A 144179-nucleotide genomic window follows, 5' to 3' on the forward strand; every position below is an offset into this window, starting at 1 on the left:
ATTGAGTTCATTTTGTGTTCCAAAACCCAATCTGTCACTTTACGCATAGTTTCCAATTAGTTTTTTCTTCAATTATTACTCTCATTTATGTTTCTTGGTCTCTCTACTCATTACTTAGAAAACCTCCCTCAAAATTCAAACCAAACAAACTATTAGATTCCCAAATCTTAAATTTTCATTGTTGTTCATAGTTCGGCCCCTACATTCACGAAATTCTAGTTCCGTCCTTGATTAGAAGTGCTATTTTACAAGGTTATGTATAGTATAGATCTTGGATTGACGAGTCTGACTCCAACTCGCCAATTGGAAACTCTCCCTCGCTGCTAGCGCTTCCACCATTAGTGGATCCATAACATGTTTATGGATAGCTCTTGCCGCGATGAACCGCCCTTGACCATCCCGGATTAGAAGTGGCGAATCTAGGAAGGGGCTTATGGGGGCCAAGGCCCCCACGTAGTTTTTAATTTTTTTTATAAATTTAATATTAATTAATTTAGTTTTTTTTTTATTTGTTAAGAGCACCTAGATATCGCGTTTTGTATTATTTCACTGAGTTCGTTTTGTGTTCCAAAACCCAATCTCTCTCTTTGCACATAGTTTCCAATCAGTTTTTTCTTCAATTATTACTCTCATTTATGTTTCTTGGTCTCTCTACTCATTACCCAGAAAACCTCCCTCAAAATTCAAACCAAACAAACTATTAGATTCTCGAATCTTAAATTTTCATTGTTGTTTATAGTTCGGCCCCCACGTTCACGAAATTCTAGTTCCATCCCTTATTAGAAGTGCTATTTTACAAGGTTATATATAGTATAGATCTTGGATTGACAGGTCTGACTTCGATGCCATGGGTTCCAGGTGGCTTTTCTTTTTTGTTTTGTTTTGTTTTGTTTTGTTTGTTGTTTTTGTTTTTGTTTTTTGTTTTTTATATTTTCGGACCGATAGTATCTAGTTTGTAAAAAAAAGATCTTGGATTGTGAAGGGGAAATTGGAACTTACAACACATACCTTTGCATTGGTAACTTTCCCAAGGTAAAACATTGGAGTGTAGTTAATTTAGTACTCCATAACCTTTGTGTAAAATTAGATCAATTATAAATTCTAAACTTTGGTCACCGGAGGGTTTGTCCAAGCGTTAATTTCAGGACTGTGTAATTAGAGCATCAGCAGTGGAATAAGCAAATGTGAATAATCAAAACATGTCACATCAGATTTTGATTATCCATTTAGAGGTTGCTAAAGTTAGCAATGTTAAATCCCACACTGGTTATTTTTTGCCCATAATCAAAACTAATGTGCCCTTCAAACTTTTTCCCTTCATTTCACGCATATTTTTTGAAAAAGCGGTTTTTGAAGGAAAAAAAAACAGTTTGTTAGAAACAGTTTTTCAAAAAACACACTTTGTTCACTTACAAACTGTAAATAAAATTTTGAGAAATTTTGAAAGAATTATATTTACACAAATAGTTTTTGAAATTTTAAAAACTATAAATACAGTTTTTTAAAAACACATTTTGTGTAAAAACAAGTTTTCTATAAAAGAGTTTTGAAATTTCAAAAACAGATTTTTGAAAAACGCACTTTATTTACTTATAGTTATTTAAAATTTTTGAAAAATTTATTTTTTGTAAATTTATTTTTTGTAAAAAAAAAGTTTTTGAAAAAAACATAAAAAAAAAATCTAAAAGTTACAGTTTTGTAAAATTATTTTTTGAAAACATTGTTGAGAGAGAGAGAGAATGGAAGAGATAATGTTTTTGTGTAATGTTGGCGTACTTGATTGAGAGATAAAATTTGGTTATTGACAAAATATTGATAGCTTTGATTATTGAAGAGCCAAAATTTGATGAGTTGTTAAGAGGTTGCTAGGTTTGGTTATTCCAATGTAAGCACTTTTTTGATTCAACATTGCTAACTTTAACAATTTTTTATTTTGCTTATTTCACTGTGGATGCTCTTAGTCGAGGTGAGTACAAACTGACCCAAACATCCAATTATCGAAAACAATAAAAATTTAAGAAATGAAATGTGGGAGTGGGAACGTGGGACACCAGCCTGCCCCCACAATATAAACAGTAAGAATGTACAATCAGCTATTCGTTCGTTACACACAACACGACACAATCTCGAAAAACCGTTTCCCTTCTCTCTCTCTCTCTCTCTCTCGCTCTCTCTCTCTGAGTCCATGGACGAACAGAGCAAGTACTCGAGCGGACAGCTGGAGACGAGCAAATCTGAGCGAGCGGTGTGGCTAATGAAGTGCCCTCCCGTAGTCTCTCGCTCCCTTCAATGCCCTCCTCCATTGCCCTTTGACGCCGCCTCCTCCTCCTCCTCCATATCCTCTGGCCCCGTCGCAAAGGTCGTAGTCTCCATCGACCCCCTCCTCCCCATTGACGACCCCTCTTCTCGTCAGGTACAACCTTACAACCCCCTTCCTAACTCTTTCACCCTCCTTTTCTAGGGTTTTATGCAAGGGCGTCCTTCTTTTTTTGCATGCACTTGGTTTTCGACTGAAATGTCTGTTTTTCTATTATGGGTCTGAATGTCTATTTACGTGATCTTATTTAGTTGGTTTTTCAGAATGTTATGCTGATTGTTGAAAATTGGAGGCAAAAGGTGTTTCAAAATAGAGCTTCTCCGCTTTTTTAGGTTGTTTTAGGCCCATGATCCAAAATCGAAACTTGTGATAGAAGGAATTTGGCATAGTCTGTCATTAGTTACCGACTGTGGTACTTAAGCCAATAACAAAATACCAATTAAATACTATGTCTGTCCAAAGAAAAAAGGTTATTGCGAAGATTTGTTTGGTGTAATTCTTCCTTCTCAGAGGAACGGATTAGTTTCTGTCTCTGACCAATATGAATCGTAGCTGTTATTAATGGATGAATTAACCATTGTTATCAACAGGGGAAAAAGTAGAGAAAACCTAATCAGCGGTTATTGTGGAATCAAATTGGTTGCATTAGTCTTAGCGTCTTTTCTGCTGTCATAATTGATGAGGCAGGATTAAAGCTTTTATTTTCCGGAGTGGATGTATCCATACCCATTTTAGGGACAAAGTTGAGTGTAAGCGAGATAGTGTTGGGAAATTTTCGCTCCACTCCCACCCACAATATAGCGCACACAAAAAAAGGAAATATCACAAGAGAAAAGGAACTCGAGAATATACGTGGTTCGGCCTCAATGCCTACTCCACTGGTGAAAGAGAGTAATACACTATAACAATGAAGAGTACAATGGTGAGATACAAATGCACTCCCACTTGGTATTTTTCCCACACCCCTTTTCCTCACTGTTTTTCTATTCTCAAACACACTCCTAATTTTTCTTTTCATATGCAGATATAGATGAAACACATGCACTGCCTTTTTAAATATATACAGCCCAACCTCCTTGGATGCCAAAGAACAACAGCCACCTACGCCAATTCAAGTAGAATTCCATTTGCCAAGAACCCTTTAGAATTCCGAAGAGCTACCATGCCAATTGTGGTGCAGCGCTTTCTCCGATTGAACCTTCTTGGATGGTGGCTAGGTTGGTGTATCTTGAGCGTGGTAAAGACTTGCACACTTAGCACCCGCGTTACTGCCAAACCCGGATCGTGGGGAGTCCGGGATAGGCACTCCGACGGTCAAGTTAGAAAGAGGGAATGGAAGCTTTAGGATGTGTTTAGGGTTTTGGAGAGAGAATGCATTACTTTTTTCTGAAGGTAGAGTACTCCTTTTATTGGCAAAGATAACTTGGAACCCAACCCATGCGTATATACCACGCGCTCGGTGATTGGTGCCCACTTGGTTCACTAAGTCAGGCCTGCAGTCAAAAGCCTATCACGAGCTCTACACTCTGTTTGTTCACTAGGGGGAACAGTGTCACGCCACCTTCCAACCACCTGTTGGCTTCACGCTGTCATGTCACCTGCCACACCTACCCGACTCTACCTGACTTCCTTTCCAAGTCAAGGGGCAGGGGTGGCTCGTTGGTTGACGATTCTGCTGATCGATATAGCCCGGCTACATTCGGGCTTCTCTCGTGTTACCGATTGGTCCGGCGAAACGTTGCCGAATAGAAAGATATATTCGAGAACGGCTAACCCACACCTTGGTCCCTGGTTCTTACCTCTGCCAGGGGTACTTGGCCCTGCAGGACGGGTCCGGAAAAGGTACAACGAGCACTGTGCACTGCCGGTCCATCCAACCCTTATGACCATGGGTTTGACTGGTCTTTAGCGTGACGTGTCCATCCCATGGGCCACTTTGCCGAGCCATGCCCACCACACCAATTATTAAAGCACCCAACCAAGCAAATACCCATGCAGCGAAAAGATCCAAACCACCATTGGGCAATGGGTGAGCATTTACCAAATATGAGCCACGTCATCCCAAGGCCATTTCCATCTAACCCAAAAATATTTTGACCCACATGAACAAAAAATACCAACAGATGGTTGTTCTGTGCTTCTTTTACATTTCTTTGTGTGCACAACTCCAAAAAGCAAAAAAAAAATATTGGGGGGCCAGAACCAGATTAAAGTTTCTTTCTTTAAAATAAAACATATTAGTGCTTGAAGTACAGGAGTAGATATACCGCTTGTAAAAATGGGCATCCTTTTAGGATGCTTTGTGGCCGTTTTTTTTTGAAGGAATGGCAATTCTGAGACTTCTCGGTTATTCATTATTAGTTAGACCCGTGATTAAAGATGGCAAATCTGGCAAGATTCCAGATGTCATTGGTGAAGTTAGCTACATAGATTGGAAGTATGTGTACTACTTATTAAAATTAAGCAGACACCTACTGTAGGAATCATCTCCTGTTGGGCGTTCCTCTGTATGTTGAAGGAATGAAGTCAGAGAAATCTTCGTCCTTGTTGTAATTCAATTTTCAGGAAAAGAGAAAAAAAGTAGAAAAAGAAGGCAAGGAGACTGAACAGTGAACCCTTAAATGGATTTCTGTGGATCAGATTCTGGAGTTTGTGAGGGTTAGGTACCCAACTTTGTCCTACAAAAGAACACCTTCTCTGTTCTTTCTTGGAAGGATTTAGTTTTTAAAGACGATATTTCTGGCTCTCAACGTCCCTCGTCCTTTTTTCCATTTGCTGGGTTGATTGATTTCTTAGAAAGTTTCTTCAAGAAAATTGTAGAAAGCGATTGTGTGAAGAATTGACGGTCATTTTAGCACAACTATCCACCTATGCTATGCATAGGCTGACTGGGTGGCTGGCTGATGTTGGATCTTTCATTGGCTTGGGTTGGTGAATATACATTGATGTTGAGTCGCTGATACTCAAAAAATTTAGATCCACTGTGAATCTTAGATCAGCATGGAAGTTAGGACATGAAATATTGCATTCATTTGATGTTGATTGACCATTTTGTCCTCTGTCACCATACATGAACTAGAGCAACAACAATCCTATGGGCTTCATTCTGTCTTGAAGGAAGTATTAGTCTCATGAATTGTTTGTGAAGGTGTATTGCATCCATGATCCAGAATTAAAAATGGGAATATGGACCATTTTAGACGTGCTAGGAGTTTGGGAATTAAGGATTTTTCAAGGTAATAGAAGACTTTCAAAGCTATTGTATCTGATAAGATAGTTTTGGTTTTGTTGTTGGCTTGACTCTAGTCAATCCACTTTAGACTTCTCAAATCATTCAACTTCGTTGTACAAACATGGAGAACTAGTTTTTAAATGAAATTGTTTTGTTGTAATTTGAATATTAAGGGCATTTATTGTCTGTTCATGATTTAACCAATAGTTTCTTAAACTATGCAAATGGTTGAAGGTTCAAAGAATGGTGTTTGTAGAGTCCTTTAGTACATATGGAGAACACTAAGATACTAAGAGATCAAAGGTGGGCGAGGTGATGGTAGAGGCAACCGAGAGAAAGAGAGAGTGTGGCATGACCAAAGTGCTACATGGTCTTTGGTGGAACTTGATTCCAAAAACTACCTATTGAAGCGAGGATGCCCGCCTGCTTATATACTAGACCTCACTTTTGTACTTAAGCAATGTGGGACTTCATTCACAACCTCCTTCACATGCAACATGCTATCTTTGCATCACGTACTTGATACTCTTAATTGATAACATGTTAGATCAATAATTGTCTTCAACACTTAAGCTCTTAGTAAATGGGATTGGGCCCAACAATTTTTCATTTGTCAATCTTAACAGGTCAGTGAGGTGGATTGGAGTTTTTTCTTTGCATATCTGTCCTCTTTGCTATCAATATTTTATTTGTCCGATTTTCATGCATTGTTTACATGATGATCAGTTCACGATGGAACTGGCGGCCACTGAATCTGGAAATTTACCCAAATGTTACTCTATGGATATGTCTACAGATTTCGTCCCAATGTCCGTGTTTTCTGAGTCATCCCAAGGTGAGTACACAATTCTGTTGCCTTCTTTGGTGACATAAATGATACAGATATTTTCATTTGGGTGGTCAAGTTTTCACTTATGAGCTGCTGATGAATTCCCTTTTTTGCATTATTATATCTCTGCCTCTGTTTAAATGATTTTTTCGTTGTGGAATTCGAGATGGGATGTTTTATGGCTTAACATTCTTGCCTGAGAATGCAGATAAAAAAAAAAAAAAAAACCTTGCCTGAGAATTGTTCTGCTACTTCATGATATTGCTACTTGTTGATAACTAGCTTTTGAATTCCAATAATTATCTGTCTATCCAGATGTTAGAATCAACCCCAAAAATATTTGGGGAAAACCCTTCACAATTCATGGGTAAATTTGAAAATTGTCCGTGTTAAAAAATTGATGTGTGCTTTTAAAGCATGAAATTGGACAGAGTGTCTAGGTCATCCAAGAGGGTCTAGGTTTCTTCCTCTGCAAGGGTCTTCTTCTTTAGAGCATGATGATTTGTGTAATACAAGTGTTTTTGCTGCTTGTTGAAATTCTAGATGACAGCCTACAATCGTTTTCTCCCTTTTTTCATTGATAAAGTCCATATTGGAATTTACATTTGGCCTCAACTAGTTAGGATGTGTTTCTTTCACAGATCCCTGATGAATGTGCATGTTTACAAATATGACCAGCGATGCTTTACGGGCGGAGTTTTGACCTATCTCGAAGCAACAAGTGAATAAGATTAGTATTGCTGAAATTAGGATGTTGAGATGGATGTGTGGTAAGACTAGGAGAGATAGAATTAGAAACGAAACTATTTGGGAGATGGTAGGAGTTGTACGGTTGTACCTATACAGGGTAAGTTGGGAGAAAATATATTAAGGTGGTTTGGACATATGTACAATAGAATTGCAGACGCAGTAGTTATGAAGAGTGACATTGTAGTAGTGGATAGTAGGGCTAGGGGAAGAGGAAGACCTAAACAAACTTTGGATGCCGTGATACGGAGGGATTTGGTCTTACTAAATCGAAGTGAACAGATAGCCCTGCCTCAAGGGAAAAATAGGATTCATGTAGCCGACCCCAATTGATTAGGACACAAGACTCAGTTTGGTTTGGTTAGAATACTAAGAACTGTATTTACCAGTGGACTTTAAAGGAGACTCTTGAAGTTTTGGTAGTGGCAGCAACGGGATCCCCTGGAAAAGTAAACAGACTTGTAAAATAATGGGCTCTAGAGAGAGTGTTTTTTTCAACATTTGTATTGTATGCATGTTTTTGAATTGATATGATAAAGAATCTAAAAGAGGGTGCCTCCATTTGCACATCATCTGTGTGCACTTACGATTATTTACCTAACTTCAGAAGCAATGAGACAATAGAAATGTACCAAATAGCTCACTCAATATATTGACATGAATGTCCAGAAAAACTTTTCGGAAAAGCCACTCAACCTGATAGTCCCTAGATTTAAAGTTGATGTCTGCTACTTCTGCCAAATATTGACTGCCGTTTTCATTTGGCTGGAGAAAAATAGAACTCTCATATCAGTAGACTCAGTACTTGTCTACTTGACTGTACAACTTACTAATGCAAGTTCTCTTTTTGTGTATGGGTTCCATACCTCTTAGATTGAAGCTTTGGTGATTTTTAAATTGATATGAGAAAGATTGTGCTTGTGGGCATATCCATTTATCCCTAATGCAGTGTGCTGAACCAAAACGTTGATTATTTCTCCCAAGATCTTCTAGTTTCTCCAAGATGTTTATCAAACTCTAAGATGCAGTGAACTCATAGAATATGGATAGCATTCATATTTTTGTGTTGGGTATGTGATTTTTTACTTGCCGGTGTGCATGATTGTTGAGATTGAAGATTTATTGATGATTCATTCAGAATCAGGTTAGGAATGAATGTATGGATGCATTCATCCACAGGATCAATTTCTTTAATTTGCTTAACTGCGCTCAATGTTGGGTTGTTCTGAGATATTTGTCTTTTTTCTTAGGACTGTTGGCCTAACTTGTCCCACATGGATGACGATTATTCTATGTTGTAGGAAAACTTTCTGTTGAGGGGAAAATATATCACAAATTTGACATGAAACCTCATAACGAAAACATCGAGCAGTACGGGAAACTTTGCCGTGAAAGGACAAAGAAGTATATGACAAAAAATAGACAGATACAGGTGTCCTTGTATAACTTTTCCGGTTTGTGTACTACGTATATGGAGTCTAGTTTCTTCTTCCAGTCCTAATTTTTTGAATCCTCTTTCAGGTGATTGACAATGATAATGGAACACGTATGCTGCCCCTGCCAGGGATGATTGGTTTGAAGGCCTCTGGACCCAGTGTACTTATTCCAAGTTATCCTTTTAAAAATTTTGGCAATCTTTTCATGATTCCTTCGTTTCTTACTTGTGGCCCTGTGGGTATACTTTTGGCCCACTGGACAGCGGCATGGGTTGAGTAGATTGGCCTTCTTTTTCTTCGTTCTTGTATGCATATAGGGTGAATATCTAAATTCTTACCATCTATCCTTACGGTGTCTTCTCTTTTCTTCTAGGATAAAAAGAAAGTACCAGCAAAGGGGTCAGACATGAAAAGAACCAGAAGGGACCGTGGAGAGATGGAAGAGATTATGTTTAAGCTTTTTGAGAGGCAACCAAACTGGACCTTGAAACAACTGCTTCATGAGACAGACCAACCTGAAGTATGTTACTTGATTTTTTGGATTTTTTTGGCTCTTTTCTTCCCTGGATTACTCATGGAGTTTCACTTCTCTAATCACAATTGCATTCTTCCAATGTCGTCTATAAGTCTGCCAAGATTTACAGCACAATACGCTATTGGTATCAGAACTTGAACCCCATATATCTTAGACACATCCCAGTACTTCTAGTTACAATCGAAAAGTTAATATGCTGGTGTATATTACCTTGGGAATGGCATCTTGTAGTAAGAATAATTGCTGATGTAGGATGCATAAAGATAACAATACCATTACTTAAAGCATCCAACTCAAAATCAATTGGCAATGAGTAAAGAGGCCGCCCCAGGCTCATATACTAGTTCTTGGAGAAGATAATTAACTGATGTGAGACAAACTCTAACACTCCGCGCACGTGCGACCCCCTGCTTGCACGTGGAGAGGTCAACAAACAATCCATAACACATGGATCCCAACAAATAACGATGCACTTAAGGCACAAACAAAGGAAAAAAAAAATTTTGAAACCCTAACTCTGATACCATGTTAAAGCATCCAACTGAAAATCAGTTGGCAATGAGTGGAGAGGCCACCCATATACTAGTTTGTGGATGAAATAATTAACCGATGTGAGACAAACTCCAACAATTACGTTTTTTTAAGACTTTTAAAGACCTTGACAAAATGAAACTAGTTTTGGTATTTTTTTTGGGTGTGATTTGATGGTTTTCTTTAAGTACAACATCTTTCAATCTGAATGATGTTTCCCTTTTCCAATTCTTGCTATTTTTAGGTCATGGATTTGTGGAGGGGTTTACCATGGGAATGCAAACTAATAGGGATATTTATTCTTCATTCATTTCATTATTTTCTTAACTTTTCTTTCCCTCAAATCAATTCCTATACAAATCTAAAGATAACAAAACCTCCAGGTAGTGAATAAAATTTGTAAGTTAATTCAGAGGATAGCGAGAAATCCAGAAATCACCCTGGTCTTTATCGTCAAAGTATCATAGTTATAGAATGAAAAATCCATTATTATGCAGCTGTGTGTTTTGATCTGATATCTAAACAATCAAAAATTTATGCTCTCACTTGGTTTCTTTGCAGCAATTTCTGAAAGATTTGCTCAAAGATCTTTGTGTTTACAACAACAAGGGCATTCATCAAGGTACTTACGAGCTCAAGCCAGAATACAAGAAATCTGTGGGGGAGCCAGAATCCGTCTAGCTGCTACGATGTCCAACTCCTAATCGAAGGATCTCATGTGTTGATCACACAGTCCTTATTCTGTATCTTAGCTGATTCTGCTCTCTCTTTGGACATAATTCAAGGTAATGCACAGTCTCAGTGCATGGGAAGTGGCTGACCAGAAAGACATGGAGCTTCTTTGCTGATCTAGCTTAGTTTAGGATTTCCTTCACTGCTGCATAAGAAGAGTCCTTTTGTTTCTTTGCTAATCATGCAGTTTTTTGTCTATATGTTGGTTTTTTAAAAACAAGGTTTTTGAACTTATTGTCAACATAATGAAAAAGGTTCAATGCTTTGTTTTGAGGATATTCATGTTGCAATTAATAGTAGGCCACTGGCTTTTTGTAACTATGTTCTTGGTGGGGTTGGAATCAGGCTATGGCTCACTCCTGTTTTGAAAGAGCCCTTCCCGATCCCTGTTGCCGAACCTATTTGGTCTCATCTTGTGCGGGTCCTCAGGAGTCGGACTTTGTTGGTCATGTCTAGTTGTCTACTCGTCTAGGAAGGAATTTGATGTACTCGTTTCCCTCTCGTAAGCAGGTGTCAATTTGGGGTTCTAAATGATTTTTACGTGTACATTAATCCATTTTTTGTTTTGTTACTTCTCAGGACAACAGTTTGGTTTTTTATTCTCGCTTCTTGTATTTTTCTGATCATTTGTGTTCTGTGGAAAACTTCTTTTGATAGGGCCACGCTGCGACATTCATGAGCACTATATTTCTTGTTCATGAAGCCTACAGAGTTCTACTTGATTGGTAACGTTTATGGAATTTGTGAAAGGATTGCTTCATTTAAAGAAGCTAGACGGAAAACCCCTAGCATTCTTTTCTTATCTCTTCTATCTTCTGGTCTTTGGAGGTTTATGTGGCAGTTATTGTTGGGAATGCCTTCAGTTATTTTGTCCCACATTGGTTAACTATTTTGTTCCGGTTTTTTGTACCCTATTATAAATAAAGGATTTGGGGGACTTTTAGGGAAATAAATAATCCCTTATTTCTCCTCTCATATTGTGGTCTTTTTAGAGTTACGGATTACACCTGGCTCTTTTATTTCTTCTCCACGTTTGATAGTGAATCCTCTCTCTCATCGCCTGTTATATCTTGTGTCTTGTGTGATTTCTTGTTTGTTTTCTTTTCTCGTTCTAAGCTTGCACTCATAATGTTTGTTATAACAAACTGGTATCAGAGCTTCAAGTTGCAAAACTAGGGTTTCGTTTTTGGTTGTAGTTATGGATTGGTGGCTTGATTTGAGATTGCGAAGTTCGATAGGCAAAGCAGCAGTTTCAGTCTTATTTTTTTTTCTTATTTTTTTGTTGGGTAAATCAGCTTGAAATAGAAAAGAAGCTGAACGAATATACAAGCTACAAGGGACATATCACAAGAGGAAAAGAAAAGAACAAAAGAAAATTAACAAAGCCTAGGCCAAATGGCTACATATTACGAGTTGAACCTATAAACGAAAGTTTCAAACCCATCTAGAAGAGGGGAAGGAAACAAACGACAAAATGGTTACAACTGAATAACAATTTAACATAGACTAAGATCACAAGGTAAAAACAATATGTAGACCATGCAACTAAATAATGGCCATTTGGAGAATTGGACACCTGGAAAATTGGCAATCGGAGATTCACACATTTAGCATACTAACTGGCCACTTGATTTGGGTCAATTAAGGAGGCAATAAACAGCATTGTGATTTCTTGCTCCTAATAGAATAGAAGGTCTTCAGTCAAGCTTCTCAAACAACCAAGCCACCTAATGAAAACAAGGTCAACTGTGGAAAGCCAAGATGAGGAAAACGAATGAATCTAAGGGACATCCCCAAAAGATAGGCAATAAGGATAATAATGAGGTCAGCCCTTAAACAGACGAACACTGGAAATTCAGGGCATCTCTAGGGGTACATCAATTTGTCACACCTCAACCACATCCCTAGGGGAACAAATGCGTGAGGCAATTGCCAACAGCAAAGAGTAATCAAAGGACACCAATACCGAACTGCATATATGACAATAACATGCCCATATGCATGTTATTACTGAATAGCAAAACCTTTAGGTAGTAGCTTCGCCAAACATGTAAGAACCAAGGCAATACCACCAGGAATAATAAATACCATGCCAAATTATATCCTTTCAACCAATCTAATGGAACAAAAAAACGAGCAACATGTCTTGAGTTGGTATTAAAGATCCCACCTACAAAACACCCTCGAGATCTAACCGTCCTTTCTATTTTTCACCCTAGAAATAAAGGTTCTACCAACTCCCTCCGCTAACCTCACAAAATGCCCCCACTAGATATTATCTCCTCTCAAAAGAAAAGGGATACAATCACTCAGGTCACGGGCAACACCTTTATGTACTACAACTGAAAGAATATAATAACAGTTACCCCCAAATGGGGTAAACTGCCTTCAATGTAGCCAGCACAATCAGAACATTATTTAAGACCACACTACTTGAGCCTATGAGATTAAGATATATACCTGCTATATAGTAGTGATAGCAGCACACTGTCTGAAAATTTGATCACAAATGGCAGTACAGAACTAGCAAAGAACCAACAACCTGCTAGGATAGAATACACCGCGCAACATACACTCATTTGCACTATTTGCTTGCAATGCCACCAACACCGATGTACCAGCCAAGGTAAATCAACTTGAAATAGAAAAGAGACTAACTGAATGTACAACCTATAAGGGGCATATTCCAGGAGGAAAAAGAAAAAGAAAAGAAGAACAAAAGAAAATTGACAAAGCCTAGGCCAGATGGCTACATATTGCTAGCTGAATCTATACACGAAAGTATCAAATCCATCTAGAAGAGGGGAAGGAAACAAAAGACAAAATGGTTATAATTGAATAACAATTTAACATAGACGAAGTAAAAGCAATCTGTAGACCAGGCAACTAAATAATGGCCATTTGGAGAATTGGACACCTGAAAAATTGGCAATTGGAGCAGCATTGTGACTTCATTCTCCTAATAGAATAGAAGGTCTTTAGTCAAGCTTCTCAAACAATCAAACCACCCAATGAAAACAAGGTCAATTGTGGAAAAAACTCAAGGAGAAGAAGAAAAAAAAAAACCAGAAAGAGGGTAAAGTAATTGCTGGAATTGTTGAAAGTTCAAATGAGTAAGATATTGTGTTATCAGTTACAACAGGTGATTCTCGCTCTAATATCAAGTGGATTCTGGATTCTAGATGTTCACACCATATGTGTTCGCATAGGGAGTGGTTTTCAACTTCTGAGGCGGTCAATTGTGGTACAGTTTTGATGAGCTATAACATGGCCCGTAAGATTGTTGGTTTTGAAACGATTCAGCTTAGGATGCATGACAGTATTGTTAGGACTTTATCTGAGATTCGACATGTTCTGAATTTGAAGAAAAATCTTATCTTTCGGGGTACTTTTGATTCTCATGGTTGCAAATTTCTCGGTGAATGTGGAGTTTTGAAGTCTCGAAGTGTGTATTGGTACTGATAAAGGGCCAAAAGCATGGTAACCTCTATACACTCCAGGACAGTACAGTTTCGGTGCTGCAGCAATGGTTGCTTCATCAAAGGTTTTAGATCTAAACTTGACTCGTTTGTAGCATATGCACCTCGGGCATATTGTTGTGAAAACTTTAATCTATTCGCAAGTGCACGAATCGTACTATAGTATAGTTTAGCAAGTGCGAGGTCGAACCCAATGGATTATTATGGATGAAACGCAGTTGAACAACTCTAATAATCTAAAATTCAAGTTTCTAATCTAGTTCAACAATATTTTGTTTGGGTTGAGAAAAATAAGTTTGCAAGATTAAAAGTACTTAAAGTGATGATAAAAATACTAAGGCATTAGAATCCATTACATGTATCATATCTATAATATTTATGTTTCTCAATTCTCCAATTGCTCTACGTAATAAGTTGGCGGCTAAGCTCTTTTATTGTGAAAAATATACAAGACAACTCTTTTTCTTAACTTTTATTATTTTAGTTTTTCTTTTGCCCAACAAATGTATAAAATCAAAATATTCATTAAATCCATCTAAAATCAAAATATTTATCACCAGAATACGTTCCCGCTAACAAGCGCCCCTAGGGCATAAGTTTAGTGTATTAGTTTAGTAACCATAAATGATGTGCTTATCCTAATATGCTTTGTATTGATTGTCTTCTCATGAGTAATGCTAATGATCAATCTTGTATTTACTACACTCGACACTAATGGTTTAATCAACAACAATATTAGTTTGGGATAATAAACAACCTTAAATGCATGTGATTGAAATTAGGAGTAGTTTCTAGTAGTACCCCTATACTCATATAATTTGTTCAGTTCTAATTTTTTAAAGGAAGATAAACTAAAATAAAATAGAGAAAAACAAAAACAAGCAATCTATAATTAGAGAATAGGATATTTTCAGAGAGAGAGAGAGAGAGAGAGAGAGAGAGAGAGAGAGAGAGAGATGAGCGCTACCCCTTATCATCCTCCTCAACCTTACAAAATGGATTTTTTTTTGTTCTTATTCAATTTTTTTTTTGGCATTTTTTAGTTTTTTTGTTTAATTTTTTGTGGATTATTATGTCATCTTGACAAGAGAAATCTAAAAACTCTAAAATTACTATCGAAACTCTTTTTTTTTAATAAAAATAAAAACAAGCCAATGAGCAGCTTATTTTCGTCTTTATTAAAAAAAAGATCGGGTTTTGATGTTAATGTTTTACTTTATAGATTCCTCTCATCATAACAAAGTAATAATTCACAAAAAAATTGATGCAAAACTTACACTACGGAAAAAAATTGAACAAGGACAAAAAAAAGTAATCCATCCAGATCATTTGGCCAAAATAGGCCAAACAAGTAAGGAGCTCAATAAAAAAACAAACCCATTAAAGAACAAATTGTTAAAAACAAATGCCCACCAATACTATCCCGTTCTTATTTATCCAAGAAAATTTCATTCATTTATTATGTGGATATGTGAATATATAGCAAACATAAAACCTTGAGTTTAATTTTTGAAACAAAAAACAGGGGTAGATTTGTCACTATCACCAATTGATACAACTACATTTAATACAAGTAGTTGGAAAACTCATTTATTAATAGAGGACTCTACAGGAAAAGAAATTATTACAATACAACTGTACAACTGTGGAAATAATTGACAAGCCAACTTTTCCACCGAAACTTACCCTATAATTGAGTAACTTTGAAAATACTCCATTATTGAGCTTTCAAGTAACGCTTATAATGTACTCTATTATTGAGCAAAATTTGATTTGAAGCTAAGCAACCATTATTGAAACTCATTTACCAATGCAATTAATTATCTTTACAAGTTAAAATGGTGTTTACAACTCATTTAATATGTTTTTCCTTGTGCCACAGGGCAACCGTTTTATCCCAACAATGCGCAGAAAACCCACGTTTCCTGATTCCCTCCATGCCGTTTGAAAAATTATTCCATACTTCATGCACACTTGCAACCAGGAGGAATTATCTAGTGTTTCTCGGGTGATGGCTACTTCTTCTTCCATTTCGTTTCATACTTCATGCACACATGCCCCTCCGTTCATTTTTAAGTGTCTTGTTTCGTAACTCCAATTTATTAAAAAGACATCATCATTATACCTTTCACATCAACTTTTTCCTCCACTTTCTCTACTTACCCATCATCTTTACACTTTTACTCACTAACTTTTTCAAAATGGAATATACTTTTAGGAACAAAATAGACAATGCACTAATTTTTACCCACTAACTTTACGGAATGGACTCTTGTTAAGGGACAACCCAAAATGAAATAATGAACTCTAAATAAGAGACGGAAGGAGTATAATACTTGGAAACATTAAAATAATTGAAAATAAATTTACGGAGTACTAGAATATAAAATAAGTCTAACAAAGTACTACTAATTTAAGGATTATAATGTACACTAAAACGTGTACATCAAATGCCCTCAATTTAAACTTTGCTAAAGGATTGTAATGTACACTAAAACGTGTACATCAAATGTCCTCAAGTTAAACTTTGCTAGCCCTCTAGCAAAAATATTAATTTTCAATTAATTTGACGTTAGCATTCCATTTTATTAGAATATACCAAAAAAATTTAGTAAAAGAAATTTACAAAACAAACTTTTTAGAAGAAACTTTTAAATATGGTTAGGTAGCAAAAAAACTGTAGAACAAATTTACTCTATTACTAAAAAAAACTCTTAAGAATTTCTCTACTACGAGTCAAACATCTCGTCCACTCGGAGAGGAGTGTGAATGAGTCAACCCAGCAAAATCCATCAAAATCAAAATCAGAGTCCACTTACCCAATCACCAGTTTACACCCCCACTCATCACTACTGAAAACCCACAAAACCTCTCCCAGTCTAGTAGTGGGCATGTACATACACACTCAATTAGTGTCCGCCGTTAATCTCCTGACCAATTTTCAGTGATAAGGGCCTACACTATAATGTTTATCGGAGCCGTATCTCCGACGCCGGTGGCGATACCGTTGGTCTCGCGCTCGACTGTGGGGGCTCCGAGGAGGACGGGACGAACGCAAGGGGGGCGGGTTGTGGGGAAATTGGGTCGGCATTTGGGTCAGGTGGTTCGAAAGGACGTTCAGTTCCTAAAGAATCGAATTGGTAAAGGCGTGGAGTGGGCCAATGGAGCTCTCCGTATCTCTCAGCTATCCAAAACCCTAGACGACCTTATCTGGCTTCGCAATCTCGAAGATTCAAACTTCCCTTCCTTTCCCCGTCTTTCTTGGCCTCAACCTTTCTATCCAGGTTATAAGCTCAAGCGCTCTCTCTCTCTCTCTCTCTCTCTCTCTCTCTCTCTCTCTCCATCTCTATCTCTGTATGTATACATACTACGGCTTGCCTGTGCAGACATATGTGTTTATCAAATTGCTTTGATCCAACTCGCTTAAATCCAAAATCTACTTTTCAAATCAAGATTCATATATATAGGGGATAACTCGTGCCCACGCAATCTAAATGAACTATCAGACCCCACCTTCCCCTTCTCCCAAACGAACTATACTTGCTTCTCCAAGTCTAAAAGTGCCATACCACACCTTTCCCTTCTTCCAAACCAACTCTACTTGTCCAACAAATGAATTCAAAAAAAAAAAACTGTCTCAAACAAAAGGTAGGTTTACAGCGATCACTAAACATCAAAATACCTGTATGAAAGCCTATGTAAGAAATTACAGCTATGCATATCCTGAACCATCAGAGATTAATCGCAAGTTGTGCCTATCCTGAACCATGAGATGACTAATGTTGGTCGTGGGCCAGCATCTTGCCCACGTGGGTTGAACCGTGGCGCTTGGGGTCTGATACGCTTTAGTATAAAGAAATAGAGTTGCGCCTTTACCACTACAGGTTTTGGTAAGATGGTAAGCGCTTGATCTTAACAACTAATACCATAGGCTGGTTTAAATCCAAAGCTCCCTTGTCAAGAGCATTAGCTTCCCCTCAGGAAGGATTTGATCTCTCAATCTATTCCTTGGCAGAGGGAAATTGAAGAGCCTATTGAGAAAATAAAATAGAAAACCAAAGCACGGGTTTTGGTAGGATGGTAAGCGCTTGATCCTAACAATTAATACCATAGGTTGGTTTAAATCCAAAGCTCCCTTGTCAAGAGCATTAGCTTCCCCTGAGGAAGGATTCGATTTCCCAATCTATTCCTTGGCAGAGGGAAATTGAAGAGCATATTGAAAAAATAAAATAGAAAACCAAAGCAAATAGGAGTGATCACTTTACATGCTTTCTAGAGATCATGTCAGAAGTGATCACTTCATTTGTTCCCAAAAATAATTTAAGAGACCAAGCTAGCTGGTTTCATTCAGGAACTGAAATTTTAATAGTACCCAACAATATGTAACAAAGTTATTTGTTTTTAGTAATGCCATTCATCCACTTAAGGCACTTCATCTTTAATAGAACTGCAGCAGAAAAGATTTAGAACAAAGAAATTCAAAATACTCAATCGATAATCTGAAGAAAAATAAAAGGAGCATATATATCAAGCATCCTCAGCTTGGAACATGGCGTCAGCATGCGAGGTTTCAAAGTGTCTCGGTAAAGACATCTGCTAGTTGGTTCTGAGACTGCGCTTATGGTGTCACAATCTCCTTACGGGGGGAGGGAGCCTTCTCACGAACAAAATGAAAATGGCACCTCAATGTGTATGGAGCTCATGAAAGACTGGATTGCTAGCAATATGAGAAGCGGCCCGATTATCACTAACTGCATGGGCTCTTCAACAATCAAAACTTGAAATTCCTGCAACAATGATTTAAGCCAAATAATTCACAACAGTATGGGTGTGATTCCTTCCCTTGTCATAGATAGATAGGTAAATGCCCGAGTGAGTCTAATCCGAAAAACAAGAAAACGAGATAAGGATACAGAAGAGGATTTGAGGGGTTTGTTTCTGGTCTTGATTTTATTTCTTTTATCGTCTGTTGAATAAGAAAACGAGATAAGGATATGTTAAATCGAGCATCTTTCTCAGAAAACAAGGGAATATGATTTTTATTTTCTTGGATGAGTACTCAAATAACTTGATGAGTAATTTGAGGCAGACTTTTATAATACATTATCCTTGAGGTGGAGAATAAGGAAGTTACATTGGTGACGTGGCAGTGGGGTTGGGGTCTAGAAAGGACATTCTTGAGGTGGTGGCTGAATTGGAGTTGATGCTGTGTGGAGGATGGGTTTGAAGACAGGTTGGGGTAGTGCAAAGTTGTAGCTTGTGGTAAAGCTAGCAGTGGTATCATGCTGGGGGAATTATGTCCAGTGGTGATGGGAGTTTGAAAAAAATAAGCGAGAAAAACCCTTGCAGGAAATAGGGATACAGAGAACAGATTGCACTAGTGAGTGATTCTTCATTAATGTGATAATAAGGTTTCTCTTGAGCCTAATTATTGAGATTGGACTGTATTAGATTGCTTTTGCGGACAAAATACTCTTTTTGCCCAGTCCAGTGTTTTAAATAGCGAAAGGCGCACCGAGGCACAACAGTCCCCTGGGGCTTTAGCGCAAGGCGCGGCGCGCACTTTATTGAGGCGAAGCGCAAAAAAAAAAATTCCCTTCGCAACGAGGCAAATTTTATTAGAACAAGTTTTCAAGACAGACAAACACTTGTAAAACTTTCAAATGTCATAAAACATAACATGTCATTGGTTAAACGAAAGTACCAAACACGAAACATAACATATCATCCATGAAATCATTGATTTAAGTTTGCACGCAGCACACTGGTTCCATGGGTGTGATTTATAGTGATTTGTGTGTAGTAAACTCATCCTCTACCCTGTAGTCTAATGTCACTCATTAGTCTTTTTTTTTTTAAAAAGCTCAATGGTGCCGCATCAAAGAGAGAAAAAAATCCCACGTATCTTTTCTTAAGCTAATGAAAAGGCAGAGGAAAAATAAGAAAAGAAAAGAAAATGAACAAAACAGGAGAAGATGATTCATATCAGCATGAAAGTGAGAAATGGTTGGGTGCTCGAGAACAAAATCACAGAGGTCTACGCGCCGGCACAGCCGGCACTCGGCAGCCCACTGCCCACCAGCCGGCAGCCCACAGCCTAGGAGTTCAAAGAAAAGAAAGAAGAGGAAAAAAAAGAGAGAGAAAAAAAAAATTGGCTAGAGTCTCGGTCCTCTCGGAGAAGATGAGGAGAAGAAAGAAGAAGAAGAAAGAAGGAGGAGGAGGAGGAGGTTACCGTTGCTGTTGTCGACTGAAGCTGCTGCTCTGGATCGACCGAAGCTGCTCTGGATCGACTGACTCTCGATCGACTGAAGCTGCAGGTGCTATCTCGATCGCCTGAAGCTGCTCTGCTGCTGGGTTAGGCTGGGAATGAATCGTATGGTTGATTTAGGGCTAAATCAGACTTAAAAGAAAAATTATTCAGTGCATCGCTGCCATCGGATGTGTATTCTGCACCGTCGGATCAATTTTTGGATCAAAGACTAAAAGCGTGCGCCTCTACGCCTTGCGCCATATCGTGCGCCTTGATGCTTTGCGCTATAGCGCTATTCTTCGAAGCGCAACACCTGCGCTGCGCTGCGCTTCGCGCTATAGCGCGCGCTTCATGCGCTTTTGAAATCACTGGCCCAGTCACTGTTGGCAATAAGTGAAACCTGTCATTTGTTAGGTAGGTCCTTCGCCTTTTCTGTGTTATTAGGACATCTTGTAGAGATGGAGAGTAGCAAGTTAAGCTTGTGCATTATTCCTCATGATACTACGGTCTATTCTTCTCTCATGTTGAAAAGGGGATACACATGCTTGACTTTTGGTTGCAACATGTACCCAAGAAATCAGGAAATTGTGAGACTCTATAAGCAATGTTGGGTAGTGTTGAGATGGGTTAGAAGAATGTCGAAGTGATGGATTTCTTTTCAATTGTAGACAGACATCTACGAGTGTGTTCACATACTTGCCCAACTGATATGGTAAACTTTGCCATAGTATTATATCATACAAAGCAATGAAGTCATTAAGGCTTAAGGAGTTTGGGTTGCCCCGAGAATAAACATGTGTTAATATGAGCATCTATCTTTGTACTTATGGTGGTTAATGCTCTCCTGCTTCTGTACGCAGCTTCCCTTACCGAGTGAGTGACCTGCCTTCCTTTACTTACAACTTGAACTCGTGCTTCAGTAAGCTAACTGTTCGTAACCTTGTGGTTTTAAGGCAAATAGAGACCAACTAATACAATTTCCATAGTACTGTGCAGTGTAGAATTACGGTTTACCTGTGCAGACCTACAAAGATTTGTGTTGATTGTGAAAATCGTCCAGTAGAATCAACTACAGTGGTTGGCAAAGTGATAAGCGTATAGATTTCTCCTTCTTGATTTCAGATTTTTCTTCTCCCCTTCTGATTTTTGTATATTATGCGCAACTCATAGTTTCTCGTGATTAGGGAAGAATGATTCTCGAATAGAGAGTGAATGGTGTCATATTTTCTCCGTTTTTCAAGTTTACTTTTGGGTAAATTAGATTAAACCCCTTCAGACTATGATCCATTTTCGAGTTGTCACCTTAACGTATAAACTCAGACATGTAGCCCCATTCAAGTATATGGATCAAAAGTAGCAGTGAGATGCTGTAAGGGAAAATAGCCAGTAACCATATTGCCCTTTCTCTTTCTTTCTCAGTCTTCCTCAAACACCTAGATGTAGTTATTAATTTACCATCTGATCTCTTCCCCTTCTCTCTCACCACAGCAACCACAGCCACTAATAAAAACCTTATGCACATCCTTTAGCCACCCCAGCCACCAATGCTCTGATTGCCTCTTTCACTTCCACCGTCACCCTCCATCAAGGCTTCGATCGTCTCTATCACTTCCTGCCACCACCCTCCACCAACATCCATCTCCAAAACAAAATTCACCTTCAACAAATTAAATCCGTAAAACTGAATGGACCATTAACATGGTGGAATCCTCCCAATATTACACTTGTTCTCTTTCCAAAGAACTCCCTCCTAGGGGAAAGGACATCGAGTCTCCCAAGAAAGTCACTAAAAAGATTTTCTCTATGCCCTTGTATGTAATTCAGGGCTTCAAACTTCTTTAAGCCTTAATTCTAGGAATTTTCTGGTGTTCTCAATGGATGAGACCCCTCTTTTGCTAATTTTACCTCTCATAATTTTTTCCTTTCGATGGTGAAATAAAGCCAAAGGATTACAATGGAGCTCAAACCTCGGGAAAACATTTGAACCTTAAGAAAAACATTTAAGTTTTAGGTTCTCGAGGTGCTGCGATTTTGAGGCCCGGCTTGCAGTGAGGTTGGTTAGAACTTAGACGTTCTAATGAAGATGATAGTGAAGGAAGTGAGAAGGAGAAGGAAGAAAGAAGTGAAGAAGAAGAATAAGAATCAGAGGAAGAAGAGGACTCACGAGAGAAGGCGGAACAATCATCCACCCGTGCTTTGGCCGCGGTACTACCACAAGCAAGGAACTGGAGAAGGAGGATTCAATTGACGAAGATTCGAGTTCAGTGCTTTCCAATGGAGATTGTGCGGGGCCAAATGTGTTGAGGGTGAAGGTGGTTACTGATTCGTGGAGGACGGGTTTTATGGAGATGGTGGTGGGTGGTCGGTGGCAGAGTTGTTGCCGACAATGGTCACTGAATTTCTATACAAGAAACAAGCAGACATGTAAAATTTGGGGGGTATTTTAAATAAAGGCAACTTGGATTTTTCATTGTGGAATCCCAAAATTTTGAGGGATCAGTGAGTCTGTTCGGTTCAGTGTTCTAAAACAAGGAATTAATCGGCGATTAATCGTTGGCAGAGCCTATCCGATTAGGTCCGACTAACGATTAATCACCGATTACTAATTAATATGTGCCGATTAATTGCCGATTAATCCGTTTAATCGCTCGAAGGTGGCTGACCGCCCGACTAGTGCCGAGCGACTTTTAGAACATTGGTTCGGTTTAGTCCCCTACACCGGTTTTTGGAACATTTATCTCAGAAAAGAGGACTTTTTGCCCATGTGTCCCCTCCCCTCTGAAAAAACTGAGCAGTCAGAAGATCAGAACAATCTCTCTCTCTCTCTCTCTGTGTTCGAAATGACTGCCAAGTGTCTTTTTAAAAGGAGGAAAAAAGACAAAGGACTGCCAAGTGGACCAGTGGCAGTTGATGTTTCCTATTTGACCAAGTGAGCCCATGGCAGGATAAAGGGGAAACCATTAAAACGGTCTCAAAGGCTTCAAATGAATACGGTGGTTTTGTCTTTAGATTTTATTAGCCATGTCATGTGCTTGGCAGATGACAACTCCCATCCAAAATCTTAACAGAATTCTAGCAGAAGTTGGCAATTGTCTAAACTCAAGTACATTAAGGGGGTCAAGTGTCTGAGTTTATACATTAAGGGGCCACTCGAAAATGGGTCATAGTCTGTGGGGGTTTAATATAATTTACCCTTACAATTTCCAACAACAGAATAATAGGCCCTGTTTAAGTTTGTATGTATATATTTTCCCGTTGAACTTAGAGCTTTCTTAGTATTGTAGACTACCTTTCAGTCTTGCTTAGAGGAGCTCAAGATTAAGATTTTTTTCTATTGAGAATGAATACGAAACCGTCATTACTAGGAATTTACTCCATTACGGTCAAGAGAAATGAAGGATTTGCAGTTATATCGGGCTTAAATATATGTTAGTGCATATATCCTTTTCTTGTTCTTCTGTCATAGTTATTTTTAGTTTGATTTCTTTACACAACAAGCTTCTCAAGTGACCAGTTAATTATAGATTCCATGATTTCCTTAATGGCCTGTATTGGTAATTTGCTGGAACGTATTCTAACAGAGCTCTCCGGTGTGGATTTGTTCGTTGCTGATCTCAAAGCAATGGAGGCATATGCTTACTATTTGTACTATCTGGCTAAGTTTTGGACTAAGCCACTTCCTGAGGTCTATGATCCAGAAGACGTTGCTGATTATTTCACTTGCAGGCCTCATGTTGTGGCCCTTCGGCTTCTTGAGGTAGTAAAACTGATTCAACATTCTGAACTATTGTTTCATCTGTACTTCATGTTATCAAAATGAGAAACTATTCAGTGGCTCTGACGTAAAATGCATGTTATTGGGTGAATGTTTCATGTTTTGAAGGTGTTTTCTGCATTTGCTTCTGCTGCAATCAGAATTCGAACTTCAGGGGTCAAAAAGTTTTATATGTCAAGCATGGATAATAGTATTGGTGGAGATGTTGCACAATATGGTTTTGGGTTGGTTCTAAAAGAAACAATGCTAAACTTGGGACCCACTTTTATCAAAGGTAAAATGCAAATTCATTGAAAGAAGCACGGACACTAAGTTTTTTTTGCTTTTGTTTTCGTACTTGCGCTTGTTTGTCTGGGCCTTTTCCCCTTCACCTGCATGGAGGGGCTTATGACTCTAGTTTCATTTATGCCTTTGCTTTTGATGCAGTCGGTCAGTCCCTATCCACAAGGCCAGATATTATTGGTTCTGGAATTTCCAAGGTGAGACGAAGGAATACTCACTTATTTTTGAGTTTTTGCTTTTTATTTTTGGCAATTGGCACTATAAGTATGCTATGATATTAGTTTGATGATAAAGACAATTTTAATGTGATTTTCTTTGTTTTCCTTCCTGCTAAATAAGTTTGTAACAAAAATTTGGTTAGATTTTATGGTTACTTCATTTGGTGGATTAAGTACAGGTAAAATCTGTTCAAAGTGTCCTTTTAGGGTAAGGGTGTGAAAAAGTGTGTTGGGTTAGGTGTGCAACACTTCACTGACCGGCAGAATAGTAAACGTTCTACAGTATCGTACTTTAAGTACTCTAGAGCTGTTCAAGTGTTTTGAGTTAGTTGACTTATTGACATATATAAGTCAGTGTTCTAAAAGGCGCTCAGTGCTAGTTGGGCGGCGACCCACCGCCAAGTGCCTAGCCCGCCTAGGCGGCCGCCGAGAGATTCTATGTTTTTTTTTTTAATAGTTTTTAAAAACAAAAATGTCTCCGCCTAGCTTGCCTAGGCAGCCTCCAAGCTCCGCCTAATGAACCGCCAAGGGGTATAATTGCAGCGGCAGGCTGCCGCCGAGCATCTCCGCGGCCGCCATTTAGAAAACTAATATAAGTACACTCTGCCAATGAACTCCTTGAACACCCCATGGATACAAAATTTTGTTTTTGCCCTGTTACTTGAACTCTGGAGCTTCATAGTTATTTCTCTGTTGGAATGCTGTTTGCAGTCCATACAGCATCAAATGCTACTTGTACAATGCACTTCATTTTTCATTTTTCATTTTAGTTATGATTGCAGGCATTGTCTGAGCTGCATGATCAAATCCCTCCTTTTCCCAGGACTTTGGCTATGGAGATCATTGAGGATGAATTAGGTTCCCCTGTAGAAACATATTTTAGTCACCTTTCTGAGGAACCTGTGGCTGCAGCTTCTTTTGGTCAGGTGGATTTTCTGGATCGTGTAAAACTTCTATTTTCTAGAGGTCATGTGGCTTTTATTTCTCTTAGAGCATTTGGCTCTTGTTTCTTATGTCATTTGTATCATTTGGCAAACGTACCAGGTTTACAAAGGGTGTACCGTTGAAGGAATCAACGTCGCTGTGAAAGTTCAACGTCCTAATTTGCGCCACGTCGTAGTTCGAGATATTTATATCTTGCGCCTTGGGGTTTGTATCAACCTCTAGCTGTCCCATATTTTATGAATTGAAGCAGTAAATTCTTACAGAATCAATTGTTTCAGTTGGGGCTGCTGCAAAAGATAGCAAAAAGAAAAAGTGATCTTCGGCTCTATGCTGATGAACTCGGGAAAGGCTTAGTTGGGGAGTTGGATTATACTTTAGAAGCTGCAAATGCTTCAGAGTTCATGGTATTCATTTTGATTTCCAGATGCATTTAATTGGTTTCTATCATCTTAGTTATTAGGGTCTTATGAAGGGTCACCGGGATAATTTCCTACGTACTTGACACTTTTGTCACGATGGACATGGTGGGGCAGAGCTGCCGAAGTTGATGAGAGTCTGAAATCTTGGATATCTAGTAATAAATTGTGTAATTAAAGTAGTCCACACCAGAAGTTAAAAATATTGCGCATTCGATGAAGGGTATGTTGAGGAATCCTTTCACGACCATGTCTTTTCTGTCGTGTTCTCAATTCCAGTTGCTGCTTATGTACCTGCGCTTCTGTAACTTAATCTCTTTAAGTGTAAACACTAGTACTGTTCTTTCTGGAAAGCTCTACCAAATACAATCTGAGGACCATTTTATGTTATGTTATGGAACGGAACATAGCCATAGCTGCATCGTACTAAAGTTAATGAAGCCTAATTTGTGGCATTCGGGTCAGGATACACGGGGGAAGCGGGTCTTAAGTGCTTTGTCGTTTCCATGATTTAATGATATGTTCTAGACTAACTGTTTTTCTGTTCCATTTCCATTACAGCTAGCTCATGCTCCATTTCCATTTATTCGTGCTCCAAAAGTTTATCAGCATTTAAGTCGAAAGAGAGTTTTGACTATGGAGTGGATGGCTGGTGAGAGTCCAAGAGATTTAATTGACATGTCTACTACTGTATCTGTCGGTGATGGATCCGACTATTCAAAGCCGAAGCAGAGTGATGCTAGAAGACGTCTTCTTGATTTGGTTTGTAATGATTTGAATACAAGTCTTTTGATAACTGATCAAAGTTTCATTAACCCTGGTACGAAGTCAAAAATAGTCCTTGAACCTTTCACAAGGTAAAGAAAATAATTTAAAATTTGAAGCTGTACAAGGAGAGAGTGAAGGGCTCAAAGTAATAGTTGTACAGCGTGGACTGAATAAATGGGTTAGCTAGTGGCCCAAACACCAAACATTCCAATAGACCTGTGTTGGTTTGTTATTTCAATTTTTCAAGGATAATTAGCTGGTTCATATGCAATTTTATTATGAGCGGCTAATTTTTGAGGCGCGTTCTGCATACAGATTCTTATCATATGACCTATTCTAGGTTAATAAAGGGGTGGAGGCATCACTGATTCAACTCCTTGAAACTGGTTTATTGCATGCTGATCCGCATCCTGGAAACTTGCGGTACACATCAACGGGAGAAATAGGGTACACTTGTTTCTTTTCCTCTTAAGAATTTTTTTCCCCTTGGTACCTACTTTTTTCCAACTTCTGTCATCCATTAAAGATTTCAAAATATACATGCAATTTTGCTGTTCACCGTTCCTATGGTTCATGTGCTAGGTTTCTAGATTTTGGGTTACTCTGTCGCATGCAAAAGAAGCATCAATTTGCCATGCTTGCATCCATAGTGCACATAGTAAATGGCAACTGGTCATTGCTTGTTCAAGCTCTAACCGATATGGATGTTGTGAGGCCGGGAACAAATATACGGCGTGTTACCATGGTATCATGTCAACTATTACTGTTTTACTGTCTTATCCATTACTTTTGTTCCTTCTGTTTGAAGCGTATTCTTTAAAACTGTAGCATTATCTAAGCCATTACTTCTGTAGTCTTCTAATGAAGCACATTTTGGAAAAGATACCATATGTTTCTCTTAATTTTTTTAAACGACCACTAATAAACTAGCCCTTGGCGTATACTCAATGCTTCAGGATCTGGAAGATGCCTTGGGTGAGGTAGAATTTAAAGACGGAATCCCTGATGTCAAGTTTAGTAAGGTAAGAATGATGTCGTTTGAGGCTTTATAATGACAATGATGTCATATTGCATTTAGCGAATGGCCCTAGGCAAATTTGACTTTCATGGCTAGCAAATAATCTATTTTACTGTGTTACCGGGATGTTAGTGTTACTCTTAGGAGTTGAGTCTTACTTTGTTTTGATGCCTTGTTCATCTTAGTCCGATTTGGGGTTTTTAATACCTCTTGGGAAAAGGCGTAGCGATTGTTCTGACACTCCTGGAGAACTTATGGGCTGTTTTGGTTCTTTCTCCATACTGCCTGGAAGTTTTCTTGACAAATGCCTATGTAGTCAATAAATCCAGTTCAAGGTTTTTGGGTAGCCATGTATCATGTGCGGATGAACAAGCTCGATTTCCTTAGTCTGTCCTCACTTGCTGTCCTCTCCAACCTTGACTCACTTTCAGGATCGTGACGTTAATGAATGCATAGAATGTTCGCCTTTCGGTAAAGTTTCTGTAGGAGGTGGTTGAATGATGACTGTAAGAGCCTTCACTTTTTTTGTGCTCATGCAATCCAAAGATTTGATCATAAAAGAAATTCCACTTGCCCATTTGCATTCAGGACCCGAAAGCTAAGGTCCTTGTCTTTGTTTGGGCCTTTGGTGTGCTGGTTGGTACTTTAACCTTCATCTTCTACATTGTTTTCTCAACCACGATAGGCCAGTTGAATTGTAGGATGGTTATCCAAAGTTTCCAAACCTAACACTACACTGTACACCCACAGTTTCTGCTTCTTATGTTTACAAGGAAATCCTACATTCAGGAGGGTGCTTTTTTTTTCCCATCATCTGTTTGGGCTGAATATTTTCGAGGGGGGATTTTCTGCAAAATGGATCAAATTTCAAATAGAAAAGATATAAATGTCTATCTGGAAAAAGATGTCAATATTTATCTATTTCCTTAGTCAAGCGTCGGTTGTGGATAAATATAGCCTTACATGATTTTTCTGTAGAACTGGATAACTTTTTCAGATGCTGCTTTCGGTTGAATCATGGCGAGATTGAAACTTTCATCTTTTCTAGAATTTGCATATGAGTCCTATTTTTTCTCTATATCAATAACTGGCTGGCTGATGCTTTGAAATTATTATTGTGAAGGTGTTGGGTAAAATCTGGTCTGTAGCCCTCAAGTATCATTTCCGCATGCCGCCATACTACACACTTGTCCTGCGTTCTCTTGCTTCCTTGGAAGGTCGATTTCTTTCATGTTAGATTTGCAAACAATTTCTTCTGTTACTTTTATTCTATCATTATTTGCAAATAGTAGCGTAAGACATGCGTATTTATCTTGTATTTCCTATACCCTTTATTGTATTGGTTTTGCTTCTTGGAGGCAAACAATTAAGCAGTTCCTTTTGTCTTGTATGGCCGGAAAAAATTGAATATAACCAGACTGGTTTACATTTTGTTGGAGTTTGTCCCATATCGGTTAATAATCACCTCCAAAACTATTATATGAGCCTGGGCAGCCTCTCGACTCATTACCAATTGGTTTTGAGTTGGATGCTTTAACATGGTATTAGAGCTAGACTTTTGGAGGCTTTTGGACAAGATTCTCTTCACCGATTTGCCGCGTTTATGCCTTATGGCACCTTGTTTCGTTGTTTGTTTTTATCCTTATGTTATGGATCCGTTGTTTACCTTTCCACGTGTAGGTCAGGGGTCACATGTGCATGGGAGTGTTAGAGCTTGTCTTACATTGGTTAATTATAACCTTCAAAACTAATGTATGAGGCTGGGCGGCCTCTCCACTCATTGCCAATTGGTATTGAGTTGGATGCTTTAACATGGTATCAGAGCTAGGGTTTCAGAGAATTTGTTCCCCATTGTTTGTCATAAATGCACCGTTGTTTATTGTTATTCATGTGTTATGGATCGTTTGTTTACCTCTCCACGTGCGTGTCGGGGGTCGCATGTTCGGGGGAGGGTTAGGGTTTATCCCACATTGGTTAATTATCTCCTCGGAAACTAGTATATGAGTGTTGGTAGCCTCTCCACTCATTGTCAATTGGTATTGAGTTGGATGCTTTAATATGATAGTCCTTGTTTGTGCCAAGGTGCACCATTGTTTGTTGTGATGTGCTATAGGTCCGGAGCTATGAGTCTGTTCACTCACTCTCATGTGGTAACTAAAAGCTGCTACCATTCAGACCTAACGGCCAGTTAGTCCCTTTGCTTATTATTAGATCTAATTAACTCATACAGGAAAGATCAGAGTCGGATTACCGGATTTCCTATGTTGAACAAGTAGCTGTAGCAAGAATGAATGTAGCATATTTACTTTATAGAATCCTAATCCATCCACAACAACCAAGATGCTTCAAGACTCCGCCACTTTTTGCAATCCCACAATGAAATACAAAGAAACACTTTACCAGTCCATGTGTTACGAATCCATTGTTTACCTATCCACGTTCGAGTCAAGAGTCGCACGTGCGGCAGAGTGTTGGAGTTTGTCCCACATCAGTTAATTATCACCTCGGAAACTAGTATATGAGGTTGGGTGGTGTCTTCACTCATTGCCAATTGGTTTTGAGTTGGATGCTTTAACATGGTATTAGAGTTAGAGTTTCGGAGAATTTGTTCCCCCGTGTTTGTGCCATAAGTGCACCATTGTTTGTTGTGATTCATGTGTTATGGATCTTTTGTTTACCTCTCCACGTGCGAGTCGGGAGTCGCACGTTCGGGGGAGTGTTGGAGTTTGTCCTCTATCGGTTAATTATCTCCTCCAAAACTAGTATATGAGCTTTGGCGGCCTCACTTTTCATTGCCAATTGGTATTGAGTTGGATGCTTTAAAATGGTATCAGAGATAGGGTTTCAGAAAATTTGTTCATCTTTGTTTGTGCCATTGGTGTACCATTGTTTATTGTGATCCATGTGTTATGGATCCTCATTTACCTCTCCACATTTGAGTCAGGAGTCGCACATGCGGCGGAGTGTTAGAGTTTTTCCTACATCAGTTAATTATCACCTTAGAAACTAGTATATGAACCTGGGCGGCGTCTCCGCTCTTTGCCAATTGATATTGAGTTGGATGCTTTAACATGGTATTAGAGCTAGGGTTTCGGAGAATTTGTTTCCCCTTGTTTGTGCCGCAAGTGCACCGTTGTTTGTTGTGATCTGTGTGCTATGGATCGTTTGTTAAACTCTTCACATGCGAGTCGGGGGTCGCACGTGCAGGGGAGTGATGGAGTATGTCCCACATCGGTTAATTATCACCTCGGAAACGAGTATATGAGCCTAGGCTGCCTCTTTACTCATTATTGTGAGTTGGATGCTTTAACATGGTAGAGCTAAGGTTTCAGTGAATTTGTTCCCCCTTGTTTGTGCCATAAGTGCACTGTTGTTTGTTGTGATCCATGTGTTATGGATCGTGTGTTTAACTCTCCACGTGCTAGTCGGGGGTCACACATGCGGGGGAAGTGTCGGAGTTTGCCCTGATCGGTTAATAATCACCTTCAAAACTAGTATATGAGCCTGGGTGGCCTCTCCACTCATTGCCAATTGGTTTTAAGTTTGATGCTTTAAGACTTTTGAACAATTGTTATATATTTCTCTAATCTCTGAAAAGCAGAGGATAAAAGATGAACATGTTCAACAACTTCAACTTCTCAACCTTTTCTCTCCCCCCCCCCCGGCATTGTGGTAGACTGGTTGTGGATACAAAGGATAATTTTTGCTTCAGTCATTTCCGTTTATGTATCATGCACATGTTATGTACTATTTTTTTTTATGTGATGTTCTCTGATGATGATTTTATTTCTGAACTCAACTGATGAGTAATGTGTATTTGTTTCTTAACATCTTCCTCACAGGTTTGGCAGTAGCTGCAGATCCAAATTTTAAGACATTTGAAGCTGCATATCCCTTTGTTGTTCGAAAACTTCTCACCGATAATACAGCAGAAACAAGGAGAATTCTACACTTGGTATAAAATGTTCAAAAGCAACATATGACTTTTTGTTTAATAATTTTAGGATGTTTTCTTACCCTAGTTGCTATTGAGGGTGGCTTTTGATTCATTATTATTGATGCAACTAAATCAAAATGATAGGTCGATTAAGACCGAGAAGTTTCCCAAAATAGACTATGAAGCACGGATACTCTATTTTGGCCTACGTATCACGTACCATATGCGTATCGGATATGGATACGCTCCGGATACGTATCCGATACGTTTTTTTTAGAGTATCCTGTTTTTGAAATTAATTTTTGGTGTCCCGATACGTTTCGGATACGCTTGGATACGTTGTGGATACGTTTTGGATATGCGCGGGGGTAAAAAAAGTTATTGTTATTACTTAAAATATATGGGTCAAAACTGCAATTAGGCCTTCATATTTATTTTCCCTTCCTGGCCAAGTCGAAAACAGAGAATGAAAGGCAGAAAAAGAAGACGATCGATATATCATCTCTCTCGACAACGACGTCAACTGGAAGTCTCTCTCTCTGTTCTCTCTTGTCTCTCGTCTTTCTCCCTCCCTCCCTCTCTCTCTCTCTCTCTCTCTCTCTCTCTCTCTCTCTCTCGTTGTGTATCAGTGTGTGTGTGTATATATTGTCTCTTTCCCATCTCTCATCTCTCTCTCTCTAGCGTCTGATTTAGGGTTTTTTTTAACAGTATAATCTGATTTTAGGGGGTTTTTATTTTGCTTGGTTAACTTGGAATTTTATTTATTTTTATTTTTATATTCAACGTATAGTATCCTGCTTTTTGGAAGAAAAAACACGTATCCGCGTATCTGTATCGTATCGGTATCCCGTATCCGTATCCGTGCTTCTTAGAAAACAGATACAAGAGTATAGCAGTAATATTTTATCCTCACTTTTATTAGAACTATCAAATTGAAAGCCTAGGAATGAGATAAAGGATAATGGAAAGCTTAACACAGTTGGACATCCCTAACTAGGTACAACCAAGCAAAGCATAGAAAAGAAATGACACATTAATTCTGTGTGGCTTGATATTAGGAGACAACCTTTCTTGAGAACCATATATGGGTTCAATTCATCTATTAGGAGACCACACAAGTTATATAGTAGTAGAGAAAAGTTAAAACACACATTAATTATCTATTCAATGTTTGGCTTGTCGGCATGCTTTTTGATAGCTTACTTTCATGACTTCTTAAGATACTGGAGATTGGATCTCTATGCTGGTAACATCTAAACTATGAGAAGATTTGTGAGTAGCTTATTGGAATCTCTTTGTTCTAACTTCCTATTTCTTGTGCAGGTTGTTTTAAACAGAAGAAAAGAATTTCAGTGGCAAAAGCTTGCACTTTTCTTAAGAACAGGAGCAACCAGGTAGTAGCAACTCCCAGATTGAACCTTTGAAAGGAAAGCTAATACTTCTTCCATTCTTGGTTTAGAAGTTTGGAAACTACTGGTTGTTATACCATTAGCTTTCTTTACCAAGTTGAATGAATGTATTATTCTTCATTGAAAGAAAATGGGCTAAGCAGTATGGTGAACTGACTTTCAAGATTTGATGGTGTTTCCTGAAGTTCCATTCTGTGCGACATGACAATAGTATATTGATCAAAGCATTTTCTTGTTCTTAATTTTCAAAATGTCTTGCATCGAGTATTAGATGGGGCTGCATGAATGATTTTTTTTGCTTTCTTCATACAATTCCCCTATCTTCAATTTGATCGCTAAAACATCTCAATTTCACTTCATGTCATGTATGGATTTCAGGATTCATTATTATGAATGTTTTTCGGGCAGTTATTGTTTGTAATATTCTGCTTGTATGTGTTTATGACTGCTGTAGCTTTTGACCTCATAGTTGAGAATACTCTCTATAAGAAGTGAGAGGAACATTTAATTATCTTTAAGAGTGGAGCCAATAGAAGTCAAATCGACTATTTTCTTGTTAGAGGCGCAGACCGCTTGACAGGATTGTAAGGTTATTCCTGGAGAGTGTTTAGTGGCACAACATAGACTTTTGGTGTTGGATATTTGTCTCAAGGGAAATAATAGAAGGAGAAAGGAAACTAGATGCCCACGAACTAAATGGTGGTCGCTAAGAAGAGAGAAACTAGAGGTATTCAAGGAAAGAACATCCCAAGAAGTAATAAGGTGGGGAGTGGAAGACGATAGTGACAATATGTGGAATACAATAGTTGATGGTATTCGAAGAATATTGAAAGAAGTTCTTGGGGAGTCGAATGGAAAATGTCCAATTTCTAAGGAGACATGGTGGTGGAATGACGAGGTCCAAATTATGGTAAAAGTCAAGAAGGAGTGCTTTAAAAAGTGGCAAAAAGACCGGAATGAGGAAAATTTTTAGGGCTACAAGCAGGCTAGCTAGGAAGCTAAGAAAGCCGTTAGGGATGCTAAGTTGAGAGCCTATGAGGATTTCTACGCTAGACTCGATAGTAAAGATGGAGAAAAGAATTTTTATAAACTTGCCAAGCTACGAGAAAGGAAAGCTAGAGACGTTTCTCAAGTTAATTGCATAAAAGGTATTGATTTGGAGGTGTTGGTGAAAGACGAGACGATCAGAGATATATGGAAGTCGTACTCCGAGAAGTTGTTAAACGAGAAACATGAAGGAGGCTTTGGTGGGGAGGAAGTTTATGTACCTGGCGAGAACATAAAATATAATTTCTATCGGAGAATACAAAAGGCCGAAGTGGTCAAGGCTTTGAAAAGGATGAAACTGGGTAAGGCCTTGGGACCAGATGGTATCCCTATTGAAGTGTGGAAAAGTCTAGGTGACTTGGGGGTGACTTGGTTGACAAAGTTGTTCAACAAGATTATTATGACTCGGAAGATGCCCGACGAATGGAGGAGCACTTTAGTATCTATCTATAAGAATAAAGGGGATATTCAAAGCTGCAACAACTATAGAGGTATTAAGTTGATGAGTCATACAATGAAGTTGTGGGAAAGAGTTATTGAGCATCGTTTAAGGATGGTGACTACGGTGTTTGTGAAACAGTTTGGGTTCATGCCTGGGAAATCTACCATTGAAGCTATCTACCTATTGAGGAGATTGGTGGAAAAACATAGAGCAAAGAAAAATGATCTCCATATGGTTTTCATAGACTTAGAAAAGGCTTATGATAGGATGCCTAGAGACATCATATGGTGGGTTCTGGAAAGAAAGGGAGTGACCAAAGGGTATATTGAGGTAATTAGAGACATGTATGAAGGTGGCGTTACTATCATTCAATCACCAGTAGGAGAAACGAGTGAATTTTCAATCATAGTAGGATTGCATCAAGGGTCAGTTAGGGCTGTCCAGCGGTTAGATTTGGTCGGATCCAACCCGACCCGACTTTAGTCGGATTGGCTAAATGCTCACCCAAGCCCGACTGAATGGGGGGTCAGTTTCGAACGACATAGTATTTCAGGTTGGTCGGATCGGTCGGGTTTGCGGATCGGAAAATACTCAGTCCGGTGATCAAAATCATCATATCAAAAAAGAAAAAATGGAGAGAGAGAGAGCCACATATCACACACAACTGAAAACCCATTACACAGTGGAGTGATGGAACAAAATTAACAAATAGTCGCACAAAAGTAGAAAACCCATTACACAAAATCGTGAAATAATCTGTCACACAAATGAGACGACCGATTACAGTGATCAACGAAAGCTACATACACAATATTACATAGTACACACAACCGGATTGACGGAGAGAGAGAGAGAGGAGAGCCACTGTCAACGGAGAGAGATATCGCTAGATCTAAAGGGAGAGATACCACCAAGTGCATCAAAGTCTCTCCTTGCTATAGTGGTAACTTCTTTTTTCTGCTTTTGACTTTAATTTGTTCTCCTCCCATAGCCAGAGAGAGCGGGGGGGGGGGGGGGGGGGGGGGTGGGGAGGATGTGGAGCTGTCGACTGGGAAGGGGAAAGTTAAAATGAAATAAAAGTAGGGTTTTTTTTCCCTTTTATATATAATAATTCGATCGGGTCGGGTGGAATGAAATTTTATCCTATGCATTCGACACCCGACTGACAACCAAAATTTTTTAGATTTTTGGACCTGAATCCGACCGATCCATTCGATCTGAACCGTTCGTTGTGCCCGTTTTTGGGTTGGGTGGTCGGGCGGGTCGGTTTGGTGGACAGCCCTAGGGTCAGCCTTGAGCCTGTACCTCTTTGCCTTAGTTATGGATGAGTTGACTTGACAGTTTCAGGAGAATATCCCATGGTGTATGATGTTTGCAGGTGATATTGTCCTAGTGGACGAAACTGCAAGAGGTGTTAATGCGAAATTAGAAGTTTGGAGGGAAGCATTAGAGTCAAAGGGTTTTCGGATAAGTAGGAGCAAAACAGAGTATATGGTGTGCAAATTTAGTGGTACCAATAGTGCGCATGAAGGAAGAGTGGAGATGCAAGACTAGGAGAAACCAAAGAGTGACCATTTTAAGTATTTATGCTCAATTATTAGTAAAGATGGAGAGATTGCCGATGATGTAACTCATAGGATCCAAGTGGGGTGGCTTAAGTGGAGGAGTGATACGGGTGTACTATGTAATAAGAGGGTACCCACAAAATTGAAAGGAAAATTCTATAGAACTGCCATAAGACCAGCGATGCTTTACGGGACAAAATGTTGGCCTATTAAGAAACAATAGGTGTGCAAGATGAGTGTAGCGGAAATGAGAATGTTGAGATGGATGTGTGGTTGGACTAGACGAGACAGGATTAGAAATGTAACAGTTCGTGAGATGGTAGGTGTAGCAACTATAGAGGAAAAGTTGAGAGAAAATAGGCTAAGGTGGTTTGGGCATATCTACCATAGACTTGGAGATGCATTAGTTAAGAGAGCGGATAGGATAGCTTTGGGTAGTAACGCTATAGGGAGGGGAAGACCTAAATTGACATTAGATGCTATTGTGCGCAAAGATATGAGTCTAATAGGTTTGAGTGAACAAGTGGCCATTGACATAGCTCAATAGAGAAAAAAAGATTCATGTAGCCGACCCCAATTGATTGGAACATAAGGCTCGGTTTGGTTTGGTTTGGTTTGGTTTATGTGTTTATGATTGCTATGATGTCATTGTAGAGGCCACTTTGTGAGTTTCCATATTCTTTGCTTTTTAATAATGTTGTTTAGAACTAAGTATCCTCTCAGGCTGTTAGCAAGTCATTTCTTGTGCAGCTTTTTATCTAGAGGATATGTCACATCATAGTTACCAACCTTTTTCCTCATAGGCCATGGTAAGTTTATTTTGGTTTGTAATTAGGTCTCCTAGCCTGCTAGCAACTTGTAGGCTATCACGTTAAGCCAAAAGCATTAATTTTCAAGGACTTGTATCACGATCTTTGATCAACACTAGTACTCATGCTTTAAAATCTCACCTAAGATTCTGTTATTCATTTGCAGCCTCCTAAAAGCTTATATATGTAATGCGTTTATCTAGTACTTGAATTTGCTGGTCTTTTTCTCTTCTTTTCTTACTTTGAGCCATGTACAAGTAAATGCATTTAAGTGTCCCATTAATGATGAATTCACGGTCCAATGCATAAAGAGAGTTATCAGCTAAGGAATCATCTGAATGTTCTTTTACTCATTTATTGATTAGAAAGTCTGTGCATCCATTATCAATTGGAAAGATATGCACTTGTCCTCGTATCGTTGGCGTTCTGTTGGAACATTGATTCATATTTTGTCATATTCCTTGTTTCCTCTTGGTGTTTCTTTATCTCAACAACAGATCTTCTTTGCCGAAACCTACTGAATAATATCAAGCCCTTAGCTTTCTTGTTATATCCTCAAGGACCATGTCTTCTTTGTCCACTGGCTTTAGGTTACTTTTAAATGAGCTACCTAGATTGAAAGGTAGACGTAATAAACCTCTTTTGCATAATAATCAATTGGGCTTCTAGGTTTTTTTTTAATTTTATCGGCAAAAGTAACATTTTATTAATAAGGGAAAGGGATTCCGACCAAAGGTTGGAAAATATAGCTGGGAACAAAGCCCAAACACACCGAGAGGTCAAAGCCCAAAATACCTGTGCCTAAAATGCCCAAATTGTAGAATACGCACAAAAGTGGGCTAGGCCTAGCCCAACAAAACCCAAAACTATTTAAAAACTTCCAACACAGCCACCCAAAATTGCCGCCCACCAAAACAGACAGCCGACCACCACCACCAAACAGCCACCTCCGACAACCACCAAATTGCCATTGGTTACCCGAATGGAGGGACACATGGTGCACAACACAACCAAGCTGTCGCGGAAGCTCAACCCCAGCCATTAGCCAAGGACCATGGCACCCTATGAAGCACCGACACGGGGGCACGTGTCTGACATGGGGACACGTGGGGGACATGGCAAAATAAGTATGGCATGTCCAATATATTTAATCCATGATTCTAGCGGGACACGCGAGGGACACGGCAGAGGGTTAAATATGCCATTTTAAAAAAAATTTGGGGGGTAAATGTGTATTACTTCAAATATTGTGAATTGAAAGTGTAGAATGATGTATATATGATGCTTATTTGTATATATTGAAGCTTCATGCTTATTCATCTAACTATATTTCCCACTTGTATAAAATATTTATTCATTTATTTATTTTTGTTGTGTCCCCTACCATGTCCGTGTCCCTATTTTTTAAGAAATCTTGTGTCCCGTTTCCATGTTCGTGTCCGTATCCGTGCTAAATAGGTAGCACCCAACAGTGACCACGATGGGAGCCACGCCGCCCAAACCACCCGATCCTCTTTGTCGTTAGGCCAAAATTGGACACCCAGGAGAAGACCGACCGGAGATCGAGCGGAAAGAGAGAGCCACGACCGAGAAAGGAAGCGAAGGGGAGAGATGCCATGATGCAGCGCAGCCTTCTTTTACGAAACTAGTTGCAAGAAGAGATCACAAACTTGCTTACGTTAAAGATTCTCTCTTTGAAACACAAACACAAATAGAGAAAAACTCTCAATTTCATTAATAATCATCCAAAAAATAACCCATTTGCCAGAAGGCTTACTTCTCAATTTATAGTACAACATTACTAAAATATTAAAAAGGAAATAAAACATATGGAATAAAATCAACCCTAATTCTTCTTGACCAGGCATCCTACGAAATAGGAATGCTAGTTCAAAACAAACTAGGAAACTAAATACTTCTTAGAACACTCATTCCTAAAATTGAAACTCTCTAACAAAATTACTAAAATCAAAATAAGGAAAACAAAAGAATGCTATTTATTTAATTATTTCAATTTCCATTCTGCATTATTCTCCCCGGCTTGAAGAAACTCGTCATCGAGTTTATATAGTTGAATTCACCGAAACTTATCCGCATCAAGCTTGTACATCAAATTGACTTTTTCGAACATAAATTTTGAAGAAGAGTTTTCAAAATTGAAAGGATAAATTTCTTGTTATAGAAATAAAATCAATATGGCATTCCTTTCAAAGTTGTCGAAATTTACCAAAAAAGGATCCACAAATTGATGACTGTGATCAGCTTCAACCCCCTCCAATTTCTGAATATTACGCATGACATTCATACCCAAGCTTTCGGGTACGGTGTGCTTCACGTCATCCCAATCATTCTTTTCATGCCTACAACTCCAATTGGCCGCTTATCCATCACAACTTCTTCCACTTTATGAATGACAATTTCCTCCTCATCCGGGTACTCATTGAATTTTGGAGGTAACTCCCAATCAATTTCTGACTGAAACGGCGACGAATTATTGTCCAAAAATATTTTATCGAACTCTTCCTTTAATACATCGTCGAGAAAGTCTCCTACGTCTCCCTCAATCAGAATTTCTTCTATGACTTTTTTCTCCTGCACCAACCTTTAAGATTTTTTCTGGTGTCATACCTTCCTAGATCTCAGGAAAGTTGCTCTTCAAATTAGATTCCCAGAGTCACAAATCACGATTAGCAACCTTGACCGCCCTTGTCCTCCCTGTTGACATATGGTTACCCGGTAACGGTTTGGTAATAGAAACACCATCTGAAAAATCTGCATTAGTTTGAAGGCTAGGTTTAAACTGTTGGTGGCAAGGCAATCTTCCAACTTCTTGAGCCTCGAGGCGTTGTATAACTGATGCAACCCTCCGCTCTAGTCGTTGAAATCTTTCCTTCGCTCAAGCATCCCCGAGCAGCATCATCTTGCTTATAGACTTCATCAATCATAAACTGTATGACCTCCTCCTCCACCTCAACCTTCAGCACATCCTCCGGCCATAGTCAGGATTGGAACGAGAGCTCTGATACCAACTGATGCAACACAGCCTCCTTTTACGAAACTAGTTGCAAGAAGAGATCACGAACTTGCTTATGTTAAAGATTGCCTCTTTGAAACACAAACACAAACACGAATAGAGAAAAACTCTCAATTTCATTAATAATCATCCAAAAAACAACCAATTTGCCAGAAGGCTTACATCTCAATTTATAGTAGAGCATTACTAAAATACTAAAAAGGAAATAAAACATATGGAATAAAATCAACCCTAATTCTTCTTGACCAAGCATCCTACAAAATAGGAATGCTAGTTCAAAACAAACTAAGAAACTAAATACTTCTTAAAACACTCATTCCTAAAATTGAAACTCCCTAACAAAATTACTAAAATCAAAATAAGGAAAACTAAAGAATGCTATTTATTAAAATATTTCAATTTCCATTCTGCATCATACTGGGAGAGGAGAAATCCAACAGTCTGAGGGATTGGGGTCGAAAAAAGGAATGGGAGAGGAAGAAGACGGAAAACCGCAAGAAACCATACTAGATCGTGGACCTCGTCGACACGTCCGTGACCCCATCATCGATCGCCAAGAGACTGCCACTTCAGCTCCCATAAACGACCAGTAGAAGACGGAAGTGCCGAGATCCCTCATGCCAGCATCATCTACCCGAGCCACCTTCGCCGACCGTCTCGTTACTCCACCAATCAGTTTTGTGAATAAAAGAAATAAGAAGACAAGAGAGAAAATGGAGAGGTGAGAAGGAGCGAAAGAGAGAGAGAAGGATAGAAGAGGGGGGGGGGGGGGGGGGGGGGGGGGGGGCGGGGGTGTTGTTGGAGGGCGGCAGGCGGCGGGCACCGCCTCCCCCCAAGCTGAAACCCTAGCTGCTGTTTGAGAGAGAGAAGGTTTAGAGAGTAGGTGAAGTGGTTTAGAGGGAGAGTTTGAAATTGGGCTTCTAGTTATTGATTGATCGTGGCATATGATCTAGTTGTGGTCGGTACAATTTCTAGTCAACCATTGTCCATTGCCTCTATGCTGCATTATTTGTTTGCATATAGTTGTACTCCTTTCTTTGTTTGTGTCTCCTGTATTCACTGAATATCTTTACTCTTTAGAGCCTAGGCCTATTTCAGTTTCTAGCATTGCAAAGTTTTAAGCTTCAGAAGAATCAGAACTAACTTTGTCTTTGTGTATATCAGTTTCTCCTTAAAATTCCTGACAGATATCGTTTTACACTTAACCTATTTTTTGCTAAGACATTGTATAGTCACAAAGAGAGCCTGACAAAACATGTCTTCTATGTGGGAAAAGGGTAGAAGCCGTATGTTTGCTTATCTTCTTGCGCATACAAGCTTTTTTTTATCTATTGGAAAGTTGTGTAAAATAGCAGAAACAGTGCCCATGAAATGATGCAACGCCTACGTATTTGAAGAAGGGATCACTTGTGTACATTCGATACACTTTTGGTAGTTGGTCTTTCTAATAAACATTAGTGTTTCCTTTTTGTAACGTTTTTTATACTGGTATTCAGAAAAGGATTGAACCGGGCTGTGGCATCAACTAGTGACACTTCTCTGGATCATTCAGCAAAGGAAGGTACTGGAGTGTTCGATGTTGCAAACTTGCTGTTAAGATTCCTCCCAACGAAAGATGGTGTTGTGATGAGAAGACTCCTAATGAGTGCAGTGAGTATCCTAAAGCTCGAATCATTTTTTTTTTATCCTGATTTTCTAAATGCTATTGCTAATGATAGTCATAGTTTATTGGCTTGCTGCTGGGTGCTACAGGTTTCTACCCAATGTGTTTATTTGCGTTATTATATGCTGGCTCTTAATGTCTTTGTTAGTGTGTCAAAGTGAGGACAATTGTAGGCAGGTTTACATAAAAGGTATTCAGAGTTGGGTCCTCATCTAACTCTCACATGAGTCGTATTGCAGTGTAAAGTTCGTGCCATGGACACACTGCTTACCTCAAACTTTTCTCCTACCCCGTCAATGCTTTCCAGTTCTGGTGACTTCAGTTGCAAGTGGGGCTCGTTATTGTTTTTTTGAATGGCAAGTGGAGCTTGTAATTTGTAACCATATTGATCCACTACGCCTCTCAAGCCTAAGTCACTAATATTTGCTCATTTCAGAAAAGTAAAAATTCATAATATGCTCTAATTACGTATCTCGGGTGGAGTTAGCACTTATTTATTCCTACTATTATCTATACTTGTTTTGTTTCATTTGTGGGGGCTGGATTTGGGGGGTGGGGAATGGATTGGTCCGAGGGATGAACCAAGAAAATTTGATCTCGAGTTCCATTTGGACTGATGAATATGGTGCCAATGTCAGTTGTTCTCGTGATAACCCTGTGCTGGGTGTATGGAAGGAGGAAGGGCATGACATCTCCTGTCTTGTCCCCATAAACTACAACCGTGAATTTTTTGTGTGTTTGGAACTTGGTATCAACTTCGCATTTTAATTACCAGGACGGAGCTGCATTAATCAGAGCTATGGTTTCCAAGGAAGCAATTGTCTTCCGCCAACAGCTTTGCCGCGTAATTGCCGATATAATATACCAATGGATGTCCGAAGCTTTTGGGCAAGCCACTACTATTGCTCAATATGGTACTCGCGTGAATTTGGCAAGTGGGCCTGGCAATCAAGAGTCTCCTAGATTAGCTACTCCCATCAGTGATTATCGTTACATCTTCAGAGATAGGCGGCTCAAAGTGATTTTTTCAAAGGTACTTGGCTCCACAAGGAAAGATCCTGTACTTTTGGTGAGATTCTTCTGGGTTTCCTTTGTGATGTTGGTCTCAGCTTCAGCTTTGGCTTTTCACCGTATGTTGGTCACCTTGTCCGAAGGTTATTTGAATCCTGCTGCACCATTTGCATCGAAGAGATCATATGCTTACACGAGGTAGTGTTTGGACCAACCTTGGCCTTGCTACTGCTTCTGAAGAAGATAGGCACTTCGGTGTGTTGATTCATCTGTTTATACATGCGAAAACTAACCTGAGACTGATGATATGAAAACCGGTATAACCTGAGAAGTCAGGTATCAATCTTCTCATGAATTTTGTGGTATGGAGACTGATAATCCATGGGCTAATGCTAAATGTAACAATATGGATCTATTACCGGTGCTAACTTTTTGCATCCCTGCATTTAGATGATTATACTTGAAAGAGATGTAAAGGCATGACAGCAGGAGTTGTATAGTCTCATGTAATTAATTTTCTCCAAAAATTTGTTTTAGTAAAGTAGCAGTGATGCATCAAAAAACAACCTTTGCATGGGGCTATTATCTTGAGATTCTGGATTTATAACCATGGTAAGGGGTCCTAGCATCAAAAAACTTGCAGCAGCTTCGCATCTAAGTGCATCTTCAATAGGCTAGTTAAAAATATGTGCTGAAGTGTGCGAATAAGCAGCATTAGAGTCTAATTTTGTTAGTTAAAACTTAAAAGTGTTACTTTATAGTGATCACAATATTTGTTTGTTAACTTTGGATGTCAAGCTAGTCTTTATTTATCGTTTAATATATAGTGTTGCTTAACAGATACGAATGCTTTGCGTTCAAAGTAAGGCAAAAGTATAGCAAAGTTGACTGCCTCACCCCAATGGGTTGGGCTGTTGAATGCGGGAGTTATACAAATTTCCCTTGATGTCTATGTCTTCTACAATATCAAATACATTTTGCCATGTTATATTGCCCAAGTTTAATGCTATTTCCGGTAAGACTGGATTTTTTTGGAGTTATAGACCAACTTTATGATATCATTATCATCATCCCAAATATTGTGAAAAAAATGGTAGTTTTGGGATTATTTAAATGTTAGTAGGATTTAAACATAACCTCAAATTGTGACCGGAATGAAAACATAACCTATACTAGGGTGGAGGACTAATATTTAAGTACTCCTTTTTTAATTTTGGGTAATTTTTGTTTCTGTCATGACATGTGTTTACTTAAACGTGTCATATATCTTGATACTAACTTGACCTATGTAAAATCTTGTCGTGTTCAAGTTGACACCGTAACCCTTTTAGTCAAATTGCCGGAAAGTATGCAGTTAAATTATTCACGTAGCAATGGTACACATGAAGAACATGTTTAATCCACAAAAAGGAAAAAAATTAAAGACATTTTCAATTCCTCTTATATCTCACTAGAAGATTAGGAGTTCGAATCTCTTCACCTATGTATTGGTGTTCTTCCTTTAAAGGGGCTCTTTATTTGTTTTTACTCTATAATGGACTTGTGCTTCATATATGATGAAATGATTTCTTCTATTAATTAACAATATATATATATATATATACCTAAAATCATAAAAATAACCAAACATGTCTTGATTGAATAAATTCCAATCAGCAAAGAGCGTAACAAACTCAAATTGATCTTCAAAGAAGAGCAAGTACAAAGCTAAGGGTTGCATACTCAGATAATATCGTGTCACATTTAATGTGTATTTTTGAATGAACGAGACACAAAAAATAAATAGTAATCAATGTCAATCTCAAAGTTAGGCAAATTTAACTAGTATTCGTCTCGTTTAATTAGTTGACTCGTATCATTTCACATTCATATATTACAAAATAATTGACCCAAACTCTCTATCTCTTTGTGTACAATTCGAGTTAGTGTGTATAATGTCCGTCGTAGTGAAATTAACGTAAATCACATTCAATTAAGCACAAAGGAGCACCGATACTCTCTCGGTCCAGTCCGGTTCGGATTGGAAAACGCTGGAGTGCATTCCATGTAAAGCGGCATCGTAATCGTTTAAAAGTGTTTTTAACGGTTTAAATTAAAAAGGAGTTTATAAATGCAACTGCGAATTTACTGCATACAACGTCTACTAAATGAAACATCCAAATTTTATAACAATTTATTACATACAACCTCAAAAGTACCCATGATCTTCCCAAATTACCCTTCCCTGCCCCAAACCTAATTTTTTCCCAAAAAATTGAACTTCAACCATTCCCCCTGCCCCCTCCGACCCTTCTCTCTCTCCCATTGTCAATTTCTTCATCTTTTTCTCTTCCTCAAACCACCACCACCACACCACCAGCACGAGTACCGTCCACCATCACACTACCAGCACAAGTAGCGTCCACCACCACGCCACACCACCACCAGCCTATTGAACATGTTCCTTCTCGTGTGTTAGTGCTAGAAGAGTTTGGAAATTAGTGAAGCAATGTAGGCTGTGCAATGGAAATGGAAGTTTGGAAGAGGTAGCCATGGATGTTGTAGTTTCGGAGCTGAAATCACAGCAAGAGTTAACTCATCACTCCTTTATTTTTAACCTGGTTCTGTTCCGACATTGTCAGATTCTAAAACTTGAAATTATGCCAAAATTTCAAACTCTAGAGTTTAAAAATTGATGACAATATCATATTCTAAAACTCGGAATTCTGCCAAAATTTCAATCTCTAGAGTTCAAAAATTGTAGACAATAATCACTCCTCCATTTTTAACCGGGTTTTGGCCCAACATTGTCAGATTCTAAAACTTGAAATTATGCCAAAATTCCAAACTCTAGAGTTTGAAAATTGACGACAATATCATAAATTTTTAGAAAATATCATATTTTAAACATGTCCCGACGGTATATTTTTCGGATTCTACAATTTGATATTCACTATAAATTTTCGGATTCTAGAATATGATATTTTCTAAAAATTTCAGATTCTAGAGTTTGAAATTTTTGATTATAATCAAGCTCTAGAATCTGATAATGTCGAGATAGAGAAACATAAATTGGAGGAGCTTTGCTTTTGCTGCGATTTTGGCTCCAAAGCTACAACATCCATGGCTACCTTTTCTTTCTCAACTACCATGTTGGTTGCAAATGAATCTAATCCCCAAAGACCAAGTTCGAAATGCATATTGCTTTTATTTGTTGGGCCAAATACTTATTCTCTAGCAAGGAGGGAGAGGAAGAAATTGAGATTTGCATTGAGAGTTGGGAGGTGAGATTTAGAAGGTGGAAGGTGGGCTAGGTCAATGGTGGGAGCTCCTAGTTTTCCAAAGTTTCAGCTATGGTGGAAGGGAGGAATGCAGAAAGATAATGGATGGAATAGGAGTGAGGAGTGGGTTGTATTGTAATGGTGTGGTTGTATGAATGTGGTTATATGTACTACATTTAAGGGCATTTTTGTCCAAAAATTTCTTACTTAAAAAACGGATCGTATGCAGTAAATTCGCAATTGCATTTATAAACTCCCAATTAAAAACAAACTCTTCACTGACCACTGTTCAGAATTTATTTTTAATCTAAACCGTTAGTTGATAGAGATTGACAGTTATGCGCTGCCTTATACGCGCACTACACATGGGTGCACTATAGCATCTCCGGATCTGGTCCATGGTATCGCACCGAGTCCCGCGTCGTAGCAGATCAAACTCTTCGCTGACAATGTTGTCAACCGCCTGTGATCTATAGTCCGTAAACCCCGATCCCCCCCACCAGTCCCAAATTCAGGACCAAAATCAGATCTGCAGCGTTCATAATCCAACTACGATCACCATTCGCTCTCTAGCCGTCATGAGTTCTCCGGCGATTTCAGGAGTATGTTGCGCTTTCTCTCTGATATACCAGTACATGTGTATATGGAGATGGATATTTAACCTGTGTGCAATTCTCAATTGGTTGAAGAACCAGTAGATCCGGAAATTCTCGTAGTTTCTCTCTCTAGGATCGCTGAAGACATATACAGTTTTTTTCCTCCCAGTTTTTATTTTAATAACAGTTGGTTAAACTGAGAAGTCAAAAGTATTTTTAACTCTTCAATACCGTTAACTTTCTTACTACTTCGCATTGTTTGCTCGCCTTCTGTGTCAATGTATGTGAATATATGATATTAAACACGCGTTTGAATCGACAGGGAACAAGCTTATTCACTGGATTTACTAGGCTGTGCAAAGGCCTAGCTGTAGTACTTGTTGGTGGACACATTATCCTTCAGATCCTCCCCTCTTCTGTCGATTATCTTGCCCTCATTCCAGCCAGGTGATTCTCTTCTTAAGTTACTTATCATCTACAGTTGCGGTTGGGAAAACAGCACAATTGGAAATGAGTATAGCAATTGTGTATGTACTAGACACCTGGGGGCACGGATGGGTGTGCAAATCGTATTATACAAAAGAGCGAATGAGGGAAATCTTCGTTGAGATTAATATCTGTTGAAATATGGTTTGTGAAAGTAGAAAAGCCCTTCTTGGCAGTTTTTTAGGCAGCCAAAGGGGTAGTGTAGCAAAATAAAAATGTGAGCTGGCTCAAATTCAAGTTCACACCATAAAGGGGTGTTCCCTTTAAAATGCTAATAGATATGATATGGATGAATTGATTTTGATAGTTGGAATTGATTTGATATTGTGGGAATGTCTTTTCTATTGCAAGGGATAAGAACAATGGTCGTGTTAGTCGACATTCGAGCCATTTTGTAGTGATTTGTGCTCTTTGACTAACGACCTTTCTAGTGTGTAATAACAAGTGGATTATGTTTGTTCTTCTGTTCAGATGGAAGAATTACTAATATGAAGAAGCATGTTTCTAGATTGATCTACCCTGAATAATGGGGATGTTGTAGATAATCTTGTAACTTACCAAGGTGGTGACGTTCCGATCAACACTCTGCGGACCTCAAAAGCATTCTTCTAAACTGATAGTGCGCTCTTTGATTGGAACATCACCAACTCGAGTAGTAAATAGAACCCAAGTAAAAAACAACAAAAATGAAAGTTAGACAAATTCGTGGCGTATCTGTTTGCATGTATACATACATACATGGTACTCTTTGGTCATCTAGTTCGAAAATTCTTGGGAAAATGGTTTGGAAGAACCATGCACTGATCGCCAAGCTTCCCAAACCTTGGTTTATCCATGGCTACTCCCTCCCTCGCTAAGGCGACGTTGGCTCTCTTTATCTCTTTTTTAGCGTCGCTCTCTTTCTCTCGTATCCCCAGATTCCCTACCTCTCTCTATGGTTGAGGCGGTGTGTGAATTAGAAAGGGGGCTCATTTATAAAAAGGATATGGATTCTCTACATTGCACCGTGTGTACTACTCGGTACATTCGGCTCATTTTTTAGACAACTTTTGGGTCCATACTCCATATACAGAGCTTGTGAAAGTAAAAAATTCATATGGATCACATTTAACTTAAAAAAAAGGTCTTACCACATTGGATTCCAACCCAAATTTTTTTTTTTTACAAGGCAAATGTGTTCATATCAAGTATTGATCGGTGTCCAATTAATGTGATTTTTACATGGTTGATCGTGCTCAACCTTGCCCTGGGGGTATTGAATAATTTCTTGTTAACTATTCTGTAAAGAGCAATGCTGGACCTTCAACTCAAATTTCCAGGAACCTCCATTTTTTGATCAGGAACCTCCAAATTTACTTTACAAAATATTGATGTTCATTGATTTTTGGTTCATAGATATAAACAAAATTTTAGTGTGCAAAACGAAAACTTAAGAATAATGCAAGAACATCGATATGGCAGTCCACTTTGTGAACTTCATGGGTATAGTCAGCCCATTTTCAACCTATTTCTGGGCCCATCTAGATCTCACCGAGTAGTAAACGAGAAACTATTCAATACCCTTGGAGCATGGTTGAGCACGAATCTGGTGTTGTCCGGATTCGTGCTCAACCGTGCCCCAGGAGCATTAATATGTTCTCTAAATCAACCAAGTAAAAAAGTATATTACTTGGACACCAATCAATACTTGATATGAACACATTTAACTTGTAAAAAATTGGAAATTTGTGTTGGAATCCACCGATCAATACTTGATATGAACACATTTAACTTATAAAAAATTGAAAATTTGTGTTGGAATCTAGTGTGGTAAGGCCTTTTTTTAATAATTGTGTTCCGTATGAATTTTTTACTTTGACAAGCCTCATACAAAGCTCTGTATGAGGCGTTATGGACCCAAAAGTTTTTCCAAAAAATGAGCCGAATGTACCAAGTAGTCCACACGGTGCAATGTAGAGAATCCGTATTCTTTTTATAAATGGGTCCCCTTTATTATTCACCCACGGGCTCGGCCATAGAGAGAGGTAAGGAGCCTAGGGATATGAGAGAAAGCGAGTGATGCTAGAGCCAACGCCACCTAAGCGAGAATGGAGTAGTCATGGATAGACCAAGGTTTGGGAAGCTTGGCGATTGGTGCATGGTTCTCCCAAACCATTTTCCCATGGATTTTTTGAGCCAGATGGCCAAAAAGTACCATTTATGTATGTATACATGCAAACACATACGCCATGAATTTTTCTTTCTTTTTTGTTGTTTTTTTACTTAGGTTCTATTACTACTCGAGGTGGTGACGTTCCGATCATCACTATCGATGGATGTGCAAATCGTATTATGCAAAAGAGGGAATGAGGAAAATCTTCATTGATATCAATATCTGGTGGAATCTGGTTTGTGGGAGTAGAAAAGAGGGGTGAAGAAACCAGATTTTTTGGTCCTTCTTGGCAGTTTTTTTTAGGAAGTGCGTAGGAAATAATAATGTGGGCCAGCCTCAAATTCACGTTGGGTGTTCCCTTTATAATGCTGATAGATAATAGATGTGATAGGTAGATTTTGGTAGTATTGGAATTGCTTTGATAGTGTGGGAATGCCATTTCAATTGCCAGGGATAAGAACAATGGCCGTGTTAGTTGACATTCGACTATTCGAGGCATTTAGAAGTGATTTGTGCTCTTTGACTCACGACCTTTCTAGTGTGCAATAACGAGTGGATTATGTTTGTTCTTCTGTTCAGATGGAAGAATTATTGATCTGAAGAAGCATGTTTCTAGATTGATCTACCCTAAATAATGGGGATGTTGTAGATAATCTTGTAACTTACCATGTCGAGGTTTGTCTTTGTCCAATAATGGCTAACGTTGAAGGAGGCTTAGATTATAACCAGGTATAACCCTTTAGGATCTGCTTTTTTTTTTTCCCCCTATAAATTTGGGGCTGGCTGTTAGACAATTTAAAAAGGTATTATTGGCTCTTGTAAATTGTTTTTTTGAAGATAATCACTTGGCATTTGGCATCGAGGGCAACTGCTTTTTATGGCTACATGAACCTTTCGATCTTATTACAATAATTTGTTTGTTGCAAATATACATATGTCAAGTCGTGACTTCTCTGAAAATGGAATGCTGAGAACCCTTGGTGTGAGGTGCCCAACTCTACCCAGTTTGCTAGAGAGGTGCTTGTTTGGGCACTCTGAATGAGCTAAACTTTGTCATCTTTGTGGACTCATTTGCATGGCGAAGTTCAGTGTGAATGGTGGTGGTCCAACTGATATAGAAAGTGTGTCAAGTCATTTTGGTTAGCAACTTAAACATTGCGTTTACTGGCTACTGAAACAGTGGAGATCGACTTCTTTGTGCCCACTTGGGGGTGGAATGAATAGGAAACATTCTGCAGAAAGATTACCGAATTAAAATTGTCAGTTAATTGTGCTATTCTGAAGGATATACTACGACTTAGATACTTAATTTTTAGTTTCTCCATTACTGGAAACTAAATATTTCTAGCTCCAATGTATTGAAGCTGACTGAAGAGACATTGATTTTGTGTGCTGGAACTTAGTGTCAGGATCCTTCTAAAATGGGTGCACTCCCAATATGGGAGCTTGACGGGAGCTCGCTCCCCTCTAACTAAGATGGGAATATCGGGCCGTTAAGGTAGTTATTCTCTAACTTTTAAGGGAGTTATGCCATTGTGGATATAAGAATATGAAAATTATCTCACTCAAGAAGTTTTGCAAAGTGAAAAAACTTCCAATAATTACCTTTTAAGATCGGGAAAATTCTTAATAAGTATCACTTTTCCTGCAATGGTTAAGTATTTAAAGATGTTTATATACGTACTTCTTTATAATCTGTATTAATACACTCTATAGGCACTCCCAACCTTAGGAGCTTCTAGGTGCCTCTGCTCCCCACACCAGCTCCCGCTCTTGCACCCGGTTTGTGCTACTAAGTGCTGGAATACTCCCTTTGCTGACCACTAAAGATTATTCTTCATCCTTATTTGCAGGACAATTCCCTTTGCTTGGAACCTGATTACTGCGGGTTACGTTGAACAATCGGTGCATCAGGTATGCATTTTGTTTGGCATAGAAATGCTAATGCAACTGCCTATCAAATTTTCATCTGTTCCTTTTTCCTCGAGAACAGCATTGTTGCTTTTGATATTTTCCCTGGAGAAGTTTTGATAGTCTTTTGGTCTCTAGGTGATCATCAGCGCAATTGGTCTCCTTTTTATTGGGAAGCTGCTCGAACCCATTTGGGGTTCTAGGGAGTTCTTGAAGTTCATCTTTGTTGTTAACTTCTTGACGTCTCTCTGTGTTTTTGTTACGGCTATTTCCTTGTACTACATAACAATGCAGGAAAACTACCTGTAAGTATTATGTTATCCTTATGACTTATGTTTTTTCCCGCAAAGTGTACCTACATTTGCATGATATGATACTTACCAATAGTACAACTCACTGTACATTCGCACAATTGGTTATTAGTTTCCCCCTTTTTTGAAAGGCGTCATAGGCATTGGGGCTTTCTTATTTTGCAACTTTTGTGTATGTATCCATATCAGATCGATTCTTAGTTTCTTACTGTACATTGTTGGGTAGTTACATGCCTATTTCCGGCTTCCATGGGGTCCTATCTGGATTTTTAGTCGGCATTAAGCAAATCATACCTGATCAAGAGCTGTCTTTGTTGAAAATAAAAGCGAAGGTATGCATTTCGTTAATTTAGTTACTGGGTTAGTTTGCACTTTCAGAAACATTTTATATCAAAAGCGGTGAGAAATATCCCTCAACACTTTCTCTGTGGCATTGTCTTTGGCTATATGCAGTGGCTGCCTTCTCTATCAGTCTTGTTGTCCATTGTTGTAAGCTTCTTTACAGAAGAGCCAGCAAAATACCTTCCAACGTTGATATTTGGTACATATATGAGCTGGATTTATCTTAGATATCTGCAGAAGAATCCAGAAACAAAACATAGGGGTGATCCAAGCGATGAATTTGCATTTTCCACATTCTTCCCTGAATTCCTAAGGTAATTCAGCGTCTTCTTTAGTACTTTTTTGGGAAATAATACTTTGATGTGCTGTCCTGTTACTTTAATATTTCTGTGTGATGGATTACATGCAGACCAGTAATCGATCCTATTGCTTCAATATTTCATCGGATGCTATGTGGAAGAACTGCAACTTCGGATGAGGCAAGGGGTTATACCTTGGGTGGTGCCCCATTGCCAGGTTCTCACCCCGTCGAGGCTTCTAGGAGGAGGTAATGTTCCCTGTTCTCATGCTGCGACGATAAACAATTGCTTGTAGGAACATATCAGAAAATGAGAATAATAGTTGCATGTGTATGTAGTGCAGATTGTCAATTCTGCTCTGAAGTACTTGCTGACAACTGTTGATTTGATAAATATTATAGCTCAAATGACTCTTTTCCATGAGGAAAGCGTTAATGAGTTTAACAATGGTGTGCATCCAACCAATATTTGTCAATTTACATTGCCTGTGAGGAAGAAAAAGGGAAAATTATAGGCTCCGTTTGTGTCAACATAAAATATTTTCCTGTAAAATTTTACCATTTTTTGGCATTTGGTTGGACAAAGTAGGAGTAAAATGTTTTCCTTGTAAAAGATTTTCTTGAAATGGAGGTAAAATAATATTCCTCGAAACATCCGTAAGTTGTTTTCCGGTTCAATTCCCCGTCCCTCGTGCAAGCCAGCACTACCTTATCCCTTGGTCGGCAACAAAAATCAGCCCAAAATCTCTCATTCGTTCCCCACTTTTCCCCCAATTCTCTCTCGCCAATCCCTCTCCCTAGCACCTTAGGATTGAAAATCTGACGCACAAGAGAAAAGAGACAAAAAGAGAGAATTTGAAGTTTAATTTACTCCATTGTTTTTTCATGTGTCAACCAAACACCAAAAAATAAAAGTTTGAAGTTTGTTTTTTGAAAAAGTATTTTACATTGTATAACATTTTAACAAACGGAGCCATAATGTAAAATGATTTAGGGTTTATGCCCTTGTGTTGAATACATTTTTTTTCTGGAACCTTGTCTGTTGGTTTTGTTTTTCTTGATCAAAAGTAGGTACATCTCTATCTCATTCGCTTATGGTTCTAATGGCAAAACTCTCCTTATTCACGAAAATAGTCGTGTACAACTTGACAACATTAGATTTTTTTTTTTTTGATCAGCGACAACATTAGATTTAGGAAAATCCAATCACTACAGTACATCCAATTGCAAGAGATGGTTTTATGGTACCATCTTGGAGCCATCAGCAAGAGTGATGATCATTGCATCGTACGTTGATTGGAGTTTATAGCTCGAGCACATTCTAATGCTCTGCCAAATACTTGTCCTTTATTTTGTGCATGTACATAAACAATCCTTTTCAGTAATTGTTTATGAATTACCAAAAATCGACTGCAATTTTTTATTTTCATACGGGAAAAGGTGGCGTGCCCGTAGCACTTCTTATTCTCCATTATCATTTTAGCAAATTAGTATTTTGTCAATAACCATTCAGGAGGGATATGAAGGTCCCTTTAATAAGTCATTATAAGATTCCAGGCAACTTATTTTATGACGAGCAATGTTAAATTGCATAAACTGCGAATTTCTTTGTTTCTTTTCCCTGAGCCAAAAAGAAGAGCTTACAAAGACAGTCTCATACGGTACTGTCATGAAATTAAAAGTATTAGTATAACAACATTTGAAGAGCATCTTGAATGGTATTCCTGTAGTCAGGAATTGTTCAAGGTCGGGGGATATGTGAAAACTGCTTCCTCACTTGTTACTTAAACTGCAGGGAAAGGGGTGCTCGGGCACTGGAAGAAAGATTAGCTGCTGACTTGTTGGCTACTGGAGGGAAGGAAGAAGAATTGAAAAAAGATGCTGTAGAGAATGTATGATCTACTGATAATCTTTTAAATCCAGATATTCGTCGGAAATGTCTCATACATGTAGCTAGAGACTTTGTGCACTGTATGGTGTTGAATCGCTTTCTGGGTCCTGGAGGACAGTTTTGTCTTGTGGTTTGCCTTGCGGTTATTTGGACTGTGATTCATCTATGCCATGGTTCAGCATATAAAAGAGTTCAGCAGAAAGTGTTCATTGATGTTATTTCACTTTTATTGTAACAAGCTCTTTTTTTTATGCGAAAATATACAAGTTTACAAGGGGCATGGCCCACCAAACACAAGAAAAATAAACGGAAAGAAATGAAAATAAAGACAAAATTATTTAATGGGCACCGCTATTCGCAGCCCTCTATTTACTCTCGTAGCTCACTAAATTTCGGTAAATGATTGTTGAAAATCATAAATAACATTTCGGTAAATTGCTGTTGAAAATAAGATTATATTTCGGTAACTACATGTCGAAAATATGTTCAACTTTCGGTAAACAACTGCTGAACATGCATTTTCGGTAAACATCTGTTGAAAAAAATATTATATTTCGGTAATTGGACGCTGAAAATATATCTCAATTTCGGTAACTAACTGTCGAGTATAATTGAAAATTTTTAACGGGTTATGGGAGTAAATAGAGGGCAGCGCCCTATTTAATCCTCTACCCAACTCACAAAGGTGGGCAAACTAGTAAGATGGGTAAAAGTGGCTAAGAAAAACCAGTTTTCTCGGGTGGAACCCAGCGTACTTCCTAAGCTAAGAAAAACCAGTTTTCTCCGGATGGGGGGGAGGCGGAGCCTCCCCCGCCACCCCCACCGCCACTACCCGTCAATCCACCCCGTCCTTCCCACGAATAAGCATCCTAAGTCACCCCTTGCTGCCGCTCACCACCGCCACCGCTAATATCACCGGTCCAGCCTTCCCTGAGGGTCTGTTCTACGGCGTTCTAAACTGTGACCAGCTTCTCCCCTCCGTTCTCCCTGTTGCTCGGCCTCCCTCCTCTGATTTGCCCTCCCCGCCGAGCAGCAGTTTTCCCCTCACCCGATCGCCTTCCCTTTCCAATCGGATTACCCTACCCTTCTTCCTTCTCTTTGTTTTTGCCGTTCCGATCAGGCTCTGGCCTCCCCCTTCCTTTTGCCCTTCCTCGCCGGTTCAGTGCCAAAGTGTATAGGTTCAGGCCAGGGTGCTTTATTGTTTGTTGCAGAATCGGATTTGGATGTCGGATGATGGTTGTTGCAGATGGTGCTTCGACTGATCCGAATGGTAGTTTGTGAAGCTGGTTGGTGGCACTTTCAATGGTTCGAGGCACACGTGTAGAATGACAAACGGATCTGTGTCGATCGCAGTTAATATGGGCGAATCCAGCCAGCGGTTTTGTCGGTATGGTCACCACGGTTTTGGTTCATTGGCTAACTGATCTGTGTCGGCCGCTGTTAAAAATGAGCGCGATTCGACCAGCGGTGTGGTCACTTTCAGGTTTCAGGTTACAGGTTTTGGCCTTTGGTTACAAGTTTTGGCCTTTGGTTACAGCCCATGGCCCTCTGTTCTGAGTTTTGCTCGATGCGTGGTGGATTCAACGGTTGCATTTTGGGTCTTGGATGCACGTAGATTAGTTGTAGTATCGGGGTCGGTTAAATAATTCGGTGGTGGTTTGTTTTCTGTTTCGTAGTTTAATTAGTTGTGATTAATTATCGTTTGTTGTTTTCCTGTTGCCGCACACATTTTCCACACTATGTTCAGTTCTTTAGGTTCATGTTGGCCTTCACTTATCGTCGGCGTTCTTAGGCCTATTGTTTGGCATTTATCTTTTGGAGATAGCATAGCTGTTGTGTCTTTCGTATTTTGCAACTCCATACGCTGTGTTTTGTTTCTTAGGCTCTAGTTTGACCTTCGCTCGTCACTGGCGTGTCTTCATTATTGTAACGGCGACAGTATAGTTATACTTTTCACTTTATTATTATCAATGTATTTCTGTCGCGTCAAAAAAAAAAAAAAAAGTCAGCTTCAAAACTGAACTTTGTTACCATTCCACAAATTTGAAAGGTGAGTTAGTAGAATGCACTTCAACAGAATTTACAATTTTTTTTTTGTTATTACTATATTTTTGTACTGTTATTAATTTTGTAATATAATTTAAAATACTATCCATAATCATATATGTTAACCGTTTATTTTATTATGTTTACTTATATACATATATGTTTATTTTGTACTTCATATTATTTATGTATTTATAGTATATACATATTTATTTGGTTGTTTATGTGTTTGTATACATGTTATCTATATCTTATATTTTAATAACATACTATAGAATATTTTCTAATTATTCCATATGAGACAGAGATACATATTTAAAGATATTAGTTATATATTGAATTCATATACATTATTCATATATTTATATTTATATATACTATTTTTAATAGAATTGTTTTTGTAAAGTATTATTATAAAACGTATTACATTTATATGCATATTTATAGATATTACTTATGTATTGTATTTTTAAATATTTAGTGTATATGTATTTATTTATAAACCTGTAGTATGATTGTACATATGATTAAAGAATCAATAGAATATTATACTTTAGTGTTTGGAGGTTGGTATCAACGTTACAATTTTGTAGAGAGAGAAGATGGATTTGAATTAGTTTGGTGTGTGATACCTCTGTTGGAGCACCTGTTTGAGATAATAAATTTGGTGTTTGTTATCTTTGTTGGAGATGCCGTAAGTAAATTAATATCTTGCACAACCAGCAGAGCTAGAAAACATAGCAACAAAAAGTATTACGTACATAAGTAGGAAAAACTGTCTCCAATAACACACAAAGACGGTCTATAGTGCAAAGCCACAAAAAGATAAAAGTTGAGGATAAACACACATGGATAACAGTCTACCGCACGCACATGGATCGTTCTCTTCAAGTGCTTCATGATTATTTTATATACTAAGCACATGTATGATACTTGACACATTCTCCATTTTCTGGGAAAAAAAAAAAAAGAAATCGCACAAAAACCCACCTCAACAACTAGTATTCATCTTACCCTTTCTATCGACTTTCCCACTTTCAAAGTCCTTTCTTAATAAAAGTTTCACATTTTTATCATAAAATTGTATATTGATGAAGGATAAATACCATTAAATATAACAGAATTTGATTGAAGATGCAAAAGGCTTACATTCAAATACTAGCTAATTCTATCCCAAAATAAAAATAAAAATATTGGTGTACTCGAAGAGTAAATGGCTTACTTTCATGTCGATGGTGTTGTCTCATTCATCATGCAAATCAGGGGGAATTTTTTGAGACGGCATTTTATTACAGTGTTGAATTCTCTATTGAGACTTCTAGATGTATTGCTAAAAAACCCTGAGCCATACTTGAAGACTCTGCAAATAATAGGTGGAAATGGTTTTAGGTACATCATAATTGGAGTCTTTTTTAAGCTACGTACACAAATACGTCAACTTTAGATGACAAAGTCATGTTTAAACTTAATATGCTTTTTTACTGTAGAATTGTTTAGGTGCATTAGAAAAAAATACGAGGATTGGCGCAAGGTAAAAATATTTTTTACGGTTACTAATTTTTTAGGGTGATGTTTATTTGTTCTTAAAACAGTGGCGTAGCCAAGAATTTCATTTGGCAAGGGCACCATTAAATATGGTATTAGAAATTTCTTATCTTTTTTTTATTTTCGATAAACCAGGTGTTGAGGCTAGCTTATGCGCACATCGACTAATTCCAGGGCCATAAAATCAATAGCCAAACAAACTCTCCAGTGACCTCAAGGTTTACAATTTCCTATCTTTTACTTACAATAAACAATAATAATGTATAAAAATAAGTTAAAACGTAAAATATATATAGTACCAGGTATATATAGATAACAAATCCTTACGTAAAACAAATAAGTCAAAAAGAACTTTTTTTGGAACTTAACGAAGATACCAATGGATGTAAGTGATATAAAAGGAAAATATGTAGAATTTTTGGGATACAAATGTCATGACCATTATAAGTAAAGGGTGAAAGTGAAATTATTGAATCCTAAAGGTTGCCTGGTAGTCAAGGTTTGAAACTTAGGGGTTTGCTCATTTCTAAGATTTCATATTCGAAATCTTTTAAGTGCTATCAACTCCTTTAAGGCAAGTCCATAGACAACTTTTCTTTGACTTTAATTGGAATCCCCGTAAGTGGGCGGTGGGATTAACCCCTAAGATTAGTTGACGTGTGCGAAAACTGGCTCGGACACCTAATGTATATTAAAAAAAAAGTGAATTTAATGGAAATTGCAGTGGTGCCCCACATATCCCATGCTGCCTGCGCCACTGCCTAAAAATATGTAGTTCCTTATTTGATTAATCTATATTATAAAATATAGTGGTTTCTGCTGAAAATGTCTAGGCATTCTATTTCTTTGTATCCTCACTTTTTAAGCAATGTATCTCTTATAAATTTTGCCTTTTATCATCAAATAGAAAATATTTTAAAATGATAACTGACTCTTTGTTTAGATTACATTTATAGCGTAAATTAGTTAGGTAGAACGTATAATTTATTTAAGTTGAGATACAATGTTACATATTTCGATGTGCCTTTACGCACGGACATATATACTAGTAAAGATTAATTGAAAGTATATTATAATTTAAAATAAGACATTTGGTAAGATATCTTTCGGTGAAATTTTGTATGTGTTTGTATTATGGTATGGTATTTGATAGCCATGAAAAAAAGATAAACCATGTTCAGTTTACGTTAATACATCTAACTGCATTAAAAAATAAATAAAATTAAGGGTCCTTTCGGGTTTCTTAACCTAACTTTCAAAAAAAAATAAAGAAAGTTCCACCTCAACTTCTAGTAATTACACTATATTAACTCTATATTTCTTCCGGAGTAATTGATAGGTGCTGAAAAATACTCATTTAATCCGCCTAATCTATGCTTTGTCGGTCACTTTACAATGTTACTTGATATATTTTAGCGCTTTATTGTGTTTGTAGGTCTTGGAGACCGATGAGTGCAAAAATGTGCAAATTGAAAGGTCTTATGGATTGTTATGCTATGAAACAATACAATTTATGTGGTGGGCCCGAGCAGTATTGTATTGTAAAAGGGTTAATCAATAATTATTCCCGGGCCTATGGGTTGCACGTGGTTTATGATTTTCCGAGGGGAAAATGACGACCCATGACGTATTTTGATAATTAATACCTTCCAAGAACATGCTAAGAACAATTGTTAATGTTGAAAACGTCATTGACGGGTATTAATTATCAAAACATGTCATTGGCCGTCATTTTCCCTTTTCCGAGAGGGGATTGGGCCCATTGACATTGGTCTTGGCTGGTATTGAAATTAACAAGTGAATTGTGGGGGAAAGTTGGGCCAGCCTTCCGTAATGTCGGCACATGTTATTTTACACAATATATAAGGGGCAGGAGGGTTGGCTTGAGACGACGTTTTTTCAGAGAGGATTTGTCGATGAACAGAGGACAGAGGCTGCACATATCATTGACTTCATGGACGAGAACTCCGGCTTCGATGGCCAGCTAAACTCCTAGTCTAGGGGGATGATGAAACTTCGCACCAAGTAACTCTATTTTTATATATGGGTTTTTAGGTTTATTATTCGGATCGATTGTATAACTAAAAACCCTTTCCGTTTCAATTGAATGGAATGATTTTGATGGTTTTAATCTATTGAGTATTTGTATGCATGCTTTCAAATACAAGTTATATAATAGTTTTCATTGATTGTGGTTGGAGTTCTAAGATAGATTATACTCGTATAATGGGCCATGCCGTTAGGCGGCTAGACCGTACTTCTGAGACGGTCCGTGCTATGAGATAATTTATGCCTTTTAACAACCCAATATACTTTCTAGATGATTATTGCTAGGGTTTGCAAGCCTTAATAATAATCCCTTCTGATTCGAATAATTAATCTCGCCTATGCATGTTGGAGTTACGCAGTCGAGGTGGATTTGAACCCTAGATTTTCTCTCCAATCCTTACAAACTTTCCATTTAATTATTTATCTTAGTTTAATAAATTCTCCAAATTCAAACAACTAAACTTCCTTGCCCGAATTAATCTAAAAATTAATCGAATTTGTCGTAACTTAGCCATACTGTCTCCGTCGGAACGATACTCAGTCTTGACCACTATTCTACGGAGTAGTAGTTAATTCTCAATTTTATAAATATATTTTTGATACGGAGCGACGTGGTCAGCAACCATGTTTGTTTTGGCCCTTTTGAAAATCTAGACCCAAACTTCTCTGTGCACGACCCCCAAATAAATTTTCACTCTCATTTCTCTATCTATCTTTCTCCACTCATTACTCCAAAAAATTACTCCTTCCGTCCCAATTCATTAATACCTTTGAGAGTTCGTGCCACTTTTCAATTGATTATATCTTGTAATCTATAATTTTTTAGGTGATTTTGAAAAGATCGTACTATAAAAGAGCTATTTAAACAAGATCCATATTGCATATAAATAGTATTACCAATTAAAAATTATGATTAATTTTTTATTCAATTAAAATAAAACGAGAGATAAAATAATGAGTATGAAGGGAGTACCTCAAAATCCAAAACCAACATGGAAGATCTCTAGCAAAGAGGGGCAATGAATATTCTAGCCAGCCGAACAGTCCGATAGGTAGTCCTAAACAAAGGCAGGCGAAAAGGAAATAAAGTAATTGGGGGCATTGGAGTTATCCGTATGCGTACACTATGAGTGTACGCATACGGATAACTCCAATGCCCCCAATTACTTTATTTCCTTTTCGCCTGCCTTTGTTTAGGACTACCTATCGGACTGTTCGGCTGGCTAGAATATTCATTGCCCCTCTTTGCTAGAGATCTTCCATGTTGGTTTTGGATTTTGAGGTACTCCCTTCATACTCATTATTTTATCTCTCGTTTTATTTTAATTGAATAAAAAATTAATCATAATTTTTAATTGGTAATACTATTTATATGCAATATGGATCTTGTTTAAATAGCTCTTTTATAGTACGATCTTTTCAAAATCACCTAAAAAATTATAGATTACAAGATATAATCAATTGAAAAGTGGCACGAACTCTCAAAGGTATTAATGAATTGGGACGGAAGGAGTAATTTTTTGGAGTAATGAGTGGAGAAAGATAGATAGAGAAGGAGAAGGAGCAAAGCTTTGCTAGAGGTACATACATCGCGTACATACGCGTTTTGGAATCATTTTGGGTCCACAAAAATTGATCCGAGCCGCTCATTTTATTCAAAATGGGTTGTTTAAGGTCCTTGTAAAAAATAAACTCAATCCGAAATCGGTAAAGGCATGTATGAAACATCTAACTTTTCTTCATAAATTAGACCTAGATTATGAAGCAAAGTTAGATATTTTGTAAATATTTTTACCGACACTGGATTGCAGTTTTTTTTGTAAAAACCTCAAATAAACCATTTTGAATAAAATGAGCGGTTCAGACCATTTTTTTGGGATCCGATATGAGTCTAAAACGCGTATGTACATGATGTATGTACCTATAGACCTTTCGGAGGACAAGAGAGGGGGTTGCTCACTTGTCTTGCATTATGGGTTTCTTTGGCTTCCACCTCAATTCCACGTCTCTCTCTCTCTCTCTCTCTCTCTCTCTCTCTCTCTCTCACAATTTTGTTTTGTCTATGTACCTATAGACCTTTCGGAGGACAAGAGAGGGGGTTGCTCACTTGTCTTGCATTATGGGTTTCTTTGGCTTCCACCTCAATTCCACGTCTCTTCCTCTCTCTCTCTCTCTCAATTTTGTTTTGGTTATTGAAACAACGGTCTCCTATTGTCAGCCCACTGGACTGACAATAAGCACACTAAAAGACAAAAAAAATACGCATTTGTGTATACTTTTTACACTCTATAATATTCATTCACACACTTACTATTGTCAGTCCATTAGGCTAATTTTTGAATTTTTCTTGAAACAAAAACTATCTCCACTCGTGAAATAATAGTTACTCCTACTAAAAAGAGAGATTTTGTGATATGATGGTACTGTTGCGGCAAAAGTCTACTGTAATAACACTAAATTTGTTCAACTTTAATTTTAGTTACAGCATGATTTTTTCTTATAAAAATAGTATTCTCATTTTGTCTTGCAAGATTTTAATTGTAAACATGCTGTGATATAAATAAGTATTTAAAACTAATGATATACGGGTAAGAGATAGTATTGAATACATATTTGGAATTACATGTTTCATCCTGTATTCAACTTCTCAAAAATTTAATCATCCACTCCAAAAAACTAAAAAATTGATTCTTAACATCTCTAATGCATATAGTTTATTAGTTTAATTAGGGAATACCGATTTATACAAAAATATTAAAATTTTCAAAAGTTATACTCCTCTGTACTATAGTTTTTCAAAATTAAAGCCACAGAATTGTTAAAATTAATGCAATCAATTTTCTATATAAGGCAAAAAAAGAAAAAGAGCGAAAAAATTATACTCCCTATAGAATATCCCCCTTTAAGAATGCTTAACTTTTTGGAATAGATTATCTTTTCGGAGTTTATTTCTTTTTCTTGAACCTTCATTTCAACCTTTTTGTGTATATTTTTATATTTTAGTAAAAATTTGAGCCAAATTTAATAATAAAAATTTAAAAAACAACCTAAAAGACCTCACCAAAAAATCGTGAAAAGTCAGGCAAAACGGGCTTGAAAAAACATTTATTAGTACTACGTATGATGGACAGTAGGGGTGAGCATGGATCGGATTGGTCTGGTTTTATAGTAATCCAATAACCAAACCACTTCTTACGGATTATGAATTTAGAGAACCAAACCAATCCATAAAATTCATAAAACCAAACCAATCCAAACCATTCAAAGGCGGTTTGGTTTCGGTTTTAAACCACGGTTCGTTTAAAATTGAGATATCATTACTATAAACTATTGTAAGTACTTAAAATTGCAAAGATAACTTAAACTAAAAGTTATATTGAAATTAATATATTAAAATCATCAAAGCTCACTAACATCAATCAACTAAATAAGAATAGAATACATTAGAAAGTAAGTTACCGAGATAAAAGAGTAGGAAATCACTTTACTAAGCCCAAACCATGTATGTTTAGTGTAATGAAATTGTAGGAATAGGAAGTTTAGGAAATTAATATTGAAAGTGAAAGAAAAGAATAGGGTGGTGGAATAGAGTATTAGATAAGAAAATTAAGTTTATTAAGTATATCTAAACAAATTATATACTATATGTGTGTGTATCACACGGTTCGGATTGGTTTGAAACCAGAACCATTAACGTAAATCCATAAACCAAACCATTTAACACGGTTTCTATTTTTTTTAAACCGAGACCTAACCACATCTTTAAAAAACCAAACCAAACTATTCGGTTTGGATTGGTTTGGACTGGATTCACGGTTTCATGGTTATTTTGCACACCCCTAATGGACAGATGGAGTAGTACTTTATTTTTTCTTTGTTTTCATTTTTTTTTCCGTATATAAAAGAGGTTTCTGGTACGCTTTGGGACGACACCACACCGTTTTCTCCTGCAAAAATTCTCAGAAAGCCTTACGTGCTCCCATTCCTCTCCCGATCGATTTCCAAGAGGTACTTAAAGAACGATCAGATCATTCGCCAATTTCATATTCTTTTGTTGTTTCATTCACGGTTAACCTTGGATACGGTTTACGTCGCTTGATTTTGAGTTTTTTTTTTTCCCCATTTTTATTGCCGGTGCTTGTGGATTGAAATTGAGTCGTAGCGAGTGATTGATCTACGCACAAGCTCTAATTTTGCTATTTGATAGAAATTTAGAGCAGTGATCGGGAAGAAATAAAGGGAAGAAAACAAGCGCTCTCGAAATTTCCACGCCAAACGACGTATTATTTGTCGTGGAATTGAGGTCTATCGCTCGATCAATTGGTGTGTTCTTTTCGTTTTGTGTATTTGTGTTGCTATGTTGTGATCGTTTGTGATCCTTGATCACGGGAGTATACAATCTTTTAAACATGGAAATCCATGTTTTTATGTTGCTAAGTAGATAAAACGGAGTATCCAGCTGGGTTGTCTTAGTTGGCCAAGAACTTGGAGGTTATGGGTTGGATATACAAGTTAATGTTTTATTCCCACCCCATGTTGAGGCTGCTTTAAGGGTGAGTACTTGGTATATGTAGGAGAACTGGAGTACCTAAGGATTAGTCTGGACAAAGCCTCGGAGCAAAATGGGGAAAAATGGGTGATTGTGATTACAGAGTGTCGCGATGTTTTCAAGTTCAATCCCATTGAAAACTTCTCCTGTGGGTATCTATTTGTGTTTTAAACCGATTATTTCCTTGTTTTGTGTAAGTAGCTCTTCATCAAGTGTGCTCCCACGTGAGTGGGTCATCCTGTTAATATATTGTAGATTCATGCATGCGGGGAACCTCAAGAATGGTTGCCTGTTTAATGGTGTCAGATATTTTTTGGAGTATAGAGGGGTATAGAGAGGTGTATAGGTCCTTTTATAATTTGACATTTTCATTTTATTCCTCGCTTTCTTTTGTACATGGGCGGCATCCCCTTGATACATTTTCAGTAAAATTTATTACTTTTCAAAAAAGTTTAACGGTGTATGTGTTGTGTATAGATGAGGAGGTGGTGCCTTTCAGTGGTTTATATGTGTTGTGTATGGACAAGGAGGTGCTGCCTTTCAAGCATAGGATTGTTTGCACTGATACCAAATTATCAACTACTCCAACCGTCCCTTTTTGTGCGCTTGTTATGAAAAGTCGTGCTATTTTGACCTCAAAAAGGTGCTTTTCAAAATAATTTTTGGACTTTTTTTGCACTGTTAAAAGTACTCATTGAGATCTTGAATGATGGAAAAAATTAATCAAAAAGTATTTCGGGAAGTAATTTGTTTTCTGAGATCAAAAGGACACGGTCTCCCGTAGATAGCAAACAAAATGAGACAGAGGGAGTAACTTTCTAAAAGCTTAGCTGTAGAGTGAGTTGTAACTTATTTAGTTAATATTTGAATGCGTTGTTTTGTACAATGATGATCGAACTTCTATTTTCTAAATGTTCCCCCCCACTCCCCCCCTAAATGGAAAAATGTATGTAATTTTTTCTGTATAAATTTAGTTATGCTTATGATTTTATGTGCTTGTATGGGAGTAATTGGTGTTCAAATGCTCAATGTTTTAAAATCGTTTGGCGCTAATTGGGTGGAAATGCTTATGATTTTATGTGCTTGTATGGGAGTAATTGGTGTTCAGATGCTTAATGTTCTAAAAATCGCTTGGTGCTAATCGGGTGGAAAAGGGGTGCTTAGCGCCGGCTAGGCGGGGACTAGGCGCCCAACTAGTCGGCTGTCTAATCTAGGCGTCAGACTACAACCTAGCGCCTAGGCGGGGACTAATCGGCCTAGACGCCCGCCTTTTAGAACACTGCAGAAGCTCATGGTAATTGGATGTGTTGTCCATCCGTTTTATGCAGAATTCCATGCAGACGACTTGACTTGTGAATTGACATGAATTATTATTGTTGTTATAATTTCTGTGTCGTTACGGTAATAGTTTCTTCTTGTGTTGCAAATGACATGCTGACCATAATGGACACTGGATCAATCAATTTTCAGGTGCATTCAAGCATTCCTAGTTGATGTTGTCGTAATGTCGTATAGTTGAAGTACAGCTCAACTAACCGGTTTGGAATTATAGTCAATAACGGAAGTAAATAGTGATAAAGAAGAAGATTAGACCCTTTTAAGGTATCGTAGGTGAGTATCTTATTATTGTTTTCTGTTCTTTGTATCCCTTCTCTTATTCTGTTACTCTCTTTCTACAACCTATAAGCAATATGAAAATTTCCATTTTCTATGGTGTTACTGTTTATGGGCACTGGGCACGTATTCCCTGGTTAACTTTTGTTGAAATTTTTAGTGTACTTTATGATATATTTTTGTGTCTGAGCGTAATGTAGAATTTGGCAATGAAAAGGAACCCGAAGAAAAAAGAATGGGAAAAATCTATTGGCTAATTAAAGGAGGATTAGGATGGAGCATGAGGAAAATAAGAAAACAAGATGATGAAAGAAAAAAGGTAGATAACGTTCTTGTAACATGTAATGACATTCCTGCAGCCCTGCCCATAATTTTTTGTTAACCATAACATATAAGAAAGACTTTTGGCTCGTTTATTTTGATTGTGAGAAAGAATGAGTGCCTTTTTGAGGCATCTTCACTAACTCAATAATTTTCTTTGGATAGGCAGAGACAGAAGATGCTTGAGGAGAAATCTTTATATGTTTCTGTGTCAGTACTCAAAACTCAACTCAATATCATTGAGTTAATTTGAAGTAATGATGATGTTAAAGTATCCACCTCAAAACTAATTGGCAATGAGAGGAGAGGCCGCCCAGGCTCATATACTAGTTTTTGAGGTGATAATTAACCGATGTGGGACAATTTCCAACAGATGAAGTCTTTAGTATAACTTGGTAAATGTCTCAGGTGACTTTGGTGAGTCCTCACCGCTGGAGATAGTTTTATTTGATAGCTTTTAATGTAGTGGCTGCAGGTCAAAAAATGGATGGAATCCTTTATGTGTTGAAAGGATGAACTCCGGCTAAAATTAAGTAGTTACCTAATCGTCTATTATCTTCGTTAGTCGTGTTTTTAGTGTTTACATGTTTTGAAAAGCATATTGTGCTTTTTGATGAGATCCATGGGAAATAAGTTATGTGATGTACTCCTCTCACAATCGTCAAGAGTACTAGCTTTTGTGCCTGCTGCTGAAAAATAGCATTTACATCTGCTCCTCATAGAATATGCTTGTCTGTTTGACCTCTAATAATACTGCAAAACTGTAGAAAGTTAAAGAGCTTTGCGTTTGTAATTTTACTATGATTTATTTACTGCAATAGCAAAGTGGAAGGGTATTTTTATTTCAGAAAGTTGTGGAGTCATTCAAGCTTGTTCTGTGTAGATACAGCAGGGGTGTCATTTTTGAGGTTTAATCCGATCATGCCTGCGGGGTGTCATATTTGAAGGGTGTCAGGGTAAAAAAATTGGATGCTGGCATTGATTTTGGCGTTAAAAGGTAGAGTTGTGGTTGGTTTCCATCATGCAGGTGCATGAGTATTGATGGTTTATCTTTCTTTCATCCGCATGTTACTTCTTTGAGATATGATCAAACATCTATTTCCTTGAAGTTATTCGACGGGGGGTTGCCTGAGTGAACAGGTTAGGGAGACCTTCAAATTAGGTGCTCTCTCTCTCTCTCTCTCTCTCTCTCGTATTCTTTGTGCTCTTGTTGGAGTATACATTTTCCTCTTTACAGGTTTCCCTTGTATTCCTCTAAAAAGGTTCCCAATATTTATCTCTTCCAAGAAGGCAAGTACTAAGTGCTTCTGGGTGGAACCTCTCACCCTTATTTAGCCTCATTCAAGGGTCCAAGTCTTTTTAAAAGAGCTTTAACCACAATCCAAATCTCAAACTCCCTAGGGATTCAGCTTTTTAGTGCTATCAGGTTGGTTGTTTATATTCATTAAATTGTTTTCTGATGAGAAATAGTTACTAGCCATTTATAGGAGCCACATTTGGTAGGTAGTTACTCCGCCTTTCATTCTTTTGAGTTTGTCCGAATAATATATGGTATTTCATTGCAGGCACTTTGGGTTTCTATGAACCACAGAAGAAGGATTCCCATTTTTGAATCCTGTGTTTTCGACCAAGATCTTAACATATGAACTGGTGCAATTGTGTGCTAGATATCGACTTTGAACCGGGAGAGTGAATATAGTTCTTCTAGAGACATCATGTTTCAATTTGCCGAAGTCGTGTAGTTCCTTGTTCTTATTGAACATCGCAGTGAGAAATGACGATCTAGTCCAACATGGTTTTTCATATTGCATGTAGTTGTGACTCACAGTTTATTCTCGGGATCCTATGGCCTTAGAAGTAGTCATATGTGTGGAGGTGCACTTCATATGGTATTTCGAGTATCATAAGGTGCAAAATTGAGATGATCAGTGATGACATAGTTTGTTTCTGCGATTCAATTAAATTGAAAAGAAGATGCAGCTTAATTATGACTATTCTCATCTATGAACGATTCCTTATGGGCCTTTACCTTTTGATATCCAGTGGGGATGTTTAACATTTCTTTATCCGAAGGTGTGTTGATGACCATTAAAATTTTACGGCGGTTGACTTCTTGGATACTTCTTTGTGGTACTGGAGGTACCTTGTGTGTCTGGAGGTGCCTTCGAACTCATGATACCATAATTGCCAATTTGAAATGGGGTTCAAGTGTTCAACTAAGAATTCGCTGGTTAAATCCTCAAAATGAGATAACCGTATAGAACGGCTGTTAGTTTTCTGAAAATCTTATCGTTATTCCACATTGTGGAGTGCATTGCTCTTAAAAACAATTGAAGTTTCCGCTACAATGATAATGAACGCCTTCTGGTGTTTCATCATGTGTTGGGACACTTCTGGAGCTATTATAGACCACAAATCAGTGGAAAAGTTATTCATGTTGTGGAGTTTTGAACAAGGATAGTTTAACTTACTGACACGAGAGGGGTTAGTTTTCATTTTGAAAACTGCAATTGTTGCTCTAATTTTGGAGGATAATATGTTTCAAGTCTGGAGGAGAAAGGTTTGATCTTTAATTCTGAGAAAATTTCTACTGAAATGCTGAAGCGAGGAAGTTGAGCAATAAAAAGTATCAGGTCTCCTTCAAGTCTGGTGAGGATATAATGGAACTCACCTATTGTAAATGTTGCCGTGTGAAGGTTTCTTGTAGTCTATGTTAGAGCCATATAAGAATGTTTCAAGTGTATGAAGTAAATTCGTTCCTTGCCATCGTCGTCTATGTCCTTGTAAAGGCTAGTTTATGGACTCAATTGGCGCCCTGCCATATGCCATCGAAGAATCTGTTTGCCAGTCGAGGTTTTCACTTTGTAAAGTTACTTCAGGACCGCATCTGAATTTGTTTCACCAAGCACCCCAATGTCATGTTGTTGCAATATCACTTCTGAAATGGAGTAAACTCTCCTTGAATGAATGCGGTATCATACTGGGGATCCCCTGGAGGCATGGACATTGTATCAGGATAGGAGGGCGAGCTTAATTGTTGTGGATGATTTTGTAGCTTTTGATCTGTATATTCGCTAAGCAGATCTTGTATATATGGTGATAATAAATGTGAACGGACAGCCTTAGTTATGATCTATGTCAGTTCTGTACAGACTGCTAGTTCTTACCATTTTATGTTGAAATCAGGTTACTTATGACTGGACGTGGGCCGTTGATTTTAGTAACTGGTTGCAGAATGAGAGAAATTGAAGTATTTGGTTAGCGGATTTGGCTGTGTTAACTTTTGCATCTCCTAGTGATGTAGATATGCTTGCAATAGAAGAAAATTTCCAGGAGTATCAGCTTCTTGGTTTTTCTTAACCAACCATAAGGTGTCCTCACCCCTTTATGCTTTCCTTTCTACCAGTGTGACAAAGACACTGTCACCTTTTGCCAGCTTTTGTTTCGATAGATAATGCTTCTGGAATTCTGATTAAATATTCGAAGGTTTTTTTGGGGGGGCAAGAACTTAAGGTGTTAAACACCATGTAGTTCTCATATTTTTGTGTCATTTCCACTGGTCATTTTTAGTCTCAGTTCTCTTATTTTAATTTTAAATTACAATTTGTGGATGAAGTTTCAAGAAACTTTGATATGGAGAACAGGAAGGTTTTGAACTTTGAAGATATCTCAAAATTTTGTGTTTACATCTGATAACCCAGACAATTCCGTAATCACTGGCAATAAGTATTTCCGGGGCATGTCGGGATAGGTAATGGGACACAACGCTTGGCGTGTCATTTTAGTTTGTTAGACAGCATACAGACATGGCTCAGACACCTATTTAGTGTCCTATCATGTTAGTTTGGAAATGAGACATGAATTTTGTATGCTCGTAACTTAATTCTGAACTAAGATGCTGTGGCTTTCCAAAAAGATGATTATTGCTAAAATTGGGGATCCTTTTAGCGGCATTTATTTTTTTCTAATTTTGCTTCTGGGTCCCAGTAAGTGCTGGGCCAATCTGATTTTTGAAGCGGGAAACATCGGTTTATTGTACTATATTTGGCAGCTCAAGTTAACTAGAGTCTTAACTTTTAAGCAATATGAATCGAAGTATTTAGCTGCTAATCTCCCTTTGTATGCATGCATGGAAACTTTTGCTCGAGGGAATGCTCTGAACTTCTTTAATTCTGTTTGAGGATGTATCCAACACATCCCTATCGAAATTTTGAAACTCCATCCCCATGTCCTAAAGCTTCAGGGTTAATATTGATGCCTACGCACTCACCAACACCCGATACTCCCTACTTGAGTCCCTGTTACGTTGATTTTTCTTCCCATTTCAGGGTAGGTATAATCTGTGAAGCTTCCACACATGAATGTTTTGGGTTTATTACTTATCTTATGCGGACACGTGAACGCCTCAGATATGCTCTACCCAGACGGGGACGGAAAATGCATTTTGGGGGGTTTTGAAATTTTTAAAAGTTATTTCGGTGGCCACATTATGGGGATTAAAAAAACAATTGGTGTTGGTATGCAATGCAAAAATATGTCTCTGGATTATTTGACTCTCTTTTTACTTCAGTGTACATTCTTTGTGCTTCTTTCCTATAAGTCATTACCTTAGTTGTCGAATCATGCATCATTGCCATATGATTCATACACTTCATGAAAGGATTCGATTTATCTCAAGGAATGAAGTAACAAAATAATAATCAAGACTGACTGTAGACGTGGCATGTTGTATGTCGTGTTTGGAATAGAACTACTTTTTGCTTCCATCTCAATGCCAGTCACCAAAGTTTTCAATGGGCGTAGCTCCATAGTAGTGCAATTGTGAGTTTTATGCAACTTCTACCAACATTTGGTCTACATGGAGCCTAGGGGGCATTTAGTAAACTACAAATCTAAAACAGTGTCAATCATCTTTTTGTTACAACTTACTGGATTGTGTTTATGTACTGTCTGACTGACAAAACAATGTTGGTTAGGGATGGGATGGTATTGTAATGCATTGACTGACTGCTCTCCCCACCCTTAGATGAAGATGGATTTGATCCCAAGTCTTTGTGACTACAAGATGCCACACACACACACACACACACAAAACTTCAAGTAAGGGCGCCCTTACCGTATTAAGTTAAGAACGTCCATTTTCTGACCAATTTGTGATGATCCGAGCCACTCAATATGTTGAAAACATGATTTTAAGGGTACCCGTGAGAAATCAGCAAAAAAAATAAGACCGAAAAGGGCTTGATCCGAGCATATTTTGTTTGTATTTTATCGAATGGTTTAAAAAAAAAAAACTGCTCAAATCAAGCCCTGTCCGGTCATTTTTTTTTGCTGATTTCTCGCGGGTACCCTTAAAATCACGTTCTGAACGCATTGAGTGGCTCGGATCATCGAAATTTGATCGGGAAAGATGAGAAAAGGGGACGTCAGCATTTTATTTAAAATGAGGGCGCCTTTACCTGAAACCTACCTACCCAAGTAGTACCCAACATTGTCATTCATTTGAAATCCCTCTCTTCTTTTGAATTATCTCTTTCCCAGCCGGTCTCAAGCCCGCACAAAGGGGGAGGGTTGTGCGTTAGGTAGCTGATAGCTAGCACATAAAATTCTATAAAACTGCCACAAGACCAGCGATGCTTTATGAGACAGAATGTTGGCCTATTAAGAAACAACAGGTGTGCAAGATGAGTGTAGTGAAAATGAGAATGTTGAGGTATCCGTGTAGTAAGACTAGATGAGACACGATTTGTTCGTGAGATGGTAGGTGTAACACCTATAGAGGAGAAGTTGAGGGAAATAAGGCTAAGGTGGTTTGGGCATGTCTACCGTAAACCTGGAGATGTAGTTGAGAGAACATATAAGATAGCTTTGGGTAGCAACGCTACGGGGAGGGGAAGACCTAAATTGAGATTAGATGCTGTTGTGGGCAAAGATATGAGTCTAATGAGTTTGATTGAACAAGTGGCCCTTGACAGAGCTCAATGGAGAAAAAAGATTCATTTAACCGACTCCAATTGATTGAGACATAAGGCAAGGCTTGGTTTGGTTTGGTTAGAATACTAACTTTTCAACACATCTTCAGTCATATCCTTTAATAGCATCCCCCAGCCCACTTCGACTATCAACTATCCAGAACCACCAAAAGCTTCAGCCTCAGTTAAGCTATCACAATCAAGGAAGCACGTACACCTCGCCGGCCATCACATACCGATGGTAGACACATGTACACACACTCTCCGGACATGTGTCAAACAATAGTGTTCTAAAACAAGGAATTAATCGGTGATTAATCACTGATTAATAGCTGGGCGGGCCTATCCAATTAGGTCCGATTAACGATTAATCGCTGATTACTAATTAATATGCACCGATTAATCGCCAATTAATCCGATTAATCGCTCAAAGGTGGCCGACCGCCCAACTAGCACCGAGCGACTTTTAGAACGTTGTCAAACAGTCAAATTAGAAGATTCCAACTGCTTTTTTTGGTAACTTGGACACTCTAGGGACATTCTAAAACACGCTCGGGACACTCTATAGATGTTCTCGAGACTCACGGGGGTGCCAGCGAAATAATAGGCAGATTTTCTTTATATGACGGTGGTGTATAAGACTATAAGCTGTAAAGACACATTAGAATGATGTAACATTTTCGGTTTGAACATTATTGTAAATGATCTGTAGGAAAATTTGAATGATGTGGCGATGAACTTGACATTTTCAGGAACTGATTTTTGAGCTCGCAATTAGGTGGTATAATGGCATAATGTGAATGAAGGCATATAGCATATTTCAGTGGTAAAAAACTGAACTAATAACCTCTAGGTTGGGAGTTCAAGTTCTGTCTCCAATCCTTCCCCGCCCATACCCCAATGGTTGGGGTCTAGAAGGGGTCTGTTGCTGTTATTGTTGTAACGTGAGAGGGTTGTAGTATTGCCGCGTAGTGTCAGTGCTACAATTTAACCATGACATTGATGACAACATACTAACCCCTTAGAGAGCTACTTATATATGTATGCGCATGTGCACACACGTACATCAATGTGTGTGTGTGTACATATTTATACTATTATCGTTGAGTCATTGAGCAGTTCTACTTTCCAGTGGGCTGGCGCGGAGTACTTTACACTGCCTAACTTTACCCTATCTACGCATTCATAGAATCTGATTCTCAGTGTGTTATTAATTTGCAAAATCTGTTGGTTGCGAATTGTCATCTTCAACTGATACCTCTTTAGATCATTGAATGATAAAGTTTGCAAGATTACAGTCAAATTGTCTACAATACGACCAAATGAATATTGCTGACTTGGTTGATTTGCATTACTTACAGCTTCCTTGTTCATAGACAAAGAGGATTCGGAATTGTCAAGTGATTCAATCTTTGCACATTCTTTTTTATCCATTCTCAATTTAGGCATTTTTGTGAGGCAATATGCATCTTAGGATACAATGCAATTGCATGTCTAGGTGTATGGAAATAAGTCTGGTTTCACCTATGATGGTCATTGCTTGTTCACTTTTGGTTTGAAGCATGTGCTTCTTTGATAAGACGAAAGACATTTCAAATGGCAATATTACCTTGGCCAAAATTTTCTTCAGCGAGTATTCTCTATCTGTCATAATGTATTGATGTATGGAATGATGTCAAGCGGTAGAAGGATTACATTCAAATAGTTAAAACAATGGGACACTACAACAATCATGTGGGGTCCCCAACAACTAAATCAAACCCCATACCAACAATCCAATTAATAGCCTTATAAGGGGAAGAAATAATCTGGCAACGAAAGACACCAATACAGGAGACCTAATAATCTATTCTTGCATGAAAATAATAACTTAAGTATCTCTTCATTTCCAATACATTGTTGCAACTTCTGTGAGGATATATTCATTCTGGCTCCCATTCCATTTGTTTTATATCTCCGTTCTTGACTAACGATTTGTTTAATGCCAATTATTATGAGCTGTTTTCAATATGATGAATTGCTTGAGTTAAATACTTTTAAGGACCAAGTAGCACGGAGCGACCTACTTGGATGTGCGTACGGGTTATTTATGAAGTTGATATGTACAGGTCTGATTGTTGAACATTAGAATTGACAGTCCAGGACTAGGAAAAAGTGAAAGAGTCGTAGGCTTCTCTCTGTGGGTATGGATGTTGCTTTTTTGTGAGGTATGGGAGTTCTAATTACTACTCCGTATGATGGCAACAAAGTGCCTTCCGTCTCATGATACGTGTTTGTATTCCACTGTGGTAAGCAGAGAGGAGTTGATGACCTGCTTACATACCACGAGGCTTGGCTTCTGACTGTACTAACTTTTGCTTCCGAGGCCCAAGCGGATATCCTTGGTATTGATAACCTAAAGTTGCTGTCCCTTAAGATTTTGTGGAGCAACTTTAAGAAGGTTGAAAAAGGTTGCTTTATTCTTTGGCCAGTTTATTAGGATGTGTAAATTCTCCATCATTTTCACTGGTTATATACTCCTTTTTTGGCTGGGAGTGAAGGGCTGGAGTTTCCTGCTGGATAGAGTTCCCTCAGTCTGCCTATTGAAATGTTTTACTTATCTTCTGAAAACAACTAATGCAGGCTCCTTCCTTTCTCTCCCTTGTCCATTCAGTTTGGGTCAATTACAACATTTTATGTTGTCTATATTTGTTCTCTCTCTAGTTTAGGTTTTCTCTAACCAAGAACCTCTTCTTGAGTGGACGTACCAAGTTTTTGGATAAAAAAGGGAAGGCTAATTGCAACATTATCTCTGTTATAATTGTTCATAGGGTTCTGAATGCACTATATAATGGGAAAGGGATACTCCGCTTGGGGAGAAAAGGTGATGTTTCATTCTCCAGGTGGTTTTTATTTCATTCTTGTGGAGTTGGCAGTAGGATGTTGTAATGAATTGGGTAGCATCATTTATAATTACCTTCGCTGTCAAGGTTTTCTTTTCTCCTTATATCTCTTCATTTATAATTACCTTCGCTTTGGGAGAGGGTTCCATATCTTTTCTGGTCTCTTTGCGAGACACTAGGTGCTTATATTATTTGTTCTCTGGTATCAACTGAAACAAAAAAAAAAAAAAAATTATATATTGTTGTTACTACCAACACTTGGTTGGGCTGTGTGCTTGGTTGAACTACTTAAGACTTGCCTTCCGGCCATCACCATCCAACCATTATCATCTACTTTGAAGGTTTTTCTATGCATAACGAAAGCCTGCTTGCTTGGTCCATGTTACCTCATAGTAGTGATGCAAAGTCCTCCCTCAACCCCACCCCCTCTTGACCCACACTTTGACTTTAGTGCCACTTCAATATGTTGCTTTTAGGCCATTTTAAACTCACTTTGTCTGTTTCTGATTGCATTTGAGCACCGTTACGAATCAATTTGTTAAAGCATGCAACTCAAAACCCCTTGGTGAGCAGATGGAGTGGATAATTAACCAATGTAAGATAAGTGCTAACACTCTCCCAAGGGTAACCTGATTTGCATGTGGAGAAGTAGACAAAGTATCCAAGATATCGGGATCACTGCAAGACAAGATGCACTTATGGTACAAAGGAAGAATGAATCTATGTAAATTGTCTTCACCAAAAGCCTCCAAAGGGAGCAATCAATCTAGAGTCTTGCCCAAAAGCCTCCATAAGACTACCTCTAATCCACGTTAAATTTTATACTAGAAACTTGTCTGAAAGCTTAAGCTATTAGAATACTCTTTTATTGGTATTTTATCTTCGTTGCCCGAAGGGGGGGCAGGAGTGGAGTGGGGGCCCAATAGAGGATCATAGAAGCTCCTCATTTGGGAGCGCCGAGGGGAGCATTTCGAAATAATTTACGTGAATATGAGTTAATGATCTTAGTCTTACGTAGAGCCATGATCTTAGTCTTACGTAGAGCCCAAGCTCGGCAAGACTCACCCAATTAATCAATTACCAACCATAGAAGCTCCTCATTTGTGTAATCTCTATAAATAAGAATTGGAGTCAATTGCGAATGCTTTTTCCCAATATATGAGTAAATCTTATTTTTTTAGGAAGTACTTGAGTAAATGTTTTTCTAGTATCTTGCCGATGTTAAGCGCATGCTTTTCTCATATCTTATCAGTACTTCATCTTTCTCTTGCATGTTAGCTCTTGTTTCTTTTGGGGTTCATATGTTTGAGAGGATCTATCCTAGTCAGGAACACCTTTCTCGATGGAAATGAGGTTCCTAGGAGGTTTTGACTCACGGGAGCGATGTTGCGAGGGTTTGGGGTGAATTCACCTTCCCGGCAGAAGCATCCTGTAACTAAGGTACAACGAGTCCATCTTGTGATGAGACTCTCCTCCTTAAGCAAGCAAAAGTTTCAAGTATGAGTTATAAGGTTGGTGGTGAGGTTTGAACATCATATCGTATGCCCGCTCTAATACCATGTTAAAGAATCCCAATTGAAACAAATTGGTAATCAATGGAGACTGGAGGAGTTGTGGCTTGTTGCGGAGATGGTAAGCACAGGAGAAGAAGTGGTGTTGTGGGTTGATAGAATTAGGAGTTTTAATAAGTGTATTATGTCGGTTTGTCTGCTAAGGTGCATGGACCATTCCAATCTTGGGGGAGTTTAAGCCTAAGAAGCATGCTAGTGCTTTCTTTGGTTTTATGGAGTAGTTAAGGAGGTAGTACAAAGTGGAGAATTTGAACTCCGTATCTGTTTTTTGCTGTTGGTAAGATGGTGGACATGAATGGAATTGATGTCGGAAGTTGAGATGCATATCCACTTCCAACCCCGATTGGCTCGTGACGCTGAATGACACATTGTCGCTTGCAGCACCTCGGCTCTAGTTTCCGCCGTTGGATTGAGTGAGGTGACGAGAGCTGATGTGACAAAGGTAAAAGGCTTTATTATTGAGCAAATAAAAGGCTGTTATTAGTAGCCATGGCAGTTTTCATTACTTTTATTCCATTCCATCCTCTCAAAAGTGAAAGGATATGGAATGATCAATTCACCATTGAGAGCATTAACCCTGGAAGTACTAATATTGTGGTGTTCTAACAGTGGCATAGCAGACAAGAACTTGATGAGCCTGCTGACGAAAAAAGAAGAGCCGTTTTTTCAGTTCCGAAGCCTAGCATCTCCTCATAACACTCTATCACCTTAATCCATTCTTTTGTTGAGGGTCTAGCACTTATTCCGGTCCTCTATTTACATAGCGAAGAAAGACAAAGGCTCTTGCTCGAATGCGGGACTGTGTTGTGCTCCGGCACGGCACTCTAAAATGCATGTTGAGTTGAGCAAGAAAGAATACAACTAAGAAGGCGAAGAATGGAATTGAAGGCATAGTCTCAATATAAAAAATTTAAGACCCACCATCGAGTGGCGGATTTGGATGGAGTCTGGCACAAAAAAATTCTGACTCATAAGGGATGCTACCATGTTACAACTAGCAGCCCCTTTAAAACTCCTTATTTTACAAACGCTGAGAAGAGAATGAGAAAGGTTCTTTTGTAAATGCGGTGTATATTGAAGCGTGAGAGGAATCTGGAGTTGGGTTCTGTGGGTTGTGGGTTTGTCTCCTGTGTTTCCTTCGTCATGTTTTATTTTGTTTCAATGGTGGTGCGCCCTTGACATATTACAACCATATAGGTTGCCCAAAAAAAATGAGTAAAAATTGTACCAAATACACCTCACCTCTCACAGCCTTCACTGCAAATTTTGAAATCACTGGGATAAATTCTTCATGTGAAATCCAGTATTATTTGGGGTATGTGCTTCAATTCGCTCGGAGCACTACATTTCCGCTTATGTTGGCATACCTCTTCTGAGGACCAACTGGTAGAAACGTTTGGTTTTAAATGTTTTTTCTCTGTCTGAAAATTTCCACCAATTGTCATGCTGAACTTTAAGAAGCTTTTGCAGGTGGTTCCTATCCTTATTTCAGAGCTTGATCCATCCCCTACTTTTGGGGGATCTATGGAGCATAGAAACTTTCCCAGCTCATCTAGGATGTTGACGGACCAAAGTCATGACAGAAATCATTCAACTGCGGAACAGTCCTACGATTATATGGGTACTGGAATAAGTTGTGTTTGGATTCAAAGTTTGATGTCCTTTCTAGGTGCAGGCAGTTGAAGAGAAGGCAATGTTGCATGCATACCAGCTTCTTGGCTCAGAAGTTTTTGACATGACACTCAGAAAAGGAAAAGAAAACAAAAAGACTCCATTTTAACTTGATCTGTAATTATGAAAAATGCCGTAACACTAGATTGGACCACCCTTGGGTATCTGTCTTTTTTGTTTAGCCTTTTGGAAAAAAATGTTGCTTACAAATTTTACATGTCAGGAAGGGCTGTTGCTTCGGAAAATGGTTCTGTGGCTTACCCAATGGAAAACGTATCAAGGAGTGGAGTATACTCTGCTTCTCAGTGGAATTCAGAAAGCAGGGTGAACATGTATCCTTCTTCCAGTTTCAGCATGGAAGCACCACATCTCCAACCATCTTTTCCAGTGTCTTCTTACCATCCCTTCCCACAGTCTCCAGCTGCTGGAAACATGTATATGGGCCCACAGTATAATGCTGGCCACACACATACTAATTACAACGATAGGCACAATATCCATGAAGACGAGACTGGTCTGCTAGATTCTGAAACAGGTAGTAGAAGGGCCCCAGTTAAAAGAAAAAGTCCTTGTGTTTCTGTGGCCTGTGAAAGAGGCAGCTCAAGCAGATTCTATAGTGCAGGAAGTTCATCTAGTTCTTCTGAGATACCGCTGGAAAAACCACCTTCTGATTATCAAAACATTCCTTCCTGCCATATAGGCTTATCTAATTATGGGGGTGGTAGCCTCCCAATCCCTGGTGAAGATTTAGTGAGAAACGTCAGAAGCCGATCTAGACTTGATTTCGAATCCACTCCAATCGGAACTCATTTACCAAGTTATTCTTCTCGTCATTACCATTCGACAACCAACTTGTCCAGCTACCGTGGAGCCGTTGACCTAGCCAACATAAATTCTGATGAAACCACTCAGGAATGGAACTTTAATGCCCTACCTTGTCCTGCTCATGGAACGAGTCGAAATTCAGGTTAGTATGAGCTAGAGATGGCCTTCTAGTTTCTATACTTTTTAGGTAATAATCCCTAATCCCTACTGGTTAATGCTTTTCGGAATAACCAACTTAGCTCGTAAAACAGTCCCTTCTTTAGTCTCAGAAAGAAATGTTACTTACAGTTCCTTTGCATGGACACATGATTTCCTGATTTTTTTCACTTATAACTGATATTTAAAATAGATTTGTTTAGGTTAATTAACTGTTGATATCAGAACTATTAGTTATCTAGGAAAAACTTTTTTGGGTAGTTCATTAATTTTAAAACTGTGTGCATGTCCTATTTTTAAGATGAAGTTTTGTTAGTTACAGTTAATTGTACCCTTAAAAGAACCAGATCCTTATGACTAGATTATCTTATAAATAGATAGGTACCAAACAGTCCCCCAAGATTGCTATAAAGTCGAAGATTCTATATCACCTTTCCCCTGAATTTGTAAAGGATTTCTAAGAGATCTTTTGCAAAGTTACAGGTATTAATAATGGCTTAAGCCATGAGAGGGATCAGTTTCTTACACGAGGAAGTGGGACAGAGACTGGTGTCTGCCACCATGATTCTGCTTCTAGCAGAAATCTTGTTCCGCCTTTGCAGTATCTTCATGCTCCGCCTGTCTGGGGTGCAAGGGAAGGCCGTGGTAGTCATTCTCAAAGAGCAATACCTTCATATAGGGCTGCTCTGAGCTACCCTCGGTTTGGATATGAAGCAACTTCTACGGAAAATGGTCTGCAGTCTATCTCAGAAACTCACTCTTCCAGGTATTCAAGACCGTCAACTGGTGGATGGCAGAACAGTTACAGGAACGGAAGGTCGAGGATAGATATTGAGAGATTCCAATCGGTTTCTAGTATTGTGGACACCCATGACAGGATTGGGTCTGAGGTGTGTATTTTTCTTATTCCTTTAATTGTTATGCTAAATAGGGCGAGCATGATATGGGTAACTCAGTTGATGCAAGTGTTTCAAGGCTTATAAGATCCCAATATTTATGCGTCTCACGTTGGTTTCTGGTCTGGAATTGATTGGAAGATAACTAAAGTACACCTGTATGTAACCATTAAGTTGGGTGTTTGGGAGGGTAGATTGGGTACAGACCTAACCTTTACCATTAGATACACCAAGTAACTGCCCTCATACTTGAACCCTGTACCTAGAGGTTAAGCTGATGACTAGTACTTCATATTTTGTAATCTTAGTATTAGATTGTGCCCCACATGATCAGATTTGGGGATTAATTCAACAACAAATGGGTAGGTTCTGGGTTTAAAGCAGTTTCAAAATGGTGTTCAAATTGTTTTGCAATTGTGGCCTTGCTGTTTGGTCATAGAAGTATATCCATTTGATAGATACCAATGTTAAGCTAGAAATGGATCATCAAGATCAATCTGCCATGGCACATTGTACTCATTATTGTTTTTTACCATCTTAGTTATAGTGGGATATGACAAGGATGAATTATAGGGTAAAAATTACTCAGACCCCCTCATCTTTCACTCGCTCTCACCTAACACCCTTCAATCTTCAAGACTGATCAACCACACCCCATCATCTATCAGCCGGTATCACTTAACACCCTTCCGTCCACAGTTTGGATGGAACTTTGCTACTTCCATCCAAATTAATTTTTTATGTAAAATTTACCCTCCATTTTTTAGGGAAAGTTCAGGAGGAGGGTTTTATAATGCCTTCAACTTAACACATACATTTATAATGCCTTAAACATATTTATTTTTTCCAGGTAAAATAAAATATTAGTGACTATACGTGTAACTTTGTCTTATAATTAACAGAAACGAGTGTGTTAACCAAAAAAGATGGTTTGAAAATTTAGCACTTCAAGAAATAGATCAAACAAATATCCGCATAAAGCCAAATGATGGTATAGAAATGGGAATGGAGATGACTGTGAGGTATCAGGACAAGGGTTATAAGTTTTAGGAGTGAAGGGATGAGGAGGAGAGAACTTTCCCTACAAAATGGAGGGTAAATGTGACATAAGAAAATTAACTTGGATGGAAGTAGCAAAGTTCCATCCAAAATGTGGACGGAAGAGTGTTAAGTGATACTGGTTAGCGAGTGAAAGATGAGGGGGTTTGGGTGATTTTTACCCTGAATTTTGTTATTATCATTGGATATGGGTAACAGTTGTGTGTGTTTTCTTTTCATTTGATAAAGTGCTTTCTTGGAAGTGGATATGTTTAAGTTTTAGAGGCTAAGGGATCATAACTTGTGTTAAGAAATTCAGAATTCTCCGTTTAGCACAAGGAATAAAGAGTTGAAGATTTTTTCATTCTTTACCTATTGTCTTGTACAGTTTGTAGAAACAAGAAACCAAACAAGTTATCATGAAATTTAGCTTGTTGCTTGCGTTGTTTTCTAAACAAGTTGTTATATCCACCAAATGCATCAACAACATTGTCAGTTGTCACTGCTTTGCTTCTAAAAGTAGTAGTTTGCAGAAGCAAGTCCTCACATTGTGCTATCACGCTGATTTGGCCAAATCCGGTATTGTTAACTGCAACATTCGATTAAGAAAGTTCTGCCAAAAACCCAAATAAATATTCCTTAACCTGAATTTATTGTAATCTGGGTCTTCACAGTTCATTTTAATTCTCCAAGTTGTGATTGGCGAGTGACGTGAATCAGTTGTTCCTTGCAGGATCTCATGATGATGGATCACTCATCCTTGTATGCCAGTTCCAGGAATTTGTTTGATCAATATGGAGACATGAGGCTAGACATCGACAACATGGGCTATGAGGTGGTTAAATGTCACTTTAAGTCCCCTTTCTTTTGTAAACTCTTTTTTTTGGGGGATAGTATTCTCCAGCTCTCCTCTCACTATTGTTATGGCTTTGAAAGGAACTTCTTGCTCTAGGGGAGAGAATTGGAAATGTCAGCACTGGCGTGTCTGAAGATATGATTAGGAAGTGTTTGATGGAAACAAAGAATTCATCAGCTCAAAACGATGAAGAAGGAACGTGTTGCATCTGTCTTGTAAGTTCTTGTTGCTTCTGGCCTCTTTGGCCAAAACAGAGATAGGTTTCATTTGTGGTTGAGAGATCCTAAACTCCAAGAACAGGTCTGCCCTCCTTGATTTTTGGTTACCATAAGATGGGAACTCGAGACTTGCATTTTAGGTGTCCTCTTCAGAATGTGGGATGTTGAGACTCTAGCCAATGTTGTCCTGTATGTATGTTAGCTTTGCATATTTGCCTTCAAAATTGCATATTTCCCTTCTCATATTTGATATGAGAAGGGAATGGGTTTAGTTTGATTAGATAGCTATGAGATCCGGTATTGAAAATAATGAATTAAGTTAATTCTTGAATAAAATTAGATGGGAAACTTTATTTTTTTCCCCTGGGGTTGAATTTCGGCAAGTATCGATCTGATATCAAGCCTAATTTTCCCTCTCGGCTTGTATGTTCCCATGCATTTTACGTAAGAGGTGCTTTGGGCTATCTTCCCAAAGTAGGAATTCGCATCTGCATGTTGCTTGGATACCATTGATCTTTGGTAGAGATAACTTGTAACTTGAATCCACAAAGAAAAAGTCCTTCATTAGATTTGATAGACCACAAGAAAAAACATGATGTAGGCATTTAATCTTTATATTTTCAACCTAATAGGCTAATAGTATTGTTTCTGTTCATGGAATTCCCAAATTCAGTGGAAGTTCATAACCTGAGTGTATATAACGTGGTGAACACTTTCATATAAAGTTGCTTAGTATTGCATGTGCTCAGTTATGGGTTACAAATTTGTCCCAATATTTTCTATTAATTGGTTTCTTCCTTATCTTTTATTTTAACTTTATTTTTGTTTGCAATTGTTATTGGCAGGAAGAGTATGGAAATGGGGAGGAAGTTGGAATTCTGAAGAAGTGTGGGCATAAATACCATGTGAGTTGCATCAGGAAGTGGTTGTTGGTGAAGAATGCCTGCCCTATCTGCAAGGCTTCTGCTCTTGCAGATTGTTCGCCGGAGGGATGAATTAGGATTTACTTTGGTTGCAAATCCTTTGTTTATACATGTATATATGCATCCGCACACATAATCGACATTTCTCTAAATGGTAGGAACTTTAGGAAAACTTGGTATCCATCATTCAATTGCTCTCTTGTAGCATATAAAACTAGTGGCTTCATTCTGCCTTTGTGTTTTTGTTTATTTGCAATACCTACTCCCCCGTCGCATACATATTTTGACATCATTCAATCTAGCTATTGCTTTCATCCTTCTTTCTGTCCCGCAAACAGATAAAGGTTTGGAGGGCCATTTTGAGAAAAATTACCCAGTTGTTTGGTCTTATCCTATCAGCTTTGGTCCTGATAACACCTGATCAGGTATATAGGGGAAAAAGGTCGTGGTCCTACCTTTCTCCATTCCCTTTGATTGAGTCCAATGTGGGACTCTAGGTCCTAGTTATAATTGTATTTGTGAGGGGCTCCGGCGTTGATGCTCCCAAGTGATATGGGAGCATTGTGCTCCCATCTTTCCGTTTGGACTTAATTGGTTTGATCCTAACCATTGGTAGAGCCTTCCTCTCTCTCTCCATTGCCTTTTATTAGGAATGGCCACGTGGCGGGGCAAGGCTCCTATCACCAGTAAATTTTACGTAATTGGTTTGATCCCAACTATTGGTAGAGCCTTCCTCTCTCTAAATTGCCTCTTATCACCAGTAAATTGTATTTTTGGCCCTATGTCCCTCCTGCGGCGCCTCTATCTCCTTTGCTTCTCTACACAGACCTACCTAAATTGTTCTAATTAGGAGTATATCTTAAGACCAAATAAAATTTTAAAGTTGATTTATAATCGAACACTATTTTTAGGTTGCCCACTCCCCAATTGTTAGAAAAAAGACAGAAAGTATGATGCATATAGCTTGAAGTGGTGTGCAAATATAAATTCCTAAAATCTCAAATTTTTTTTCCGGAGAAAAAGAGGTAACTTGCTACTATTTTTCTTTTTGTTTTTGTTTTTGTCAATGGTAACTTGTTACCTGAATAACTGGTTGTAGTAAGTGTTGTCATACTCTATAGTAAATGTTGCCTCAGTGAATGGTATATAAAACTTGTTTATGTGATAAATAATACTATATCTTTTTTTGGTCAAAAATTTATAAAACCATCTTGGTTTTAACAAATTTACTTTACTTATTGTGGGTGGTTTTGATCCAATGGCTGTGATTTACCTACTTTGGTCCATATTTATTGGAAGCATGATGCTCCAATACTACTAGGGAGCATTGTAAAAGTTTTGATTTGGAGGTGGTCGAGGACCACTATATCCAGTGCCGGCCACGACATTTGGGTTGCCTAAGTTTGACCATCTGCTTGGTTGCCCACTATTGTTAAATATAAAAAAAAGAAGAGAGAAAGACATACAAGCAAAAAAAAAAAAGAACAAAAACAAGATTATATTTGTTTATTTAGCTTGAATTACATCACCCGGGTATAGTGCTTTATGATTAATACAATCCTATTCAAAGAAAATAACTTCTCCTTGCATTTTTTGAAGTAAATTCTTCAATTATTAGATCATCATACTTTAACTTATCCAAGTACTTATTTTCAATTGATATCATAGTCAATTCACTTAATCTCTCCTGTTACATGATAGTCTGAAGATAAGTTTTTATCAATTTCAACTTAGAAAAACTCCTCTCAGCCGAAGCAACTATGATCAGAATAGTCTCCAATAAGCAACCCAAACCATTTGGAAACCGCCATCTTTCCAATAAGACCTTATAAAATCAAGGATGTTGATAGATTTTGTTACTTCTCTCGGCAATGTTATTTTCAAATGTTTAAGTTCTTGGAATAACTCATTCCCATGAATATCAACATATTGATTGTATTCCAAGAAACTTTATAGTTTAGTGCAATACTCCATCAATTGCTCTTCACGTTAAACAAAAATCCAACGATTGCTTCATAAAGTTCAAATTGCTCAAACCGGTCCTTAAGTGATGCAAGAGCTTGATCTATGATGAGGAGGAAATAAGAAAATTTTAAACGATCTTCTAGTGATAGACTTTAATTGGCATCATCTCCCACATCCTCTCAAATTGCTTTTTTCTTTGAACTACTCTTTTTTTTTTTTTTTTGTTACAAATACCGGTTCAAAACAAAGTAGTGTGTGTGTATGAAATGAATTAGATTTCATGCTTATTTTTTCTTATGAATTTATTATGCTCCACTTTAGTCCACTACCACCAAACAAAAAGTCAGGTCATGAAAGACTAGAGAGTAGAGAGAGAACCTTGGGATTGAATATGCTCTTGAGTCTTGATCAAAACAAAGAAAACAGCTTCACACAATCCGGCATTGGCATTCGGCATTGTTCTTAACTTCTTCACAGAATCAGAGTAAGGGTTTCGCACAATCCCGTCTCTTCTCGTTTTGGCCATAGCGTCCCTTTTCTTTTTTTTTTTTCTTCTTATCTGATAGCCCTCCTAATTTGTCCTCCTCTTGCGTTAATAGAAGGGGCCTTTCTCTCTCTAAAAACCTTTCCTCTCTCTTCTCTTTATTCAACTTTTCAGCGAGAATTTTTTTCGGCTGGGGGGGGGGGGGCGGGGGCGGCGGGTCCTCCCCCCCCCCCCAAGCTTCTCCTTTTTTGCACCCATTTCCTCCTCTCCCCTTCGATCCCTTCTCCTGTTTCGATCTGTTGCTGTCCCTGCGGATTGCCGGGCAGCCGTCAGTGGCTGTTGTTGGACGTCATCAGGGTTGCTTAACGGCGGTTGTGGCTTGGTGGTCCTCTCCTTTCTCCTGCCTTGGTTCTCCCTCCCTCTCTTACTTCCAGTTTCTTACTGGTGGTGGGCTCATCTCGCTGGCGATCAGATCTTCTCCGATGGGCCGAGGCTCCGTCTAGTTCTTTGGTGGCTGGTTCGGAGATATGGTTCGGCGATGTGGTGGTCGCAGTTCGCTATAGATCTGGACGATGTGGTGTGGTGGGAGCTGCTGGTGGCTACAGTGGTGGCTGTTGGGCGGCAGGCGGCTGGGGCTGTGGTCGTGTGGAGGTGGGGCTGGCGGTTCTGATCTGGTAGTGAATCTGGTGATGGGCGGTGGTGTGGTGGGTGTGGTGTAGTTAGATGTGTTTTCTAATGTTTGTTTTGCAGGTTTTCTGATATCAAAAATCGATCGGTGAAGATGGCGATTTTGATCGGTGGTGGTCCAGTCCGGCGGTGGTGGGGTGGATGCGGCTCCCATGGTTGTTTGCTTTGGTCGTCTTTTGTGTGCCGAATTTCGGTCGGCGGCCTTCTGAGCTCTCAATCAAGCGTGGGGCTGGCATTCCGTCGCTCTGGAGTGTTGCTGTTGCTGTTGCTGATGAAGATTGTTTTGCTGGGGTTTGTTTGGGTTAGCTGCAGATGGTGGCAATGGTTGGCCCTCAGGCCCTGTCTGCTTCGGTTTTCACTGTTGTAGGCCAGTTTCCGCCGCCGGTCTCTACATCTAGGAGAGGCCGGCTCAGCTTAACAGCGAGGTTTGGGCTCTGGTGATTTGTACGGCGGTGGCTGCCAATGTAGGTAGGGTTTTGTGGGATCGGATGCTTTGGGTGGGCTGGTCCAGGCTTGGGCCGGGTCTTGGGTGCTTGGGCTATATTTGATTTATTTGGGTTTGGGTTGAGCTTAATGTTGTTTCTGTTGTGGATCCTTTAGACCTTTAGGTGTTTTGGACTTTGCCGAGGTGTATTATCCAACTATTTGTTGGATCACTTCCCCTTTTCTCTTTTTTTAATAAAATTCATTTTTGCCGATAAAAAAAAAAAATTTGTCCTCCTAATTTTTTTTAATCTATTATTTACCCGAGGTATAGAAAACCTCTCTTTGCCCTCCTAATTTTCTTAAGTGTCATAATTTTTTAAAGTGGGTGGAAACCATACATATTTACTTTCTAAAAAAAATTTGTTCAAAATTTTTTGAATGATGCCCCTAGATATATTTTTTGCTGGATTTCTATTTTTTTTTTGTATACATACAAATAATTTTTTTTTATTGCCCCTTGCCAGGGGGTTGCCCAAGCCCGCAGGCTTACGAAGCTTATCCCCTAGCCGGCCCTGGCTATATCGTTAGCTTTTTTCATTCCTTAAGAAGCTGAGGTGGGACTTCAAGTTCTACTAGTTTTTTTTATTTTTTTACGAACATTATCAATTAAGTTATATTAATATAAAATTAAAGTACAATGAAAATAACGAAACAAAATACTATAACAACGAGTAATGATTTGAGGTCATTAGTACCTCACCCATTCTGTTGCTACGATGTTGGATCGATCAATAGGTAGGCCGAAGGTTCATCGCGAGATTCACAAGCCGCGGGAACGGGACTCATAATTGTGATTAGTGGCCAAGTTAGGATTCGGACGCAAGGATGGTTCTGTTCAATGGAAATTTAATTACATGTTGTGCGAAAAAATATGAAAAAAATAAGTGTGAAGTCATGTAATTAGGTTTTGTCGTAGGCTTTTTTTTGGAAAAAGAATAAGGCTTGTTTCTACTCACTTTTTGTAAGCAAAATACAAGACAATACGACATTAATTATTCTTGATTCAAACCCACCATTCTCTAAATTGCATTTTTTATGGTATTTGTACAAATTATTAATTTTTTTCATCCCCGTAAATACCTAGTCGAACCACATTAATTAGTTTATAAAAAAGAAAATTATGTATTTGAATGGTTCATGAAAAAAATTGATTTCCAATCGATCATGTTCCTTTCCAATTAGAGGGAAAATATTACAAAATCTTCTAAGAACTTATGGAGAGAGAGAGAGAGAGAGAGAGAGAGAGAGAGAGAGAGAGAGAGAGAGAGAGAGAGAGATTTGAAAAAGGGAATAACAAATAGGTAGCCAGCCTGCCATGGATCAAACCTTGGCAAATATCACATAGGTACTTTGCCAGTCTACCTAGCTTGCTTTTGTGTAGAATTCTTCAAGTATTTATATTTAACCTTATTATGCATTTTTTTTTTTTGGTATTTTTGAAACGGAGGTTGCACGTGCCACCTCCCCCATTATCTCCCCCCGATTGTGATGTGAGACTTATGCATCTGAATTTGTATAAATTTTGATTGTTTAAACGAGAGTAAGAATGTGGCTCTTAGCTTATTTGGTTGTACCAGTTTATGTCGAACTTCCTTTAGTTGTTAACAAACTTCTCCGTTAACCCCACCGATGTATACAATGTGGAAAAAAAAACAACTAGGGAAAAAGGGTAAATTACACTACCATCCTTTGAGGTTTCTGACAACTGCACTAACCTCCCCTCTGGTTGTACCAGTTTATGTCGAAACTCCTTTAGTTGTTAACCTACTTCGTCGTTAACCTCACTGATGTATACAATATGGAAAAAAAAGAACTAGGGAAAAAGAGTAAATTACACTAACCTTCCCTGAGGTTTCTGACAATTGCACTGACCTCCCCTCTGGTTCTAGAAATTATAAATATCTCCCTTACTTTACAAACTAATACGCATATACCTCCCTTGTCGTTAAAATGGCACTAACAGCATTAACTTTGATGAGTAAAGTACCAAAATACCCTCAAACACATAAATTGGATTGCTTTATCTCTCATGCTTTGTATTAACTCCTATAATTTTAGTATTAGCATAAACACAAGTATAGGACAATTTTATTTTTCCACCCGAATATAATATAAGCAATAGAAAAAGTTCAAGACTTTTTTTTTTTTTGACTATGTATCATTGGTGCATTATTTGTAGTTAGTCTAAATATTTGCTTCTTTTTCATTCCTTTAGCCTATCCAAAATCAAGAAATAGTAAACAATTCAAATTACCAAAACAGAGTAACCTAAAGACAAAAATATCAAAAAGATTATAGTCTTTATTGTTTTCTTATTTGTGGCCTACTTTTTTTCATAATTAATTTACTTTTTATTTTCATTTTGCGATTACTTCTTGTCAGTATAAACCATAAAAAAATTATATTGTTTATAAAAAGTTTTAAGATCCCTTAATATATAGAAATCAACTTATTTAAATTTTTTTCTTTAATCTCTGGAAGTTAAAAATCCTGAGGGAAATCATTATTTACAAGTTGAAATAGACAAGAGAAATTCAAAAAAGAATAGGATCAACTATCAAAAAATGTACTGATAATTTAGAAAGTCCAAAAACATTTTTACATTTGAATTTTTTTTCCTTTGCTTATATTATGTAGCATTCGAAAAATAAAATAGTCTTCTATTTGTTAATAATAATATAATACAGTATGTGCTAGTATAGAGCATGGGAGATCCTGCCATCCAAATCTGTATTCACCAAGGATATTTTGGTATTTTACGTATCAAATTTGACACCATTAGTACTCCTAGTTTAACGGCAAGGGAGATATATATGTATATTAGTTTGTAGACCAAGGGAGGTGGCTGTAATTTCTAGAACCAGAGGGGAGGTCAATGTATTTGTCAGAAAGCTCAGGAGATCGAGGTCAGTTTTAATTTTTAAATTTTTTTCGATCCGCAGTTTTAATTTTTAAATTTTTTTTGATCCGCAGTTTTAATTTAACCTTTAAACTAATGCACTGAGCACCGACCACCATGGTTGATCTTTGAACTAAAGACAAATCTTCCTTTGCGCAAGAAGCATTAGTACATAGCAAGAAAGAAAAGCATTGAAACCTCAATTTCATGCCCATGCATAGCTACTACTACATTTTGACAGAATCGTCCCATATCGATCTATTAGGGAAGCAGGAATACAAAGTGGGAGATGAAGGCAAAAGGGAAAAAAAATAAGAGTAAAAGCTTTTGCCTAATAGAGCTGGTGTCTTCTGTCATCCAACCATCTCCACCTGCATTAAAAAGTAGAGTAAAAACGTTATCTAGTAGTAGAAATGTCTCCAACTGAGGATGTCAAATGGAAGAATTGACATGTGCAACAATTCCAACCGAAGTGTCAAATGCTTAGGTGTCATTTAACATCTCTTCTCTCACGTCAAATTTGACATGGATGTTCAATCTTTTCATTGGTTACTGAACTCCGCAAAAATTAATAAATGTCTTAATAAGAAATTAGGCATATTGGTTGGAGGGGACATTGTAGAGATGTCAAAATGCCACATAAGTTTTCAAAATAATTTAACATCTCCACATTTGAAGCCAAGGTTGGAGTCCCCACATTGCAGAAGTACTAATATAAATACGTTATGAATGACGTCAGAAGTATAGTAGACCCTACAAATAGTTAGTTTTGTGGAGCCATAAACGAGATTTGAATTTTGCAAAGCATAGCGTGGCTTATGAGGTGTCTATCTAGGTCACATAATCCTCGTAGGACCTTTGATGTCGTCCCGCTCTTAATCCCTGTTAGCTCTCACAAATTTATGTAGTTGAAAATATTCTCGAAATACACTTTTACGTGAGTGCTTCCACTTTCACTCACACGTTGTTGTGGAATACACTTGATCACATCTAGCCTTATCTTTTTTCTGTGTGTGTGTCAACAATTCTGTGTTTATAGCATTAATTCTCGCCGTACATACTATAGAGTGCATGTTGTCTGACGTACCAGTGGAAATCCCATCTGGGTCGGACTTTGGACATCCGGTTCTGGCCGTAGGGGTTATCGGTCTGTGCTCTTTTCGTGTTTTGGTAAGCACAGCAGCCAACAGAGTAGATACAAATGAGCAAGATGACCATCACAATGTTGAGAATAGAAAGCTTGCGCCAATCGGTCCTCATGGTTTCGAGCACCCCTGCTTTGCACGAATCACACTCGTAGCAGAGAAGGTTGGGGGCGTTGTTCCACCGGTAACAGTCTGGGTCTTGGGCCAGAGTCGTTGCGTCCACCGCGTAGCTGCATGCAGTTGGTGGCTTGCAGCAACCGGACTGCATATACATATGGGAAATGTTATGCAAACAGAAAGAATGAAGTAATTAAAGACGGCTTAATTTAATCACTTAAAAAACAGAAACATGAAGATCACTTTTCATTGGAATCTAAAAAAAAATGATATGGCAAATATCGTTCTAGTGTACGATTATTCTGTATAAAATTTTGTGGAAAAAAAAAAAAGTTGCCAAAATCGTTATGTCAGTACTATGCGACATCTTTTTTTTTTTTTTGAACGGTAAAAAAATTTCATTAATAATAACTTTTAATGAATTTTCTTTTGGAAACTTTATATAAGGCAAACTTGACTCCAAACTCATTCACCCCTCGGTCGGCCCTCCTAGTCATAATTAATACAGTAATAACTTAAAAACAAACAGAGAGCTAATCACCAGTACTGCTTGCTATAACCCTGAGGGAGGAGAAAATAAACAAGATCGATCACCTGTATAGGAGACATGTCCCTTTGCAAATAATCAAAAGGAGTCCAATAAGCAATCTTAGCACAAGTCTTGGACCCCAAAATACAAGTCCTAATAGTCTCCCAGTAGCGAGGGTCTTTCAGTTTTTTCCTCAGCCACGGCGAGTAATTCTCCAAATGGTACTCTTTATAAACCCGACCCGGAACCACGACGCTGTCGCCTCTGTTGGTGACAATGAAGCCGAACACAGTGAGAGCCATCAAAGCCGCTATGAGTAAGAACATGACGGCTAAGTAGAGCCAGAGAACCCATGCCACGTGGAAGCAGGAGCCGATGAAGCCGGCTAGAGAGAGAATAAGTATGACGAAGCCGATGATTAGGAGGGGTGTTTGGAGGAAACTTTCGCAGGAGGTTTTGCTCTTTGCCATCCATAACCCTCCTCCTATTATTGGGATTGAGGATAGAAGAGTGAGCAGGTTTAGAAACCCGATTACTGCGTTGCTGCATCTATACATTTCTCTCTCTCTCTCTCTCTCTCTCTCTCTCTCGTGCTGGTGGCTGCTGCTTTGATTTCTGTTTAAAAGAGGTGACAATTCTGCTTTTCTTTGTGTTTTGGTAGCTACGGAAAGCTTCGATTGATTTGTTTTAATGTTTATAGCACCTTTGGTGAATTGCTTTGCATGAAATTATGGGATTCTGCAACTTTTTTCATTGGACACCTTTATTTTTTACTTAAAAAAACTAACCACTTACTTAATTGCAAAGAGAAATCTTTCACAAACATATTTTAGATTTTCTTTTTTGTTACAAGTAGCATTAGTAATTTAGATTACATCATTTCGAAGGTACCTCCATCTACTCGAACATGAGACCTTCTTTCATAGACACGGTCACACAACGGTCTCTATGCCGCTTGACTAAAGGCCAGGTGGCCCACAGTTTTTTTATTTTTATTTTTATAAATTTGCAATTTGAGTTCTAGTCACTTCTATTAAACAAACTTATGGTACCAGTTGCTCGACTAAAACAGGAGTAAAATTCTGTGTGATTTCGCCCCTTAAAAGTTGAAAGTACTCCTAAAAGATTTTACACTTAAAATCTTAAATGTAGCAAACTTAAAAAAGTACAGTTTCGAGATGGACACATAGCATGTTGACTGTGGAAATGTTTAAAATTCACATCTTAGCCGTTAAGGAACTCCACAGTAGACTTTGAATGACGCAATTGCCCTTCTTGCACAGAGCCTTTTTGCCAATTAGTATATATGAAGTTCTTCTCCCAATAGAAAAACAAAAAAGAGACACTAGAGATGTTATTATATATTGCTTTATTTCACCACATACAAAAGAGAATGATTTACCTACACAAGTTTTTTCATTCATTAAATCAATCACAAATATCGAAACTAAGCTGCGCTTAAACGAGACAAACAAAATTTTAGTAACATACATTATTTTCCAGAACATAAACAAAGGTGCTCACTAGTATTGGACTATTCGGGACACAACCATATTTGGTTTGAGACTTAAGGGAGTTTGTTGGGGTAATGAATAGGGAGAGATAGATAGAGAAATGAGAATAATAATTGAAGAGAAAACTTACTGAAAGACTTTGCACAGAGAGAAAAAGTTGGGTCTAGAGACCAAACGAACATGGGATATTGGAGTATATATAAGGAGTATAACACTACAACAATGCATTCTAGGGTAGCAAATTAAAAGTTATATTCTGGTTTTTCATTTAAAAATAAATTATTTACTCCCTTAGTCCCCAATAAGAATCCAGTATTTTAATTTCAGTTATTCCTTAATAAATATCAACTTTGAAAAGTTAATGGGTAAAATTTTGTACAATTATTATTTTGTTTTTTTTAAAGTTAACGAGTAAGGAGTAAATAGGTAATTTTAAAAAATTGAGATAAAAGTTGGTGGAAAAATATAATCATGATGTCTCTTTAATAAGTTAGAATTACAATAAAAGGAGGGAGTAGTTTTGGGTAGCCTGGAAAAGCAGTGAGGCTAATAATTGAGGCATTAATTTATAATCCAATGTCCCAAGCCAAGCAAAGTATAAGGGCAGTTTGGTAAACTAAAGAGTGGGGTCCATTAAAATTTTCGTGGGCGTGAAGCTCTTTTTGAAGCATTATCAAGACAAAAATCTGGTCATCTTCCAAGTAAGGGAATAAAATATTTGGATGCTTCTTCTTATCTTATCTCTGTTTAATGCCTTGTTTGAAACCTCTTTATGGCTCCACTAATCTCCAACTGGATTTTTTTAATTTTTTTTTCCAATTTAGTACGCTGCTTTGGACCGATCGTTCTAATTAGGAGAAACTTTTATATGAAACGGGAATAGGAGAGGTGGTGGTGTCCCCCTCCAATCTGTTTTTCATTTTTCAGCTATTTTTCGAGTGCGTTTTGATGATAGGCTCCGTTTATTTTTGTAAAGCTCAGAAAGAACATTAATTTTGCCAAAAATCATATTCATCGGACTTTAGTATATAGATACATGATCGGCACATATGAGAATTGAAGAAAAACAAAACTAGATAAAAAAACACACTGAATTGGAACCCAATTTTTTTATTTTTATTTTTTGCAATTTTCACATGTGCCGATCGTGTATCTTCTAAAGTTTGGTGAATATGATTTTTGGCAAGATTAATGTTCTCGCTGAGCTCTACAAAATGAACGGAGTCGATTATCAAAGTGTGCTCGAAAAGTTGGTTTGGAGTTAAGGTGTTGAGACTGTAAGTTGATTTGGGTGGTAAGGTGCTTTGCCATCCAATTTCCTGTTGGGGGGCTTTTTGTTTTTGGTCCTTTTTATTCTTGTTTTGCTCGAGCATGTGTGTTTCTCCGTGTTTGAGCCCCTCGATGTAACCTTTTTCGAGGTTTTTATAAAAGTTTCGTTTTGCCGAGCAAAAAAAAAAAAAAAAAAATTGTGTGCTCGAAAAGGAAAAAGCTATGGGTACGTATGAGCATGTACATATTGATTTTGTGGAGCCCACCTCTGGTCTCACAGAGATTATTCGAACCACATTATTTTAAAAATATTTTTTTATAGTCTTTTAAAAAATCAGTTCAACCCGATATCAGTAAGGTTTTTTTTTTAGAATTTGTGAAGGTGAAACTATTATAACTGTTCAATTTCGCCCTAAAAATTTAGAAAAGATTCTTACCGATATCGGGTTGAACTAATTTTTTACCGAGCTCCATAAAAAAATATTTTAAAAATAATGAACGGTTCAAATCATCTTTATAAAATCTGAGATGAGTCTCACAAAAACCATATGTGCATGGTATGTAGATGCTATGCATATGTGTACAAGATTATTTGAGAACACCATTCTTTATGATCGGCTATTTGAATATTAATCCTTTTATCTACGTGCCAAACAATGAAAACATGGAGACGTACGTAATTCCCACCAAAACTTAGGAAGCATTAATTAGGCTTGGCTACATATATGCACCCACCCACCCCACCCACCCACCAACCTACATATATAGGATCAATTATCCGATCAAGGATATTGAGATGTTTTGGGGAATATAAAGATCTTTATTTATTTATTTAGAAATAAAAAGTAGGAGTACTCTTTCCAGAATCAAGGGAATATTTCAGAAGTACTACTTGACTTGGCCGATAGATTTTCCCTCGGCGATAGGCCATTTTCCCTCCTCAAAAGTCAATGAGCAAAAAATAGTGATTTTTTCTCTGTTGCCCCTCTTTGTTAAAATTTAGACAAAAACAAAGTAGTACGTAATCCTCAAAATGTAATGATTGTAGGGTTAAGAAGGAAAAATAAAATATATACATATTTCTTTTTTTATCGGCAAAAGTAACAATTTATTAAGGATTGAGAAAATAGTTTCTAACCAAAAGTTGAAAAATACAGCCTGAAACAGAGTCCCAATAAACATTTGAAAGTCTAAAATGCCCAGATAAAAACAAGAATCGGAGGATGGTGCTGTGCAGTGGTGTGTGTAGCACCGTGTTGCGCACCTCTGAGCCGTCAGATCGTGCATCCGACGGCTCGGATCTCATCTCGGCAATGAACGGCTCTCGATCGTTGGTTGCCAAGATGAGATCCGAGCCGTCGGATGTACGATCTGACAGCTCAGAGGTGCGCAACACGGTATTGTGCACCTCACTACACATCAATCCGAAGTCCTAAAAACAAATATAGCTCAAAACACTCAAAAGGCCTAAAGTGACCAAATCTAACAATTAATAAAGATCAGCCCAAAGAAAATCCAAAACCTAGCCCAAGTAGCTACCCTCCCGATTAGACAGACCACATACCACAAGGACGGACTAAATTCTACTCCTTCCATTTCATAATGGATGTCCCAAACCACTATTTCAAAAGTGCAAATAGTGGTTTGGGACATCCATTATGGAACGGATGAAGTATCTTTGAGACACAGCATGGAGTTTCGTAAATGCCTTTTTATCGCGAACTTCTAAGTAAGCCTGAAAGAGAGCTTGGTAAATTACTCGTTCCGCTAAGATTCTTATTTTTTAAGTACTTATTTTCTACTTTATAAAACAGGCCAGTCATTCTCTCACAATACATCACCTTTAATTAAAAAAGTACTTATTTTTCGAAGAACTAATTATTTTAGTTAATGAAATACACCCCAATTTTTTTATAGAAATGAATCAAAGGGGGCAAGATTGGATTCAGGAGAGTGTGCATCTTCTTCTATTTCTTTATTTTAATTCAAAAGAGCAATACATAAACTACAAAATAGATAGTCTGGGGTATTTAACCCTTACAAAGTCCTCATGTAATTGAATAGGCAACATTAGGTGGGATATAAAAAATATTAAAAATCCATCTGCAACAAAAAGGCTTGTCTTGGCTAATTGGTCTGTGCATTTGTTCTCCCTGAATCCATGGCTAATCTTGGCTGAGCTGAAGCAATCCAACGTGTACCTGAAATCATACATTATAAGTTGCTCAACGGGTGTGAACTAGTGCCCTCTCTCTTGTCCAGAAGTTGGGTTACTGGTAATGCATCCACCCACAGTTCAATTTTTGGTAATTTGAGATCTTTTGCCAGCTTGAGACCATCTCTTAGGGCCCATAGTTCAACAGCTAAAACCGAGAATGACCCAATTTTGTCATGACCCAACTCGGAGGGTACATGACTGGCCAGTGAAACAAAATCACTCAGGGCCTTTTAAACTCCCATTTGTAAAATAGTTGTAAAATATCCAAATTTATAAGCGGAAGCATGTGAGTTAACTAAAATACATTCAAAGGTGACTACAGTGCAGTAAAAGAACGTAAATATTCACCCACTGGCGTTAACTACAACAATTCTGGGTCCAAAAAGGAATGGTGGAGTTTCTTCAAAGATTATGGCTGCAGAAGAAATGGTGGTCTCTGATTGCCTTATTTCAATGGAAGTTCTTCCAAATTTCTCATTGACAATGATAATTTCTTTGGGAAAGAATGAAGCGCCTAATGCAGTATCTTGCTGAAATTTATGGAACCTATCATGGTTACCAATTCCTCTAAAGTTCGGTAAGCGTTGCTTACTGCATATAATCTCTATATGAATTATACATACATGACATCCTTGTTCCTTCGGGGACATCCTATAAAATTGGAACATGACTGCCTTGTCTAACAAAGGGATAAAGTGGCTGTGTAAGCCAGGCAAGCAGATAATCGAACCTAACTGCATGTTCCAGAATCCAGAGCCCTGTGGTGGGTAAATGATCCATACTCCAAAATCACACTTGTGGCATACCTGCTTCAGTGTCGTTGGGAAACAAAAGCATGGGAAATCCACTTGGCCTGACCTCCAGCACCCAATTTTTGGCATATTGAAAGACAAAAGCACTAGAAATCTACTGGGCATCATCTCCAGCACCCGATTCTATTTCTTCCACCTCTTCCTGTGTCCGGAGAACAGATGGGAGAGGTGCAGTGATTTTAATCACCTGCAGAAATAGCAAGGAATGTGCAGGAATCTTCAGCTTCACATGAATATCGAAGTAACTGGTTGCAAGTAACAACCAAAAGCTTTAAGACTTCAATATAAGTATCAAGAAACAATGAGTTGGATTAGGGGGCAAATATGTTCTGTCCTCTCACAGGTTTCCTATCTGATTTGTGCTCCTGGGCTTTATTGGAATGGCTTAACGGTGTGGGGTCTCTGTGGCAGTGGTAGGTCGTGGATTCGGATGCTGCGTTCTTTGGGCAGCGTCTGGGGCTTCTGTTTGGTTAACAATGGTGCGGTGGTCGTCGGTGTCGTCTCCTCAGGCTGGACGTGAGATATACTCTGGTGGATCTTGTGGGATGGCGGCGTCAATGGTCGTCGAGTTGGCGTTTAGGTGGTTCTCTTCTCGGCCAAGGCAGGTTTTCCAGGTGGTGGGCTGCACGGTGGTGGACGGTCATGGAATGGCAGCAATAGGTTTTGGGTTGTTAGGGTTTGGTTAGGTTTTGGGGGTTTCTTTTTCTGGTTTTCAGGTGGTGGCTTGGCAGTGGCAGTGGAGGCTACAGTGCGGTCAGAGGTGGGATGGCAGCTGTGCCGCTCCAGGCAGCAACAGGGGCTGGTTCCCCAGGTCGTGGTGGTGGCAGGGAAGCATCCTTCTGATGACGGGGCTGTTAGGGTTGTAGTGGACTGCTTGGGCTGTTTTTTTATGAGTTTATTGTAATATCTGGGTTTTTTAGACCCATAGGGGTGTTTGCGCTTTGGCTATATTGGCTTCTTGCCAATCGAGGTTTTGGGTCTCAGATTGGGCAGATCACTGTTCTTGAGCATGATGGTACTTCCTTGCTCCTATTAATCTTGTAACATTTTCAAGATTAATGAAATTTTTTTGTTGTTCAAAAAAAAAAAAGTTCTGTCCTCCAATTCTAACTGCCTATTTACCCAAAGAAAATAAAAAATTCTAACTGCCCTATAGAAAATATACTTATTGGAAACTGATATAGCATTGGGAGTTTAGCTATTCTGAAATAGGGAAGCACAATAACAAGGAGCTACTTAAAATCAGGAATACAATAATACAAGTATTCTCCAACAAGCATATAATTGACATTTTAGAAGCACCTAATGCAATTCTCATATTGCCTTACCTCGCTCCTAGTTGGATGAGGCAGAATCAGTTTATGCGCATGCAAGAGATACCCACAGTCTCCCGGAACAGGTTTTACTGGCCTCTGGTATCCTCTAAATAAAACGCAAAAAGAAATGCAATCAAGTTGTACAAGGAACTTCAATTGAACAATAAAATTTCAGATGAGCCAAGCTGCCTAAGAAACTTGAAAGTATACAAGCTTGTGTGATCTGTGAAGTAAAGAAGTAGGAATGATATATGCGCACAAGATCTCAAACGATGGAAACAAAAATCATTCTTGCTATCGGACATTTATTTTTGAATTCGATAATTTTAGCAAAAAAATTTCACCCTAATATTGACTTTTTTTAATATTTATAATTATGATAATAGATCCTACTCCTTCTAGTCCTAGGGATTCTGGGCTTGAAAAAAAAAAAAGCTGGGGCGTATCATTCAAATCATTGGTTCGGTCCTAGATGTCGCCTTTCCATCAGGGAAGATGCCTAATTTTTATAACGCTCTAGTAGTTCAAGGTCGAGATACTGTTGGTCAACCAATTAATGTGACTTGTGAGGTACAACAACTAGTAGGAAACAATCGAGTTAGAGCTGTAGCTTCTTCATTATCTGAGATTTCAGATAATGATGGCCATTTCGACCGGCTCGTCTGCATTAATCTCAGAGAATGATGGCCATTTCGTCCGACCCGTCTGCATCCAATCCCCCCTCCCCCCCCCCCCCCCCCCCCCCCCCCCCCCCCTACCTAAACAAATCAGGGATTCGAGAATTTTTCCCCCCTAATCGGATCGGGGATTCGAGGATTCTTTCGGCGATCGGGGCAAGTACGAAGATTTTATTTATTTTTAAATCGGGGATCGGGTAGGATTCGGGTTTCGTACGACTATCATGTTGTACATATTCCAAAGTTTACTTTTGTAACCTTTTTCTTTAGTTTTTGTGTCTTTTAGGACTTTGACAATTGGAAGATGATTGTTGGAGGTCATGAGCACTAAGCATAATGGACTATGTAGTGGCCCAAATAAATGGGTTTGATCACCAACCAAGCAACTATGTCGAGGTGGTCTAGATAGCTCAACCGGGACACTCAGCTAGAGGATGGATCCGAACGGTAGCATGATCGTTGGGTGAACAGATCCGCTCGTACATGATGTTCGAGTTATTCGCCGGTGCAACCGGGTCGCCTTGTTCGGATCTGTTCGGTTCAGGTTTACTCGGGTGTCATATTCGGGACTCTTCGGTACACACAGCTCGGGATTCTGACGAAGTCGTTTGGAACAGTCAACCCTGCTGTCGTAGCTCATGTGATCCGAAGGGAAAGGCTTGTCCTCGTGCACCCGGACGCTTGGTCATGTGCGCCATCATGACGTAGGCCAAGGCGGTTACAGTGCGAGGATCATCATGCGGTCTAACTTGGCCATGTGCTTCGTAACAGCCCTATCTGGTGCGTCACTTGCGACATCACCAGAGGCCAGTGATTTAAATATGTGAGGCGTACGCGAGGCGACAAAGCCCTCGTTGAAGCGAGGCAAGGCGAGTGTTTAAAAAATAAAGTAATATAAACTACATAAATGACCAATATTCACTCCTACCATCAAAACAAGAACAAACATCACCATATTGCATAATATCCAACATAGTGAACATACGAAATACTAGTAAAATACGCTCATAAAATGTAACAAACTAACAATCCAGAATTCCAAACAAGACATCATCCTTTCATCACTCATCACCAATATCTTCATCTTCTTCATCATCATTTGATTGATATCTATCCACATCTTCCTCTTCTCCTTCATCTGAAACAGTGTCATCAAATTCTTCTTCTTCTCAATCATCTACACAAAAACTTAATGCTTTTGAACGCTTCTTTGAAGTCATTGGTTTATGAGTTCATATAGTTAATTTGCTAGGTTGTTCAACTCCACTAGCCTCCGCAACAACATTCCAATCCAAATCTTCACTGTCAAATACAAGCTCATCCTCCAATTTCCCAATCAACCATTCATTGCTCTCATCAATGTTCTTCAAGGAAATCGGGTCAAATTTGCCGCGTTTCATATATCGACGCCTCAATGCTCTATTGTACTTAACAAACACCAAGTCGATGAGGCGCTTTTGATCTAGCTTATTTCTTTTTTTGGTGTGAAGCTGCAAAATAAAGTTAAAAGGGATTTAAGTTTATATCACACGATTCACACCTTCAAAACGATTAGAAATCCCTTAATGTAATACTCACATGTTCGAACACACTTCAATTTCTCTCGCATCCAGATGAACTGCAAGTAAGGCTAAGGATCTTGATGGCAAATTTTTGCAATTCAGGAGTTTCACGACCAAATGACTTCCACCACTCAACTGCACATTGCCAATTAGTTATATTGTAGCAAAGGATAAAGAACAAAGGGGTAGTATTTAAGCACAAGGAGTAAGAAATTGTGATCACCTGGTGACCTTGTAGCTCTTTGCCTAACTGCCATGTCCTTTTTGAAGATTCCTTCCTCCTCCTCATATAATGCTATCTGATGAAGAATTTCATCTTGCATCCTCTCAGTCGGGACCAACCTTTCAATACAATCCACCAAACCCTTCCATACCTCTTTATCAGCTTTCATCCTTGCACCATCTTTGTAAAAAAATGCAGGGTTCAAATAGTAGCCTGCTGCATGCTAAGGTTGATGCAATTGCACATCCCACCTCGCATCAATGATTTCAAACACACTTTTATACTTGTCTTCATCTCCGCCAAACGTGTTTATAATAGTTTCTTTGGCCATATCCATGGCCTCGTAGATGTATCCCATTGCGGGTTTTTCTTCACCATCAACCAAACAAAATACTTTAACAAGAGGACATGCAAATCTTAGGGCCATCAAGACATTGTTCCAAAACGATGGTGACAACATTATTTCTGCTACCTTTTTACCATCTACCTCCTTTGCCCACTTGCTTTTACTCCAAGCCTCTGATGTGAACATCTTTCTCAGGTTATTCTTTTGTTGATGAACCCTTTGTAAAGTCAAACAAGTTGTTGCAAAACGAATCTTTGCTGGCTTAATCAACTCTTTTCTTCGGGTAGAGTATCTCATCATGTTCAACAATGTCAGACGGATGTAGATATAACTGTGTACCTTGATAGCCCTTTCCCATGTCCTCTTCAAATACGGCAACTTGAAAATGTCTTCTAACATTAAATCCAAGCAATGGGCAGCACATGGAGTCCAATACAAATGTGGTCTTTTTGCCATTAACAACCTCCCTATCATAAGTTAGAACAAGTACAATAAGATTCTAAGAATAAGTAATAAAGTAAGAAATAATACATTTGAGTAGTAACTATTAACTAACATATGGCAATTCATTGTTATCTGCCATCTTATTGTACGCGGCACTATCCGTGACAACTTGGACCACATTAGCTTCTCCGATTCGCTCCACATAATCGTGAAGCAACTTATACACGCTATCCCCGATTGTGGAATGACCCAATGCATCAACCGATTCAATAAACATGCTACCTTTAACACAATTAACCAAAAAATTAATCAATGACCTATTTTTTCGATCCGTCCATCCATCACACATAAGAGTGCATCCATTTTCCTCCCTCCCCTTTTTGTGGTCCTCCATTTGTTTGTTGACATTGTCCACCTCTTTTTTAAGAAGAGGGACACGCACTTGATAATAACTCGGTGGTGTCAAACCAAGGCCATATTGCCCAATAGCCTCAATCATCGGTTCAAAGGATTCCACATTGACAACATTGAGAGGTATTCTAGCATCGAAGATTCACCTCGCAATAACTTGATGAGCCCGCTCTTCAATAACTTCTTTTGCGGCGTATTATCGTCAACTTTAGGTTGTTTACCACTTCTCCTATTCTCTACCTCGATCTCTGGGTCAGGGGTGAAGTAAGCATCCATAGGCCCTTTGGTCTTGGGCTTCTTAAATTGGAACTTGGAGCCAGAGGTAGCAGTGCCAGCAGGCCTCTTAGGAGGGGGCTTTGATTGTACATAAAACTCATCCTCATCATTGCCCATTTCTTCAAAATCTGGAAAAGGAGTTATGCTTGACGCTGTTTCCTTTTTCTTACACATAAATGCCCTAATCTCCTCTTTAACTAGTTCTAGGCAATTAGGACATGAAGTCACATCACGGTATCCTCCGACAAGGTGTAGCTTCACTCGGTAAACACTCCCAGTAACCACTTTGTTACAAAAATTACATGTGAACCTAAACTTATTATCTTCATGTCACTTTGAATACTTCCAAGCAAGATCAGTTCTATTCGACATCTACAATATATATACAAACAAAGGAGATAAAACATAATTCACAAAATGCAGAAACTGTAGAGTATAGAGATGGCAAATGCAGAAACTATCGTGTATTTATTTACTCAATAAATTACTTGTGATGTTGACTTTAATTTGTTTCTATGTAATAGGCAATAAAGAGAGGACTTTTTCTTGTGGGTTATTAGTTATTACTGTGTAGTCACTGTAGTGTGTAAGTTTGAGTGTGAGTGTGAGTCATGACTGTGGGAGTGTGTGTGTGTCTCTGACGGGATTAAAAAAAAATAAAAATTGTGTATGTGATGTGTGAGTCTCGATCAGCAGAGAGAGAGAGCAGAGAGATCGATCAGAGAGAGCAAGAGACAAAGCAGAGAGCTTACCGGAGTCGTCGGACGATCGAGAGGAGAGTCGAGAGAGAGGGCTTCGGATCACCCAGGAGAGGCGGCTTCGATCGATCAGGTGTGTCTATGTAAGAGTCTTATTTTGCCCTTATATTCTGTTTGTGACTTGGACAACGCCTAGGCGACCTTTTTCCTTCGCCTCACGCCTCACACCTAGGCGCGACTTCACCGACTAGGCGGGCGCCTCTTCCATTCTCCCCTCGCCTCACAACTGCGAGGCTAGGAGGCGTCCCAGCCTCGCCTCATCGCTCGCCTCGCCTAGGTGCAATTTTTTAATCACTGCCCGAGGAGGTTACGCGAGCGTACCCTCCCCGTGCTTACTTGGGGACCAAGTCAAGCGAGGTTTATAAAAGGAAAGGGATACAACCCTAAAGAGGTGAGGTTACGCGAGCGTACCCTCCCCGTGCTTACTTGGGGACCAAGTCAAGCGAGGTCTATAAAAGGAAAGGGATACAACCCTAAAGAGGTACGCCCAGTGATTAAAAAATCGCGCCTAGGCGAGGTGAGCGCTGGGTTGCCTCACAGTGGTGAGGTGAGGCGAGGCGAGTACGGAAGAGACGACCGCCTAGTCACTGAAATCATGACTAGGCGTGAGGCGTGAGGCGACCTAAAACGCACGCCTAGGTGTCGTCCAGGTCAAAAACACATATAAGGACAAATAACTTACAATTATACAGCACACACACAATCGACGCCGCCTTCTCTTCTTCTCCTCTACGAACGAAGCTCTCTGCTCTCGCCTCTCCTCTGTGATCAAACTTCGAACTCAAAGGTAAGCTCTCTCTCTTGCACCCTTCTCTTCTCCTTTTCTTCATCTTTTGCTGCTGACAGGACAGGGTATGTGTATATATATACACACACACACATATACACGCACCCTTCTCTTCGTCTCTCTCTCTCTCCCTCTTTCTCTCCATCTCTCTCACCCTTCTGGGTCAGTCGGCTGCAATATGCAGATCCGACTGGGTATTCAATTTTTTTTTTTTTGTCAAACGGAAATATGACTGGGTATTTTTTTTTCTAGTGGACCTGGGCAGCTGGGTATTTTTTTTCCCCCACATACAGTAATTTTTGTAGAATTATCCGAAAACTTATAGTTTGGACTTGGAAGTGGGAGTGAATATAATATCAGTACACACACATACACAAGTAATTTATTGGGTAAATAAATATACTATAGTATCTGCATTTTATGAATTATGTTTTACCTCCTTCGTTTGTATAGAGATTGTAGATATTGAATAGAACCGATCCTGCTTGGAAGTATTCAAAGAGACATGAAGATAATAAGTTCAGGTTCACATGTAATATTTGTAACAAAGTGGTTATTGGGAGTGTTTACCGAGTGAAGTTACACCTTGTCGGAGGATATCCTGATGTGACTTCATGTCCTAATTGCCCAGAACCAGTTAAAGAGGAGATTAGGGCATTTATGTGTAAGAAAAAGGAAACGGCGTCGAGCATAACTCCTCTTCCAGATTTTGATGAAATGGGCAATGATGAGGCCATTGATGAGGATGAGTTTTATGTACAATCGAAACCCCCTCCAAAGAGGCCTGCTGGCACTGCTACCTCCGGCTCCAAGTTCCAATTTAAGAAGCCCAAGACCAAAGGGCCTATGGATGCTTACTTCGCCCCTGAACCAGAGATCGAGGTAGAGAATAGGAGAAGTGGTAAACAACCTAAAGTTGACAATAATACGCCGCAAAAGAAGTTATTGAAAGAGCGGGCTCATCAAGCTATTGCGAGGTGGATCTACGATTCTGGAATACCTCTCAATGTTGTCAATGTGGAGTCCTTTGAACCGATGCTTAAGGCTATTGGGCAATATGGCCCAGGTTTGACACCGCCGAGTTATTATCAAGTGCGTGTCCGTCTTCTTAAAAAAGAGGTGGACAATGTCAACAAACAAATGAAGGGCCACAAAAAGGAGAGAGAGGAAAATGGATTCACTCTTATGTGTGATGGATGGACGGATCGAAAAAATAGGTCATTGATTAACTTTTTGGTTAATTGTCCTAAAGGTAGCACGTTTATTGAATCGGTTGATGCATCGGGTTATTCCACAACCGGGGACAGCATGTATAGGTTGCTTGATGACTATGTGGAGCGAATCGGAGAAGCTAATGTGGTCCAAGTTATTATGGATAGTGCCGCATACAATAAAATGGCAGGTAACAATGAATTGCCATATGTTAGTGATAGAAAACAGAGAAACAGAGACGGAAAATACTAATATTATTTCTGAATGAATTACAATGAAGTGAGTACACCTTTAAATAGAGTAAAGCTATGCCTAAGAAAGGAAGATTATAAGATTTGATTACGATATGATTACCCTATGATTACGCTATGATATGATTACCCTATGATTATGCTATGATTTGATTACGATACATGTCCTAAAGACTGAGTTGATTACGATACATGATTTGATTACATATGAAATGACAATCAATCTCAATGTGCTTCGTGCGCTCATGGAAGACTGAGTTGTGGGCAAGCTGAATAGCACTCTTATTGTTGCAGTAAAGAGGCGTAGGAGTAGTAACAGATACCCCCATATCGGAAATAAGCCAGCAAAGCCAGATGATTTCAGAGGTAGCATGGGCCATGGCACGATATTCAGCTTCCGCAGTGGAGCGAGCAACAACAGATTGCTTTTTGCTTTTCCAAGAGATAAGAGAATCGCCTAGAAAAACACAGAGGCTAGAGGTAGATTTGCGGTCATTGACATCACCTGCCCAGTCAGCATCAGCATAAGCATGGAGGGTTAAGCTTGATGTAGAAGAAATCAGAAGGCACTAATGAAGGGTACCACGAAGATAACGGAGAATACGTAAGAGGGCAGCCCAATGTGTAGTCCGAGGAGCAGAGACAAACTGACTAACAATGTGAACTGCATAAGAAATATCTGGCCGAGTAACAGTAAGATAAACCAAGCAGCCCAGCAATTCGCGATATTCCGTAGGATCCTCATGGGGGACACCATCATAGGCAGAGAACTTGGCATGAAGTTCAAGGGGAGTATCAACAGACTTCGTATCCGTGAGACGAGCACGGTGAAGAATATCAGTAACATACTTGGATTGTCCCAAAAGATACCCCTGAGGAGAGGAAGCAACTTTAATACCAAGGAAATAACGTAGTGGGCCCAAGTCTTTCATTTTGAACTCACAGAAGAGATGACTTTTGACTTCAGCAATAGCAGTAGAATCAGAACCAGTGATGATCATGTCATCAACATAAAGTAAGAGAAGTACCAGGCCATGAGAGGTGCGACGGAGATATAGAGCAGAGTCATGCATGCTAGGCGTGAAGCCAATATGAAGAACAACATCCTGGAAGCGTGAATACCAAGCGCGAGGGGACTGTTTCAAGCCATAAAGAGCACGGCGCAAGCGACAAACCATACCGAAAGGATGAGAGAAGCCAGGAGGAGGCCGCATATAAACCTCTTCAGAGAGATTGCCATTGAGAAAATCATTCTTTACATCCAACTGAGAAAGAGGCCACTGGTTCACTACGGCCACTAAGATCAAGGTGTGAACAGTGGTCATTTTGGCAACGGGGGCAAAAGTTTCCTCATAATCAATCCCATACTCTTGAGAAAACCCTTTAGCAACTAAGCGGGCTTTATACCGTTCTAAAGAACCATCAGAATGAGTCTTAACCTTGTAGACCCATTTGCAACCAATTAGATTCTTACCATCCGGAAGTGAAACCAACTCCCAAGTTTGATTGTGAGCAAGAGCAGTAAGTTCAACTTGCATGGCATCCACCCAATTGGGATCATTGCAAGCTTCTTTATAGGACCTAGGCTCAAAATAAGTGTGAATGCGGGAAAGGAATGATTGATAAGATGATTAGAAATAGGTATTAGTAAAGCCATATTTTACTGGTGGTTGACGATTGTCGCGGACGGGTTACCGACGGGCAGGCGGAACAGGATTCGCAGACGCAGATTGGGAAGGAGCTGTAGAAGTTGGACAACGGGTGTAGACCTGGGTGATCAGAGCACGACGAGGTGATGCTGAGGGGGCTGTAGAAATATCAGATACCTGAAGAGTGGAGGTGTACTCTTCGGGAGGCACATCCATATCCATAGGAAATGGGTCAATATGGATCAAGTCTTCTTTGGCTACTGGAGCAATGCGAGGTGGAAGAGTAAAATAGGGAAGACGCTTTAAGAAGACAACGTGCCTTGAAACATAAAGCTTTTTGGTCACAAGATCATAACACCGATACCCTTTTTGATTGATGCCATACCCTAAAAAAACACCTAAGACACAGCTGGTGTTAAGCTTAGTGCGGTCTTTCTTGGGGAGGAGAACAAAACAGGTAGAACAAACACTCGAAGAAGAGAGTAATTAGGAACCTGACCATAAAGCCACTCATAAAGAGAGCTACCAGAGAGAAGAGGGGTGGGCATCCAATTCAGGAGATAGGCTGCAGTGAAAACAGCTTCTCCCCAGTAACAGGACGGGACGGAGGAAGACAGGAGTAGAGACCGAGCAGTATTAAGAAGGTGACGATGTTTTCTTTCAGCTCTACCATTTTGGGCAGGAGTGTCAGTGCAAGACGATTGGTGGATAGTCCCAAGCGAATCTAGGAATTTATGAAACTCTGAGAGTGAATATTCCCCACCCAAGTCAGACCGAAGAATTTTAACCGATGTAGAAAACTGATTTTGAACCATGGCATGGAAATTCTTATAAATCGTAAAGAACTCAGATTTGTGTGTCATTAAGTAAACCCAAGTATACCAACTAAAATCATCCACAAAAGAGACATAATAGACAAAACCACCTTTAGTAGCAACCGAAGAAGGGCCCCATAAATCAGTGTGAACAAGCTAAAAAGGCGAAGTAGAAATAGAGGTACTTTTATTAAAAGGTAAAGCTGACATTTTTGCAAACTTACAACCACTGCATTCTGAAATATTACTGATTGAAATATGATCCAAATGACCTGACTTAACTAAAAGTTTTAGACGTTCACTAGACAGATGTCCTAATCTAGAATCCCAAAGATAAAACGGAGATGACTTATGATCTAAACAAAAAGATGACGTAGCAGTGGAAGAAGGTTTTATTGGGAGATGCAAGTGCTCCAACAGATAGAGATCACCAACTCTACGGCCTGCCCCAATCTGCTTCTTGGAATCCCGATCCTGCACAACACAACCAAAGGAAGAGAAAACAACATCAAAACCAGAGTCGGATAATTGGCTGATTGAAAGTAGGTTCAAAGACAACTGAGGAACATAAAAGACATTAGGAATAGACAGTGAAGGTGTAGTAGAAGATAGAATGGAACCAATAGAAGCAACATGCATAGGAGAACCATTGGCTGTGGCAATACTAATAGGAAAAGCATGTGGCACACAATTACTAAGAAGAGACATATCAGGAGTCATATGATGAGAAGAGCCAGAATCAAAGATCCAAGTGGTGGGTTGGATACCTGAGGTGGGAGAACCACGCAAACCTGAGTGAGTGGTAGTCATGGCAGAAGCTTCGGGGGAACCCCCTCGAATGGCTACCATGTAAGCTTGAAACTACTGAAATTGCTCATAATCAAACTCTGGAGGTGCACTACTGGAGACCGGCGTTGCCAAGGCTGCAGGAGGGCGAGAATGCTATTGTGGTGCCCGAGACTGATGCGGGGTGTGAGGACAAGTCGACTGAGTAACATTCCGTTCCTTTGGCTTGGGACAGTTAGGACATTGATGCTTCCAATGACCCTTCTGATGGCAATAGTTACACTCATCTTCAGGAATTTGAGGCCTTGGCTTGGCCGCAAATTGGACAGGATGAGATGCTGGAGTGGGCGAGTGATGTGCCGAATATTGGCCAGATGGAGCAAATGGAGTAGCAAAGACAGACTGTGAGGGAGGTACAAGATTAGCCACTTTGAACCGCGTTTCCTCAGCGATAAGCTCATGAACAGAACCATCTACCAAGGGCAATGGAGACCGATGCAAGATAGCCCTACGAAAAGGCTCAAACTGAGTCCGAAGGGCCATGAGAAACTGAACAAGTCGTAGCTCCTCACGAAATTTGACATAACTATCGAATAGCTGCAGATCTGAAGGTTCCATGAGAGCTAACTGATCCCAATAAGTAGTCATTTCGTTATAAAATTCTTGAATCGATTTATTGTTTTGGGTGGTATTTCGGATGGACATTTCAAGTTCATATCGTTTAGCAAAATTTGATTCAAGATACAGAGCTTATAGATAATCCCAAACTTTCTTTGTTGTGTTATATTTCGAAAAATTCATGCCAATACTTGGTTCTACGGAGTTGTGAAACCAAGTCAAAATCTGTGCATTTCCTGTATTCCATTTTCCCAAGGCAGTGGCATACCCTGGGTCTTTTGGATCAGAAGAGGTAGCATAGAACCGTCTACATATCCCCACATTTTTTACCAACAACAAAATGTTTCATCACATGAGCCTAGTAGGAGTAGTTGTTACCGGTCAAATGAACACTAATAGCCTGATTTTTATTGCCAGACATGATGCTAACAGAGAAACACAGTCAAAAAAGAAAACAGAATACCAGAGTACCAATCTGCCTTAGACTGGTTCGTCGGAGCTGAAACAGAGGTCGCCGGAGCTACTACAGTGCCGGCAAGTGCTGCCGGAGGTTGTCGGAGTGTGGGTAGGTCACCGGCAGTTGGAGAGGGATAGATGTCGACTGTTGTGGGTATTTCTTGTGATTTGGGTTGGTGAAAAACAGAGAGAGAAGGAACGATAGTAGCTGACAGAGGGAGAGAGATCTGAGGATAGAAGACGGATTGAAAAGCAGGTTAGGGTTTCGGAACCCGCTTTGATACCATGATCGAAAACAGAGAAACAGAGACGGAAAATACTAATGTTATTTCTGAATGAACTACAATGAGGTGAGTACACCTTTAAATAGAGTAAAGCTATGCCTAAGAAAGGAAGATTACAAGATTTTATTACGATATGATTACGCTATGATATGATTACGATATGATTACCCTATGATTATGCTATGATTTGATTACGATACATGTCCTAAAATAGCATATTACAAGAAGATACAGAATATATATTCACAGTTAGTTACTACTCAAAGTCTCAAATGTATTATTTCTTACTTTATTACTTATTCTTAGAAGGTAAAATGACGGTCCAGGACGTGTTTTGATAATTAATATCCGCCAAGGACATGCTGAGAACATTTGTTAATATTGAAAATGTCCTTGGCAGGTATTAATTATCAAAACACATCCTTAGCCGTCATTTTCCCTTCTTAGAATCTTATTGTACTTGTTCTAACTTATGATAGGGAAGTTGTTAATAGCAAAAAGACCACATTTGTATTGGACTCCATGTGCTGCCCATTGCTTGGATTTAATGTTAGAAGACATTTTCAAGTTGCCGTATTTGAAGAGGACATTGGAAAGGGCAATCAAGGTACACGGTTATATCTACAACCGTCCGACATTGTTGAACGTGATGAGATACTTTACCCAAAGAAAATAGTTGATTAAGCCAGCAAAGACTCATTTTGCAACAGCTTGTTTGACTTTACAAAGGGTTCATCAACAAAAGAATAACCTGAGAAAGATGTTCACATCAGAGGCTTGGAGTAAAAGCAAGCAGGCAAAGGAGATAGATGGTAAAATGTAGTAGAAATAATGTTGGCGCCATTGTTTTGGAACAATGTCTTGCTGGCCCTAAGATTTGCATGTCCTCTTGTTAAAGTACTTCGTTTGGTTGATGGTGAAGAAAAACCCGCAATGGGATACATCTACGAGGCCATGGATAGGGCCAAAGAAACTATTATCAACACGTTTGGCGGAGATGAAGACAAGTATAAAAGTGTGTTTGCAATCATTGATGTGAGGTGGGAAGTGCAATTGCATCAACCTTTGCATGCAGCAGGCTACTATTTGAACCCTGCATTTTTTTACAAAGATGGTGCAAGGATGAAAATTGATAAAGAGGTATGGAAGGGTCTGGTGGATTGTATTGAAAGGTTGGTCCCAACTGAGAGGATGCAAGATGAAATTCTTCATCAGATAGCATTCTATGAGGAGGAGTGAATCTTCAAAAAGGACATGGCAATTAGGGAAAGAGCTACAAGGTCAACAGGTGATCACAATTTCTTACTCATTGTGCTTAAATACTACCCCTTTGTTCTATATCCTTTGCTACAATATAACTAATTGGCAATGTGCAGTTGAGTGGTGGAAGTCATTTGGTCGTGAAACTCCCGAATTGCAAAAATTTGCCATCAAGATCCTTAGCCTTACTTGTAATTCATCCGGATGCGAGAGAAATTGGATTGTGTTCGAACATGTGAGTATTACATTAAGGTATTTCTAATCGTTTTGAAGGTTTGAATCATGTGATATAAACTTAAATCCCTTTTAACTTTATTTTGCAGCTTCACACCAAAAAAAGAAATAAGTTAGATCAAAAGCGCCTCAACGACTTGGTGTTTGTTAAGTACAATAGAGTATTGAGGCGTCGATATACGAAACGCGGCAATTTTGACCTGATTTCCTTGAAGAACATTGATGAGAGCAATGAATGGTTGATTGGGCAATTGGAGGATGAACTTGTATTTGATGGTGAAGATTTGGATTGGAAAGTTGTTGCGGAGGCTAGTGGAGTTGAACAACCTAGCAAAGTGACTATGTCAACTCATAAACCAACAACTTCAAAGAAGCGTTCAAAAGCATCAAGTTATTGTGTAGATGATTTGGGAAGAAGAAGAATTTGATGACACTGTTTCAGATGAAGGAGAAGAGGAAGATGTGGATAGATATCAGTCAAATGATGACGAAGAAGATGAAGATATTGGTGATGAGTGATGAAAGGATGATGTCTTGTTTGGAATATCTGAAATTCTGGATTGTTAGTTTGTTAAATTTTATGAGTGTATTTTACTAGTATTTCGTATGTTGGAATGTTGGATTGTTGGTTATTATGCAATATGGTGATGTTTGTTCTTGTTTTGATGGTAGGAGTGAATATTGGTCATTTATGTAGTTTATATTACTTTTTTTCTAAACGCTCGCCTTGCTTCAATGAGGTGCTCACCTCGCCTCGCTCGCCTCGTCTCGCTTCGACGAGGCTTTGTCGCCTTGCATATTTAAGTCACTGGGTACGCCGTTTCACCCTAACCCTAGACCTACAATCTTCTCCCTAGATCTAACTTGATCGTCGGAGGGTCACTGGGCTGCCACCAGCCCAGTGAGGAACCGGGAGCTCAGGTGGCGCACGCACGAAGCTACAAGAGAGGAACCGGGAACGGAGCCCTAACCTACAGATCCAATTCCGAACCCGACAATGGCGACTGTGCTGGGGATCAGTCGTGCTCTCTGACGTTCGCTTCTACCCCTCAACAACTCTCACATCGCTCATAGGCGTTATTCACGACAGAAATGGTCGAGATCCGAGAACCAAAAGGCGGCGACGCAATGGCAGGAAATGGCCCGCTCAACCTTAGCATGGGTGGTTCCACCGAACGTGACAAATTGCACATCTCCGTAACAGCTATATCGATCGGTGCAGACTTCTCGTCCCTCGATGTGGAGCCCTCCGGCGAGCTCCACACGTACATATGACATTTGGATCAAAAGATCGACAATCTCATGTCAACCATTGAGGACAGAGCTGTCTCAAACTAATCAGAGGAGGCCAAGCGGCTCCTCCACCTGTCCTCCAGCAGTGTTTTAAATGGCGAAAGGTACACTGAGGCGCCAAGGTCCCCTGGAGCTTTAGCGCAAGGCGAGGCGCGCGCTTTATTGACGTGGAGCGCAAAATTTTTATATTTTTTTTGGCTTGGCAGCGAAGCGCAATTTATTAGAACAAGTTTTCAACACAAATAAACTTGTCAAACACTTGTAAAACTCTCAAATGTCATAAAACATAACAAACACAAACACTTATTTTCAGATGTCATCTACAATGAACAAATAGAAAAAATACCATAAACTATAAATAGTGAGCTGGAGAAAAAAAATTAAAAAATACCAACATGTAAAAAAGGAAAACAGAGTTGGAAATTATTCGGAAGAAGAAAGAAAAATAGATCTGGAAATTATTTGTGAGAAGAAGAAGAAGAGGAACTAGAAACAAAATTTGTAAAAAAAAAAATAGCACCAAGTGCAAAGAAAAACAAGGCTGTAAAAAAAATATCAGCACGTGGAAGAAGAAGAAGATAGAAGAAAGAAGAAAGAACGTGAGAGAAGGAGAAGGAAAAGAAGCATAGGCGTTGTAGTTGAGGCTGTTGTTATGATCGATCCTCTCTAGGGTGAGATTGATTTACATAGAAGAAAATTATGCAGTGCATTACAAACCTTTATGCATCATAAATCAAATGGCAGAGATCGATTTTGGCTGGAAAATCAAAAGGCGATCGCCTCAGCGCCATGCGCTTCAGCGCCTTTAGTGCATTTTAGTGTTTTGCGCCATAGCCCACCCCCTCGAAGTGCAGCCCTTGCTCCTCACCTCTCCTTAAAGCCATGGCGCGCTCTTTTTAAAACATTGCTACAGCTCTCTCTGACGGGAGCGGTAGGCGGCGGGGACACGACAGTCCGTTGTACAACGACGGATGCATCCGCCAAAAGAATTGATGATCTAGGCAGTCCGTAAAAGACCACCTTGCCTCTGCCAGCAAAATGGTTCGTCGTGAGAGAACGGGCCAACGCGGAAGTCGCTCACTGTGCCCCGAGCATCTGTCCAACGAAGGTTCAAGGCGGAAGTCAACTTTTGACAGGCTTGGAAGCGACCGTACCTCATTCGTGCCTCGGTTTTCCAAAACCGAACCCACGAATCAACGGAACCCTTCCGTGCTTCATTCATGCCTTGGTTTCCTAAAACCAAATCCACGAATCAACGAAACACTTTTGTGCTTCATTCGTGCCTTGGTTTCCTAAAACCAAACCCACGAATCAACGGTACCCTTTTGGGCCTCATTCGTGCCTCGGTTTCTCAAAACCGAACCCACGAATCAACGGACCCCTTACGTGACTCATTCGTGCCTTGGTTTCCTAAAACCGAACCCACGAATCAACAAACCCCTTCCGTGACTCATTTGTGCCTTGGTTTCCTAAAATCCAACCCATGAATCAACGGAACCCTTTTGTGCCTCATCTGCGCCTCGGTTTCCCAAAACCGAACCCGCAAATCAACGGAGCTTTCCGTGCCCTCGTTCGTGCCTCGGTTTGACAAAACCGAACCCACGAATCAACGGAACCTTCTGTGTCCCCATTCGTACCTCGGTTTGCAAAACGGAACCCAGGAATCGACAGAACCCTTTCGTGCTTCATTCTGTCTTGGTTTCTTAAAAACCAAATTCATAAAGCAACGGGACCCTTCTGCGCCTCATTCGTGCCCCGGTTTCCAAAAACCAAACCCATGAATCAATCTTTTTGTGCCTCATTCGTGCCTTGGTTTCCTAAAACCAGACCCACGAATCAACGGAACTTTTTGTGCCCTCATTCGTGCCTCGGTCTGGCGCTCGGTCTCAACTCACTTAATAAACACGTGCAGAAATTTATCAAGTCTCAATACTTTGGACATGCTAGATCGCTACCAAATCCAAACCAGGGCTCGGGTGATAAACAACAAGGGCTCTTGTTAACATGCACCAAACACACAACACAATGGAAAGCAAAATGGCCAAGCATTCATCCAAATAATCAAAGTTGTGCGCAACGTTGATGCAAAGCGTCAAAAAGTCAGTCTACAGACAGAAGTTTGGTCCCACTCCCGACGTTACAGACCATACCCGGCTAAGGCCTACCGTTCGGCCTCGGGTATGCACAAAAAATATTACATCTGGAATGGCAATATCCACATGTTCAGAGCAGTCCAGCCAAAAACCATCTAGAGTTTGATCGAGAGTTCTTTAGAAGAAAGGATGGTCAAACATCTTCATTGACATGACCCGAGTGTTCCTGTGCTTCATTCAGCACATCCTTAGGCCTCAGTGGGGCTCTTTTATGCTCAAGCACGTCCGGCAGCGACAGGCGTAGTGGGGAGGTGTAGGCCACATTAAGTTTCTCTAACAAGACATCATACATCCATTTCGCCCCCGCCTAAAATCTCTGGAGCCAGAGCTCGGCGGTGATCTCCTCCATCTGCCCCTTATATTCGGCCGTCACCTCGTCATAGCCATTGTCATAGCCTTTCTGATTGGCATAGCCCTTCTGGTCAGCAGCCTCGATGTCTTTCTCCCTCTGGGCTCGAACGTCCACAAGCTCCTTTTCCATCTCCGTGACCTTCGCCAGTGCTTCCCCTGTCTCAGCTCTTCGGCTCTCTGGAACTTCTAAGCCTGTATCGGGCAAGCGTCCCGAGCAACGTTGGCACCATCCAAGGCCTCTTCTGCCTTCTGCTTCATAAAGTTGTATGCGATTTGCTCCTCAAACTAGCGATGAAGGATCAGCGCTCGATGACCCGTCTATATCAAACATGAGTGGTTACTGCAGGCTTTCAAGCAAAGTCAAAAGCAAGAACCTAAAACATAATGAGGGTTGCACGGATTATGTCATGGGGCTGTTTTTCGCCTAGAAATCTGCCCGTGATGGCACCAAGTTTGCCAACAACTTGGTCTCAGCCAATTAGTGATTACTCACACACCCGATATGTTTGAACGTCTAGAAACACACTCAAGAGTTACGGGAACCGTCCCAACCTTTATTAAGCACTAACTTACAAAGGAATACACTCAAGAACCTAGACAGAACATCCCCCTGCCTTAGGCTACGAAAATGCTTGCCTAAATAGGCTTACAATCATAAAAACGTGGCCACTAAGTACATGTGATCATGGGGCCAACCCATGATCTTGCAGTTGACACCCCCAACTGCCCTAGGGCTGTGCTGGCACTGCCAGAATCTGCCAGCACACTGAAACATGAAACTGCCTGGAAATAACTGTCGATAACTGTTTGTTTCTGCCTTGGACACCTGTCCCATGCTGCCAGCAACACATGCAGCCCGTTTCTACCTTGGACACCTGTCCCATGCTCCTAGCAACATGTGCAGAATGCTGTTAACCGTCAATAACCGTTTTGCCTGAGCCAACTCAAGTCTGCCTCCGTTTTGCCCGAGCCAACTCAAGGCTGCCTAGCCAATTTCGTGATCCAACCCCAGCTCCCAATACTTAGCCGTTTTTCTCGATTGCCTTGTCCCACAAGCCTGCTTCCCGTTTAGCATCCCTGCCTCAATATCATCAGGCCATCACGTGCATCACGACTGCCACTTGCCTTAGGGACCAGTGCCGACACCAACCGACACCGTCGGGTCACCTTGTAAAGACATGCCTGCCTCATGCCTTCGTTTCCACCGATTGGCTAGGGTGCAAGGTGCCACCGCTAGCCAAGCTTAGCAAGCCTTGGAAATCAAGGTGCTAACAGATTACCAATAGAACATATTGGGACAACTCCCCGAGGGCGTCACTAGCTCAAGACGGCACCTGCCCCATGTCCTTAGGCAAGGCAATAGCGTTAAGCAAACTGAGAGCCACGTCTGAATCTCCCAAGATGCTGCCACTGCATGTGATTGTTCAGCCCGTGACAATTCGGACCAGTGGAGCCCACGGCTCGGCGGACACTGCCTCGGTCACCACTGCCTTTGATTTTGACACGTTAACTCAGGATCCCCTCGCAACGTTGACATCCCAGGTCTGCGTGGTTTGAAGACTTGCTCCCATCACCCCATTCCCGCCCCGCTCGTGATCAGCCATTTTCTGTTTCTTCTGCGACGGCTCGACATGAGAGGCCCAAGCAGGAGGATTGGAGGGCCCTGATCACTTGAAGATTGGCAAGAGTCCTCTGCTTCCTCGACATTTCTCGTTCCTGACAGCTCTTCTCCGAAGGGTTGCAAGGGTCTGGAGTGGTTCCATCGATTGGTTCTCGTACTTTTCCCAAAGGATGAGCACTATGGCTATCCTTTGGCAGCAATCAAAAGACCCCAAGTTCGGTACATCCCTCAGAGGCTCAGAGCTCCATGCATTGCTCGGGAAAATCCCCCCGACAACAGCACTCCAAAGCATTCAGCCACACTGATCATCAACTCCTCCCGAACCAACAAGATCTCGAAAGTTGAGGGGCTATAATAGTGGCCCAAATAAATGGACCATCCGCAACTATCACTCGTACATCAGTCTCCCAAAACTGACCTATGAACAACCGATCGTGCAATATGATCGCTCGTGCCTTAGTTTCCTAAAACCAAACCCACGAACCATGGAGGCATCGGTTTGAAAAAATCGAACCCACGGATCGATGGAGCCTTCCGTATCTTGTTTGTGCCTCGGTTTGACAAAGCTGAACCCCCGAACTACGGAGGCATCCGTCCCTCGGTTTGACAAAACCAAAACCACGGATCGATGGAGCTGTCTGTACCTCATTCATTCCTCGGTTGACAAAACCGAACCCACTAACCACAGCAGTATCCGTCCCTCATTCATGCTTCGGTTTGACAAAACTGAACCCACAGATCAACGGAACCCTACCGTGCCTCATTCGTGCCTCGATTTGACAAAACCGAACCCACGAACAATGAAACGAGACACGTGGCAAGGATGGGACATTTTCATATCAATCATCTGACGAAGCACATGCCAAATGACCTTTCATCAAACCGTCGTACAGTCACAAGGCGACATGTGGCGCTAGAGCTAGGGCTACTCTTCTGGTGGTTACCGAAGGGTCCGAGGCTCGACACATCTTTCTGAGGCTTGGTGCACATTAGAATATTCGGCCATACTTCTTGTCAGCTCGACTTCCTTTTTTCTTTCAAAACACTTTGTTAATATGTTCACCCATTTTGTTCTAATGTGAAGAGCCCGTGTTCATTTTGTTTCTTGTTTTGCTTGTGCTTTTATGTACCACTCATGGATTTCATGCGACAAGATCAATTTGGCAAGTAAACATCTTTGGTCTTACCGAGGCTTGAAATATCTACACATCAGTATGACTTGATCTCCGTCTTACTTATCCAGTGTGTGGTTATTTTGAGCTTTATCCATAAATAGAGAGAGATGAGAGTGCTGAAGTTATATCGTTTCATGATTATGTGCCCTTCAAGGTCGCATGGGTATTGATGAGTGAAAAATTCACTGCCATGTTTAGCTTTTAAAGATATCATACATATAGAAGTGATGAGTATGTAAACAAAGTAGCGATAAACTTGCAACTAATTCTGCTACACTTTTGACACCCTTAATGAACCTCTGAGATTCAAATTGGCCGACTATTTCCTCCCAAACCAATAAGAGGTTTGGAGAAGTTGAAGGGCTATTGTAGTGGCACAAATAAATGTGTTCAATCATCGACCAAGCCACTATGTCAAGGTGGTCCGAATAGCTCAACAGGGACACTCAGCTAGAGGATAGATCCAAACGGTAGCATGATCGTTCGGTGAACAGATCCGCTCGGACATGATGTTCGGGTTATTCGCCAGTGCAACCGTGTCGCCTTGTTCGAACTGTTCAGTTTAGGCTTGCTCAGGTGTCATATTTGGGACTCTTCGGTACACACAGCTTGGGATTCTGACGAAGTCGTTCAGGAACAGTCAACCCAGTTGTTATAGCTCATGTGATCCGAAGGGAAAGGCTTGTCCTCCTGCACCCAGACACTCGATCATGTGCGTCATCATGACATAGGCCGAGGCGGTTACAGCACGAGGATCATCATGCGGTCTAACCTAGCCATGTGCTCCATAACTGCCCTATCCGGTGCATCACTTGTTCGCCCGAGGCGGTTAGCCGAGCTTACCTCCACTCGCTTACTTGGGGACCAAGTCAAGCAAGGTCTATAAAGGGAAAGGGATACTAACCTAAAGAGGTACACCGTTTCACCCTAACCCTAGACCTACCTTATTCTCCCTAGATCTAACTTGATTGTCAGAAGGTCACTGGGCTGCCACCAACCTTAGTGACTTGTTGCAAGTCAGGTGGTGAGCGCACGGAGCTGCAAGAGAGGAACCAGGAACGGAGCCCTAACCTACAGATCCAATTCCGAACCCGACAGACTATTAGTACCAAGATATAGAACCCAAATCCAGTCGTGATTCTCTCCAAGCTAATGGTACTTTACCCTCTCAACATTGCCATCATAGAATTAGTAATCGCTCGTTGAAGTCATTGGAGATTTTGGTCTCATTGTTGCAGTCAGTTTCTATTGTAGAATATGAAGATTGCCTACTCGGCAAGCATCATAGTAGGGTACTATTTCTTTGTAGATCCTAGAGCTTCGTACAAAAATCGTTGGCATTCTTTATCCGATGGGTAAACTGACTAGGTCTTACTATTAAAAGGAAATAAATGCCTTGCAGTCAGCCTTCACAATAAGGTAATCTTGTGAAAAGAATTGTTTACAATCGACCCTTACTGAAGAACATGTAGAAAGTTCTACTAGTAAATAGAAGAATCAAAGTGGAGAGGTACAAGAATTTAGTACCCATCATGAGCAAAACTTTCATTTCCAAATTCAGGATCAAAGCAATTTGGCTGTCCACCAGAAACATAAAGAGGATCACCTGCCATGTGGCAAAGAGAAGAACAGTTAATTGTCAAATGGTGACACTGATTATCAGTGAAACCGATACCAAAATTGGATGTAAATACATGTCAAATATTGAGCTAGCAAAAACCTATCATTGCATCAAAGTTCTAATTAATTTCAGAAGCAAGATAGTCATAAGTCAAAACCATAGTACTTGGTAGTTGGGTCAATCAGGATGACAAACACCCATGTTTTTTATTCTTTTTGATCGGCAACGGCGACGACACCCATGCTATTGGATGGATGATGAAACATAGGGGAGACCTTTTGATGTTCATATGAAAAACTACACTAAGCTCATATCCTGAAAGACTCACAAATGAGATTTAATACTGATAATCAAAACAAAATATAAGATATCTCAGCTTGGTTCATGGTCAAGGTTTTGAAGCATTGTTTCAGAAAACAAGTATTTTCCATGACTGGTGTTTATTCTGCAGAAAAAAATTGCAGAATAAAGACATTTACATCACTGTAGATGGTTTCATGCATTTTAAGATTCTCTGAAAGAGATTTGTAAAAGTACTAAATTCTGGGAATTCTAAAAGCTTGTTTGATAAAAAAAAGTTTTCCATGACTCTCGGTCTTCATTCCAAAATTAACTCATGCACTATGCTGAAAAGAAAAGGGCCAAACAAAACACAAGTTAGAAGGCTGAGCCGGTCAAGTGATCAACAAGCTGAAAAATGAGCAAATGGGAAGGACTATAGTGGGGGCATTGGGATAATGCCCGCAAATGTCCAAGCTTACTTCTTTCTATTTATCGGTTTTGTTTTTTCTCAAAAGGATTATAAGAGTTTAAATTCTTTCCACCTTAGGTGGAAACACCATGGTTTCCACCACCCATTGTGGAGCCCACCGTGTGTTTATTTCAGTAATTTGAACCGTTCAACTTGTGGGCCCACAAAGTAGTACATTCACCCAAAAAATCATGTTTATCGAATATCGATAAGTACATCAAACATTAAATTTTACTTTATCAAATAGACGATCATGGATAGTTAACTTTAAACCTATCTACTGTCGATTTTATAAATCAAAATTCAATTTTTTATATACCTATTCATATCCGATAAAGCTGATTTTTTGTGGAAATATACTAGTCTGCGAGCCCTACAAGATGAACAATTACGCACAGTAAAACTTGGGGTTTCAACCTAAGATGGATAGAATTTAAACTCAATTTATAATATCGCTATTTCTGCATTGTTACCATTGTGGTTCTACTTAAATCTCATTGGTTCCAATATTAAGACCCACGTCGGCGAATAATATTATGACACAAAATTAATATGCAAACGCTATTTTTCCTTGTTCACGCCCTTCAGGATAAAATTCAGCTTTTCTCTCTGATGAGCAATTTACGTTCCTCAACTCTCACTCTTCTCTCTATATCTCACACACTCACAATTGATTGGAAAAAGGAGAGAGATTCTAATGGGGACTCTTATTTGACACAATTGAATTTATTTCTATACCCTGTTGCATGTATTTCTATGTGACTAAGATGGAGAAAGAGTTAGCTGTTCTATCACGCACAAAAGGAGATCATCAATACTTCTATAAGGTTAAACCTACTCTAAAAAAGGTTGTTTAAAACAGATAGACAGGGAAAGAGCGATAATTTTTAAGAATATCCTCAAGCCTTAAAGCGGAAGTTCGCGTTTTCCAAATCCACTCCCTTACCGTTGGATAGTTACCAATTTTTGAGTGAATGCTGTTGGTGGGAGGGGCAACAAAGAAGAGATGGACTACTCTTTGAACACAACATTTTCCACTATCGTTTCTGGTTCTTTTACGCAAGACACATGTAAATTGTATCACGAGATTCTTCTATTACAAGTCTTTTCCTCCTTAAACAACTTCTTCTCACAAGCAAATTGAGACAAAAAAAAAATTTCCATTAAATAGTAGTACAATAAAACATTTAGGCTATAAGGGCAATCTCTCTTTCAGCCTAAGCTAGAGGGCTCCTGGAAGCCTGGAAAGTGAGCATTATTTGAGCGATTATATTAAAATTTGCTTGTGTTAATTCTTCAGATGTAAGGTTATCATTTTCAGTAGCAGGCACAAACCAGTCCAAGTGTCAGAACTCAACTAGACAACATTATAGTCTCATTAAAAATAGAGATACCAAAGGACTCAGGTTTTTACCTATCAGAGGATGCCCAATGAAAGAAAGATGAATGCGAATTTGGTGTGGTCGTCCTGATTGAATCTCAACCTGTTAAACAAATCAGATAGGTAGAATAAGGTTCCCGTAGATTTTTCTTAACCATTCCAATATGCAAATGGTTTCAACTTGCTTTCAGATCTACATACATTTAGAGTAATACGCCAGTTATAAAGAGTGAAACAGGCCCTACCAAGGCCCATGAAATACACAGCATCTCATGTTTGGTGTCATTTAATTTGGTTTTTCTCTTTCTGCCTCGATACTAACCTAGCCAAAGGAGTTAGTTTCAAATACCACAGCCCATAGCCCACAATGATTCGTGTTTCCAATTATTATAATGGTTCCTCTAGTGTCAGCCCAGTGGGCGGATGGTTGGAAGACAATAAAATAAGGGGCTTAAATTGACTGCGCGACACTTGTCTCTACTCTGACATCTTTTATGTCCACTTTCAATCTCAGACTAACTTTTGCTTTTTGTACTGTCATATCTTGGAGAATTCCCATTTTAGGCTTCATTTTTTCCTGCCCTTTAACCCATTCCCTCTCTCTACAAGAACCCAGCTCTGAAGGTGCTTCCCCAATTTTCTGTTCACGAACCAATGGATGTGTATTGCTAAAGATGAAAACAATATTTTGAGAACTCTAACAAAATTGATTCCCAAATTTATCAAGTGCTTGCCTCCCCAATTCTAATCAAATGTACTTGATTTAGCACCAAATTGCACGTAACAGCTGCTAAATGCATCTCTCATCTCTGTCTACCACGTCCCATATTAATTTTGACGACAGCATAAATGGAAGGACAAGAAGGCCATTGCTAAAGAATTGATCAAATCAATACAAGCCAATCACCGAACCAATCGAAGTGATATCTATCCTTCCGCTATATCGTAAAACAAAAAACACTAGAAATCAGATCTAGATCTATAAAAGAAGAAAACTATGAGTAATCTATGGAGGGGGAAAAAACAGGAGAGTAAAACCCATGTTTGTTGTCAATGAAAAAAGGACCCGTATCTGTTGAGCTCTGTCCGAAAGAGCACGGGCTGGGATTGAGAGAACCATATTCCCTCCTGTTTCACACATCCAACTGGGTTATCAAACCCATATATTACAGAGTTCAATAAAAAAACAAGGTGAAAGTGAAGTGCTATTTTTGAGGTGATCTGTACATGATGGGGAAAATTGAAAATCGCAAAGAAAAAGTAAATGGAGAGATGCCAGAAAAAGCCCCTGCCAGATTTTAGGAACAACTTGGCTGTTGGGGATTGTCAATGGTGAGAGAGAGAGAGAGAGAGAGAGAGAGAGAGAGAGAGAGAGAGAGAGAGAGAGAGAGAGAGAGAGAGAGAGAGAGAGAGAGAGTTGGGTGAGGCAGCATTATTAAGTCTGGCTATTTTTGTCATTTGCTTCACAACTTCAGCAATTTTCAAATGAATCTGTCAGTGCATTGAAGAAAGCAACAAATAAGCCGTGACTAACGCGTGATACTCACTATGGTACGCCCTTTGGGCTGACAATAGATTTCGCCTTATAAAAATTTGTCAATCCATATTGTCACAAGTAAAAGTACTGGAATGACGAACTAAGGGGTGCTGAAATAAGGAGATTTTGTTTCTACCGATTGAGTATGGTCAGCAACCATTACAAAATTACCAGGGACAAAACCATGAGTAAGGGGGCCAAAAGGAAGCCATTGGACAGGTTTCAGTAGTGTGTGGTTGGGCCAAGTTTAAACGGTTCAAGTAATATTAAAATACTAGCACTCAATATGCTCGTGATAGAGCAAGTGTCCAGACTTGGAGGAAAATTGCCCACATAGTCAGCTTACTGACTCAGGGTCGAGCCCTGGAACCCTAGGAGAAAATAGGAATAACATTTACACATGTCTAATAGATACTTGTCTGTTCAAACTAAGGTAAAAACTCTGCTTTATTATAAGAAGCCCTCCTTTCACTCTATTTTCCTGTTCATTAATCACTTTGAGAGAAAACTTGTGCAGCGCACTTCTCCAACAGGAAAAATCTGTTAATAAGGACTTGGATTAGGGAAAATAAAAATACCACGATGCCTTCATGATTACAAGTCATTTCAGTAAGCATTTTATTATATGAAAAGGATACTACCTCAACCAACATGCAGTTCCTTTGCACATTCCTCTCAAGAACCTTAACCTTGCTCAAAGCTGGTTTCCCTTCAATAGAATACAGAAGAATTTAGTGTTGGACAATATTACGACATTGTCATGCAATACAAAAGCACTATTGCGAGAATAAAGATATAAAGATTCATGGATACAAATGTGCAAAAAAATTTGTCAAGCACAATTGTCAGAACCTGAAGGACAAGCAACATAAAGCCCATTGGCCACCCCAGGATACCGCACCAATCCAATTGGCTGCTTGATGACAACCTGTGATGCAGAGCTACGATGTAACTTGCATTGCATTTATGTACAACAAAGAGTAGCCAATAAATGATACTAGTACCATGATATAGTGGCCCTCATACAAGAATAAAAAAAATTACAAAGCGAATCGTACACGTGAGAAGCTAGACAGCAATAATTTACAAAAAGAAAGAAAGACAGCTAAGATCGTCTAGTCAAAAGGACTAAGGAAGAAACTACTCTAGCAAGGAATCATCTAGCATAACATTCATTGACGCCGTCAGAACCTAACAGCCTACACTTTATAAGCGAGAAGATTGTCGATGAAAGTGAACTATAGAAAATAATTCTGCAACAAGACAACTTGGACAAGCTTTCAACTTCTAGATGAATTTATTTACGTTTATATGTCAAGATAGCAGCAAACAGCATCTTTTTTTTTTCTTTTTTCTTTTTTCTTTACCTTTTATACGCAATTAAGGATCACACATTTTGCCACTGCTCAAGCATAAACTAATCATACAAGATTGACTAAACAAATCAAAATCAACAAAGGTCAGATACAAGGGGGGAAAAGAAGTCCTTGATAGCTAACAAAAGCAGAAGCTAGATATTCGGCCGCAAGATCAAAAAATCAAGGAGGCCCTAACTAGAAAGCAAAAAGCTTCAATGGCCAGATGAAGTAGATTGTCTTTCAATAGAGTTACCTCATCCTCCTCCAGTATCCCAGATACCAATGCCCGGTAAATCTTTGAAATTTTCCGCTTTGTGCTGATTACGGCACTGGAATCACTATGCATGGAAATATTTCATTGATCAAAGCATTTACTACTACAGACCAAAGGTCGAAACCACAATCATGAAAGGAAACACTAGTAACAATTAACACAGACCCACAGGCTACAAGCCTAAGGCACACAATGTATCTCAAAATTCATAACTTCAACTCGTGTCAAATTGATCTCTTAAACATTGTAAGATATATGCAACTGATTTTGGGTCACATTGATGTTTACTTGTTTAGACTACTTCAACCGTAGCCTGATTATCACCTAGTCTTTGTTAATGCCCAGCCTACAATCAGTTAATAACTTGATTAGAACTTTGCAGGACACTTTCAAGCAGCTATTTTGTGGATGGTTTAAATCAAACTCATGTAAGTTGATACATTTTCTTGTATTCAGGAAGCTGTTCAATACACAATGCCCTCCTGCTTTGGGACCACTCATTTTCACACTATCCAGACTAACCAATATTGGGAAGGCTTCCAACAGGACACTTTCGAGCAGCTATTTTACAGATTATTTGTATCGAACCCATGCCAGCTAATACAGCTTCCTGTCATCTGCCAGCAGTTTAATACCCTATCCCCATTGGGACTACTCATTCTCACAATATCAGGACTAGCCAATATTGGGATGTCTTTGAAAGTAGCCTCTCTCTACCAATGTGTATACTCACCAAGCTGTTTAATACACTGCCTCCTGCTTTGTGACAACTCCTTGTCACACTATCCAAACTAGCCAATATCAGGAAGTCATCAAAAGTCTCTCTCTCTCTCTCAAGGACATTCATTCAATTGGTACATGAATGTCCATTGCAAAAAATCATATTTGTGGCAATCAAAGAAATATCTCTCATCTATTTACATCCATCCAAAGTACTTTTGTGCAAACACTGTCGCCAATAGAAATGCATGTGATTTGAATTTTCATGAAAAATTTCCCAAGTATCACATGCTCACCAACTCTTAGAAAGATAATGAAACTGGACGATCTTTATGCCAAATCTTCCTTTGTCTTCCTGCGTGGTTAGCAATCCTGATGGGGATGATGTTTGGAAGGGAAGCAATGTAAAGTTCCTTCAATTTTAGTTCTTTCTTTCAATTTTTAGTTCAATTTCCTGTTGTAGCAATACTGCTAATGGTTGATTTGTGGAATACAATTTGTTTTTGTTGTCTATTGTTGTCTCCACTATCAATTGTTCTTTCTTTTTTTTTGAACTAATATCAATTGTTCTTTACAAGAGTTTCTTCCATTCAATGCTGATTTCTGAAATGAGTTTCAACCTAAAACCGCACACGCATCGCTTGCGCCCCGAGCACTAGTAGCTACATAATCCACAGTCTAAACATTTATTCTTGCGTAGTGTTCGGGCCTCCGTTCCATTGGGAAGCCCGCCTCATTGAATTTTGAGATTGTCATCCTTTTCCTGGATGGGGCCAGCCTTCCAAATAGTGGGGGCACCTTTTATACACACTTCAACAAAAAAAAAAAAAAATGCATGATAAGCAATGCCAAAATATTAAGATCGTTTGTGCTGAAAATACTCACATATTTACTATGAAAAGATAGTAAATGCATAAAATCATCAAAACAAAGCAAGTACCTGAATTGTCTCTGCGGATCAAGTCTAAAAAAAATTCAATACATAATAACTAAAATGTCAATACTTAGCAACTTGATCCAAATAAAAGGAATATTCTTTTCCTTTTTTTTGCAAAATTTATCCCTAAATCCCAAAAGTCGTATTGCATTGTGGGTTCTATCAACAAAGACAAAAAACAAGACTACAGTCAAAATTATAAATAAGTATCAAGTATAATGCATATAACCAATTGTTTAGCCACTTTTGAATTTGGATATTATGCATTCGAGAGTTTCAAATGGTAAGTGGTGGCTATTCTTTGCATTAGACATCTCATTTTGCCAATGTAATGGAATTATTGTGATATTTGAAATAAAAAGTTGAAATCAAACGATATACAACATTTATGACACTGATTAAACAAATAATAAAATGTCAAACCAATTCACAAGGAAAAATGGAAAATCTGAAAAGAAAAAAAAAAGGATTGAGTTGGGCTCAGGCCCCCAATGGGCCTAGGTGGCCTCCACCACTGCTTTCAAATGGTAGGCAGGCCCATTGGTTTCAATAAGATTGGAGCATTGTCAGTTTTAACTAATCATGAGTATTGGTAACGAGAGGTTTCAATTCAAGTAGACGCAGCAAATGAGTGAAGCTGTTTAAAACTTAACTAATATAAACCAGAATTCTTTCCTCCTTTACCTGTTGTTCCTGACAACAGATGTCCCATCAGCGAAATATGTAGAAAGGCAAGTTTTGGCGACCTTTGTCCTAGCACAAAGCAATATACCTACATATAAAAGATGTAGAGTGTAATCCCAGTATACTAACGAGCGTATAAAGTATAAACAACATTCTGTAGCTACCAAACAACTAATCGACCGGCATTATCCATTCATCATCCACTTTGATAAGCCCTTAATAGTGTAAATAAAAGGGCTTATCTCTCTCATTTTTGTCACACTCACGTGCACAATCAATTTGATTTGAATGATATTGCGTGTAGTTTGTGTTTTTAATCGTTATAGGTTGAATGTGAGAATAAGGCGTGTTTTGGCACCATGAATGGCTTCCAAAAACATCCAAGGTCCCGAGGCCACGTGGAATCCTGTGGACAAGCTAAAAAAGTCAAGGCAAGAAGCCTCGGAGAGTGAACAGAACGGCCTAGGGTGATTTGAAGATGAAGCAAGGAAGCTAACTGTTTCCAGATCAGTTCCAGAACCCCCAGAAATACCAGTTCCGGAACCAACCATCCAGTGGACAACACTTTCTGATGCAGCAAACCAGTTCCGGAACCCCTTAGATAATGGCCAGCTTGTTGAGTACTTCAAGCTGAGTTCCAGAACCCCTTAAAAGGGCAGTTCCGGAACTCAACTGGAAATTTGACAAATTTTTGTACCCGATTTCAGAGTGACTTAGGGGTATTTTGGTCATTTGTAACTCGAATTCTATGGGGTATAAATAGATTTCTGCCCCATTTTGCTAGGTTATCTTTCATTTTGCAAACCAGGAGCTTTCTCTCTCTACCTCCCTCTCTCCTTCAACTCTCAATCCCTCTTGAATAGAGCATTGATTGTTGGCTTTTGAGGTAGTTGTCTTCATTAAAGTTCTAAGGAATTCTCTCATCTTCAAGGATCCTATGTTTATTTCGAATATTATCAATGTTTAGTTTTACTCGTCTTTACCCTTGCTCATTTCATGTCTTCTTTTGATACGTGTGAGTAGTTTAGTAAGGCTAGGTTGTGGGATGGTTAACATCCCGTAACCAAGGGTATTTCTTGTTCTTCTCTTATTAATCTTCATTTTTTAGGTTAAACATGTGCTCGGGGTATTTTTATGTATCAAAACTTGGAGGTGTTAACCTCTTTGATCATATGTAGGCAAGGGTTAGACCACTTGCCACATATGATGCTTGGGGCTATGTCCTTCCAAGTGTTTGTCAAAATGTCTCAAAACCCTAACCATGTTTAACATCCTTGTCAAAAAGAAAAGAATCAAGTTTACCTTTGTGTTATGGATGTTGATTATTCCTACGCCTAGCCTTTAGTTTTAATCTCCAGTTAAAAAGCTGTAGTTAGGTTAACTAGCCATTTAACTAAATCTCTCTCAAGTTGGTCGTCTCAACGCCGAACTTTGGTTAGCGGTCCTAACGCTAAAACTCTACGCAAGGTAAATTTCCAATCAAGTTATGGGTGCGCTCCCTGTGGAATCAACCCCGGACTTCCGGGTATTATGCTTTCAACCGACCTAGCCCTACGCTTGGGGCATTCTTATTACGGCACACAATTAGGTCGCAAGCATTTTTGGCGCCATTGCCGGGGAGCACTTTCTTTTATAGCTTATTTTGAAGGTTCGCCAAATCATTGTAAGTATCTCGTTTAATTTTACTTTGTGTAATTTGTACTTAGTCTAGTGGACACCTCTAACCTGAGTTTATCTCAAACGTGAGGTTTAACAAAGCTAGAGTAAGTATGGATTACCTTTTCTTTTATTGTCTTTACTTATCGATGCGGCGGCATAGCCCCTCGAAGCTGTTGTGAGGAGGCGGCGGCATAGCCCCTCTTGTCTGTTTACTTTGTTCTTGTGATCCATTGTTTCTCGAGAAGGGGTTTGAAGTGTATGCATGGTCATCGTGGTGTCTTTTGAAGCCCGAATTCTAAGAGGCTTCATAGATCATTTTCCCCTCCTCGACCCAAACTCCTTGTCGGGTTCGGGCTGGACACCACCACCCGGAAAAACTCCTTTTTTAGTAAGAACCCCTCCGTGAGAAAGAATGGCAGGCAACGGTGGCAGCAACTCGCTGGTTGTGCCCGAAAGGACTATGAGTGACTATTTGAATCCGACTCGTACTACTCCGCGTCCCACCACAGTCCTTCCAGCCACAACCGACGCGAATACTTTCACCGTGAAAATGCATCACATTAATATGATGCCATCTTTTTATGGCAAAGAAAAAGAGTGCCCGTACACCCATATGCGGGCTTTTAAGGAATTGGTATCCACGATAGTCTCCGCGCAGAAACAACTGGACTCCGCCCGGTTAAAACTTTTCCCATTTTCTGTTAAAGACAAAGCCAAGATTTGGTTAATTTGAGACCCCAATCTTTGGCGAATTGGCAGATTTATCCATAGCTTTCTACTTGAAATTTTTTCCCCCACATCTCACGTGGGACCTCATCGATCAGATTCAAACGTTTAAACAAAAAATGGGGAGTCATTTTATCAATATTGGGAGAGATACAAGGATTTATTAAACTTAATCCCCCATCATGGCTTTGAAATTTTTCAAAAAATCGGTTTCTTTGTGAAGGGATGTAACCTAAGTAGTCGTCAACTTATGTACACTATGAGTGGTGGTGGAGGATTAATGGCTAAAACCCCTGTTGCAGCGTGGGACTATCTGGAAAAGTTGGCGGAAAGCACACAAACCTGGGATTGCTCGGACCCGTCTGAAAAGAAGGTGGCTAATCCGGTACCGAGCAATTCCGAGAAGTTTCAATTGAGTGAGCAAAGTGACCTATCTCACAGGGTCACTCAGCTCGCCCACCAACTCGAAACTTTGCAACTCAATAGAGTTACTGGCGTGGCCTCTGTGGCCAAGGCGGAGGAAATTTGTGTTTTGTGTGAACTTGCAGGTCATGCTACGATAGATTGCCAAATGCTCCCCACCATAGAGGATATTCTTCAAGGAACCGAGCAAGCAGAGGTCAATGTCGTTAATCAATGGCTTGACCCTTATTCTCAAACTTATAATGCAGCGTGGAAGTTGCACCCAAATTTCCAGTGGAGCGATCCTCAACCTCCCGGACCTCCTCATGGGCCAAATCAATTCCAACCTCAAAAGTGATCATTGGAGGAAACTATGCAATTTTTCATGCAAAGCCAAATGACCCTCAACGAGCAAAACACTCAAATGCTCGGGGAGCTCAAAAATCAAGTGTCAAAATTGGCCAACTTGGTAAGAGAAGGGAAAACTTCCAACGCAACCCCAAGCAAATCCGCATAGACAACATTATGTGGCGAGCTCTTCGGTGCCTAGTCCCGAGCAAGCCAAATCTATTACAACTTTGCGGAGTGGCAAGGAGATTGACAAGGCTATTCCTTCCAAGCCTATCAAGCCTCCGGTTACACCAATTGTCTTGCAAGCTCGGGTTCCTCCTATTGACTCACCAACCTCGGAGCCCTCTCCCGTTGGTGAGCACCTAGAAAAGTCACAAGTGGAAAAGCCCAAGGGTACTGTCTCCCAAATTTCGGCCCCTTACCCCCAAAGATTGAGGGCGCCGACCCATGCAAATACCAATGTCGAGATCTATGAGCTTTTCAAGCAAGTGAGAATCAATATCCCGTTGGTGGATGCGGTCAAGCAAATTCCCACGTATACCAAGTTTCTCAAGGACTTATGCACTCAAAAGCATAAGTTGAATGTTCAAAAGAAGGTCTTCTTGACGGAGCAAGTGAGCTCTATCATCCAAACCAATGTGGTTCCAAAGTACAAAGATCCGGGTTGTCCAACCATTTCAATCACTATCGAGGGTACGAAAATTGAGAAAGCCCTCCTCGGCTTGGGGGCTAGTGTGAACTTGCTTCCGTACTCTGTGTACGAACAACTTGGATGGGAGAGATGAGGCCCACACCGGTGACACTTCAATTGGCCGATAGAAGCATCCGAGTTCCACGAGGGATGGTGGAGGATGTACTTGTGCAAGTGGACAATTTTATCTATCCCGTGGACTTCGTAGTCTTGGATACTTGCTTCGTACCCAACTCACAAGCGTCAACCCCGGTCATTCTCGGGCATCCATTCCTAGCCATAGCGGATGCCGTTATCCATTGTCGAAGTCGCTTGCTCAACCTGACTTTTGGCAACATGAAAATGGAGGTGAACATGTTCAATATTGGGAGCCAAATGGGGGACGATGAGTGTATCCATGAAGTCAACGTTATTGATTTTTTGGTCCAAGAGCATGTGGACACTTTCTTGTACAAGAACCCGTTGGAAGTATACCTTACCGCTGAAGAGGCGAATTTTATTGACTCACCAGAGGTGGAGTATTTGTATTCTCTGCTTGACGTGGAAGATGTTTGTGGGACGGACGTATGGTCTCTGAAATTTGAAGAGTTGCCACCTCTCGAGTGCAAGACCTTTCCCCCGAGCATTCAACCACCAAAGCTCGAGTTGAAGGCCTCCCACAAACATTGAAATATGCCTTTTTAGGCGCAGATGAAACTTTCCCGGTGGTGATCTCTTCCTCTCTCGAAGGCTCGCAAGAATCCTAACTCCTTAAGCTTCTAAAGCAGCATACCAAAGCCATTGGTTGGTTCATAGCAGATAGTAAAGGGATTGATGCTTCAATTTGTTCCCACCACATTGCCCTTGAGGACAACGTCAAGCCATCCCGCCAACCACAACGCAGTTTGAATCCCATAATGAAAGATGTGGTGAAGGCGGAGGTTTTGAAGCTTTTGGATGTGGGAATTATTTATCCTATTGCCGACAGTAAGTGGGTTCATCCAAGTGGTCCCCTAAGAAATCCGGTGTCACGGTGGTGCCCAATGCCAACAATGAATTGGTCCTTACTCAAGTCACTACCGGGTGGCGTGTGTGTATCGATTATCGGAAGCTTAATGCTAGCACCCGGAAGGACCATTTCCCTCTTCCTTTCATTGATCAAATCTTGAAGCGGATTGCGGGACATGCTTATTATTGCTTTCTCGAAGGATATTCGGGGTACAACCAAATTGAGGTCGCCTTGCCCGATCAAGAAAAGACGACGTTCACTTGTCCATTTGGGATGTTCACTTATCGACGCATGCCATTCGGCTTGTGTAATGCACCCGGAACCTTCTCACGGTGTGTGATGGGCATATTTAGCGATATGATTGAGAAGATCGTCGAGGTGTTTATAGATGATTTCTCGGTGTTCAAAGACTCGTTCGAATCTTGCTTGGAAAATTTGGAAAAAGTGTTTGCGAGGTGTGAGGAGAAAATTTTAATGCTTAATTGGGAGAAGCGTCACTTTATGGTGACTCATGGTATCGTTTTGGGCCACATTGTATCGTCAAAGGGAATCAAAGTCGACAAGGCCAAGATTGATCTTATTGCCACCCTCCCGACCCCTAAATATGTCAAGGACATTCGCTCTTCCCTCGGGCATGCCGGTTTCTACCGGCGCTTTATCAAAGATTTTAGTGCAATATCTCAACCGTTATGCCACCTCCTCTCCAAAGACTCGTTTAAGTGGACTCCGGCTTGTGAAGAAGCTTTCAAGAAATTGAAGTCAAGTCTCACTTCTCCTCCTATTGTACAAACACCGGATTGGAATTTGCCCTTTGAACTCATGTGCGACGCTAGTGACTACGCGGTTGGGGTGGTTCTCGGGCAACGGAAGGATAAAAATCCGTACGTCATCTACTACACAAGCAAGACTCTCAATAAGGCTCAAATGAACTACACCACGGAGAAGGAGTTGCTTGCTATCATCTTTGCCTTAGACAAATTCCAGTCATATTCGGTGGGATCCCCCATTATTGTCTATACCGATCATGCCACTTTGAAATACCTTTTCACGAAGCAAGATGCAAAAGCACGGCTAATTTGGTGGATCTTATTGCTTCAAGAGTTCAATATCACTATTAAGGATAAGAAGGGGGTGGAGAATGTGGTGGCGGATCATTTGTCCTGCCTTGAGTTCAAGGATCCCTCCTCAAAGCCCCCAATTGTTGATACATTTCCGGACAAACAACTATTTTCCGTTTCCAGTTGCCCTTGGTTTGTCGACATCGTCAATTATCTTGTCACCGGGCGAATTTCGGACCATTGGACTCCGCAAGATTGGAGGCTCTTTCTTAGTGAGGTGAAAAGATTCTTCTTTGATGATCCTTATCTTTTCAAATATTTTTCGGACCAAATTATCCGGCGGTGAGTCCCTGAGGAAGATCAATGGGGGATCCTAAACTTTTGTCACACCTAGGCATGTGGTGGCCATTTCTCCCATAAAAAGACCACCGCCAAAATTCTCCAATGTGGCTTCTATTGGCCGAATCTTCACAAAGAAGCTTTTGAATTCTGCCGGACATGTGAGCAATGCCAAAAATTAGGTGCGGTGACTCGGAGGAACATGATGCCCCTCACCACTATCCTAGTCATGGAGGTGTTTGATTGTTGGGGAATTGATTTTATGGGCCCATTCCCGGTTTCCGACGGGTATCTCTATATTCTCTTGGCGGTGGATTATGTGTCCAAATGGGTCGAAGACGTTGCTATTCGCACCAATGACTCCAAAGTGGTGGTGAATTTCCTAAAGAGAACATTTTATCGTGGTTAGGGATGCCCCGGGCCATTATAAGCAACCAAGGCACCCACTTTTGCAATCGGTCTTTCGAAGCCCTCATGAAGAAGTATGGCATCACCCACAAGGTCTCCACCGCCTATCATCCACAAACCAACTATCAAGCTGAGCTCGCCAATCATGAGGTAAAGCATATTTTGGAGAAAACCGTTAATCCAAACCGGAAGGATTGGTCACTTCGTTTGACCAATGCCTTGTGGGCATACCGAACCACGTACAAGACCATGTTGGGCGCTTCGCCCTATCAACTTGTCTATGGTATGGCGTGTCACCTCCCGGTTGAGTTGGAATATAAGGTATATTGGGCAGTAAAATCTTGAAACTCTCGGTTGCCCAATGCCGGTGTTCATCATAAACTCCAACTCAATGAACTCGAGGAAATCCGGTGGGATGCGTATGATAACACCAACATCTATAAATCAAAAGTCATAGAATTTCATGATAAGAATATCCAAAAAAAGAACTTTGAAGTCGGACAAAAAGTGTAGTACAATTCCAAACTCCATGTGTTTCCCGGAAAATTGCGATCACGTTGGGAGGGCCCCTTTGTTGTGCCCAAAGTTTTTCCACATGGTATAATTGAAATTGTGAATCCCACAACTGGTCATATTTTTAAAGTGAATGGTCAACGTTTAAAACCGTTTTTGGAAAACTTTGCGATGGAGGACACGGTGGAGGAGTTGGTCAATCCGGTCTATCCGGATGATCCAGTTGTTTGATAAGTTCTAAAAAAAAAAAAGTTTTCACGAGGAGCTCTTGCGTACTTCTAGACTTAATTGTTTGGAAGGCCCGGCCCCTTCGGGGGTACCCATCATTGACTTGGGTTTATAGCTTCGCACGCCGCTATTAAAATAAGGATCGTGTACCCAGCTTCGGGTTAGTAAGGGCATTATTTTGTGGTCTGGTATAGCCACCCGTGTCACGCCTAAGATGTTGTATGCCTTGCTCTGCGGCGCCTTAAGCGAGACACGGGGAGTAAAGTAGTACCCATTTAATCATGTGATGATTCGGTGGTTTAAATACTTGTTAATAATAATTTTTTGGTGCCGGGCTATCACAAGCCGGCGGTACTAATGTCATTTGTCTCTTGGAGCGGTCCCGATGACAAACGGAGGCGATGATGCAAAATCCTCCAACTTGGTCGAGGTATTGGGTGGTTGACATTCCGCCCCATTGGTACATTTTTGTTTTATCCCTCTCTTATTTCCCGTCTTTTGCATTGAGGACACTGCATATTTCAAGTTAGGGTGGATAGATTATATTTATGGTTTATGTTTTCGGTTTTGCATAGAAATTTTTAAATTTTTGTGCAATCTTCCCTTTTAAGTATTTATTTTGCATGCTAGATATTTTAAATATGCTCAATCGTGAAATAATGGCAAGAGTCGTCCATCCCGTCAAATTTGGTTGTGTGTTGAGTCCGTGTCATTGGCATATACATGAACTTCGTTGAACAAATTGAGCCTAAGTTGCATCAAGTAGTGTGCATCGCTAGAGTGGAAATTCATTTCTAAGCATCCCATGCTTTTTGTTCTCATTTCCGCATTTGCATCAATAATATCTTTTGTTCATACTTGAGTAGTGTAAATATCTTTCATGCATCATTTTGGAGTTAATTGGCATATGTAGGAAATGATACAAGGCATTTTTGCTTGATTAAACCACACAAAAAAAAAAGTCCCCTCGTCCTTAATTTTGAACCGAAGTCCGAGTCTCCATTTTTTTGCTCAAGCTTAAGGAACCGGATGTTTGGAGGGTTGTGTGGAGTTGTGTTTCAATGTTGTGGGATGATTTTGAGGTGTTTTGGATGCGCTCGAAGTGATCGGGGGTTAAAACAGATGAAGTTGAAAAAATTGACTGGAAATGCAGATTGGTTCCAAAACCTTTAAAAGTACCCGTTCCGGTACACTTTGGGCAGTGGCCAACACATTTTGGCAACATCGAGCTGAGTTCTGGAAACCCCAAAAAGGTCAGTTACGGAACTGAATTGGGAAATTTTGCAAATTTTCGTTCAGCCTTAGCCCCACTATATAATCCCATACCCCACTTTTTCTCCATTTCTTCCACCCACTACATAACCCTCACGCCCCATCTCTCTACACCATGTCTCTCACATACTCCCCACAAATCCACAAACCCTCCATCAATCCACCATCAAAACCCTCGAATCCTTCAAGAATCTTCAAGTTCCTACACTAATTTGCAAGGATCAACCACTGGTCTCACAAGGACAAGCCGAAATCACCCATCTCTTCCTCTTAAACCCCAGGAAACTCTCATCTTTCTCTGTCTACTCCCATATTCGAAATCCCACCCCCTCTTTCCACCAATCGAACCAGAAAATCCCATCCGTTACCCCTCTCTACAGTTTTCAAACCACAACCCTAACCCCTGTTCTGAACTGTCCGAAAATCCCCAAAACCCAAATCATCACCATGACTGGGCCCCGACTGAAAATGCAAGCAAGAAACACCACGGGGCCCGCGACTATAAAGCAATAAAAGAGGGAAAATGGCCGAGAGTGGCCAAGCAGAAGGAGGCAGCGAAGAAATTCAAGGAGGATTTGGAGGAGAAGGAAAAGATGAAATGGGTGGACACGCTGAAATTGAGGGGGTTCATTGTGGAACGGCAAGTGGACCGCAAGAGTCTTGGAATCCACCCGGTGATCAAAGCAGTAGACGACCAAGGTTTGCAATTTTTCTTTGATAAAATTAAAGGGTACCCTAGGGGTGTGGTGGTTGATTTTTATTCCAATATGTGTGCGTACTCGAGGGACCTTGTGATTGAATCACAAATTGGAACCAAAACCGTAACTGTGACCCCCGGCTCTATTGCCCAGTATTTGGAGTACCGACAGCCCGAACCAAGCTCAATCACATTCCCAAACAGTAACAGGGCAAAACTCGAGAAAAAGACTCTTGATGGGACATTCACTGATGACCCCAAATCTGTTAAAAAAGGGAAATTTGTCTCGGGAAAATTGAGGGATTTGTATCGAGCGATTAATAAAGTTCACTACAATCTCCACCCCTATGGGTCAGAAAAGAAACCTTCAGCAAGGGATGGCGAAATTCTGTATGTTTTTGGCAAGGATGATGAGAAAGTGGATTGGGCAAAATGGATTTAAGGGGAAATGAAGAACTTCCGAGAAAAGGGCAAACAAAGTGGTAATATCCCTTTTCCGGTCATGTTCACAAAGCTTTGTGCGGATGCCGAGGTGAAACCTGAGGCGGGGGATGTATTGATTACTACCGAATTTACGAAAGCCATCACGAGAAGCTCTTTAAGAAAGAGCAAGAAAATGTCCAAACCTCCTAAGGCAGCAACAATAGCAACCTCTAGACCCATGGGCACAAGGCCGAGCGAACGTACCGAGGAATGGATGGAAATCATTTCCAACCAGTATACCATAATTCAAGAGGGCCAAGCTCGCATTGAAACACAACTCAGAAGGTCGAGGAGAGAGAATGCTAAAACCATGAGGAAGTTGGACTATCTTGTGGAAAAGAAAGGGGGAGAAACTGAGGATCCCTATGTCCAAACCGAGGAGGACCTAAAGGGTGACACCGAAGAAGAGGAAGGTGAGAGTGAGGAGAATGAAGAAGGGGGTGAGAGTGAGGAAAATGATGAAGAGGACGACGAGGAGGATGAGGAGGACAAGGAGGTGTCGGTGGCATTAGTGTTAATAATTTTAGTACCTGACTTGGTATTTTTATTTTTTTTATTTGTAGCTTTATTTGTATTGTTTTTGTGCAGCCGTCATGTGACCATGATTTGGTGGTTGGGTAGTTGCAGGGTTAGTAGTGGCCAAGGGTAATAAACCTAGCAAGTATATGGCCATTACTCCTTTTGTTTCACCCTCTCTTTTGTAACCACGGTTAAACGCTTGGAAAGTTGATCTTATGTATGCTTATTTAACTCTGTTTGATGCATATTAGATATTTAGGTCTATTTAAGCAGGATTTTGTTCCTAGTTTGGCATATGGTAAATAATTAGCTTTCTTTCCAAATGTGGCGCTCTTTTGATAGCTTGCGTATCTTTTTGTCTTCGGCTATGCATTTACTTGCTAGTGCTTGTCATGGGATGTATTTTTATCTCACTATGTGAAAAGTCGGATTAAAGCTTACCTTTGTGAGTTTTGGAATCGAATCTCGTTGTGATGCATGGTTGTTTGACTGCTTTCTAATAGCATAGTTTGTTCACCATAGTTCATGACATGCTTGTGACTAGATTGCATGTGACTTGTTTTGAAGGGATATCTTTTGGACTCTTGTCGTGTCATATGTTGAGCATAGTTTTGTATATCGATTGGGAGAAGATTGCATAGCGTAATTAGTTATATTTTTGCTTTAGTTTGCTAGGGACTAGCAAAGTTCAAGTTGAGGGGTGTGATAAGCCCTTAATAGTGTAAATAAAAGGGCTTATCCCACTCATTTTTGTCACACTCACATGCACAATCAATGTGATTTGAATGATATTGCGCGTAGTTCATGTTTTTGATCGTTATAGGTTGAACGTGAGAATATGGCGTGTTTTGGCGCCATGAATGGCTTCCAAAAACATCCAAGGTCCCGAGGACATGTGGAATCCCGTGGACGAGCAAAAAAAGTCATAGCAAGAAGCCTCGGAGAGTGAACGGAACGGCCGAGGGTGATTTAAAGATGAAGCAAGGAAGCTAACTGTTTCCAAATCAGTTCCGGAACTGGTCCGGAAACCCTTGGACAGTGGCCAGCTTTTTGAGTACTTTGAGCTGAGTTCCGGAACCCCTTAAAAGGGCAGTTCCGGAACTCAACTGGAAATTTGACAGATTTTTGTACCTGATCTCAGAGTGATTTAGGGGTATTTTGGTCATTTGTAACTCGAATTCTAAGGGGTATAAATAGGTTTCTACCCCATTTGGCTAGGCTACCTTTCATTTTGCAAACCTAGAGCTTTCTCACTCTACCTCCCTCTCTCCTTCAACTCTCAATCCCTCTTGAATAGAGCATTGATTGTTGGCTTTTGAGGTAGTTGTCTTCATTAAAGTTGTAAGGAATTTTCTCCTCTTCAAGGATCTTGTGTTTATTTCGAATATTATCAATGTTTAATTTTAATCTTGTCTTTACCCTTACTCATTTCAGTTTAGTAAGGCTAGGTTGTGGGATGGTTAACATCCCATAACCAAGGGTATTTCTTGTTCTTATCTTATTAATCTTCATTTTCTAGGTTAAACACGTGCTCGGGGTATTTTTATGTATCAAAACTTGGAGGGGTTAACCTCTTTGATCATATGTAGGCAAGGGTATGCTTGGAGCTATGTCCTTCCAAATGTTTGTCAAAATGTCTCAAAACCCTAACCATGCTTAACATCCTTGTCAAAAAGAGAAGAATCAAGTTTACCTTTGTGTTATGGGTGTTGATTACCCTAAGCCTAGCCTTAAGTTTTAATCTCCAGTTAAAAAGCCGTAGTTAGGTTAAGTAGCCATTTAACTAAATCTCTCTCAAGTTGGCCGTCTCAACGCCGAACTTTGGTTAGCGGTCCTAACGCTAAAACTCTACGCAAGGCAAATTTTCAATCAAGTTATGGGTGCGCTCCCTGTGGATTCGACCCCGGACTTCCGGGTATTATGCTTTCAACCGACCTAGCCCTACGCTTGGGGCATTCTTATTACGGCACACAATTAGGTTGCAAGCACACTACCATCTTATTGCAAAAATATCCTCCCTTATTCTTGAGTCCAATACTCAAACTAAGATATTAGGGATGCCACTGATACTATAATTGGCCTAAGCCAATTATAAGTGACATAAAATTGGCCTAAGCCTATTAGACCAAACTTTGATGTACACTCAGTCCAGGTAATTAAATTCTTAATTCTGCTGCATTATTCACAACATCCTCAAAGGCTAACCTGATGTGCCTCTTCCCAGACGATGAACAGGAACAGGATGCAGATCTTGACGTGCTAATGACAATGAGCTGTACTTGCTTGCTTGCCATTGGAGTTGTGTTAAAATAGTCCGTTGCTGAAATAATCCTCCAGGTAGAACTTGCAGACCAGAAGGCTTATTTAGAGCAATCTGAATGCATTGAAGACTAATCAAGAAGAACCTACATCTATATCAATAATCTTGATTGAAGAAACCATTCCATCACTAAAGGCGACATCTCTGCTCCACTTTTTGAGTTTAAATTTCTCAGTATGACATAAATGCGGAAAAATGGAGGGACAGTGAGGCTCCCCATACATAGCTCTGACTTACACATACTCCAACGTAAAGCGTAAGTAATGGAAAAAACAAACAATGACAGTGTGTAACCAAAGAAAACTAATCAAGGCATATGGTTAGGCCAGCAACTCGGTATCTAACAATATCTAATGACCCAAAGAAGCCATCATGGGTACTTGTATGATTTTGGTAACCTTGATAATGACATGACCATTGGATGTATGATCTCACATACTGTGGGATATAAAATACCATTGGGGTGTGATATTATTAATCCCATCACTATTAATCCGATGCGATTGCATATCCTATATTGTACATCCCATCAAACAAACATCCCCCCATATATATTTGAATATTAAGAGAACGGGGGGGGGGGGGGGGGGGGGGGGGGGCGCGCGGGCAGAAATATGGCAATTTCAACTATCCAAAAGGACAAGCACATAAATATGAAGTCCTTTACCAAATCATCATCTTCAAATAGCAGTTGCAGCAAATATGGCGCGTCAGGCTCCTTCCATGGAAGTCGATAATAGTTGATTTCTGAACCAGCTCTACCATGTCAGGAAACAATATCATTATCATTATCCTAAAGTTAAAACCAATACCGATATAATTATCAAATCATAATACCAACTATTGATACCTGAGAGCCGTGTATGGATCCGTAACCACACTACCATCAATCCTTATCTGCCAAAACACAACCAAGAGGCTCTACAATTACTTGAACACCAATTTCACTGAAAGTTGAAGCTAATTCAACACCGATAGAGAAACAAACCTGTCCATTGTGTATTCTCTGCAACCAACTGCTCAATTATCAGCCCCCAAACACAAAATAAGTTTAAGAAAAGATACATAAATAAGAAATCTGCGAAATTATCTTGTTTTTGTTTTCTTCTTCTTTTTCCGGGCAACCAAACGGAAACTACATGCTCACCCTTTCAGCGGAGCCGAATACAAGTGCTTGCCGGAGTAAAAATCAATCAGCGTCAAGCCTGTACAAGAAATTCTAATTACGTCTTTGCTTCGAATGCATACGCGCAAGGCCGCGTTACCATTGCTTGAGCGGGTTCAAGCAAATCCCCCGGGGTCAAAATATGCACTAAAATTTTATATTTGGAACATATAATTTGTTCTCCAGTATCGTTTGCACTGAAGCCAAAATAAATGAAAATTCACTTCCCCTTTTTTTTTATAATAAAATTCACTTCCATTTGTGAGTAAGTAGGCAATATAGCTCAACAAAACAAATACTATATCAAGCTAATAATTTTCAACCAAAATAAATAAATATCATCTACTTTATAAATAAAAATAAAAATCTGAAAACTGAAATCCTGGAGCTAACCCCGCTTATATAGGTAGAATGTCGAGACATATACAATACGAGTCTAGATACGCATGTATAATGTAGAGAGAGAGAGAGAGAGAGAGAGAGAGAGAGAGAGAGGGAAGACCGGAGTCAGAGGGTTTAATAGTGTCACGGTAGGTTATGCCGTCGTTGAATTCGGGCCAAGGCTCTCCGAAGGTGGGAGGAGGAGACTCTCCACAGTCCTCTGCGGTGTTGGACATTTCTGCATTGACAGACGGAGCGAGGTCCCTTCCAAAAAAAAAATGACTTGTTCAAGGGCCAAAGCCAGGGGTGAGCAAAATAACTGTGAAACGGGAATCCAGTCCAAACCAATTCAAATCGGATGATTTTGTTTGGTTTTTTAATAATATGGTTTGGTTTCGGTTTAAAAAATAAATAAAAACCATGTTTAATGATTTGGTTTGTGATTTTACGTTAATAGTTTTGGTTCCAAACTGATCTAAACCGTGTGATATATATATATATATATATATATGAGTCTCATTCTTATAAGAACTATCTTATTTTAATAAAATCCGGACCTCCCTTTCCCGATCGAATTTCGATGATCCGAGTCACTCAATGTGTTTAGAATGTGATTTTAAGGGTACTCGCGAGAAATCAGCAAAAAAAAAAGACCGGGAATGGCTTCATTCGAGCAATTTTTGTTTGTTTTTTTATCTAACGGTTCAAATAACAACCGCTCAAATCAAGCCCTTCCCGATCATTTTTTTTGCCGATTTCTCTGAGTTATCCTTAAAATCACGTTCTGAACACAATGAGCGGCTCAGATCATCGAAATCCGATCAAGAAAGACGAGAAATGGGAGGTCTGCATATGAGGTCCTCATTTTTAGATCCTTACATGAAGATTTCTCTAAAGACCCGTAAATTCGTAAAATTGATTTAAATATTTTACGAGAAATAAAAGGAGGAAAATGATTTTAAAAAAATTGAGAATTGGGGTCAATGTGTTAAAGTGTTGCATTTGAAGGGTGAGTGTGTGATTTGTGCTAAGTGTGTATAACATATGTGTGTGTGAGCATAAGGAATAAAATTCCCCAATCTCCACTCTATCACTCTCCCGTCCCCTCTCCCTCTCAGCTCTCGGCTCTCATCTCTCTCTCTTACACTCTCTCCAAAATTCACCCAAACAACCCAAAACCCCAACAAAGCAACCTCAAATCCTTCACCTCCTTCGCGTATTTTCGTCCGTATATCGCCGGTTTGAGCTCGGTGGAGGCCGAATCCTTCCGTTTCCAAATTTGGAGTTAGGGCTTGGAAAATCATTCAAATTCGTTCTTCAATCTTGAGGTAGGGAGTTCTAACTTTCAATATATGTTTATGATTTGTTTCTATTGCTTGATTTGTGCCATTGATCATGGTTATTGTTGTTGATGTCGTTGTTATTGAGAAACCCATGAAAATCTGCAGAAAATCTGCTCGAACAGCCTTTGTTATCGATACCTTAGCCTTCGTTATCGATACCTTTGCGTTCCAAAACTCAGAAAATTAATCGGTATCGATACCTTTAGTCATTGTTATCGATACCCTTGCGTCTGGAATGCCTCTGGACCAAATGGTATCGATACCATTTTCCATGGTATTGATACCTTTGGCTTATCTCCAGCTTTTACTGTTTTGCTTCAAACTTCACCGTTTTGGTTTTCAATCACTTCCAACCCATTCAAACACCTCCCAAACGATCCCTAACTTGATCATTTGTATTCATAGACCTCATTGAACGTTCCCATGACTCAAATGTTCGTTTGGACATGATTTTACGAAAATTGTTTTATGAATCAAAGTTGGGTTGAACGGTATAAACGTGCTGGAAAATGGATTTTGAAACCTTGCGGACGACGAGAACATATCAGGACATCCCGAAAGGGTAAAGAGCCTGGCAAAGGACATCGGGGTCCTTTAATTGGCCCGGTATGAGTTATAAGCTCATAATTGATATTTCAGGACATCCCGAAAGGGTAAAGAGCCTGGTAGAGGACATTGGGGTCCTTTAATTGGCCCAGTTAGAGCTTCGGCTCATGACACATGTATGAGACACGTCTTGACATATGGTGTTTTTTTCAAAGTTTGTTCGGTAAGACTCGCGATTGGTCTGAAATGGAGTGTTGGATTCAAATTGCTATTATTGTCCATCCGTTTGATCTTGTTGCCATTGTTTATCTCGTGACTATTCCTACATTTCATATGCATACATTGTTAGATTAGAGCTTTCTACTGAGCTTGTGTAGCTCAGACCCTCCATCATTTTCAGGTACTAACACAGGGCAGTAGCAACATGTTTGGAGTGCTTGGATATGGACACGGTTTTGAAAGCTAACATTGAAAAGTTACTTAGCCATCTTTGTAAACCTATTTTTGGAAGATGTATTTGTAACTCCATTTGATACTTTTGTATATTTTGGGGGCCGTTGAGCCGATGATGTACTTTCTGTAAACATTTGGACAAAGAAATGTAATTTATGGGAATGGAAACGTCAAACCCTTTTTGGGGCGTGGTACGGTTAATCGTGAGGTTTTATTGTGGAAAACCCTTTTATATTTATGTTGAAAATCGAGGGTGTGACAACTTGGTATCAGAGCTTAAGTTTAGAACACCTAGAGACCGTGGGGAGACGTTTCGTCTCATGGGTTCAAAATGTCGCGCCTTCTAACATAACTTGTGCATGCTTATGTGACTAACTTTCATGAGACTACTTGGCATTGCATTTTCATTATCGTAGAGTGGTGTAGAGTTGTTAACCCGAATTGGAAAGGTGGGGCTTGACCTCATGGTAATAGTGCTGTGATTA

The 144179-nt window shown here is 39.5% G+C and overlaps 7 protein-coding genes and 1 non-coding gene across 20 annotated transcripts in view; 5 read left to right on the plus strand and 3 right to left on the minus strand.

Annotated features, from left to right (window-relative positions):
• Window positions 1-2094: 2094 nt before the first annotated feature.
• Window positions 2095-11229, plus strand: LOC131318748 (uncharacterized). Of its 4 annotated transcripts, none has more exons than XR_009197806.1 (7): window positions 2095-2413; window positions 6276-6384; window positions 8427-8557; window positions 8647-8832; window positions 8935-9081; window positions 10189-10412; window positions 11017-11229. XR_009197806.1 is itself a non-coding variant. In XM_058348703.1 (6 exons), exons 1-6 carry the CDS (start codon window positions 2186-2188, stop codon window positions 10306-10308), a joined length of 921 nt encoding a protein of 306 aa, XP_058204686.1. In that variant the 5' UTR covers window positions 2095-2185; the 3' UTR covers window positions 10309-10637. The 4 variants fall into 4 exon arrangements, 2 of the variants coding, with proteins under 2 accessions (XP_058204686.1, XP_058204687.1); XR_009197805.1 differs by lacking the exon at window positions 11017-11229 and adding an exon at window positions 10705-10985; XM_058348703.1 differs by lacking the exon at window positions 11017-11229 and having other exon boundaries at window positions 10189-10637.
• Window positions 11230-16593: 5364 nt separating this feature from the next.
• On the plus strand, window positions 16594-43023 carry LOC131318750 (uncharacterized). Of its 5 annotated transcripts, XM_058348708.1 has the most exons (17): window positions 16598-17122; window positions 23670-23845; window positions 23972-24137; window positions 24290-24342; window positions 25146-25307; window positions 25408-25512; window positions 25587-25712; window positions 26286-26486; window positions 26833-26939; window positions 27075-27237; window positions 27449-27514; window positions 28634-28727; window positions 31353-31465; window positions 32771-32841; window positions 41250-41403; window positions 41656-41785; window positions 42192-42326. In XM_058348708.1, exons 1-16 carry the CDS (start codon window positions 16804-16806, stop codon window positions 41767-41769), a joined length of 2190 nt encoding a protein of 729 aa, XP_058204691.1. In that variant the 5' UTR covers window positions 16598-16803; the 3' UTR covers window positions 41770-41785; window positions 42192-42326. The 5 variants fall into 5 exon arrangements, with proteins under 5 accessions (XP_058204689.1, XP_058204691.1, XP_058204693.1 ...); XM_058348706.1 differs by lacking the exon at window positions 41656-41785 and having other exon boundaries at window positions 16594-17122; window positions 25146-25289; window positions 42192-43023; XM_058348710.1 differs by lacking the exon at window positions 41656-41785 and having other exon boundaries at window positions 42080-42214.
• Window positions 43024-46090: 3067 nt separating this feature from the next.
• Window positions 46091-53892, plus strand: LOC131318751 (rhomboid-like protein 19). Its single transcript, XM_058348711.1, has 8 exons — window positions 46091-46289; window positions 46606-46730; window positions 50775-50835; window positions 50971-51137; window positions 51370-51475; window positions 51597-51799; window positions 51895-52032; window positions 53579-53892. Exons 1-8 carry the CDS (start codon window positions 46266-46268, stop codon window positions 53679-53681), a joined length of 927 nt encoding a protein of 308 aa, XP_058204694.1. The 5' UTR covers window positions 46091-46265; the 3' UTR covers window positions 53682-53892.
• A 12843-nt stretch (window positions 53893-66735) lies between these two features.
• On the plus strand, window positions 66736-83035 carry LOC131318752 (uncharacterized). Its single transcript, XM_058348712.1, has 8 exons — window positions 66736-66795; window positions 66908-66938; window positions 77694-77844; window positions 78118-78861; window positions 79359-79765; window positions 81543-81644; window positions 81746-81880; window positions 82729-83035. Exons 3-8 carry the CDS (start codon window positions 77748-77750, stop codon window positions 82876-82878), a joined length of 1635 nt encoding a protein of 544 aa, XP_058204695.1. The 5' UTR covers window positions 66736-66795; window positions 66908-66938; window positions 77694-77747; the 3' UTR covers window positions 82879-83035.
• A 6413-nt stretch (window positions 83036-89448) lies between these two features.
• Window positions 89449-91728, minus strand: LOC131318753 (tetraspanin-6-like). Its single transcript, XM_058348713.1, has 3 exons — window positions 91184-91728; window positions 90415-90734; window positions 89449-89698 (listed from the first exon to the last, which is right to left on the minus strand). The coding sequence occupies exons 1-3, from the start codon at window positions 91673-91675 to the stop codon at window positions 89659-89661; spliced, it is 852 nt and encodes a 283-aa protein (XP_058204696.1). The 5' UTR covers window positions 91676-91728; the 3' UTR covers window positions 89449-89658.
• A 4112-nt stretch (window positions 91729-95840) lies between these two features.
• Window positions 95841-141643, minus strand: LOC131318754 (RNA pseudouridine synthase 5). 6 transcript variants are annotated; one of them, XR_009197807.1, is made up of 15 exons: window positions 141474-141643; window positions 140954-141011; window positions 140795-140822; window positions 140657-140703; window positions 140474-140564; window positions 139692-139860; window positions 127153-127240; window positions 124791-124875; window positions 124032-124107; window positions 123821-123888; window positions 121676-121745; window positions 119417-119495; window positions 98260-98353; window positions 96926-97118; window positions 95841-96102 (listed from the first exon to the last, which is right to left on the minus strand). XR_009197807.1 is itself a non-coding variant. In XM_058348715.1 (14 exons), exons 1-14 carry the CDS (start codon window positions 141586-141588, stop codon window positions 97026-97028), a joined length of 1152 nt encoding a protein of 383 aa, XP_058204698.1. In that variant the 5' UTR covers window positions 141589-141643; the 3' UTR covers window positions 96536-97025. The 6 variants fall into 6 exon arrangements, 5 of the variants coding, with proteins under 5 accessions (XP_058204698.1, XP_058204699.1, XP_058204697.1 ...); XM_058348715.1 differs by lacking the exon at window positions 95841-96102 and having other exon boundaries at window positions 96536-97118; window positions 124791-124866; XM_058348716.1 differs by lacking the exon at window positions 95841-96102 and having other exon boundaries at window positions 96536-97118; window positions 123821-123879.
• LOC131321550 (small nucleolar RNA R71) lies at window positions 129621-129726 on the minus strand. Its single transcript, XR_009198581.1, has one exon. It is a non-coding gene; the product is annotated as a small nucleolar RNA R71 (small nucleolar RNA).
• Window positions 141644-143415: 1772 nt separating the features above from the next.
• The window catches only part of LOC131321160 (uncharacterized), a 3704-nt gene continuing 2940 nt past the window's right edge, over window positions 143416-144179 (plus strand). The window contains exon 1 of the mRNA XM_058352168.1: window positions 143416-143585. Within this exon, the coding sequence (XP_058208151.1) occupies window positions 143416-143585 (170 nt within the window). The remainder of the gene's footprint in view (window positions 143586-144179) is intronic.

This window comes from Rhododendron vialii, chromosome 3a (genome assembly GCF_030253575.1).
Source record: "Rhododendron vialii isolate Sample 1 chromosome 3a, ASM3025357v1".
Lineage (NCBI taxonomy): Eukaryota > Viridiplantae > Streptophyta > Magnoliopsida > Ericales > Ericaceae > Rhododendron > Rhododendron vialii.

Excerpts from the sequence above, each read along its gene's own strand:
- LOC131318750 (XM_058348705.1), top strand. The coding sequence starts at position 16,804 with ATGTTTATCGGAGCCGTATCTCCGACGCCGGTGGCGATACCGTTGGTC. Across the intron at positions 26,487-26,832 it reads GAAGACGTCTTCTTGATTTG|GTTAATAAAGGGGTGGAGGC; the intron begins GTTTGTAATGAT and ends GACCTATTCTAG. Across the intron at positions 26,940-27,074 it reads ACATCAACGGGAGAAATAGG|GTTTCTAGATTTTGGGTTAC; the intron begins GTACACTTGTTT and ends TTCATGTGCTAG.
- LOC131318752 (XM_058348712.1), top strand. The coding sequence starts at position 77,748 with ATGGAGCATAGAAACTTTCCCAGCTCATCTAGGATGTTGACGGACCAA. Across the intron at positions 78,862-79,358 it reads TGGAACGAGTCGAAATTCAG|GTATTAATAATGGCTTAAGC; the intron begins GTTAGTATGAGC and ends GCAAAGTTACAG. Across the intron at positions 79,766-81,542 it reads ATGACAGGATTGGGTCTGAG|GATCTCATGATGATGGATCA; the intron begins GTGTGTATTTTT and ends TGTTCCTTGCAG.
- LOC131318754 (XM_058348714.1), bottom strand. The coding sequence starts at position 141,588 with ATGTCCAACACCGCAGAGGACTGTGGAGAGTCTCCTCCTCCCACCTTC. Across the intron at positions 123,889-124,031 it reads TTATGTTGCTTGTCCTTCAG|GGAAACCAGCTTTGAGCAAG; the intron begins GTTCTGACAATT and ends ATTCTATTGAAG. Across the intron at positions 98,354-119,416 it reads GAAAGTTTTGCTCATGATGG|AGGATACCAGAGGCCAGTAA; the intron begins GTACTAAATTCT and ends CGTTTTATTTAG.
- LOC131318748 (XM_058348703.1), top strand. The coding sequence starts at position 2,186 with ATGGACGAACAGAGCAAGTACTCGAGCGGACAGCTGGAGACGAGCAAA. Across the intron at positions 6,385-8,426 it reads GTTTTCTGAGTCATCCCAAG|GAAAACTTTCTGTTGAGGGG; the intron begins GTGAGTACACAA and ends TCTATGTTGTAG. Across the intron at positions 8,833-8,934 it reads CCCACTGGACAGCGGCATGG|GATAAAAAGAAAGTACCAGC; the intron begins GTTGAGTAGATT and ends CTTTTCTTCTAG.
- LOC131318751 (XM_058348711.1), top strand. The coding sequence starts at position 46,266 with ATGAGTTCTCCGGCGATTTCAGGA. Across the intron at positions 46,290-46,605 it reads GTTCTCCGGCGATTTCAGGA|GGAACAAGCTTATTCACTGG; the intron begins GTATGTTGCGCT and ends TTGAATCGACAG. Across the intron at positions 46,731-50,774 it reads CTTGCCCTCATTCCAGCCAG|GACAATTCCCTTTGCTTGGA; the intron begins GTGATTCTCTTC and ends CCTTATTTGCAG.
- LOC131318753 (XM_058348713.1), bottom strand. The coding sequence starts at position 91,675 with ATGTATAGATGCAGCAACGCAGTAATCGGGTTTCTAAACCTGCTCACT. Across the intron at positions 90,735-91,183 it reads GGGACATGTCTCCTATACAG|TCCGGTTGCTGCAAGCCACC; the intron begins GTGATCGATCTT and ends ATGTATATGCAG. Across the intron at positions 89,699-90,414 it reads CCCAGATGGGATTTCCACTG|GTGGAGATGGTTGGATGACA; the intron begins GTACGTCAGACA and ends TTTTTAATGCAG.